Here is a 140276-nt window from a genome sequence, read left to right as displayed (position 1 = left end):
GGTGTGAGGTTAGAGTCAGGAGCTCAGACATTGATTTAAAAGTGTTCGGTTAGAGTCTGGAGCTCAGACACTGTATTAAAGGTGTGAGGTTAGAGCCTGGAGCTCAGACACTGTATTAAAGGTGTGAGGTTAGAGTCTGGGGCTCAGACACTGTATTAAAGGTGTGAGGTTGGAGACTGAGGCTCAGACACTGTATTAAAGGTCTGAGGTTAGATTCTGGAGCTCAGACACTGTATTAAAGGTGTGAGGTTAGAGTCTGGAGCTCAGGCACTGTATTAAAGGTGTGAGGTTAGAGTCTGGGACTCAGACACTGTATTAAAGGTTTGAGGTTAGAGTCTGGGGCTCAGACACTGTATTAGAGGTTTGAGGTTAGAGTCTGGGGCTCAGACACTGTATTAAAGGTGTGAGGTTAGAGTCTGGGGCTCAGACACTGTATTAAAGGTGTGAGGTTAGAGTCTGGGGCTCAGACACTGTATTAAAGGTGTGAGGTTAGAGTCTGGTGCTCAGACACTATATTAAAGGTGTGAGGTTAGATTCTGGGGCTCAGACACTGTATTAAAGGTGTGAGGTTAGAGTCTGGTGCTCAGACACGGTATTAAAGGTGTGAGGTTAGAGTCTGTGGTTCAGACACTGTATTGAAGGTGTGAGGTTAGAGTCTGTGGCTCAGACACTGTGTTAAAGGTGTGAGGTTAGAGTCTGGGGCTCAGACACTCTATTAAAGGTGTGAGGTTAGAGTCTGGGGCTCAGACACTGTATTGAAGGTGTGAGGTTGGAGTCTGGGGCTCAGACACTGTATTACAGGTTTGAGTTTAGAGTCTGGGGCTCAGACACTGTATTAAAGGTGTGAGGTTAGAGTCTGGGGCTCAGACACTGTATTAAAGGTGTGAGGTTAGAATCTGGGGCTCAGGCACTGTATTAAAGGTGTGAGGTTAGAGACTGGAGCTCAGACACTGTATTGAAGGTGTGAGGTTGGAGTCTGGGTCTCAGACACTGTATTAAAGGTGTGAGGTTAGAGTCTGGGACTCAGACACTGTATTAAAGGTGTGAGGTTAGAGTCTAGGGCTCAGACACTGTATTAAAGGTGTGAGGTTAGAGTCTGGGGCTCAGACATTGTATTAAAGGTGTGAGGTTAGAGTCTGGGGCTCAGACACTGTATTAAAGGTGTGAGGTTAGAGTCTGGGGCTCAGACACTGTATTAAAGGTGTGAAGTTAGAGTCTGGGGCTCAGAAACTGTATTAAAGCTGTGAGGTTGGAGTCTGGAGCTCAGACACTGTATTAAAGGTGTGTGGTTAGAGTCTGGGGCTCAGACACTGTATTAAAGGTGTGAGGTTAGAGTCTGGGACTCAGACACTGTATTAAAGGTGTCAGGTTGGAGTCTGGAACTCAGACACCGTATTAAAGTTGTGAGGTTAGAGTCTGGAGCTCAGACACTGTATTAAAGGTGTGAGGTTAGAGTCTGCGCCTCAGACACTGTATTAAAGGTGTGAGGTTAGAGTCTGGGGCTCAGACACTGTATTAAAGGTGTGAGGTTGGAGTCTGGGACTCAGACACTGTATTAAAGGTGTGAGGTTAGAGTCTAGGGCTCAGACACTGTATTAAAGGTGTGAGGTTAGAGTCTAGGGCTCAGACACTGTATTAAAGGTGTGAGGTTAGAGTCTGGGGCTCAGACATTGTATTAAAGGTGTGAGGTTAGAGTCTGGGGCTCAGACACTGTATTAAAGGTGTGAGGTTAGAGTCTGGGGCTCAGACACTGTATTAAAGGTGTGAAGTTAGAGTCTGGGGCTCAGAAACTGTATTAAAGGTGTGAGGTTAGTGTCTGCGGCTCAGACACTGTATTAAAGGTGTGAGGTTAGAGTCTGAGGCTCAGACACTGTATTAAAGGTGTGAGGTTAGAGTCTGGGGCTCAGACACTGTATTAAAGGTGTGAGGTTAGAGTCTGGGGCTCAGACACTGTATTAAAGGTGTGAGGTTAGAGTCTGGGGCTCAGACACTGTAATAAAGGTGTGAGGTTAGAGTCTGGGGCTCAGACACTGTATTAATGGTGTGAGTTTAGTGCCTGGGGCTCAGACACTGTATTAAAGGTGTGAGGTTAGAGTCTGGCGCTCAGACACTGTATTAAAGGTGTGAGGTTAGAGTCTGGGGCTCAGACACTGTATTAAAAGTGTGAGGTTAGAGTCTGGGGCTCAGACACTGTATTAAAGGTGTGAGGTTAGAGTCTGGGGCTCAGACACTGTATTAAAGGTGTGAGGTTAGAGTCTGGGGCTCAGACACTGTATTAAAGGTGTGAGGTTAGAGTCTGGGACTCAGACACTGTATTAAAGGTGTGAGGTAAGAGTCTGGAGCTCAGACACTGTATTAAAGGTGTGAGGTTAGAGTCTGGGGCTCAGACACTGTATTAAAGGTGTGCGGTTAGGGACTGGGGCTCAGACACTGTATTAAAGGTGTGAGGTTAGAGTCTGGGGCTCAGACACTGTATTAAAGGTGTGAGGTTAGAGTCTGGGGCTCAGACACTGTGTGAAAGGTGTGAGGTTAGAGTCTGGGGCACAGACACTGTATTAAAGGTGTGAGGTTAGCGACTGGGGCTCAGACACTGTATTAAAGGTGTGAGGTTAGAGTCTGGGGCTCAGACACTGTATTAAAGGTGTGAGGTTAGAGTCTGGGTCTCAGACACTGTATTAAAGGTGTGAGGTTAGAGTCTGGGGCTCAGACACTGTATTAAAGGTGTGAGGTTAGGGTCTGGGGCTCAGACACTGTATTAAAGGTGTGAGGTTAGAGTCTGGGGCTCAGACACTGTATTAAAGGTGTGAGGTTAGAGACTGGGGCTCAGACACTGTATTAAAGGTGTGAGGTTAGAGTCTGGGGCTCAGACACTGTATTAAAGTTGTGAGGTTAGAGAGTGGGGCTCAGACACTGTCTTAAAGGTGTGAGGTTCGAGTCTGGGGATCAGACACTGTATTAAAGGTGTGAGGTTAGAGTCTGGAGCTCAGACACTGTATTAAAGGTGTGAGGTTAGAGACTGGGGCTCAGACACTGTATTAAAGGTGTGAGGTTAGAGTCTGGGGCTCAGACACTGTATTAAAGGTGTGAGGTTAGAGTCTGGGGCTCAGACACTGTATTAAAGGTGTGAGGTTAGAGTCTGGGGCTCAGACACTGTATTAAAGGTGTGAGGTTAGAGTCTGGGGCTCAGACACTGTATTAAAGGTGTGAGGTTAGAGTCTGGGGCTCAGACACTGTATTAAAGGTGTGAGTTTGGAGTCTGGGGCTCTGACACTGTATTAAAGGTGTGAGGTTAGAGTCTGGGGCTCAGACACTGTATTAAAGGTGTGAGGTTAGAGTCTGGAGCTCAGACACTGTATTAAAGGTGTGAGGTTAGGGGCTGGGGCTCAGACACTGTATTAAAGGTGTGAGGATAGGGACTGGGGCTCAGACACTGTATTAAAGGTATGAGGTTAGGGACTCGGGCTCAGACACTGTATTAAAGATGTGAGGTTAGAGTCTGGGGCTCAGACACTGTATTAAAGGTGTGAGGTTAGGGACTGGGGCTCAGACACTGTATTAAAGGTGTGAGGTTAGAGTCTGGGGCTCAGACACTGTATTAAAGGTGTGAGGTTAGAACCTGGGTCTCAGACACTGTATTAAAGGTGTGAGGTTAGAGTCTGGGGCTCAGACATTGTATTAAAGGTGTGAGGTTAGAGTCTGGGGCTCAGACACTGTATTAATGGTGTGAGGTTAGAGTCTGGGGCTCAGACACTGTATTAAAGGTGTGAAGTTAGAGTCTGGGGCTCAGAAACTGTATTAAAGGTGTGAGGTTAGTGTCTGCGGCTCAGACACTGTATTAAAGGTGTGAGGTTAGAGTCTAGGGCTCAGACACTGTATTAAAGGTGTGAGGTTAGAGTCTGGGGCTCAGACACTGTATTAAAGGTGTGAGGTTAGAGTCTGGGGCTCAGACACTGTATTAAAGGTGTGAGGTTAGAGTCTGGGGTTCAGACACTGTATTAAAGGTGTGAGGTTGGAGTCTGGGGCTCAGACACTGTATTAAAGGTGTGAGGTTAGAGTCTGGGGCTCAGACACTGTATTAAAGGTGTGAGGTTAGAGTCTGGGGCTCAGAAACTGTATTAAAGGTGTGAGGTTAGTGTCTGGGGCTCAGACACTGTATTAAAGGTGTGAGGTTAGAGTCTGGGGCTCAGACACTGTATTAAAGGTGTGAGGTTAGAGTCTGGGGCTCAGACACTGTATTAAAGGTGTGAGGTTAGAGTCTGGGGCTCAGACCCTATATTAAAGGTGTGAGGTTAGAGTCTGGAGCTCAGACACTGTATTAAAGGTGTGAGGTTAGAGTCTGGGGCTCAGACACTGTATTAAACGTGTGAGCGTAGAGTCTGAATCTCAGACACTGTATTAAAGGTGTGAGGTTAGAGTCTGGGGCTCAGACACTGTATTAAAGGTGTGAGGTTAGAGTCTGGAGCTCAGACAGTGTATTAAAGGTGTGAGGTTAGAGTCTGCGGCTCAGACACTTTATTAAAGGTGTGAGGTTAGCGTCTGGGGCTCAGACACTGTATTAAAGGAGTGAGGTTGGAGTCTGGGGCTCAGACACTGTATTAAAGGTGTGTGGTTAGAGTCTGGGGCTCAGACACTGTATTAAAGGTTTGAGGTTAGAGTCTGGGGCTCAGACACTGTATTAAAGGTGTGAGTTTGGAGTCTGGGGCTCAGACACTGTATTAAAGGTGTGAGGTTAGAGTCTGGGGCTCAGACACTGTATTAAAGGTGTGAGGTTAGAGTCTGGAGCTCAGACACTGTATTAAAGGTGTGAGGTTAGGGGCTGGGGCTCAGACACTGTATTAAAGGTGTGAGGATAGGGACTGGGGCTCAGACACTGTATTAAAGGTGTGAGGTTAGGGACTGGGGCTCAGACACTGTATTAAAGATGTGAGGTTAGAGTCTGGGGCTCAGACACTGTATTAAATGTGTGAGGTTAGGGACTGGGGCTCAGACACTGTATTAAAGGTGTGAGGTTAGAGTCTGGGGCACAGACACTGTATTAAGGGTGTGAGGTTAGAGTCTGGGTCTCAGACACTGTATTAAAGGTGTGAGGTTAGAGTCTGGGGCTCAGACATTGTATTAAAGGTGTGAGGTTAGAGTCTGGGGCTCAGACACTGTATTAAAGGTGTGAGGTTAGAGTCTGGGGCTCAGACACTGTATTAAAGGTGTGAAGTTAGAGTCTGGGGCTCAGAAACTGTATTAAAGGTGTGAGGTTAGTGTCTGGGGCTCAGACACTGTATTAAAGGTGTGAGGTTAGAGTCTGGGGCTCAGACACTGTATTAAAGGTGTGAGGTTAGAGTCTGGGACTCAGACACTGTATTAAAGGTGTGAGGTTAGAGTCTGGGGCTCAGACCCTATATTAAAGGTGTGAGGTTAGAGTCTGGAGCTCAGACACTGTATTAAAGGTGTGAGGTTAGAGTCTGGGGCTCAGACACTGTATTAAAGGTGTGAGGTTGGAGTCTGAATCTCAGACACTGTATTAAAGGTGTGAGGTTAGAGTCTGGGGCTCAGACACTGTATTAAAGGTGTGAGGTTAGAGTCTGGAGCTCAGACAGTGTATTAAAGGTGTGAGGTTAGAGTCTGCAGCTCAGACACTTTATTAAAGGTGTGAGGTTAGAGTCTGGGGCTCAGACACTGTATTAAAGGTGTGAGGTTGGAGTCTGGGGCTCAGACACAGTATTAAAGGTGTGTGGTTAGAGTCTGGGGCTCCGACACTGTATTAAAGGTGTGAGGTTTGAGACTGGGGCTCAGACACTGTATTAAAGGTGTGAGTTTGGAGTCTGGGGCTCAGACACTGTATTAAAGGTATGAGGTTAGAGTCTGGGGCTCAGACACTGTATTAAAGGTGTGAGGTTAGAGTCTGGAGCTCAGACACTGTATTAAAGGTGTGAGGTTAGGAGCTGGGGCTCAGACACTGTATTAAAGGTGTGAGGATAGGGACTGGGGCTCAGACACTGTATTAAAGGTGTGAGGTTAGGGACTGGGGCTCAGACACTGTATTAAAGGTGTGAGGTTAGAGTCTGGGGCTCAGACACTGTATTAAAGGTGTGAGGTTAGGGACTGGGGCTCAGACACTGTATTAAAGGTGTGAGGTTAGAGTCTGGGGCTCAGACACTGTATTAAAGGTGTGAGGTTAGAGTCTGGGTCTCAGACACTGTAATAAAGGTGTGAGGTTAGAGTCTGGGGCTCAGACACTGTATTAATGGTGTGAGTTTAGTGCCTGGGGCTCAGACACTGTATTAAAGGTGTGAGGTTAGAGTCTGGGGCTCAGACACTGTATGAAAGGTGTGAGGTTAGAGACTGGGGCTCAGACACTGTATTAAAGGTGTGAGGTTAGAGTCTGGGGCTCAGACACTGTATTAAAGTTGTGAGGTTAGAGAGTGGGGCTCAGACACTGTCTTAAAGGTGTGAGGTTCGAGTCTGGGGATCAGACACTGTATTAAAGGTGTGAAGTTGGAGTCTGGAGCTCAGACACTGTATTAAAGGTGTGAGGTTAGAGACTGGGGCTCAGACACTGTATTAAAGGTGTGAGGTTAGAGTCTGGGGCTCAGACACTGTATTAAAGGTGTGAGGTTAGAGTCTGGGGCTCAGACACTGTATTAAAGGTGTGAGGTTAGAGTCTGGGGCTCAGACACTGTATTAAAGGTGTGAGGTTAGAGTCTGGGTCTCAGACACTGTAATAAAGGTGTGAGGTTAGAGTCTGGGGCTCAGACACTGTATTAATGGTGTGAGTTTAGTGCCTGGGGCTCAGACACTGTATTAAAGGTGTGAGGTTAGAGTCTGGGGCTCAGACACTGTATTAAAGGTGTGAGGTTAGAGACTGGGGCTCAGACACTGTATTAAAGGTGTGAGGTTAGAGTCTGGGGCTCAGACACTGTATTAAAGTTGTGAGGTTAGAGAGTGGGGCTCAGACACTGTCTTAAAGGTGTGAGGTTCGAGTCTGGGGATCAGACACTGTATTAAAGGTGTGAAGTTAGAGTCTGGAGCTCAGACACTGTATTAAAGGTGTGAGGTTCGAGACTGGGGCTCAGACACTGTATTAAAGGTGTGAGGTTAGAGTCTGGGGCTCAGACACTGTATTAAAGGTGTGAGGTTAGAGTCTGGGGCTCAGACACTGTATTAAAGGTGTGAGGTTAGAGTCTGGGGCTCAGACACTGTATTAAACGTGTGAGGTTAGGGACTGGGGCTCAGACAATGTATTAAAGGTGTGAGGTTAGAGTCTGGGGCTCACAAACACTGTATTAAAGGTGTGAGGTTTGGGACTGGGGCTCAGACACTGTATTAAAGGTGTGAGGTTAGAATCTGGGGCTCAGACACTGTATTAAAGGTGTGAGGCTAGAGTCTGGGGCTCAGACATTGTATTAAAGGTGTGAGGTTAGAGTCTGGGGCTCAGACACTGTATTAAAGGTGTGAGGTTAGGGTCTGGGGCTCAGACACTGTATTAAAGGTGTGAGGTTAGAGTCTGGAGCTCAGACACTGTATTAAAGGTGTGAGGTTAGAGTCTGGGGCTCAGACACTGTATTAAAGGTGTGAGGATAGAGTCTGGGAGTCAGACACTGTATTAAAGGTGTGAGGTTAGAGTCTGGGCTCAGACACTGCATTAAAGGTGTGAGGTTAGAGTCTAGGGCTCAGACACTGTATTAAAGGTGTGAGGTTAGAGTCTGGGGCTCAGACACTGTATTAAAGGTGTGAGGTTAGAGACTGGGGCTCAGACACTGTATTAAAGGTGTGAGGTTAGGGACTGGGGCTCAGACACTGTATTAAAGGTGTGAGGTTAGAGTCTGGGGCTCAGACACTCTATTAAAGGTGTGAGGTTAGAGTCTGGGACTCAGACACTGTAGTAAAGGTGTGAGGTAAGAGTCTGGGGCTCAGACACTGTATTAAAGGTGTGGGGTTAGAGTCTGGGGCTCAGACACTGTATTAAAGGTGTGAGGTTAGAGTCTGGGGCTCAGACCCTATATTAAAGGTGTGAGGTTAGAGTCTGGAGCTCAGACACTGTATTAAAGGTGTGAGGTTAGAGTCTGGGGCTCAGACACTGTATTAAACGTGTGAGCGTAGAGTCTGAATCTCAGACACTGTATTAAAGGTGTGAGGTTAGAGTCTGGGGCTCAGACACTGTATTAAAGGTGTGAGGTCAGAGTCTGGAGCTCAGACAGTGTATTAAAGGTGTGAGGTTAGAGTCTGCGGCTCAGACACTTTATTAAAGGTGTGAGGTTAGCGTCTGGGGCTCAGACACTGTATTAAAGGTGTGAGGTTGGAGTCTGCAGCTCAGACACTGTATTAAAGGTGTGAGGTTAGAGTCTGGGGCTCAGACACTGTATTAAACGTGTGAGGTTGGAGTCTGAATCTCAGACACTGTATTAAAGGTGTGAGGTTAGAGTCTGGGGCTCAGACACTGTATTAAAGGTGTGAGGTTAGAGTCTGGAGCTCAGACAGTGTATTAAAGGTGTGAGGTTAGAGTCTGCGGCTCAGACACTTTATTAAAGGTGTGAGGTTAGAGTCTGGGGCTCAGACACTGTATTAAAGGTGTGAGGTTGGAGTCTGGGGCTCAGACACAGTATTAAAGGTGTGTGGTTAGAGTCTGGGGCTCCGACACTGTATTAAAGGTGTGAGGTTTGAGTCTGGGGCTCAGACACTGTATTAAAGGTGTGAGTTTGGAGTCTGGGGCTCAGACACTGTATTAAAGGTATGAGGTTAGAGTCTGGGGCTCAGACACTGTATTAAAGGTGTGAGGTTAGAGTCTGGGGCTCACAAACACTGTACTAAAGGTGTGAGGTTAGAGTCTGTGGCTCCGACATTGTATTAAAGGTGTGAGGTTAGAGTCTGGGGCTCAGACACTGTATTAAAGGTGTGAGGTTAGTGTCTGGGGCTCAGACACTGTATTAAAGGTGTGAGGTTAGAGTCTGGGGCTCAGACACTGTATTAAAGGTGTGAGGTTAGGGACTGGGGCTCAGACACTGTATTAAAGCTGTGAGGTTAGAGTCTGGGGCTCAGACACTGTATTAAAGGTGTGAGGTTAGAGTCTGGGGCTCAGACACTGTATTAAAGGTGTGAGGTTAGGGACTGGGGCTCAGACACTGTATTAAAGGTGTGAGGTTAGAGTCTGGGGCTCAGACACTGTATTAAAGGTGTGAGGTTAGAGTCTGGGTCTCAGACACTGTATTAAAGGTGTGAGGTTAGAGTCTGGGGCTCAGACACTGTATTAAAGGTGTGAGGTTAGGGTCTGGGGCTCAGACACTGTATTAAAGGTGTGAGGTTAGAGTCTGGGGCTCAGACACTGTATTAAAGGTGTGAGGTTAGAGACTGGGTCTCAGACACTGTATTAAAGGTGTGAGGTTAGAGTCTGGGGCTCATACACTGTATTAAAGTTGTGAGGTTAGAGAGTGGGGCTCAGACACTGTCTTAAAGGTGTGAGGTTCGAGTCTGGGGATCAGACACTGTATTAAAGGTGTGAAGTTAGAGTCTGGAGCTCAGACACTGTATTAAAGGTGTGAGGTTAGAGACTGGGGCTCAGACACTGTATTAAAGGTGTGAGGTTAGAGTCTGGGGCTCAGACACTGTATTAAAGGTGTGAGGTTAGAGTCTGGGGCTCAGACACTGTATTAAAGGTGTGAGGTTAGAGTCTGGGGCTCAGACACTGTATTAAACGTGTGAGGTTAGGGACTGGGGCTCAGACAATGTATTAAAGGTGTGAGGTTAGAGTCTGGGGCTCACAAACACTGTATTAAAGGTGTGAGGTTTGGGACTGGGGCTCAGACACTGTATTAAAGGTGTGAGGTTAGAATCTGGGGCTCAGACACTGTATTAAAGGTGTGAGGTTAGAGTCTGGGGCTCAGACATTGTATTAAAGGTGTGAGGTTAGAGTCTGGGGCTCAGACACTGTATTAAAGGTGTGAGGTTAGGGTCTGGGGCTCAGACACTGTATTAAAGGTGTGAGGTTAGAGTCTGGAGCTCAGACACTGTATTAAAGGTGTGAGGTTAGAGTCTGGGGCTCAGACACTGTATTAAAGGTGTGAGGATAGAGTCTGGGAGTCAGACACTGTATTAAAGGTGTGAGGTTAGAGTCTGGGCTCAGACACTGCATTAAAGGTGTGAGGTTAGAGTCTAGGGCTCAGACACTGTATTAAAGGTGTGAGGTTAGAGTCTGGGGCTCAGACACTGTATTAAAGGTGTGAGGTTAGAGACTGGGGCTCAGACACTGTATTAAAGGTGTGAGGTTAGGGTCTGGGGCTCAGACACTGTATTAAAGGTGTGAGGTTAGAGTCTGGGGCTCAGACACTGTATTAAAGGTGTGAGGTTAGAGTCTGGGACTCAGACACTGTAGTAAAGGTGTGAGGTAAGAGTCTGGAGCTCAGACACTGTATTAAAGGTGTGAGGTTAGAGTCTGGGGCTCAGACACTGTATTAAAGGTGTGCGGTTGGGGACTGGGGCTCAGACACTGTATTAAAGGTGTGAGGTGAGAGTCTGGGGCTCAGACACTGTGTGAAAGGTGTGAGGTTAGAGTCTGGGGCACAGACACTGTATTAAAGGTGTGAGGTTAGGGACTGGGGCTCAGACACTGTATTAAAGGTGTGAGGTTAGAGTCTGGGGCTCAGACACTGTATTAAAGGTGTGAGGTTAGAGTCTGGGTCTCAGACACTGTATTAAAGGTGTGAGGTTAGGGTCTGGGGCTCAGACACTGTATTAAAGGTGTGAGGTTAGAGTCTGGGGCTCAGACACTGTATTAAAGGTGTGAGGTTAGAGTCTGGGGCTCAGACACTGTATTAAAGGTGTGAGGTTAGGGTCTGGGGCTCAGACACTGTATTAAAGGTGTGAGGTTAGAGTCTGGGGCTCAGACACTGTATTAAAGGTGTGAGGTTAGAGACTGGGGCTCAGACACTGTATTAAAGTTGTGAGGTTAGAGAGTGGGGCTCAGACACTGTCTTAAAGGTGTGAGGTTCGAGTCTGGGAATCAGACACTGTATTAAAGGTGTGAGGTTAGAGTCTGGAGCTCAGACACTGTATTAAAGGTGTGAGGTTAGAGACTGGGGCTCAGACACTGTATTAAAGGTGTGAGGTTAGAGTCTGGGGCTCAGACACTGTCTTAAAGGTGTGAGGTTAGAGTCTGGGGCTCAGACACTGTATTAAAGGTGTGAGGTTAGAGTCTGGGGCTCAGACACTGTATTAAACGTGTGAGGTTAGGGACTGGGGCTCAGACACTGCATTAAAGGTGTGAGGTTAGAGTCTGGGGCTCACAAACACTGTATTAAAGGTGTGAGGTTAGAGTCTGGGGCTCAGACATTGTATTAAAGGTGTGAGGTTAGAATCTGGGGCTCAGACACTGTATTAAAGGTGTGAGGTTAGAGTCTGGGGCTCAGACTCTGTATTAAAGGTGTGAGGTTAGAGTCTGGGGCTCCGACACTGTATTAAAGGTGTGAAGTTAGAGTCTGGGGCTCAGACACTGTATTAAAGGTGTGAAGTTAGAGTCTGGGGCTCAGACACTGTGTGAAAGGTGTGAGGTTAGAGTCTGGGGCTCAGACACTGTATTAAAGGTGTGAGGTTAGAGTCTGGGGCTCAGACACTGTATTAAAGGTGTGAGGTTAGAGACTGGGGCTCAGACACTGTATTAAAGGTGTGAGGTTAGAGTCTGGGGCTCAGACACTGTATTAAAGGTGTGAGGTTAGAGTCTGGGGCTCAGACACTGTATTAAAGGTGTGAGGTTAGAGTCTGGGGCTCAGACACTGTATTAAACGTGTGAGGTTAGGGACTGGGGCTCAGACACTGCATTAAAGGTGTGAGGTTAGAGTCTGGGGCTCACAAACACTGTATTAAAGGTGTGAGGTTAGAGTCTGGGGCTCAGACATTGTATTAAAGGTGTGAGGTTAGAATCTGGGGCTCAGACACTGTATTAAAGGTGTGAAGTTAGAGTCTGGGGCTCAGACTCTGTATTAAAGGTGTGAGGTTAGAGTCTGGGGCTCAGACACTGTATTAAAGGTGTGAAGTTAGAGTCTGGGGCTCAGACACTGTATTAAAGGTGTGAAGTTAGAGTCTGGGGCTCAGACATTGTATTAAAGGTGTGAGGTTAGTGTCTGGGGCTCAGACACTGTATTAAAGGTGTGAGGTTAGAGTCTGGGGCTCAGACACTGTATTAAAGGTGTGAGGTTAGCGTCTGGGGCTCAGACCCTATATTAAAGGTGTGAGGTTAGAGTCTGGAGCTCAGACACTGTATTTAAGGTGTGAGGTTAGAGTCTGGGGCTCAGACACTGTATTAAACGTGTGAGCGTAGAGTCTGAATCTCAGACACTGTATTAAAGGTGTGAGGTTAGAGTCTGGGGCTCAGACACTGTATTAAAGGTGTGAGGTTAGAGTCTGCAGCTCAGACAGTGTATTAAAGGTGTGAGGTTAGAGTCTGCAGCTCAGACACTTTATTAAAGGTGTGAGGTTAGAGTCTGGGGCTCAGACACTGTATTAAAGGTGTGAGGTTGGAGTCTGGGGCTCAGACACTGTATTAAAGGTGTGTGGTTAGAGTCTGGGGCTCAGACACTGTATTAAAGGTGTGAGGTTAGAGTCTGGGGCTCAGACACTGTATTAAAGGTGTGAGTTTGGAGTCTGGGGCTCAGACACTGTATTAAAGTTATGAGGTTAGAGTCTGGGGCTCAGACACTGTATTAAAGGTGTGAGGTTAGAGTCTGGAGCTCAGACACTGTATTAAAGGTGTGAGGTTATAGACTGGGGCTCAGACACTGTATTAAAGGTGTGAGGATAGGGACTGGGGCTCAGACACTAAAGGTGTGAGGTTAGTGTCCGGGGCTCAGACACTGTATTAAAGGTGTGAGGTTGGAGTCTGGAGCTCAGACACTGTATTAAAAGTGTGAGGTTGGAGTCTGGAGCTCAGACACTGTATTAAAGGTGTGTGGTTAAAGTATGGAGCTCAGACACTGTATTAAAGGTGTGTGGTTAAAGTCTGGGGCTCAGACACTGTATTAAAGGTGTGAGGTTAGAGTCTGGGACTCAGACACTGTATTAAAGGTGTGAGGTTGGAGTCTGGAGCTCAGACACCGTATTAAAGTTGTGAGGTTAGAGTCTGGAGCTCAGACACTGTATTAAAGGTGTGAGGTTAGAGTCTGGGCCTCAGACACTGTATTAAAGGTGTGAGGTTAGAGTCTGGGCCTCAGACACTGTATTAAAGGTGTGAGGTTAGAGTCTGGGGCTCAGACACTGTATTAAAGGTGTGAGGTTGGAGTCTGGAGCACAGACACTGTATTAAAGGTGTGTGGTTAGAGTCTGGGGCTCAGACACTGTATTAAAGGTGTGAGGTTGGAGTCTGGAGCACAGACACTGTATTAAAGGTGTGTGGTTAGAGTCTGGGGCTCAGACACTGTATTAAAGGTGTGAGGTTAGAGTCTGGGACTCAGACACTGTATTAAAGATGTGAGGTTAGAGTCTGGGGCTCAGACACTGTATTAAATGTGTGAGGTTAGGGACTGGGGCTCAGACACTGTATTAAAGGTGTGAGGTTAGAGTCTGGGGCACAGACACTGTATTAAGGGTGTGAGGTTAGAGTCTGGAGCTCAGACACTGTATTAAAGGTGTGAGGTTAGAGTCTGGGGCTCAGACATTGTATTAAAGGTGTGAGGTTAGAGTCTGGGGCTCAGACACTGTATTAAAGGTGTGAGGTTAGAGTCTGGGGCTCAGACACTGTATTAAAGGTGTGAAGTTAGAGTCTGGGGCTCAGAAACTGTATTAAAGGTGTGAGGTTAGTGTCTGGGGCTCAGACACTGTATTAAAGGTGTGAGGTTAGAGTCTGGGGCTCAGACACTGTATTAAAGGTGTGAGGTTAGAGTCTGGGACTCAGACACTGTATTAAAGGTGTGAGGTTAGAGTCTGGGGCTCAGACCCTATATTAAAGGTGTGAGGTTAGAGTCTGGAGCTCAGACACTGTATTAAAGGTGTGAGGTTAGAGTCTGGGGCTCAGACACTGTATTAAAGGTGTGAGGTTGGAGTCTGAATCTCAGACACTGTATTAAAGGTGTGAGGTTAGAGTCTGGGGCTCAGACACTGTATTAAAGGTGTGAGGTTAGAGTCTGGAGCTCAGACAGTGTATTAAAGGTGTGAGGTTAGAGTCTGCAGCTCAGACACTTTATTAAAGGTGTGAGGTTAGAGTCTGGGGCTCAGACACTGTATTAAAGGTGTGAGGTTGGAGTCTGGGGCTCAGACACAGTATTAAAGGTGTGTGGTTAGAGTCTGGGGCTCCGACACTGTATTAAAGGTGTGAGGTTTGAGACTGGGGCTCAGACACTGTATTAAAGGTGTGAGTTTGGAGTCTGGGGCTCAGACACTGTATTAAAGGTATGAGGTTAGAGTCTGGGGCTCAGACACTGTATTAAAGGTGTGAGGTTAGAGTCTGGAGCTCAGACACTGTATTAAAGGTGTGAGGTTAGGAGCTGGGGCTCAGACACTGTATTAAAGGTGTGAGGATAGGGACTGGGGCTCAGACACTGTATTAAAGGTGTGAGGTTAGGGACTGGGGCTCAGACACTGTATTAAAGGTGTGAGGTTAGAGTCTGGGGCTCAGACACTGTATTAAAGGTGTGAGGTTAGGGACTGGGGCTCAGACACTGTATTAAAGGTGTGAGGTTAGAGTCTGGGGCTCAGACACTGTATTAAAGGTGTGAGGTTAGAGTCTGGGTCTCAGACACTGTAATAAAGGTGTGAGGTTAGAGTCTGGGGCTCAGACACTGTATTAATGGTGTGAGTTTAGTGCCTGGGGCTCAGACACTGTATTAAAGGTGTGAGGTTAGAGTCTGGGGCTCAGACACTGTATGAAAGGTGTGAGGTTAGAGACTGGGGCTCAGACACTGTATTAAAGGTGTGAGGTTAGAGTCTGGGGCTCAGACACTGTATTAAAGTTGTGAGGTTAGAGAGTGGGGCTCAGACACTGTATTAAAGGTGTGAGGTTCGAGTCTGGGGATCAGACACTGTATTAAAGGTGTGAAGTTAGAGTCTGGAGCTCAGACACTGTATTAAAGGTGTGAGGTTAGAGACTGGGGCTCAGACACTGTATTAAAGGTGTGAGGTTAGAGTCTGGGGCTCAGACACTGTATTAAAGGTGTGAGGTTAGAGTCTGGGGCTCAGACACTGTATTAAAGGTGTGAGGTTAGAGTCTGGGGCTCAGACACTGTATTAAAGGTGTGAGGTTAGAGTCTGGGTCTCAGACACTGTAATAAAGGTGTGAGGTTAGAGTCTGGGGCTCAGACACTGTATTAATGGTGTGAGTTTAGTGCCTGGGGCTCAGACACTGTATTAAAGGTGTGAGGTTAGAGTCTGGGGCTCAGACACTGTATTAAAGGTGTGAGGTTAGAGACTGGGGCTCAGACACTGTATTAAAGGTGTGAGGTTAGAGTCTGGGGCTCAGACACTGTATTAAAGTTGTGAGGTTAGAGAGTGGGGCTCAGACACTGTCTTAAAGGTGTGAGGTTCGAGTCTGGGGATCAGACACTGTATTAAAGGTGTGAAGTTAGAGTCTGGAGCTCAGACACTGTATTAAAGGTGTGAGGTTCGAGACTGGGGCTCAGACACTGTATTAAAGGTGTGAGGTTAGAGTCTGGGGCTCAGACACTGTATTAAAGGTGTGAGGTTAGAGTCTGGGGCTCAGACACTGTATTAAAGGTGTGAGGTTAGAGTCTGGGGCTCAGACACTGTATTAAACGTGTGAGGTTAGGGACTGGGGCTCAGACAATGTATTAAAGGTGTGAGGTTAGAGTCTGGGGCTCACAAACACTGTATTAAAGGTGTGAGGTTTGGGACTGGGGCTCAGACACTGTATTAAAGGTGTGAGGTTAGAATCTGGGGCTCAGACACTGTATTAAAGGTGTGAGGCTAGAGTCTGGGGCTCAGACATTGTATTAAAGGTGTGAGGTTAGAGTCTGGGGCTCAGACACTGTATTAAAGGTGTGAGGTTAGGGTCTGGGGCTCAGACACTGTATTAAAGGTGTGAGGTTAGAGTCTGGAGCTCAGACACTGTATTAAAGGTGTGAGGTTAGAGTCTGGGGCTCAGACACTGTATTAAAGGTGTGAGGATAGAGTCTGGGAGTCAGACACTGTATTAAAGGTGTGAGGTTAGAGTCTGGGCTCAGACACTGCATTAAAGGTGTGAGGTTAGAGTCTAGGGCTCAGACACTGTATTAAAGGTGTGAGGTTAGAGTCTGGGGCTCAGACACTGTATTAAAGGTGTGAGGTTAGAGACTGGGGCTCAGACACTGTATTAAAGGTGTGAGGTTAGGGACTGGGGCTCAGACACTGTATTAAAGGTGTGAGGTTAGAGTCTGGGGCTCAGACACTCTATTAAAGGTGTGAGGTTAGAGTCTGGGACTCAGACACTGTAGTAAAGGTGTGAGGTAAGAGTCTGGGGCTCAGACACTGTATTAAAGGTGTGGGGTTAGAGTCTGGGGCTCAGACACTGTATTAAAGGTGTGAGGTTAGAGTCTGGGGCTCAGACCCTATATTAAAGGTGTGAGGTTAGAGTCTGGAGCTCAGACACTGTATTAAAGGTGTGAGGTTAGAGTCTGGGCCTCAGACACTGTATTAAACGTGTGAGCGTAGAGTCTGAATCTCAGACACTGTATTAAAGGTGTGAGGTTAGAGTCTGGGGCTCAGACACTGTATTAAAGGTGTGAGGTTAGAGTCTGGAGCTCAGACAGTGTATTAAAGGTGTGAGGTTAGAGTCTGCGGCTCAGACACTTTATTAAAGGTGTGAGGTTAGCGTCTGGGGCTCAGACACTGTATTAAAGGTGTGAGGTTGGAGTCTGCAGCTCAGACACTGTATTAAAGGTGTGAGGTTAGAGTCTGGGGCTCAGACACTGTATTAAACGTGTGAGGTTGGAGTCTGAATCTCAGACACTGTATTAAAGGTGTGAGGTTAGAGTCTGGGGCTCAGACACTGTATTAAAGGTGTGAGGTTAGAGTCTGGAGCTCAGACAGTGTATTAAAGGTGTGAGGTTAGAGTCTGCGGCTCAGACACTTTATTAAAGGTGTGAGGTTAGAGTCTGGGGCTCAGACACTGTATTAAAGGTGTGAGGTTGGAGTCTGGGGCTCAGACACAGTATTAAAGGTGTGTGGTTAGAGTCTGGGGCTCCGACACTGTATTAAAGGTGTGAGGTTTGAGTCTGGGGCTCAGACACTGTATTAAAGGTGTGAGTTTGGAGTCTGGGGCTCAGACACTGTATTAAAGGTATGAGGTTAGAGTCTGGGGCTCAGACACTGTATTAAAGGTGTGAGGTTAGAGTCTGGGGCTCACAAACACTGTACTAAAGGTGTGAGGTTAGAGTCTGTGGCTCCGACATTGTATTAAAGGTGTGAGGTTAGAGTCTGGGGCTCAGACACTGTATTAAAGGTGTGAGGTTAGTGTCTGGGGCTCAGACACTGTATTAAATGTGTGAGGTTAGAGTCTGGGGCTCAGACACTGTATTAAAGGTGTGAGGTTAGGGACTGGGGCTCAGACACTGTATTAAAGCTGTGAGGTTAGAGTCTGGGGCTCAGACACTGTATTAAAGGTGTGAGGTTAGAGTCTGGGGCTCAGACACTGTATTAAAGGTGTGAGGTTAGGGACTGGGGCTCAGACACTGTATTAAAGGTGTGAGGTTAGAGTCTGGGGCTCAGACACTGTATTAAAGGTGTGAGGTTAGAGTCTGGGTCTCAGACACTGTATTAAAGGTGTGAGGTTAGAGTCTGGGGCTCAGACACTGTATTAAAGGTGTGAGGTTAGGGTCTGGGGCTCAGACACTGTATTAAAGGTGTGAGGTTAGAGTCTGGGGCTCAGACACTGTATTAAAGGTGTGAGGTTAGAGACTGGGTCTCAGACACTGTATTAAAGGTGTGAGGTTAGAGTCTGGGGCTCATACACTGTATTAAAGTTGTGAGGTTAGAGAGTGGGGCTCAGACACTGTCTTAAAGGTGTGAGGTTCGAGTCTGGGGATCAGACACTGTATTAAAGGTGTGAAGTTAGAGTCTGGAGCTCAGACACTGTATTAAAGGTGTGAGGTTAGAGACTGGGGCTCAGACACTGTATTAAAGGTGTGAGGTTAGAGTCTGGGGCTCAGACACTGTATTAAAGGTGTGAGGTTAGAGTCTGGGGCTCAGACACTGTATTAAAGGTGTGAGGTTAGAGTCTGGGGCTCAGACACTGTATTAAACGTGTGAGGTTAGGGACTGGGGCTCAGACAATGTATTAAAGGTGTGAGGTTAGAGTCTGGGGCTCACAAACACTGTATTAAAGGTGTGAGGTTTGGGACTGGGGCTCAGACACTGTATTAAAGGTGTGAGGTTAGAATCTGGGGCTCAGACACTGTATTAAAGGTGTGAGGTTAGAGTCTGGGGCTCAGACATTGTATTAAAGGTGTGAGGTTAGAGTCTGGGGCTCAGACACTGTATTAAAGGTGTGAGGTTAGGGTCTGGGGCTCAGACACTGTATTAAAGGTGTGAGGTTAGAGTCTGGAGCTCAGACACTGTATTAAAGGTGTGAGGTTAGAGTCTGGGGCTCAGACACTGTATTAAAGGTGTGAGGATAGAGTCTGGGAGTCAGACACTGTATTAAAGGTGTGAGGTTAGAGTCTGGGCTCAGACACTGCATTAAAGGTGTGAGGTTAGAGTCTAGGGCTCAGACACTGTATTAAAGGTGTGAGGTTAGAGTCTGGGGCTCAGACACTGTATTAAAGGTGTGAGGTTAGAGACTGGGGCTCAGACACTGTATTAAAGGTGTGAGGTTAGGGTCTGGGGCTCAGACACTGTATTAAAGGTGTGAGGTTAGAGTCTGGGGCTCAGACACTGTATTAAAGGTGTGAGGTTAGAGTCTGGGACTCAGACACTGTAGTAAAGGTGTCAGGTAAGAGTCTGGAGCTCAGACACTGTATTAAAGGTGTGAGGTTAGAGTCTGGGGCTCAGACACTGTATTAAAGGTGTGCGGTTGGGGACTGGGGCTCAGACACTGTATTAAAGGTGTGAGGTGAGAGTCTGGGGCTCAGACACTGTGTGAAAGGTGTGAGGTTAGAGTCTGGGGCACAGACACTGTATTAAAGGTGTGAGGTTAGGGACTGGGGCTCAGACACTGTATTAAAGGTGTGAGGTTAGAGTCTGTGGCTCAGACACTGTATTAAAGGTGTGAGGTTAGAGTCTGGGTCTCAGACACTGTATTAAAGGTGTGAGGTTAGGGTCTGGGGCTCAGACACTGTATTAAAGGTGTGAGGTTAGAGTCTGGGGCTCAGACACTGTATTAAAGGTGTGAGGTTAGAGTCTGGGGCTCAGACACTGTATTAAAGGTGTGAGGTTAGGGTCTGGGGCTCAGACACTGTATTAAAGGTGTGAGGTTAGAGTCTGGGGCTCAGACACTGTATTAAAGGTGTGAGGTTAGAGACTGGGGCTCAGACACTGTATTAAAGTTGTGAGGTTAGAGAGTGGGGCTCAGACACTGTCTTAAAGGTGTGAGGTTCGAGTCTGGGAATCAGACACTGTATTAAAGGTGTGAGGTTAGAGTCTGGAGCTCAGACACTGTATTAAAGGTGTGAGGTTAGAGACTGGGGCTCAGACACTGTATTAAAGGTGTGAGGTTAGAGTCTGGGGCTCAGACACTGTATTAAAGGTGTGAGGTTAGAGTCTGGGGCTCAGACACTGTATTAAAGGTGTGAGGTTAGAGTCTGGGGCTCAGACACTGTATTAAACGTGTGAGGTTAGGGACTGGGGCTCAGACACTGCATTAAAGGTGTGAGGTTAGAGTCTGGGGCTCACAAACACTGTATTAAAGGTGTGAGGTTAGAGTCTGGGGCTCAGACATTGTATTAAAGGTGTGAGGTTAGAATCTGGGGCTCAGACACTGTATTAAAGGTGTGAGGTTAGAGTCTGGGGCTCAGACTCTGTATTAAAGGTGTGAAGTTAGAGTCTGGGGCTCAGACACTGTATTAAAGGTGTGAAGTTAGAGTCTGGGGCTCAGACACTGTGTGAAAGGTGTGAGGTTAGAGTCTGGGGCTCAGACACTGTATTAAAGGTGTGAAGTTAGAGTCTGGGGCTCAGACACTGTATTAAAGGTGTGAAGTTAGAGTCTGGGGCTCAGACACTGTGTGAAAGGTGTGAGGTTAGAGTCTGGGGCTCAGACACTGTATTAAAGGTGTGAGGTTAGAGTCTGGGGCTCAGACACTGTATTAAAGGTGTGAGGTTAGAGACTGGGGCTCAGACACTGTATTAAAGGTGTGAGGTTAGAGTCTGGGGCTCAGACACTGTATTAAAGGTGTGAGGTTAGAGTCTGGGGCTCAGACACTGTATTAAAGGTGTGAGGTTAGACTCTGGGGCTCAGACACTGTATTAAACGTGTGAGGTTAGGGACTGGGGCTCAGACACTGCATTAAAGGTGTGAGGTTAGAGTCTGGGGCTCACAAACACTGTATTAAAGGTGTGAGGTTAGAGTCTGGGGCTCAGACATTGTATTAAAGGTGTGAGGTTAGAATCTGGGGCTCAGACACTGTATTAAAGGTGTGAAGTTAGAGTCTGGGGCTCAGACTCTGTATTAAAGGTGTGAGGTTAGAGTCTGGGGCTCAGACACTGTATTAAAGGTGTGAAGTTAGAGTCTGGGGCTCAGACACTGTATTAAAGGTGTGAAGTTAGAGTCTGGGGCTCAGACATTGTATTAAAGGTGTGAGGTTAGTGTCTGGGGCTCAGACACTGTATTAAAGGTGTGAGGTTAGAGTCTGGGGCTCAGACACTGTATTAAAGGTGTGAGGTTAGCGTCTGGGGCTCAGACCCTATATTAAAGGTGTGAGGTTAGAGTCTGGAGCTCAGACACTGTATTTAAGGTGTGAGGTTAGAGTCTGGGGCTCAGACACTGTATTAAACGTGTGAGCGTAGAGTCTGAATCTCAGACACTGTATTAAAGGTGTGAGGTTAGAGTCTGGGGCTCAGACACTGTATTAAAGGTGTGAGGTTAGAGTCTGCAGCTCAGACAGTGTATTAAAGGTGTGAGGTTAGAGTCTGCGGCTCAGACACTTTATTAAAGGTGTGAGGTTAGAGTCTGGGGCTCAGACACTGTATTAAAGGTGTGAGGTTGGAGTCTGGGGCTCAGACACTGTATTAAAGGTGTGTGGTTAGAGTCTGGGGCTCAGACACTGTATTAAAGGTGTGAGGTTAGAGTCTGGGGCTCAGACACTGTATTAAAGGTGTGAGTTTGGAGTCTGGGGCTCAGACACTGTATTAAAGTTATGAGGTTAGAGTCTGGGGCTCAGACACTGTATTAAAGGTGTGAGGTTAGAGTCTGGAGCTCAGACACTGTATTAAAGGTGTGAGGTTATAGACTGGGGCTCAGACACTGTATTAAAGGTGTGAGGATAGGGACTGGGGCTCAGACACTGTATTAAAGGTGTGAGGTTAGAATCTGGGGCTCAGACACTGTATTAAAGGTGTGAGGTTAGAGTCTGGGGCTCAGACATTGTATTAAAGGTGTGAGGTTAGAGTCTGGGGCTCAGACACTGTATTAAAGGTGTGAGGTTAGGGTCTGGGGCTCAGACACTGTATTAAAGGTGTGAGGTTAGAGTCTGGAGCTCAGACACTGTATTAAAGGTGTGAGGTTAGAGTCTGGGGCTCAGACACTGTATTAAAGGTGTGAGGATAGAGTCTGGGAGTCAGACACTGTATTAAAGGTGTGAGGTTAGAGTCTGGGCTCAGACACTGCATTAAAGGTGTGAGGTTAGAGTCTAGGGCTCAGACACTGTATTAAAGGTGTGAGGTTAGAGTCTGGAGCTCAGACACTGTATTAAAGGTGTGAGGTCAGAGACTGGGGCTCAGACACTGTATTAAAGGTGTGAGGTTAGAGTCTGGGGCTCAGACACTGTATTAAAGGTGTGAGGTTAGAGTCTGGGGCTCAGACACTGTATTAAAGGTGTGAGGTTTGAGTCTGGGGCTCAGACACTGTATTAAACGTGTGAGGTTAGGGACTGGGGCTCAGACACTGCATTAAAGGTGTGAGGTTAGAGTCTGGGGCTCACAAACACTGTATTAAAGGTGTGAGGTTAGAGTCTGGGGCTCAGACATTGTATTAAAGGTGTGAGGTTAGAATCTGGGGCTCAGACATTGTATTAAAGGTGTGAGGTTAGAGTCTGGGGCTCAGACTCTGTATTAAAGGTGTGAGGTTAGAGTCTGGGGCTCAGACACTGTATTAAAGGTGTGAAGTTAGAGTCTGGGGCTCAGACACTGTATTAAAGGTGTGAAGTTAGAGTCTGGGGCTCAGACACTGTGTGAAAGGTGTGAGGTTAGAGTCTGGGGCTCAGACACTGTATTAAAGGTGTGAGGTTAGAGTCTGGGGCTCAGACACTGTATTAAAGGTGTGAGGTTAGAGACTGGGGCTCAGACACTGTATTAAAGGTGTGAGGTTAGAGTCTGGAGCTCAGACACCGTATTAAAGGTGTGAGGTTAGAGTCTGGAGCTCAGACACTGTATTAAAGGTGTGAGGTTAGAGTCTGGGCCTCAGACACTGTATTAAAGGTGTGAGGTTAGAGTCTGGGGCTCAGACACTGTATTAAAGGTGTGAGGTTGGAGTCTGGAGCACAGACACTGTATTAAAGGTGTGTGGTTAGAGTCTGGGGCTCAGACACTGTATTAAAGGTGTGAGGTTGGAGTCTGGAGCACAGACACTGTATTAAAGGTGTGTGGTTAGAGTCTGGGGCTCAGACACTGTATTAAAGGTGTGAGGTTAGAGTCTGGGGCTCAGACACTGTATTAAAGGTGTGAAGTTAGAGTCTGGGGCTCAGACACTGTATTAAAGGTGTGAGGTTAGAGTCTGGGGCTCAGACACTGTATTAAAGGTGTGAGGATAGAGTCTGGGAGTCAGACACTGTATTAAAGGTGTGAGGTTAGAGTCTGGGCTCAGACACTGCATTAAAGGTGTGAGGTTAGAGTCTAGGGCTCAGACACTGTATTAAAGGTGTGAGGTTAGAGTCTGGGGCTCAGACACTGTATTAAAGGTGTGAGGTTAGAGACTGGGGCTCAGACACTGTATTAAAGGTGTGAGGTTAGGGACTGGGGCTCAGACACTGTATTAAAGGTGTGAGGTTAGAGTCTGGGGCTCAGACACTCTATTAAAGGTGTGAGGTTAGAGTCTGGGACTCAGACACTGTAGTAAAGGTGTGAGGTAAGAGTCTGGGGCTCAGACACTGTATTAAAGGTGTGGGGTTAGAGTCTGGGGCTCAGACACTGTATTAAAGGTGTGAGGTTAGAGTCTGGGGCTCAGACCCTATATTAAAGGTGTGAGGTTAGAGTCTGGAGCTCAGACACTGTATTAAAGGTGTGAGGTTAGAGTCTGGGGCTCAGACACTGTATTAAACGTGTGAGCGTAGAGTCTGAATCTCAGACACTGTATTAAAGGTGTGAGGTTAGAGTCTGGGGCTCAGACACTGTATTAAAGGTGTGAGGTTAGAGTCTGGAGCTCAGACAGTGTATTAAAGGTGTGAGGTTAGAGTCTGCGGCTCAGACACTTTATTAAAGGTGTGAGGTTAGCGTCTGGGGCTCAGACACTGTATTAAAGGTGTGAGGTTGGAGTCTGCAGCTCAGACACTGTATTAAAGGTGTGAGGTTAGAGTCTGGGGCTCAGACACTGTATTAAACGTGTGAGGTTGGAGTCTGAATCTCAGACACTGTATTAAAGGTGTGAGGTTAGAGTCTGGGGCTCAGACACTGTATTAAAGGTGTGAGGTTAGAGTCTGGAGCTCAGACAGTGTATTAAAGGTGTGAGGTTAGAGTCTGCGGCTCAGACACTTTATTAAAGGTGTGAGGTTAGAGTCTGGGGCTCAGACACTGTATTAAAGGTGTGAGGTTGGAGTCTGGGGCTCAGACACAGTATTAAAGGTGTGTGGTTAGAGTCTGGGGCTCCGACACTGTATTAAAGGTGTGAGGTTTGAGTCTGGGGCTCAGACACTGTATTAAAGGTGTGAGTTTGGAGTCTGGGGCTCAGACACTGTATTAAAGGTATGAGGTTAGAGTCTGGGGCTCAGACACTGTATTAAAGGTGTGAGGTTAGAGTCTGGGGCTCACAAACACTGTACTAAAGGTGTGAGGTTAGAGTCTGTGGCTCCGACATTGTATTAAAGGTGTGAGGTTAGAGTCTGGGGCTCAGACACTGTATTAAAGGTGTGAGGTTAGTGTCTGGGGCTCAGACACTGTATTAAAGGTGTGAGGTTAGAGTCTGGGGCTCAGACACTGTATTAAAGGTGTGAGGTTAGGGACTGGGGCTCAGACACTGTATTAAAGCTGTGAGGTTAGAGTCTGGGGCTCAGACACTGTATTAAAGGTGTGAGGTTAGAGTCTGGGGCTCAGACACTGTATTAAAGGTGTGAGGTTAGAGTCTGGGGCTCAGACACTGTATTAAAGGTGTGAGGTTAGAGTCTGGGTCTCAGACACTGTATTAAAGGTGTGAGGTTAGAGTCTGGGGCTCAGACACTGTATTAAAGGTGTGAGGTTAGGGTCTGGGGCTCAGACACTGTATTAAAGGTGTGAGGTTAGAGTCTGGGGCTCAGACACTGTATTAAAGGTGTGAGGTTAGAGACTGGGTCTCAGACACTGTATTAAAGGTGTGAGGTTAGAGTCTGGGGCTCATACACTGTATTAAAGTTGTGAGGTTAGAGAGTGGGGCTCAGACACTGTCTTAAAGGTGTGAGGTTCGAGTCTGGGGATCAGACACTGTATTAAAGGTGTGAAGTTAGAGTCTGGAGCTCAGACACTGTATTAAAGGTGTGAGGTTAGAGACTGGGGCTCAGACACTGTATTAAAGGTGTGAGGTTAGAGTCTGGGGCTCAGACACTGTATTAAAGGTGTGAGGTTAGAGTCTGGGGCTCAGACACTGTATTAAAGGTGTGAGGTTAGAGTCTGGGGCTCAGACACTGTATTAAACGTGTGAGGTTAGGGACTGGGGCTCAGACAATGTATTAAAGGTGTGAGGTTAGAGTCTGGGGCTCACAAACACTGTATTAAAGGTGTGAGGTTTGGGACTGGGGCTCAGACACTGTATTAAAGGTGTGAGGTTAGAATCTGGGGCTCAGACACTGTATTAAAGGTGTGAGGTTAGAGTCTGGGGCTCAGACATTGTATTAAAGGTGTGAGGTTAGAGTCTGGGGCTCAGACACTGTATTAAAGGTGTGAGGTTAGGGTCTGGGGCTCAGACACTGTATTAAAGGTGTGAGGTTAGAGTCTGGAGCTCAGACACTGTATTAAAGGTGTGAGGTTAGAGTCTGGGGCTCAGACACTGTATTAAAGGTGTGAGGATAGAGTCTGGGAGTCAGACACTGTATTAAAGGTGTGAGGTTAGAGTCTGGGCTCAGACACTGCATTAAAGGTGTGAGGTTAGAGTCTAGGGCTCAGACACTGTATTAAAGGTGTGAGGTTAGAGTCTGGGGCTCAGACACTGTATTAAAGGTGTGAGGTTAGAGACTGGGGCTCAGACACTGTATTAAAGGTGTGAGGTTAGGGTCTGGGGCTCAGACACTGTATTAAAGGTGTGAGGTTAGAGTCTGGGACTCAGACACTGTAGTAAAGGTGTGAGGTAAGAGTCTGGAGCTCAGACACTGTATTAAAGGTGTGAGGTTAGAGTCTGGGGCTCAGACACTGTATTAAAGGTGTGCGGTTGGGGACTGGGGCTCAGACACTGTATTAAAGGTGTGAGGTGAGAGTCTGGGGCTCAGACACTGTGTGAAAGGTGTGAGGTTAGAGTCTGGGGCACAGACACTGTATTAAAGGTGTGAGGTTAGGGACTGGGGCTCAGACACTGTATTAAAGGTGTGAGGTTAGAGTCTGGGGCTCAGACACTGTATTAAAGGTGTGAGGTTAGAGTCTGGGTCTCAGACACTGTATTAAAGGTGTGAGGTTAGGGTCTGGGGCTCAGACACTGTATTAAAGGTGTGAGGTTAGAGTCTGGGGCTCAGACACTGTATTAAAGGTGTGAGGTTAGAGTCTGGGGCTCAGACACTGTATTAAAGGTGTGAGGTTAGGGTCTGGGGCTCAGACACTGTATTAAACGTGTGAGCGTAGAGTCTGAATCTCAGACACTGTATTAAAGGTGTGAGGTTAGAGTCTGGGGCTCAGACACTGTATTAAAGGTGTGAGGTTAGAGTCTGGAGCTCAGACAGTGTATTAAAGGTGTGAGGTTAGAGTCTGCGGCTCAGACACTTTATTAAAGGTGTGAGGTTAGCGTCTGGGGCTCAGACACTGTATTAAAGGTGTGAGGTTGGAGTCTGCAGCTCAGACACTGTATTAAAGGTGTGAGGTTAGAGTCTGGGGCTCAGACACTGTATTAAACGTGTGAGGTTGGAGTCTGAATCTCAGACACTGTATTAAAGGTGTGAGGTTAGAGTCTGGGGCTCAGACACTGTATTAAAGGTGTGAGGTTAGAGTCTGGAGCTCAGACAGTGTATTAAAGGTGTGAGGTTAGAGTCTGCGGCTCAGACACTTTATTAAAGGTGTGAGGTTAGAGTCTGGGGCTCAGACACTGTATTAAAGGTGTGAGGTTGGAGTCTGGGGCTCAGACACAGTATTAAAGGTGTGTGGTTAGAGTCTGGGGCTCCGACACTGTATTAAAGGTGTGAGGTTTGAGTCTGGGGCTCAGACACTGTATTAAAGGTGTGAGTTTGGAGTCTGGGGCTCAGACACTGTATTAAAGGTATGAGGTTAGAGTCTGGGGCTCAGACACTGTATTAAAGGTGTGAGGTTAGAGTCTGGGGCTCACAAACACTGTACTAAAGGTGTGAGGTTAGAGTCTGTGGCTCCGACATTGTATTAAAGGTGTGAGGTTAGAGTCTGGGGCTCAGACACTGTATTAAAGGTGTGAGGTTAGTGTCTGGGGCTCAGACACTGTATTAAAGGTGTGAGGTTAGAGTCTGGGGCTCAGACACTGTATTAAAGGTGTGAGGTTAGGGACTGGGGCTCAGACACTGTATTAAAGCTGTGAGGTTAGAGTCTGGGGCTCAGACACTGTATTAAAGGTGTGAGGTTAGAGTCTGGGGCTCAGACACTGTATTAAAGGTGTGAGGTTAGAGTCTGGGGCTCAGACACTGTATTAAAGGTGTGAGGTTAGAGTCTGGGTCTCAGACACTGTATTAAAGGTGTGAGGTTAGAGTCTGGGGCTCAGACACTGTATTAAAGGTGTGAGGTTAGGGTCTGGGGCTCAGACACTGTATTAAAGGTGTGAGGTTAGAGTCTGGGGCTCAGACACTGTATTAAAGGTGTGAGGTTAGAGACTGGGTCTCAGACACTGTATTAAAGGTGTGAGGTTAGAGTCTGGGGCTCATACACTGTATTAAAGTTGTGAGGTTAGAGAGTGGGGCTCAGACACTGTCTTAAAGGTGTGAGGTTCGAGTCTGGGGATCAGACACTGTATTAAAGGTGTGAAGTTAGAGTCTGGAGCTCAGACACTGTATTAAAGGTGTGAGGTTAGAGACTGGGGCTCAGACACTGTATTAAAGGTGTGAGGTTAGAGTCTGGGGCTCAGACACTGTATTAAAGGTGTGAGGTTAGAGTCTGGGGCTCAGACACTGTATTAAAGGTGTGAGGTTAGAGTCTGGGGCTCAGACACTGTATTAAACGTGTGAGGTTAGGGACTGGGGCTCAGACAATGTATTAAAGGTGTGAGGTTAGAGTCTGGGGCTCACAAACACTGTATTAAAGGTGTGAGGTTTGGGACTGGGGCTCAGACACTGTATTAAAGGTGTGAGGTTAGAATCTGGGGCTCAGACACTGTATTAAAGGTGTGAGGTTAGAGTCTGGGGCTCAGACATTGTATTAAAGGTGTGAGGTTAGAGTCTGGGGCTCAGACACTGTATTAAAGGTGTGAGGTTAGGGTCTGGGGCTCAGACACTGTATTAAAGGTGTGAGGTTAGAGTCTGGAGCTCAGACACTGTATTAAAGGTGTGAGGTTAGAGTCTGGGGCTCAGACACTGTATTAAAGGTGTGAGGATAGAGTCTGGGAGTCAGACACTGTATTAAAGGTGTGAGGTTAGAGTCTGGGCTCAGACACTGCATTAAAGGTGTGAGGTTAGAGTCTAGGGCTCAGACACTGTATTAAAGGTGTGAGGTTAGAGTCTGGGGCTCAGACACTGTATTAACGGTGTGAGGTTAGAGACTGGGGCTCAGACACTGTATTAAAGGTGTGAGGTTAGGGTCTGGGGCTCAGACACTGTATTAAAGGTGTGAGGTTAGAGTCTGGGACTCAGACACTGTAGTAAAGGTGTGAGGTAAGAGTCTGGAGCTCAGACACTGTATTAAAGGTGTGAGGTTAGAGTCTGGGGCTCAGACACTGTATTAAAGGTGTGCGGTTGGGGACTGGGGCTCAGACACTGTATTAAAGGTGTGAGGTGAGAGTCTGGGGCTCAGACACTGTGTGAAAGGTGTGAGGTTAGAGTCTGGGGCACAGACACTGTATTAAAGGTGTGAGGTTAGGGACTGGGGCTCAGACACTGTATTAAAGGTGTGAGGTTAGAGTCTGGGGCTCAGACACTGTATTAAAGGTGTGAGGTTAGAGTCTGGGTCTCAGACACTGTATTAAAGGTGTGAGGTTAGGGTCTGGGGCTCAGACACTGTATTAAAGGTGTGAGGTTAGAGTCTGGGGCTCAGACACTGTATTAAAGGTGTGAGGTTAGAGCCTGGGGCTCAGACACTGTATTAAAGGTGTGAGGTTAGGGTCTGGGGCTCAGACACTGTATTAAAGGTGTGAGGTTAGAGTCTGGGGCTCAGACACTGTATTAAAGGTGTGAGGTTAGAGACTGGGGCTCAGACACTGTATTAAAGTTGTGAGGTTAGAGAGTGGGGCTCAGACACTGTCTTAAAGGTGTGAGGTTCGAGTCTGGGAATCAGACACTGTATTAAAGGTGTGAGGTTAGAGTCTGGAGCTCAGACACTGTATTAAAGGTGTGAGGTTAGAGACTGGGGCTCAGACACTGTATTAAAGGTGTGAGGTTAGAGTCTGGGGCTCAGACACTGTATTAAAGGTGTGAGGTTAGAGTCTGGGGCTCAGACACTGTATTAAAGGTGTGAGGTTAGAGTCTGGGGCTCAGACACTGTATTAAACGTGTGAGGTTAGGGACTGGGGCTCAGACACTGCATTAAAGGTGTGAGGTTAGAGTCTGGGGCTCACAAACACTGTATTAAAGGTGTGAGGTTAGAGTCTGGGGCTCAGACATTGTATTAAAGGTGTGAGGTTAGAATCTGGGGCTCAGACACTGTATTAAAGGTGTGAGGTTAGAGTCTGGGGCTCAGACTCTGTATTAAAGGTGTGAGGTTAGAGTCTGGGGCTCAGACACTGTATTAAAGGTGTGAAGTTAGAGTCTGGGGCTCAGACACTGTATTAAAGGTGTGAAGTTAGAGTCTGGGGCTCAGACACTGTGTGAAAGGTGTGAGGTTAGAGTCTGGGGCTCAGACACTGTATTAAAGGTGTGAGGTTAGAGTCTGGGGCTCAGACACTGTATTAAAGGTGTGAGGTTAGAGACTGGGGCTCAGACACTGTATTAAAGGTGTGAGGTTAGAGTCTGGGGCTCAGACACTGTATTAAAGGTGTGAGGTTAGAGTCTGGGGCTCAGACACTGTATTAAAGGTGTGAGGTTAGAGTCTGGGGCTCAGACACTGTATTAAACGTGTGAGGTTAGGGACTGGGGCTCAGACACTGCATTAAAGGTGTGAGGTTAGAGTCTGGGGCTCACAAACACTGTATTAAAGGTGTGAGGTTAGAGTCTGGGGCTCAGACATTGTATTAAAGGTGTGAGGTTAGAATCTGGGGCTCAGACACTGTATTAAAGGTGTGAAGTTAGAGTCTGGGGCTCAGACTCTGTATTAAAGGTGTGAGGTTAGAGTCTGGGGCTCAGACACTGTATTAAAGGTGTGAAGTTAGAGTCTGGGGCTCAGACACTGTATTAAAGGTGTGAAGTTAGAGTCTGGGGCTCAGACATTGTATTAAAGGTGTGAGGTTAGTGTCTGGGGCTCAGACACTGTATTAAAGGTGTGAGGTTAGAGTCTGGGGCTCAGACACTGTATTAAAGGTGTGAGGTTAGCGTCTGGGGCTCAGACCCTATATTAAAGGTGTGAGGTTAGAGTCTGGAGCTCAGACACTGTATTTAAGGTGTGAGGTTAGAGTCTGGGGCTCAGACACTGTATTAAACGTGTGAGCGTAGAGTCTGAATCTCAGACACTGTATTAAAGGTGTGAGGTTAGAGTCTGGGGCTCAGACACTGTATTAAAGGTGTGAGGTTAGAGTCTGCAGCTCAGACAGTGTATTAAAGGTGTGAGGTTAGAGTCTGCGGCTCAGACACTTTATTAAAGGTGTGAGGTTAGAGTCTGGGGCTCAGACACTGTATTAAAGGTGTGAGGTTGGAGTCTGGGGCTCAGACACTGTATTAAAGGTGTGTGGTTAGAGTCTGGGGCTCAGACACTGTATTAAAGGTGTGAGGTTAGAGTCTGGGGCTCAGACACTGTATTAAAGGTGTGAGTTTGGAGTCTGGGGCTCAGACACTGTATTAAAGTTATGAGGTTAGAGTCTGGGGCTCAGACACTGTATTAAAGGTGTGAGGTTAGAGTCTGGAGCTCAGACACTGTATTAAAGGTGTGAGGTTATAGACTGGGGCTCAGACACTGTATTAAAGGTGTGAGGATAGGGACTGGGGCTCAGACACTAAAGGTGTGAGGTTAGTGTCCGGGGCTCAGACACTGTATTAAAGGTGTGAGGTTGGAGTCTGGAGCTCAGACACTGTATTAAAAGTGTGAGGTTGGAGTCTGGAGCTCAGACACTGTATTAAAGGTGTGTGGTTAAAGTATGGAGCTCAGACACTGTATTAAAGGTGTGTGGTTAAAGTCTGGGGCTCAGACACTGTATTAAAGGTGTGAGGTTAGAGTCTGGGACTCAGACACTGTATTAAAGGTGTGAGGTTGGAGTCTGGAGCTCAGACACCGTATTAAAGTTGTGAGGTTAGAGTCTGGAGCTCAGACACTGTATTAAAGGTGTGAGGTTAGAGTCTGGGCCTCAGACACTGTATTAAAGGTGTGAGGTTAGAGTCTGGGGCTCAGACACTGTATTAAAGGTGTGAGGTTGGAGTCTGGAGCACAGACACTGTATTAAAGGTGTGTGGTTAGAGTCTGGGGCTCAGACACTGTATTAAAGGTGTGAGGTTGGAGTCTGGAGCACAGACACTGTATTAAAGGTGTGTGGTTAGAGTCTGGGGCTCAGACACTGTATTAAAGGTGTGAGGTTAGAGTCTGGGACTCAGACACTGTATTAAAGGTGTGAGGTTAGAGTCTGGGGCTCAGACACTGTATTAAAGGTGTGAGGTTAGAGTCTGGGGCTCAGACACTGTATTAAAGGTGTGAGGTTAGAGTCTGGGACTCAGACACTGTAGTAAAGGTGTGAGGTTAGAGTCTGGAGCTCAGACACTGTATTAAAGGTGTGAGGTTAGAGTCCGGGGCTCAGACACTGTATTAAAGGTGTGAGGTTAGAGTCCGGGGCTCAGACACTGTATTAAAGGTGTGAGGTTGGAGTCTGGAGCTCAGACACTGTATTAAAGGTGTGAGGTTGGAGTCTGGAGCTCAGACACTGTATTAAAGTTGTGTGGTTAGAGTCTGGTGCTCAGACACTGTATTAAAGGTGTGAGGTTGGAGTCTGGAGCTCAGACACTGTATTAAAGGTGTGTGGTTAGAGTCTGGGGCTCAGACACTGTATTAAAGGTGTGAGGTTAGAGTCTGGGACTCAGACATTGTATTAAAGGTGTGAGGTTGGAGTCTGGAGCTAGACACCGTATTAAAGTTGTGAGGTTAGAGTCTGGAGCTCAGACACTGTATTAAAGGTGTGAGGATAGCGTCTGGAGCTCAGACACTGTATTTAAGGTGTGTGGTTAGAGTCTGGGACTCAGACACTGTATTAAAGGTGTGAGGTTGGAGTCTGGGGCTCCGACACTGTATTGAAGGTGTGAACTTAGAGTCTGTGGCTCAGACACTGTGTTAAAGGTGTGAGGTTAGAGTCTGGAGCTCAGACACTGTATTAAAGGTCTGAGGTTAGAGTCTGGAGCTCAGACACTGTATTTAAGGTGTGAGGTTAGAGTCTGGGACTCAGACACTGTATTAAAGGTGTGAGGTTGGAGTCTGGAGCTCAGACACTGTATTAAAGGTGTGTGGTTAGAGTCTGGGGCTCAGACACTGTATTAAAGGTGTGAGGTTAGAGTCTGGGACTCAGACACTGTATTAAAGCTGTGAGGTTGGAGTCTGGAGCTCAGACACTGTATTAAAGGTGTGTGGTTAGAGTCTGGGGCTCAGACACTGTATTAAAGGTGTGAGGTTAGAGTCTGGGACTCAGACACTGTATTAAAGGTGTCAGGTTGGAGTCTGGAACTCAGACACCGTATTAAAGTTGTGAGGTTAGAGTCTGGAGCTCAGACACTGTATTAAAGGTGTGAGGTTAGAGTCTGCGCCTCAGACACTGTATTAAAGGTGTGAGGTTAGAGTCTGGGGCTCAGACACTGTATTAAAGGTGTGAGGTTGGAGTCTGGAGCTCAGACACTGTATTAAAGGTGTGAGGTTAGAGTCAGGAGCTCAGACATTGATTTAAAAGTGTTCGGTGAGAGTCTGGAGCTCAGACACTGTATTAAAGGTGTGAGGTTAGAGTCTGGAGCTCAGACACTGTATTAAAGGTGTGAGGTTAGAGTCTGGGGCTCAGACACTGTATTAAAGGTGTGAGGTTGGAGACTGAGGCTCAGACACTGTATTAAAGGTCTGAGGTTAGATTCTGGAGCTCAGACACTGTATTAAAGGTGTGAGGTTAGAGTCTGGAGCTCAGGCACTGTATTAAAGGTGTGAGGTTAGAGTCTGGGACTCAGACACTGTATTAAAGGTTTGAGGTTAGAGTCTGGGGCTCATACACTGTATTAAAGGTTTGAGGTTAGAGTCTGGGGCTCAGACACTGTATTAAAGGTGTGAGGTTAGAGTCTGGGGCTCAGACACTGTATTAAAGGTGTGAGGTTAGAGTCTGGGGCTCAGACACTGTATTAAAGGTGTGAGGTTAGAGTCTGGTGCTCAGACACTGTATTAAAGGTGTGAGGTTAGATTCTGGGGCTCAGACACTGTATTAAAGGTGTGAGGTTAGAGTCTGGTGCTCAGACACTGTATTAAAGGTGTGAGGTTAGAGTCTGGGGTTCAGACGCTGTATTGAAGGTGTGAGGTTAGAGTCTGTGGCTCAGACACTGTGTTAAAGGTGTGAGGTTAGAGTCTGGGGCTCAGACACTCTATTAAAGGTGTGAGGTTAGAGTCTGGGGCTCAGACACTGTATTGAAGGTGTGAGGTTGGAGTCTGGGGATCAGACACTGTATTACAGGTTTGAGTTTAGAGTCTGGGGCTCAGACACTGTATTAAAGGTGTGAGGTTAGAGTCTGGGGCTCAGACACTGTATTAAAGGTGTGAGGTTAGAATCTGGGGCTCAGACACTGTATTAAAGGTGTGAGGTTAGAGACTGGAGCTCAGACACTGTATTAAAGGTGTGAGGTTGGAGTCTGGGTCTCAGACACTGTATTAAAGATGTGAGGTTAGAGTCTGGGACTCCGACACTGTATTAAAGGTGTGAGGTTGGAGTCTGGAGCTCAGACACTGTATTAAAGGTGTGTGGTTAGAGTCTGGGGCTCAGACACTGTATTAAATGTGTGAGGTTAGAGTCTGGGACTCAGACACTGTATTAAAGGTGTGAGGTTGGAGTCTGGAGCTCAGACACTGTATTAAAGGTGTGTGGTTAGAGTCTGGGGCTCAGACACTGTATTAAAGGTTTGAGGTTCGAGTCTGGGGCTCAGACACTGTATTAAAGGTTTGAGGTTAGACTCTGGGGCTCAGACTCTGTATTAAAGGTTTGAGGTTAGAGTCTGGGGCTCAGACACTGTATTTAAGGTGTGAGGTTAGAGTCTGGGGCTCAGACACTGTATTAAAGGTGTGAGGTTAGAGTCTGGTGCTCAGACACTGTATTAAAGGTGTGAGGTTAGAATCTGGGGCTCAGACACTGTATTAAAGGTGTGAGGTTAGAGTCTGGTGCTCAGACACTGTATTAAAGGTGTGAGGTTAGAGTCTGGGGTTCAGACACAGTATTGAAGGTGTGAGGTTAGAGTCTGTGGCTCAGACACTGTGTTAAAGGTGTGAGGTTAGAGTCTGGGGCTCAGACACTCTATTAAAGGTGTGAGGCGAGAGTCTTGGGCTCAGTCACTGTATTAAAGGTGTGAGGTTAGAGTCTGGGGCTCAGACACTGTATTAAAGGTGTGAGGTTAGAGACTGGGGCTCAGACGCTGTATTAAAGGTGTGAGGTTAGAGTCTGGGGCTCAGACATTGTATGAAAGGTGTGAGGTTAGAGTCTGGAGCTCAGACACTGTATTTAAGGTGTGAGGTTAGAGTCTTGGACTCAGACACTGTATTAAAGGTGTGAGGTTGGAGTCTCGAGCTCAGACACTGTATTAAAGGTGTGTGGTTAGAGTCTGGGGCTCAGACACTGTATTAAAGGTGTGAGGTTAGAGTCTGGGACTCAGACACTGTATTAAAGCTGTGAGGTTGGAGTCTGGACCTCAGACACTGTATTAAAGGTGTGTGGTTAGAGTCTGGGGCTCAGACACTGTATTAAAGGTGTGAGGTTAGAGTCTGGGACTCAGACACTGTATTAAAGGTGTCAGGTTGGAGTCTGGAGCTCAGACACCGTATTAAAGTTGTGAGGTTAGAGTCTGGAGCTCAGACACTGTATTAAAGGTGTGAGGTTAGAGTCTGCGCCTCAGACACTGTATTAAAGGTGTGAGGTTAGAGTCTGGGGCTCAGACACTGTATTAAAGGTGTGAGGTTGGAGTCTGGAGCTCAGACACTGTATTAAATGTGTGAGGTTAGAGTCAGGAGCTCAGAAATTGATTTAAAAGTGTTCGGTTAGAGTCTGGAGCTCAGACACTGTATTAAAGGTGTGAGGTTAGAGTCTGGAGCTCAGACACTGTATTAAAGGTGTGAGGTTAGAGTCTGGGGCTCAGACACTGTATTAAAGGTGTGAGGTTGGAGACTGAGGCTCAGACACTGTATTAAAGGTCTGAGGTTAGATTCTGGAGCTCAGATACTGTATCAAAGGTGTGAGGTTAGAGTCTGGAGCTCAGGCACTGTATTAAAGGTGTGAGGTTAGAGTCTGGGACTCAGACACTGTATTAAAGGTTTGAGGTTAGAGTCTGGGGCTCAGACACTGTATTAAAGGTTTGAGGTTAGAGTCTGGGGCTCAGACACTGTATTAAAGGTGTGAGGTTAGAGTCTGGGGCTCAGACACTGTATTAAAGGTGTGAGGTTAGAGTCTGGGGCTCAGACACTGTATTAAAGGTGTGAGGTTAGAGTCTGGTGCTCAGACACTGTATTAAAGGTGTGAGGTTAGATTCTGGGGCTCAGACACTGTATTAAAGGTGTGAGGTTAGAGTCTGGTGCTCAGACACTGTATTAAAGGTGTGAGGTTAGAGTCTGGGGTTCAGACACTGTATTGAAGGTGTGAGGTTAGAGTCTGTGGCTCAGACACTGTGTTAAAGGTGTGAGGTTAGAGTCTGGGGCTCAGACACTCTATTAAAGGTGTGAGGTTAGAGTCTGGGGCTCAGACTCTGTATTGAAGGTGTGAGGTTGGAGTCTGGGGCACCGACACTGTATTAAAGGTGTGAGGATAGAGTCTGGGGCTCAGACACTGTATTAAAGGTGTGAGGTTTGAGTCTGGGGCTCAGACACTGTATTAAAGGTGTGAGGTTAGAGTCTGGGGCTCAGACACAGTATTAAAGGTGTGAGGTTAGAGTCTGGGGCTCAGACACTGTATTACAGGTTTGAGTTTAGAGTCTGGGGCTCAGACACTGTATTAAAGGTGTGAGGTTAGTGTCTGGGGCTCAGACACTGTATTAAAGGTGTGAGGTTAGAATCTGGGCCTCAGACACTGTATTAAAGGTGTGAGGTTAGAGACTGGAGCTCAGACACGGTATTAAAGGTGTGAGGTTGGAGTCTGGGTCTCAGACACTGTATTAAAGGTGTGAGGTTAGAGTCTGGGACTCCGACACTGTATTAAAGGTGTGAGGTTGGAGTCTGGAGCTCAGACACTGTATTAAAGGTGTGTGGTTAGAGTCTGGGGCTCAGACACTGTATTAAAGGTGTGAGGTTAGAGTCTGGGACTCAGACACTGTATTAAAGGTGTGAGGTTGGAGTCTGGAGCTCAGACACTGTATTAAAGGTGTGTGGTTAGAGTCTGGGGCTCAGACACTGTATTAAAGGTTTGAGGTTAGAGTCTGGGGCTCAGACACTGTATTAAAGGTTTGAGGTTAGACTCTGGGGCTCAGACACTGTATTAAAGGTTTGAGGTTAGAGTCTGGGGCTCAGACACTGTATTTAAGGTGTGAGGTTAGAGTCTGGGGCTCAGACACTGTATTAAAGGTGTGAGGTTAGAGTCTGGTGCTCAGACACTGTATTAAAGGTATGAGGTTAGAATCTGGGGCTCAGACACTGTATTAAAGGTGTGAGGTTAGAGTCTGGTGCTCAGACACTGTATTAAAGGTGTGAGGTTAGAGTCTGGGGTTCAGACACTGTATTGAAGGTGTGAGGTTAGAGTCTGTTGCTCAGACACTGTGTTAAAGGTGTGAGGTTAGAGTCTGGGGCTCAGACACTCTATTAAAGGTGTGAGGCGAGAGTCTTGGGCTCAGTCACTGTATTAAAGGTGTGAGGTTAGAGTCTGGGGCTCAGACACTGTATTAAAGGTGTGAGGTTAGAGACTGGGGCTCAGACGCTGTATTAAAGGTGTGAGGTTAGAGTCTGGGGCTCAGACATTGTATGAAAGGTGTGAGGTTAGAGTCTGGGGCTCAGACACTGTATTAAGGAGTGAGGTTAGAGTCTTGGGCTCAGACACTGTAGTAAAGGTGTGAGGTTAGAGTCTTGGGCTCAGACACTGTAGTAAAGGTGTGAGGTTAGAGTCTTGGGCTCAGACACTGTAGTAAAGGTGTGAGGTTAGAGTCTGGGGCTCAGACACTGTATTAAAGGTGTGAGGTTAGAGTCTGGGTCTCAGACACTGTATTAAAGATGTGAGGTTAGAGTCTGGAGCTCAGACACTGTATTAAAGGTGTGAGGTTAGACTTTGGGGCTCAGACACTGGATTAAAGGTGTGAGGTTAGAGTCTGGAGCTCAGACACTGTATTAAAGGTGTGAGGTTAGAGACTGGAGCTCAGGCACTGTATTAAAGGTGTGAGGTTGGAGTCTGGGTCTCAGACACTGTATTAAAGGTGTGAGGTTAGAGTCTGGGACTCAGACACTGTATTAAAGGTGTGAGGTTAGAGTCTGGGACTCAGACACTGTATTAAAGGTGTGAGGTTGGAGTCTGGAGCTCAGACACTGTATTAAAGGTGTGTGGTTAGGGTCTGGGGCTCAGACACTGTATTAAAGGTGTGAGGTTAGAGTCTGGGACTCAGACACTGTATTAAAGGTGTGAGGTTGGAGTCTGGAGCTCAGACACTGTATTAAAGGTGTGTGGTTAGAGTCTGGGGCTCAGACACTGTATTAAAGGTTTGAGGTTAGAGTCTGGGGCTCAGACACTGTATTAAAGGTTTGAGGTTAGAGTCTGGGGCTCAGACACTGTATTAAAGGTTTGAGGTTAGAGTCTGGGGCTCAGACACTGTATTAAAGGTGTGAGGTTAGAATCTGGGGCTCAGACACTGTATAAAAGGTGTGAGGTTAGAGTCTGGTGCTCAGACACTGTATTAAAGGTGTGAGGTTAGAATCTGGGGCTCAGACACTGTATTAAAGGTGTGAGGTTAGAGTCTGGTGCTCAGACACTGTATTAAAGGTGTGAGGTTAGAGTCTGGGGTTCAGACACTGTATTGAAGGTGTGAGGTTAGAGTCTGTGGCTCAGACACTGTGTTAAAGGTGTGAGGTTAGAGTCCGGGGCTCAGACACTCTATTAAAGGTGTGAGGTTAGAGTCTCGGTCTCAGACACTGTATTAAAGGTGTGAGGTTGGTGTCTGGGGCACCGACACTGTATTAAAGGTGTGAGGTTAGAGTCTGGGGCTCAGACACTGTATTAAAGGTGTGAGGTTAGAGTCTGGGGCTCAGACACTGTATTAAAGGTGTGAGGTTGGAGTCTGTGGCTCAGACACTGTATTGAAGGTGCGAGGTTAGAGTCTGTGGCTCAGACACTGTGTTAAAGGTGTGAGGTTAGAGTCTGGAGCTCTGACACTGTATTTAAGGTGTGAGGTTAGAGTCTGGAGCTCAGACACTGTATTTAAGGTGTGAGGTTAGAGTCTGGGACTCAGACACTGTATTAAAGGTGTGAGGTTGGAGACTGGGGCTCAGACACTGTATTAAAGGTGTGAGGTTAGAGTCTGGGGCTCAGACACTGTATTAAAGGTGTGAGGTTGGAGTCTGGGGCTCAGACACTGTATTGAAGGTGTGAACTTAGAGTCTGTGGCTCAGACACTGTGTTAAAGGTGTGAGGTTAGAGTCTGGAGCTCAGACACTGTATTAAAGGTCTGAGGTTAGAGTCTGGAGCTCAGACACTGTATTTAAGGTGTGAGGTTAGAGTCTGGGACTCAGACACTGTATTAAAGGTGTGAGGTTGGAGTCTGGAGCTCAGACACTGTATTAAAGGTGTGTGGTTAGAGTCTGGGGCTCAGACACTGTATTAAAGGTGTGAGGTTAGAGTCTGGGACTCAGACACTGTATTAAAGCTGTGAGGTTGGAGTCTGGAGCTGAGACACTGTATTAAAGGTGTGTGGTTAGAGTCTGGGGCTCAGACACTGTATTAAAGGTGTGAGGTTAGAGTCTGGGACTCAGACACTGTATTAAAGGTGTCAGGTTGGAGTCTGGAACTCAGACACCGTATTAAAGTTGTGAGGTTAGAGTCTGGAGCTCAGACACTGTATTAAAGGTGTGAGGTTAGAGTCTGCGCCTCAGACACTGTATTAAAGGTGTGAGGTTAGAGTCTGGGGCTCAGACACTGTATTAAAGGTGTGAGGTTGGAGTCTGGAGCTCAGACACTGTATTAAAGGTGTGAGGTTAGAGTCAGGAGCTCAGACATTGATTTAAAAGTGTTCGGTTAGAGTCTGGAGCTCAGACACTGTATTAAAGGTGTGAGGTTAGAGTCTGGAGCTCAGACACTGTATTAAAGGTGTGAGGTTAGAGTCTGGGGCTCAGACACTGTATTAAAGGTGTGAGGTTGGAGACTGAGGCTCAGACACTGTATTAAAGGTCTGAGGTTAGATTCTGGAGCTCAGACACTGTATTAAAGGTGTGAGGTTAGAGTCTGGAGCTCAGGCACTGTATTAAAGGTGTGAGGTTAGAGTCTGGGACTCAGACACTGTATTAAAGGTTTGAGGTTAGAGTCTGGGGCTCAGACACTGTATTAAAGGTTTGAGGTTAGAGTCTGGGGCTCAGACACTGTATTAAAGGTGTGAGGTTAGAGTCTGGGGCTCAGACACTGTATTAAAGGTGTGAGGTTAGAGTCTGGGGCTCAGACACTGTATTAAAGGTGTGAGGTTAGTGTCTGGTGCTCAGACACTGTATTAAAGGTGTGAGGTTAGATTCTGGGGCTCAGACACTGTATTAAAGGTGTGAGGTTAGAGTCTGGTGCTCAGACACTGTATTAAAGGTGTGAGGTTAGAGTCTGGGGTTCAGACACTGTATTGAAGGTGTGAGGTTAGAGTCTGTGGCTCAGACACTGTGTTAAAGGTGTGAGGTTAGAGTCTGGGGCTCAGACACTCTATTAAAGGTGTGAGGTTAGAGTCTGGGGCTCAGACACTGTATTGAAGGTGTGAGGTTGGAGTCTGGGGCTCAGACACTGTATTACAGGTTTGAGTTTAGAGTCTGGGGCTCAGACACTGTATTAAAGGTGTGAGGTTAGAGTCTGGGGCTCAAACACTGTATTAAAGGTGTGAGGTTAGGAGCTGGGGCTCAGACACTGTATTAAAGGTGTGAGGATAGGGACTGGGGCTCAGACACTGTATTGAAGGTGTGAGGTTGGAGTCTGGGGCTCAGACACTGTATTACAGGTTTGAGTTTAGAGTCTGGGGCTCAGACACTGTATTAAAGGTGTGAGGTTAGAGTCTGGGGCTCAGACACTGTATTAAAGGTGTGAGGTTAGAATCTGGGGCTCAGACACTGTATTAAAGGTGTGAGGTTAGAGACTGGAGCTCAGACACTGTATTAAAGGTGTGAGGTTGGAGTCTGGGTCTCAGACACTGTATTAAAGGTGTGAGGTTAGAGTCTGGGACTCCGACACTGTATTAAAGGTGTGAGGTTGGAGTCTGGAGCTCAGACACTGTATTAAAGGTGTGTGGTTAGAGTCTGGGGCTCAGACACTGTATTAAAGGTGTGAGGTTAGAGTCTGGGACTCAGACACTGTATTAAAGGTGTGAGGTTGGAGTCTGGAGCTCAGACACTGTATTAAAGGTGTGTGGTTAGAGTCTGGGGCTCAGACACTGTATTAAAGGTTTGAGGTTCGAGTCTGGGGCTCAGACACTGTATTAAAGGTTTGAGGTTAGACTCTGGGGCTCAGACTCTGTATTAAAGGTTTGAGGTTAGAGTCTGGGGCTCAGACACTGTATTTAAGGTGTGAGGTTAGAGTCTGGGGCTCAGACACTGTATTAAAGGTGTGAGGTTAGAGTCTGGTGCTCAGACACTGTATTAAAGGTGTGAGGTTAGAATCTGGGGCTCAGACACTGTATTAAAGGTGTGAGGTTAGAGTCTGGTGCTCAGACACTGTATTAAAGGTGTGAGGTTAGAGTCTGGGGTTCAGACACAGTATTGAAGGTGTGAGGTTAGAGTCTGTGGCTCAGACACTGTGTTAAAGGTGTGAGGTTAGAGTCTGGGGCTCAGACACTCTATTAAAGGTGTGAGGCGAGAGTCTTGGGCTCAGTCACTGTATTAAAGGTGTGAGGTTAGAGTCTGGGGCTCAGACACTGTATTAAAGGTGTGAGGTTAGAGACTGGGGCTCAGACGCTGTATTAAAGGTGTGAGGTTAGAGTCTGGGGCTCAGACACTGTATGAAAGGTGTGAGGTTAGAGTCTGGAGCTCAGACACTGTATTTAAGGTGTGAGGTTAGAGTCTTGGACTCAGACACTGTATTAAAGGTGTGAGGTTGGAGTCTGGAGCTCAGACACTGTATTAAAGGTGTGTGGTTAGAGTCTGGGGCTCAGACACTGTATTAAAGGTGTGAGGTTAGAGTCTGGGACTCAGACACTGTATTAAAGCTGTGAGGTTGGAGTCTGGAGCTCAGACACTGTATTAAAGGTGTGTGGTTAGAGTCTGGGGCTCAGACACTGTATTAAAGGTGTGAGGTTAGAGTCTGGGACTCAGACACTGTATTAAAGGTGTCAGGTTGGAGTCTGGAGCTCAGACACCGTATTAAAGTTGTGAGGTTAGAGTCTGGAGCTCAGACACTGTATTAAAGGTGTGAGGTTAGAGTCTGCGCCTCAGACACTGTATTAAAGGTGTGAGGTTAGAGTCTGGGGCTCAGACACTGTATTAAAGGTGTGAGGTTGGAGTCTGGAGCTCAGACACTGTATTAAAGGTGTGAGGTTAGAGTCAGGAGCTCAGACATTGATTTAAAAGTGTTCGGTTAGAGTCTGGAGCTCAGACACTGTATTAAAGGTGTGAGGTTAGAGTCTGGAGCTCAGACACTGTATTAAAGGTGTGAGGTTAGAGTCTGGGGCTCAGACACTGTATTAAAGGTGTGAGGTTGGAGACTGAGGCTCAGACACTGTATTAAAGGTCTGAGGTTAGATTCTGGAGCTCAGATACTGTATTAAAGGTGTGAGGTTAGAGTCTGGAGCTCAGGCACTGTATTAAAGGTGTGAGGTTAGAGTCTGGGACTCAGACACTGTATTAAAGGTTTGAGGTTAGAGTCTGGGGCTCAGACACTGTATTAAAGGTTTGAGGTTAGAGTCTGGGGCTCAGACACTGTATTAAAGGTGTGAGGTTAGAGTCTGGGGCTCAGACACTGTATTAAAGGTGTGAGGTTAGAGTCTGGGTCTCAGACACTGTATTAAAGGTGTGAGGTTAGAGTCTGGTGCTCAGACACTGTATTAAAGGTGTGAGGTTAGATTCTGGGGCTCAGACACTGTATTAAAGGTGTGAGGTTAGAGTCTGGTGCTCAGACACTGTATTAAAGGTGTGAGGTTAGAGTCTGGGGTTCAGACACTGTATTGAAGGTGTGAGGTTAGAGTCTGTGGCTCAGACACTGTGTTAAAGGTGTGAGGTTAGAGTCTGGAGCTCAGACACTGTATTAAAGGTGTGAGGTTAGAGTCTGGGGCTCAGACACTGTATTGAAGGTGTAAGGTTGGAGTCTGGGGCACCGACACTGTATTAAAGGTGTGAGGATAGAGTCTGGGGCTCAGACACTGTATTAAAGGTGTGAGGTTTGAGTCTGGGGCTCAGACACTGTATTAAAGGTGTGAGGTTAGAGTCTGGGGCTCAGACACAGTATTAAAGGTGTGAGGTTAGAGTCTGGGGCTCAGACACTGTATTACAGGTTTGAGTTTAGAGTCTGGGGCTCAGACACTGTATTAAAGGTGTGAGGTTAGAGTCTGGGGCTCAGACACTGTATTAAAGGTGTGAGGTTAGAATCTGGGGCTCAGACACTGTATTAAAGGTGTGAGGTTAGAGACTGGAGCTCAGACACTGTATTAAAGGTGTGAGGTTAGAATCTGGGGCTCAGACACTGTATTAAAGGTGTGAGGTTAGAGTCTGGAGCTCAGACACTGTATTAAAGGTCTGAGGTTAGAGTCTGGAGCTCAGACACTGTATTTAAGGTGTGAGGTTAGAGTCTGGGACTCAGACACTGTATTAAAGGTGTGAGGTTGGAGTCTGGAGCTCAGACACTGTATTAAAGGTGTGTGGTTAGAGTCTGGGGCTCAGACACTGTATTAAAGGTGTGAGGTTAGAGTCTGGGACTCAGACACTGTATTAAAGCTGTGAGGTTGGAGTCTGGAGCTCAGACACTGTATTAAAGGTGTGTGGTTAGAGTCTGGGGCTCAGACACTGTATTAAAGGTGTGAGGTTAGAGTCTGGGACTCAGACACTGTATTAAAGGTGTCAGGTTGGAGTCTGGAACTCAGACACCGTATTAAAGTTGTGAGGTTAGAGTCTGGAGCTCAGACACTGTATTAAAGGTGTGAGGTTAGAGTCTGCGCCTCAGACACTGTATTAAAGGTGTGAGGTTAGAGTCTGGGGCTCAGACACTGTATTAAAGGTGTGAGGTTGGAGTCTGGAGCTCAGACACTGTATTAAAGGTGTGAGGTTAGAGTCAGGAGCTCAGACATTGATTTAAAAGTGTTCGGTTAGAGTCTGGAGCTCAGACACTGTATTAAAGGTGTGAGGTTAGAGTCTGGAGCTCAGACACTGTATTAAAGGTGTGAGGTTAGAGTCTGGGGCTCAGACACTGTATTAAAGGTGTGAGGTTGGAGACTGAGGCTCAGACACTGTATTAAAGGTCTGAGGTTAGATTCTGGAGCTCAGACACTGTATTAAAGGTGTGAGGTTAGAGTCTGGAGCTCAGGCACTGTATTAAAGGTGTGAGGTTAGAGTCTGGGACTCAGACACTGTATTAAAGGTTTGAGGTTAGAGTCTGGGGCTCAGACACTGTATTAAAGGTTTGAGGTTAGAGTCTGGGGCTCAGACACTGTATTAAAGGTGTGAGGTTAGAGTCTGGGGCTCAGACACTGTATTAAAGGTGTGAGGTTAGAGTCTGGGGCTCAGACACTGTATTAAAGGTGTGAGGTTAGTGTCTGGTGCTCAGACACTGTATTAAAGGTGTGAGGTTAGATTCTGGGGCTCAGACACTGTATTAAAGGTGTGAGGTTAGAGTCTGGTGCTCAGACACTGTATTAAAGGTGTGAGGTTAGAGTCTGGGGTTCAGACACTGTATTGAAGGTGTGAGGTTAGAGTCTGTGGCTCAGACACTGTGTTAAAGGTGTGAGGTTAGAGTCTGGGGCTCAGACACTCTATTAAAGGTGTGAGGTTAGAGTCTGGGGCTCAGACACTGTATTGAAGGTGTGAGGTTGGAGTCTGGGGCTCAGACACTGTATTACAGGTTTGAGTTTAGAGTCTGGGGCTCAGACACTGTATTAAAGGTGTGAGGTTAGAGTCTGGGGCTCAGACACTGTATTAAAGGTGTGAGGTTAGAATCTGGGGCTCAGACACTGTATTAAAGGTGTGAGGTTAGAGACTGGAGCTCAGACACTGTATTAAAGGTGTGAGGTTGGAGTCTGGGTCTCAGACACTGTATTAAAGGTGTGAGGTTAGAGTCTGGGACTCCGACACTGTATTAAAGGTGTGAGGTTGGAGTCTGGAGCTCAGACACTGTATTAAAGGTGTGTGGTTAGAGTCTGGGGCTCAGACACTGTATTAAAGGTGTGAGGTTAGAGTCTGGGACTCAGACACTGTATTAAAGGTGTGAGGTTGGAGTCTGGAGCTCAGACACTGTATTAAAGGTGTGTGGTTAGAGTCTGGGGCTCAGACACTGTATTAAAGGTTTGAGGTTCGAGTCTGGGGCTCAGACACTGTATTAAAGGTTTGAGGTTAGACTCTGGGGCTCAGACTCTGTATTAAAGGTTTGAGGTTAGAGTCTGGGGCTCAGACACTGTATTTAAGGTGTGAGGTTAGAGTCTGGGGCTCAGACACTGTATTAAAGGTGTGAGGTTAGAGTCTGGTGCTCAGACACTGTATTAAAGGTGTGAGGTTAGAATCTGGGGCTCAGACACTGTATTAAAGGTGTGAGGTTAGAGTCTGGTGCTCAGACACTGTATTAAAGGTGTGAGGTTAGAGTCTGGGGTTCAGACACAGTATTGAAGGTGTGAGGTTAGAGTCTGTGGCTCAGACACTGTGTTAAAGGTGTGAGGTTAGAGTCTGGGGCTCAGACACTCTATTAAAGGTGTGAGGCGAGAGTCTTGGGCTCAGTCACTGTATTAAAGGTGTGAGGTTAGAGTCTGGGGCTCAGACACTGTATTAAAGGTGTGAGGTTAGAGACTGGGGCTCAGACGCTATATTAAAGGTGTGAGGTTAGAGTCTGGGGCTCAGACATTGTATGAAAGGTGTGAGGTTAGAGTCTGGAGCTCAGACACTGTATTTAAGGTGTGAGGTTAGAGTCTTGGACTCAGACACTGTATTAAAGGTGTGAGGTTGGAGTCTGGAGCTCAGACACTGTATTAAAGGTGTGTGGTTAGAGTCTGGGGCTCAGACACTGTATTAAAGGTGTGAGGTTAGAGTCTGGGACTCAGACACTGTATTAAAGCTGTGAGGTTGGAGTCTGGAGCTCAGACACTGTATTAAAGGTGTGTGGTTAGAGTCTGGGGCTCAGACACTGTATTAAAGGTGTGAGGTTAGAGTCTGGGACTCAGACACTGTATTAAAGGTGTCAGGTTGGAGTCTGGAGCTCAGACACCGTATTAAAGTTGTGAGGTTAGAGTCTGGAGCTCAGACACTGTATTAAAGGTGTGAGGTTAGAGTCTGCGCCTCAGACACTGTATTAAAGGTGTGAGGTTAGAGTCTGGGGCTCAGACACTGTATTAAAGGTGTGAGGTTGGAGTCTGGAGCTCAGACACTGTATTAAAGGTGTGAGGTTAGAGTCAGGAGCTCAGACATTGATTTAAAAGTGTTCGGTTAGAGTCTGGAGCTCAGACACTGTATTAAAGGTGTGAGGTTAGAGTCTGGAGCTCAGACACTGTATTAAAGGTGTGAGGTTAGAGTCTGGGGCTCAGACACTGTATTAAAGGTGTGAGGTTGGAGACTGAGGCTCAGACACTGTATTAAAGGTCTGAGGTTAGATTCTGGAGCTCAGATACTGTATTAAAGGTGTGAGGTTAGAGTCTGGAGCTCAGGCACTGTATTAAAGGTGTGAGGTTAGAGTCTGGGACTCAGACACTGTATTAAAGGTTTGAGGTTAGAGTCTGGGGCTCAGACACTGTATTAAAGGTTTGAGGTTAGAGTCTGGGGCTCAGACACTGTATTAAAGGTGTGAGGTTAGAGTCTGGGGCTCAGACACTGTATTAAAGGTGTGAGGTTAGAGTCTGGGTCTCAGACACTGTATTAAAGGTGTGAGGTTAGAGTCTGGTGCTCAGACACTGTATTAAAGGTGTGAGGTTAGATTCTGGGGCTCAGACACTGTATTAAAGGTGTGAGGTTAGAGTCTGGTGCTCAGACACTGTATTAAAGGTGTGAGGTTAGAGTCTGGGGTTCAGACACTGTATTGAAGGTGTGAGGTTAGAGTCTGTGGCTCAGACACTGTGTTAAGGGTGTGAGGTTAGAGTCTGGGGCTCAGACACTGTATTAAAGGTGTGAGGTTAGAGTCTGGGGCTCAGACACTGTATTGAAGGTGTAAGGTTGGAGTCTGGGGCACCGACACTGTATTAAAGGTGTGAGGATAGAGTCTGGGGCTCAGACACTGTATTAAAGGTGTGAGGTTTGAGTCTGGGGCTCAGACACTGTATTAAAGGTGTGAGGTTAGAGTCTGGGGCTCAGACACAGTATTAAAGGTGTGAGGTTAGAGTCTGGGGCTCAGACACTGTATTACAGGTTTGAGTTTAGAGTCTGGGGCTCAGACACTGTATTAAAGGTGTGAGGTTAGAGTCTGGGGCTCAGACACTGTATTAAAGGTGTGAGGTTAGAATCTGGGGCTCAGACACTGTATTAAAGGTGTGAGGTTAGAGACTGGAGCTCAGACACTGTATTAAAGGTGTGAGGTTGGAGTCTGGGTCTCAGACACTGTATTAAAGGTGTGAGGTTAGAGTCTGGGACTCCGACACTGTATTAAAGGTGTGAGGTTGGAGTCTGGAGCTCAGACACTGTATTAAAGGTGTGTGGTTAGAGTCTGGGGCTCAGACACTGTATTAAAGGTGTGAGGTTAGAGTCTGGGACTCAGACACTGTATTAAAGGTGTGAGGTTGGAGTCTGGAGCTCAGACACTGTATTAAAGGTGTGTGGTTAGAGTCTGGGGCTCAGACACTGTATTAAAGGTTTGAGGTTAGAGTCTGGGGCTCAGACACTGTATTAAAGGTTTGAGGTTAGACTCTGGGGCTCAGACACTGTATTAAAGGTTTGAGGTTAGAGTCTGGGGCTCAGACACTGTATTTAAGGTGTGAGGTTAGAGTCTGGGGCTCAGACACTGTATTAAAGGTGTGAGGTTAGAGTCTGGTGCTCAGACACTGTATTAAAGGTATGAGGTTAGAATCTGGGGCTCAGACACTGTATTAAAGGTGTGAGGTTAGAGTCTGGTGCTCAGACACTGTATTAAAGGTGTGAGGTTAGAGTCTGGGGTTCAGACACTGTATTGAAGGTGTGAGGTTAGAGTCTGTGGCTCAGACACTGTGTTAAAGGTGTGAGGTTAGAGTCTGGGGCTCAGACACTCTATTAAAGGTGTGAGGCGAGAGTCTTGGGCTCAGTCACTGTATTAAAGGTGTGAGGTTAGAGTCTGGGGCTCAGACACTGTATTAAAGGTGTGAGGTTAGAGACTGGGGCTCAGACGCTGTATTAAAGGTGTGAGGTTAGAGTCTGGGGCTCAGACATTGTATGAAAGGTGTGAGGTTAGAGTCTGGGGCTCAGACACTGTATTAAGGAGTGAGGTTAGAGTCTTGGGCTCAGACACTGTAGTAAAGGTGTGAGGTTAGAGTCTTGGGCTCAGACACTGTAGTAAAGGTGTGAGGTTAGAGTCTGGGGCTCAGACACTGTATTAAAGGTGTGAGGTTAGAGTCTGGGTCTCAGACACTGTATTAAAGATGTGAGGTTAGAGTCTGGAGATCAGACACTGTATTAAAGGTGTGAGGTTAGACTTTGGGGCTCAGACACTGGATTAAAGGTGTGAGGTTAGAGTCTGGAGCTCAGACACTGTATTAAAGGTGTGAGGTTAGAGTCTGGGACTCCGACACTGTATTAAAGGTGTGAGGTTGGAGTCTGGAGCTCAGACACTGTATTAAAGGTGTGTGGTTAGAGTCTGGGGCTCAGACACTGTATTAAAGGTGTGAGGTTAGAGTCTGGGACTCAGACACTGTATTAAAGGTGTGAGGTTGGAGTCTGGAGCTCAGACACTGTATTAAAGGTGTGTGGTTAGAGTCTGGGGCTCAGACACTGTATTAAAGGTTTGAGGTTCGAGTCTGGGGCTCAGACACTGTATTAAAGGTTTGAGGTTAGACTCTGGGGCTCAGACTCTGTATTAAAGGTTTGAGGTTAGAGTCTGGGGCTCAGACACTGTATTTAAGGTGTGAGGTTAGAGTCTGGGGCTCAGACACTGTATTAAAGGTGTGAGGTTAGAGTCTGGTGCTCAGACACTGTATTAAAGGTGTGAGGTTAGAATCTGGGGCTCAGACACTGTATTAAAGGTGTGAGGTTAGAGTCTGGTGCTCAGACACTGTATTAAAGGTGTGAGGTTAGAGTCTGGGGTTCAGACACAGTATTGAAGGTGTGAGGTTAGAGTCTGTGGCTCAGACACTGTGTTAAAGGTGTGAGGTTAGAGTCTGGGGCTCAGACACTCTATTAAAGGTGTGAGGCGAGAGTCTTGGGCTCAGTCACTGTATTAAAGGTGTGAGGTTAGAGTCTGGGGCTCAGACACTGTATTAAAGGTGTGAGGTTAGAGACTGGGGCTCAGACGCTGTATTAAAGGTGTGAGGTTAGAGTCTGGGGCTCAGACATTGTATGAAAGGTGTGAGGTTAGAGTCTGGAGCTCAGACACTGTATTTAAGGTGTGAGGTTAGAGTCTTGGACTCAGACACTGTATTAAAGGTGTGAGGTTGGAGTCTGGAGCTCAGACACTGTATTAAAGGTGTGTGGTTAGAGTCTGGGGCTCAGACACTGTATTAAAGGTGTGAGGTTAGAGTCTGGGACTCAGACACTGTATTAAAGCTGTGAGGTTGGAGTCTGGAGCTCAGACACTGTATTAAAGGTGTGTGGTTAGAGTCTGGGGCTCAGACACTGTATTAAAGGTGTGAGGTTAGAGTCTGGGACTCAGACACTGTATTAAAGGTGTCAGGTTGGAGTCTGGAGCTCAGACACCGTATTAAAGTTGTGAGGTTAGAGTCTGGAGCTCAGACACTGTATTAAAGGTGTGAGGTTAGAGTCTGCGCCTCAGACACTGTATTAAAGGTGTGAGGTTAGAGTCTGGGGCTCAGACACTGTATTAAAGGTGTGAGGTTGGAGTCTGGAGCTCAGACACTGTATTAAAGGTGTGAGGTTAGAGTCAGGAGCTCAGACATTGATTTAAAAGTGTTCGGTTAGAGTCTGGAGCTCAGACACTGTATTAAAGGTGTGAGGTTAGAGTCTGGAGCTCAGACACTGTATTAAAGGTGTGAGGTTAGAGTCTGGGGCTCAGACACTGTATTAAAGGTGTGAGGTTGGAGACTGGGACTCAGACACTGTATTAAAGGTTTGAGGTTAGAGTCTGGGGCTCAGACACTGTATTAAAGGTTTGAGGTTAGAGTCTGGGGCTCAGACACTGTATTAAAGGTGTGAGGTTAGAGTCTGGGGCTCAGACACTGTATTAAAGGTGTGAGGTTAGAGTCTGGGTCTCAGACACTGTATTAAAGGTGTGAGGTTAGAGTCTGGTGCTCAGACACTGTATTAAAGGTGTGAGGTTAGATTCTGGGGCTCAGACACTGTATTAAAGGTGTGAGGTTAGAGTCTGGTGCTCAGACACTGTATTAAAGGTGTGAGGTTAGAGTCTGGGGTTCAGACACTGTATTGAAGGTGTGAGGTTAGAGTCTGTGGCTCAGACACTGTGTTAAAGGTGTGAGGTTAGAGTCTGGGGCTCAGACACTGTATTAAAGGTGTGAGGTTAGAGTCTGGGGCTCAGACACTGTATTGAAGGTGTAAGGTTGGAGTCTGGGGCACCGACACTGTATTAAAGGTGTGAGGATAGAGTCTGGGGCTCAGACACTGTATTAAAGGTGTGAGGTTTGAGTCTGGGGCTCAGACACTGTATTAAAGGTGTGAGGTTAGAGTCTGGGGCTCAGACACAGTATTAAAGGTGTGAGGTTAGAGTCTGGGGCTCAGACACTGTATTACAGGTTTGAGTTTAGAGTCTGGGGCTCAGACACTGTATTAAAGGTGTGAGGTTAGAGTCTGGGGCTCAGACACTGTATTAAAGGTGTGAGGTTAGAATCTGGGGCTCAGACACTGTATTAAAGGTGTGAGGTTAGAGACTGGAGCTCAGACACTGTATTAAAGGTGTGAGGTTGGAGTCTGGGTCTCAGACACTGTATTAAAGGTGTGAGGTTAGAGTCTGGGACTCCGACACTGTATTAAAGGTGTGAGGTTGGAGTCTGGAGCTCAGACACTGTATTAAAGGTGTGTGGTTAGAGTCTGGGGCTCAGACACTGTATTAAAGGTGTGAGGTTAGAGTCTGGGACTCAGACACTGTATTAAAGGTGTGAGGTTGGAGTCTGGAGCTCAGACACTGTATTAAAGGTGTGTGGTTAGAGTCTGGGGCTCAGACACTGTATTAAAGGTTTGAGGTTAGAGTCTGGGGCTCAGACACTGTATTAAAGGTTTGAGGTTAGACTCTGGGGCTCAGACACTGTATTAAAGGTTTGAGGTTAGAGTCTGGGGCTCAGACACTGTATTTAAGGTGTGAGGTTAGAGTCTGGGGCTCAGACACTGTATTAAACGTGTGAGGTTAGAGTCTGGTGCTCAGACACTGTATTAAAGGTATGAGGTTAGAATCTGGGGCTCAGACACTGTATTAAAGGTGTGAGGTTAGAGTCTGGTGCTCAGACACTGTATTAAAGGTGTGAGGTTAGAGTCTGGGGTTCAGACACTGTATTGAAGGTGTGAGGTTAGAGTCTGTGGCTCAGACACTGTGTTAAAGGTGTGAGGTTAGAGTCTGGGGCTCAGACACTCTATTAAAGGTGTGAGGCGAGAGTCTTGGGCTCAGTCACTGTATTAAAGGTGTGAGGTTAGAGTCTGGGGCTCAGACACTGTATTAAAGGTGTGAGGTTAGAGACTGGGGCTCAGACGCTGTATTAAAGGTGTGAGGTTAGAGTCTGGGGCTCAGACATTGTATGAAAGGTGTGAGGTTAGAGTCTGGGGCTCAGACACTGTATTAAGGAGTGAGGTTAGAGTCTTGGGCTCAGACACTGTAGTAAAGGTGTGAGGTTAGAGTCTTGGGCTCAGACACTGTAGTAAAGGTGTGAGGTTAGAGTCTGGGGCTCAGACACTGTATTAAAGGTGTGAGGTTAGAGTCTGGGTCTCAGACACTGTATTAAAGATGTGAGGTTAGAGTCTGGAGCTCAGACACTGTATTAAAGGTGTGAGGTTAGACTTTGGGGCTCAGACACTGGATTAAAGGTGTGAGGTTAGAGTCTGGAGCTCAGACACTGTATTAAAGGTGTGAGGTTAGAGACTGGAGCTCAGGCACTGTATTAAAGGTGTGAGGTTGGAGTCTGGGTCTCAGACACTGTATTAAAGGTGTGAGGTTAGAGTCTGGGACTCAGACACTGTATTAAAGGTGTGAGGTTAGAGTCTGGGACTCAGACACTGTATTAAAGGTGTGAGGTTGGAGTCTGGAGCTCAGACACTGTATTAAAGGTGTGTGGTTAGGGTCTGGGGCTCAGACACTGTATTAAAGGTGTGAGGTTAGAGTCTGGGACTCAGACACTGTATTAAAGGTGTGAGGTTGGAGTCTGGAGCTCAGACACTGTATTAAAGGTGTGAGGTTAGAGTCTGGGGTTCAGACACTGTATTGAAGGTGTGAGGTTAGAGTCTGTGGCTCAGACACTGTGTTAAAGGTGTGAGGTTAGAGTCTGGGGCTCAGACACTCTATTAAAGGTGTGAGGCGAGAGTCTTGGGCTCAGTCACTGTATTAAAGGTGTGAGGTTAGAGTCTGGGGCTCAGACACTGTATTAAAGGTGTGAGGTTAGAGACTGGGGCTCAGACGCTGTATTAAAGGTGTGAGGTTAGAGTCTGGGGCTCAGACATTGTATGAAAGGTGTGAGGTTAGAGTCTGGGGCTCAGACACTGTATTAAGGAGTGAGGTTAGAGTCTTGGGCTCAGACACTGTAGTAAAGGTGTGAGGTTAGAGTCTTGGGCTCAGACACTGTAGTAAAGGTGTGAGGTTAGAGTCTGGGGCTCAGACACTGTATTAAAGGTGTGAGGTTAGAGTCTGGGTCTCAGACACTGTATTAAAGATGTGAGGTTAGAGTCTGGAGATCAGACACTGTATTAAAGGTGTGAGGTTAGACTTTGGGGCTCAGACACTGGATTAAAGGTGTGAGGTTAGAGTCTGGAGCTCAGACACTGTATTAAAGGTGTGAGGTTAGAGTCTGGGACTCCGACACTGTATTAAAGGTGTGAGGTTGGAGTCTGGAGCTCAGACACTGTATTAAAGGTGTGTGGTTAGAGTCTGGGGCTCAGACACTGTATTAAAGGTGTGAGGTTAGAGTCTGGGACTCAGACACTGTATTAAAGGTGTGAGGTTGGAGTCTGGAGCTCAGACACTGTATTAAAGGTGTGTGGTTAGAGTCTGGGGCTCAGACACTGTATTAAAGGTTTGAGGTTCGAGTCTGGGGCTCAGACACTGTATTAAAGGTTTGAGGTTAGACTCTGGGGCTCAGACTCTGTATTAAAGGTTTGAGGTTAGAGTCTGGGGCTCAGACACTGTATTTAAGGTGTGAGGTTAGAGTCTGGGGCTCAGACACTGTATTAAAGGTGTGAGGTTAGAGTCTGGTGCTCAGACACTGTATTAAAGGTGTGAGGTTAGAATCTGGGGCTCAGACACTGTATTAAAGGTGTGAGGTTAGAGTCTGGTGCTCAGACACTGTATTAAAGGTGTGAGGTTAGAGTCTGGGGTTCAGACACAGTATTGAAGGTGTGAGGTTAGAGTCTGTGGCTCAGACACTGTGTTAAAGGTGTGAGGTTAGAGTCTGGGGCTCAGACACTCTATTAAAGGTGTGAGGCGAGAGTCTTGGGCTCAGTCACTGTATTAAAGGTGTGAGGTTAGAGTCTGGGGCTCAGACACTGTATTAAAGGTGTGAGGTTAGAGACTGGGGCTCAGACGCTGTATTAAAGGTGTGAGGTTAGAGTCTGGGGCTCAGACATTGTATGAAAGGTGTGAGGTTAGAGTCTGGAGCTCAGACACTGTATTTAAGGTGTGAGGTTAGAGTCTTGGACTCAGACACTGTATTAAAGGTGTGAGGTTGGAGTCTGGAGCTCAGACACTGTATTAAAGGTGTGTGGTTAGAGTCTGGGGCTCAGACACTGTATTAAAGGTGTGAGGTTAGAGTCTGGGACTCAGACACTGTATTAAAGCTGTGAGGTTGGAGTCTGGAGCTCAGACACTGTATTAAAGGTGTGTGGTTAGAGTCTGGGGCTCAGACACTGTATTAAAGGTGTGAGGTTAGAGTCTGGGACTCAGACACTGTATTAAAGGTGTCAGGTTGGAGTCTGGAGCTCAGACACCGTATTAAAGTTGTGAGGTTAGAGTCTGGAGCTCAGACACTGTATTAAAGGTGTGAGGTTAGAGTCTGCGCCTCAGACACTGTATTAAAGGTGTGAGGTTAGAGTCTGGGGCTCAGACACTGTATTAAAGGTGTGAGGTTGGAGTCTGGAGCTCAGACACTGTATTAAAGGTGTGAGGTTAGAGTCAGGAGCTCAGACATTGATTTAAAAGTGTTCGGTTAGAGTCTGGAGCTCAGACACTGTATTAAAGGTGTGAGGTTAGAGTCTGGAGCTCAGACACTGTATTAAAGGTGTGAGGTTAGAGTCTGGGGCTCAGACACTGTATTAAAGGTGTGAGGTTGGAGACTGAGGCTCAGACACTGTATTAAAGGTCTGAGGTTAGATTCTGGAGCTCAGATACTGTATTAAAGGTGTGAGGTTAGAGTCTGGAGCTCAGGCACTGTATTAAAGGTGTGAGGTTAGAGTCTGGGACTCAGACACTGTATTAAAGGTTTGAGGTTAGAGTCTGGGGCTCAGACACTGTATTAAAGGTTTGAGGTTAGAGTCTGGGGCTCAGACACTGTATTAAAGGTGTGAGGTTAGAGTCTGGGGCTCAGACACTGTATTAAAGGTGTGAGGTTAGAGTCTGGGTCTCAGACACTGTATTAAAGGTGTGAGGTTAGAGTCTGGTGCTCAGACACTGTATTAAAGGTGTGAGGTTAGATTCTGGGGCTCAGACACTGTATTAAAGGTGTGAGGTTAGAGTCTGGTGCTCAGACACTGTATTAAAGGTGTGAGGTTAGAGTCTGGGGTTCAGACACTGTATTGAAGGTGTGAGGTTAGAGTCTGTGGCTCAGACACTGTGTTAAAGGTGTGAGGTTAGAGTCTGGGGCTCAGACACTGTATTAAAGGTGTGAGGTTAGAGTCTGGGGCTCAGACACTGTATTGAAGGTGTAAGGTTGGAGTCTGGGGCACCGACACTGTATTAAAGGTGTGAGGATAGAGTCTGGGGCTCAGACACTGTATTAAAGGTGTGAGGTTTGAGTCTGGGGCTCAGACACTGTATTAAAGGTGTGAGGTTAGAGTCTGGGGCTCAGACACAGTATTAAAGGTGTGAGGTTAGAGTCTGGCGCTCAGACACTGTATTACAGGTTTGAGTTTAGAGTCTGGGGCTCAGACACTGTATTAAAGGTGTGAGGTTAGAGTCTGGGGCTCAGACACTGTATTAAAGGTGTGAGGTTAGAATCTGGGGCTCAGACACTGTATTAAAGGTGTGAGGTTAGAGACTGGAGCTCAGACACTGTATTAAAGGTGTGAGGTTGGAGTCTGGGTCTCAGACACTGTATTAAAGGTGTGAGGTTAGAGTCTGGGACTCCGACACTGTATTAAAGGTGTGAGGTTGGAGTCTGGAGCTCAGACACTGTATTAAAGGTGTGTGGTTAGAGTCTGGGGCTCAGACACTGTATTAAAGGTGTGAGGTTAGAGTCTGGGACTCAGACACTGTATTAAAGGTGTGAGGTTGGAGTCTGGAGCTCAGACACTGTATTAAAGGTGTGTGGTTAGAGTCTGGGGCTCAGACACTGTATTAAAGGTTTGAGGTTAGAGTCTGGGGCTCAGACACTGTATTAAAGGTTTGAGGTTAGACTCTGGGGCTCAGACACTGTATTAAAGGTTTGAGGTTAGAGTCTGGGGCTCAGACACTGTATTTAAGGTGTGAGGTTAGAGTCTGGGGCTCAGACACTGTATTAAAGGTGTGAGGTTAGAGTCTGGTGCTCAGACACTGTATTAAAGGTATGAGGTTAGAATCTGGGGCTCAGACACTGTATTAAAGGTGTGAGGTTAGAGTCTGGTGCTCAGACACTGTATTAAAGGTGTGAGGTTAGAGTCTGGGGTTCAGACACTGTATTGAAGGTGTGAGGTTAGAGTCTGTGGCTCAGACACTGTGTTAAAGGTGTGAGGTTAGAGTCTGGGGCTCAGACACTCTATTAAAGGTGTGAGGCGAGAGTCTTGGGCTCAGTCACTGTATTAAAGGTGTGAGGTTAGAGTCTGGGGCTCAGACACTGTATTAAAGGTGTGAGGTTAGAGACTGGGGCTCAGACGCTGTATTAAAGGTGTGAGGTTAGAGTCTGGGGCTCAGACATTGTATGAAAGGTGTGAGGTTAGAGTCTGGGGCTCAGACACTGTATTAAGGAGTGAGGTTAGAGTCTTGGGCTCAGACACTGTAGTAAAGGTGTGAGGTTAGAGTCTTGGGCTCAGACACTGTAGTAAAGGTGTGAGGTTAGAGTCTGGGGCTCAGACACTGTATTAAAGGTGTGAGGTTAGAGTCTGGGTCTCAGACACTGTATTAAAGATGTGAGGTTAGAGTCTGGAGCTCAGACACTGTATTAAAGGTGTGAGGTTAGACTTTGGGGCTCAGACACTGGATTAAAGGTGTGAGGTTAGAGTCTGGAGCTCAGACACTGTATTAAAGGTGTGAGGTTAGAGACTGGAGCTCAGGCACTGTATTAAAGGTGTGAGGTTGGAGTCTGGGTCTCAGACACTGTATTAAAGGTGTGAGGTTAGAGTCTGGGACTCAGACACTGTATTAAAGGTGTGAGGTTAGAGTCTGGGACTCAGACACTGTATTAAAGGTGTGAGGTTGGAGTCTGGAGCTCAGACACTGTATTAAAGGTGTGTGGTTAGGGTCTGGGGCTCAGACACTGTATTAAAGGTGTGAGGTTAGAGTCTGGGACTCAGACACTGTATTAAAGGTGTGAGGTTGGAGTCTGGAGCTCAGACACTGTATTAAAGGTGTGTGGTTAGAGTCTGGGGCTCAGACACTGTATTAAAGGTTTGAGGTTAGAGTCTGGGGCTCAGACACTGTATTAAAGGTTTGAGGTTAGAGTCTGGGGCTCAGACACTGTATTAAAGGTTTAAGGTTAGAGTCTGGGGCTCAGACACTGTATTAAAGGTGTGAGGTTAGAATCTGGGGCTCAGACACTGTATTAAAGGTGTGAGGTTAGAGTCTGGTGCTCAGACACTGTATTAAAGGTGTGAGGTTAGAATCTGGGGCTCAGACACTGTATTAAAGGTGTGAGGTTAGAGTCTGGTGCTCAGACACTGTATTAAAGGTGTGAGGTTAGAGTCTGGGGTTCAGACACTGTATTGAAGGTGTGAGGTTAGAGTCTGTGGCTCAGACACTGTGTTAAAGGTGTGAGGTTAGAGTCTGGGGCTCAGACACTCTATTAAAGGTGTGAGGTTAGAGTCTCGGTCTCAGACACTGTATTAAAGGTGTGAGGTTGGTGTCTGGGGCACCGACACTGTATTAAAGGTGTGAGGTTAGAGTCTGGGGCTCAGACACTGTATTAAAGGTGTGAGGTTAGAGTCTGGGGCTCAGACACTGTATTAAAGGTGTGAGGTTGGAGTCTGTGGCTCAGACACTGTATTGAAGGTGCGAGGTTAGAGTCTGTGGCTCAGACACTGTGTTAAAGGTGTGAGGTTAGAGTCTGGAGCTCAGACACTGTATTTAAGGTGTGAGGTTAGAGTCTGGAGCTCAGACACTGTATTTAAGGTGTGAGGTTAGAGTCTGGGACTCAGACACTGTATTAAAGGTGTGAGGTTGGAGACTGGGGCTCAGACACTGTATTAAAGGTGTGAGGTTAGAGTCTGGGGCTCAGACACTGTATTAAAGGTGTGAGGTTGGAGTCTGGGCCTCAGACACTGTATTAAAGGTGTGAGGTTAGATTCTGGGGCTCAGACACTGTATTAAAGGTGTGAGGTTGGAGTCTGGAGCTCCGTCACTGTATTAAAGGTGTGAGGTTGGAGTCTTGAGCTCAGACACTGTTTTAAAGGTGTTAGGTTAGAGCCTGGAGCTAAGACACTGTATTAAAGGTGTGAGGTTAGAGTCTGGAGCTCAGACACTGTATTTAAGGTGTGAGGTTAGAGTCTGGGACTCAGACACTGTATTAAAGGTGTGAGGTTGGAGACTGGGGCTCAGACAGTGTATTAAAGGTGTTAGGTTAGTGTCTGGGGCTCAGACACTGTATTAAAGGTGTGAGGTTAGAGTCTGGAGCTCAGACACTGTATTAATGGTGTGAGGTTAGAGTCTGGAGCTCAGACACTGTATTAAAGGTGTTAGGTTATAGTCTGGAGCTCAGACACTGTATTAAAGGTGTGAGGTTAGAGTCTGGAGCTCAGACACTGTATTAAAGGTGTGAGGTTGGAGACTGGGGCTCAGACACTGTATTAAAGGTGTGAGGTTAGAATCTGGGGCTCAGACACTGTATTAAAGGTGTGAGGTTAGAGTCTGGTGCTCAGACACTGTATTAAAGGTGTGAGGTTAGAGTCTGGGGTTCAGACACTGTATTGAAGGTGTGAGGTTAGAGTCTGTGGCTCAGACACTGTGTTAAAGGTGTGAGGTTAGAGTCTGGGGCTCAGACACTCTATTAAAGGTGTGAGGCGAGAGTCTTGGGCTCAGTCACTGTATTAAAGGTGTGAGGTTAGAGTCTGGGGCTCAGACACTGTATTAAAGGTGTGAGGTTAGAGACTGGGGCTCAGACGCTGTATTAAAGGTGTGAGGTTAGAGTCTGGGGCTCAGACATTGTATGAAAGGTGTGAGGTTAGAGTCTGGGGCTCAGACACTGTATTAAGGAGTGAGGTTAGAGTCTTGGGCTCAGACACTGTAGTAAAGGTGTGAGGTTAGAGTCTTGGGCTCAGACACTGTAGTAAAGGTGTGAGGTTAGAGTCTTGGGCTCAGACACTGTAGTAAAGGTGTGAGGTTAGAGTCTGGGGCTCAGACACTGTATTAAAGGTGTGAGGTTAGAGTCTGGGTCTCAGACACTGTATTAAAGATGTGAGGTTAGAGTCTGGAGCTCAGACACTGTATTAAAGGTGTGAGGTTAGACTTTGGGGCTCAGACACTGGATTAAAGGTGTGAGGTTAGAGTCTGGAGCTCAGACACTGTATTAAAGGTGTGAGGTTAGAGACTGGAGCTCAGGCACTGTATTAAAGGTGTGAGGTTGGAGTCTGGGTCTCAGACACTGTATTAAAGGTGTGAGGTTAGAGTCTGGGACTCAGACACTGTATTAAAGGTGTGAGGTTAGAGTCTGGGACTCAGACACTGTATTAAAGGTGTGAGGTTGGAGTCTGGAGCTCAGACACTGTATTAAAGGTGTGTGGTTAGGGTCTGGGGCTCAGACACTGTATTAAAGGTGTGAGGTTAGAGTCTGGGACTCAGACACTGTATTAAAGGTGTGAGGTTGGAGTCTGGAGCTCAGACACTGTATTAAAGGTGTGTGGTTAGAGTCTGGGGCTCAGACACTGTATTAAAGGTTTGAGGTTAGAGTCTGGGGCTCAGACACTGTATTAAAGGTTTGAGGTTAGAGTCTGGGGCTCAGACACTGTATTAAAGGTTTGAGGTTAGAGTCTGGGGCTCAGACACTGTATTAAAGGTGTGAGGTTAGAGTCTGGGACTCAGACACTGTATTAAAGGTGTGAGGTTAGAGTCTGGTGCTCAGACACTGTATTAAAGGTGTGAGGTTAGAATCTGGGGCTCAGACACTGTATTAAAGGTGTGAGGTTAGAGTCTGGTGCTCAGACACTGTATTAAAGGTGTGAGGTTAGAGTCTGGGGTTCAGACACTGTATTGAAGGTGTGAGGTTAGAGTCTGTGGCTCAGACACTGTGTTAAAGGTGTGAGGTTAGAGTCTGGGGCTCAGACACTCTATTAAAGGTGTGAGGTTAGAGTCTCGGTCTCAGACACTGTATTAAAGGTGTGAGGTTGGTGTCTGGGGCACCGACACTGTATTAAAGGTGTGAGGTTAGAGTCTGGGGCTCAGACACTGTATTAAAGGTGTGAGGTTAGAGTCTGTGGCTCAGACACTGTATTAAAGGTGTGAGGTTGGAGTCTGTGGCTCAGACACTGTATTGAAGGTGCGAGGTTAGAGTCTGTGGCTCAGACACTGTGTTAAAGGTGTGAGGTTAGAGTCTGGAGCTCAGACACTGTATTTAAGGTGTGAGGTTAGAGTCTGGAGCTCAGACACTGTATTTAAGGTGTGAGGTTAGAGTCTGGGACTCAGACACTGTATTAAAGGTGTGAGGTTGGAGACTGGGGCTCAGACACTGTATTAAAGGTGTGAGGTTAGAGTCTGGGGCTCAGACACTGTATTAAAGGTGTGAGGTTGGAGTCTGGGCCACAGACACTGTATTAAAGGTGTGAGGTTAGAGTCTGGGGCTCAGACACTGTATTAAAGGTGTGAGGTTGGAGTCTGGAGCTCCGTCACTGTATTAAAGGTGTAAGGTTGGAGTCTTGAGCTCAGACACTGTTTTAAAGGTGTTAGGTTAGAGCCTGGAGCTCAGACACTGTATTAAAGGTGTGAGGTTAGAGTCTGGAGCTCAGACACTGTATTTAAGGTGTGAGGTTAGAGTCTGGGGTTCAGACACTGTATTAAAGGTGTGAGGTTGGAGACTGGGGCTCAGACAGTGTATTAAAGGTGTTAGGTTATAGTCTGGAGCTCAGACACTGTATTAAAGGTGTTAGGTTATAGTCTGGAGCTCAGACACTGTATTAAAGGTGTGAGGTTAGAGTCTGGAGCTCAGACACTGTATTAAAGGTGTGAGGTTGGAGACTGGGGCTCAGACACTGTATTAAAGGTGTGAGGTTAGAGTCTGGAGCTCAGACACTGTATTAAAGGTGTGAGGTTAGAGACTGGAGCTCAGACACTGTATTAAAGGTGTGAGGTTAGAGTGTGGGGCTCAGACACTGTATTAAAGGTGTGAGGTTAGAGTCTGGGGCTCAGACACTGTATTAAAGGTGTGAGGTTGGAGTCTGGAGCTCAGACACTGTATTAAAGGTGTGAGGTTAGAGACTGGGGCTCAGACACTGTATTGAAGGTGTGAGGGTAGAGTGTGTGGCTCAGACACTGTGTTAAAGTTGTGAGGTTAGAGTCTGGGGCTCAGACACTGTATTAAAGGTGTGAGGTTAGAGTCTGGGTCTCAGACACTGTATTAAAGGTGTGAGGTTAGAGTCTGGGGCTCAGACACTGTAGTAAAGGTGTGAGGTTAGAGTCTGGCGCTCAGACACTGTATTAAAGGTGTGAGGTTAGAGTCTGGGGCTCAGACACTGTAGTAAAGGTGTGAGGTTAGAGTCTGGGGCTCAGACACTGTATTAAAGGTGTGAGGTTAGAGTGTGGGGCTCAGACACTGTATTAAAGGTGTGAGGTTAGAGTCTGGGGCTCAGACACTGTATTAAAGGTGTGAGGATAGAGTCTGGGGCTCAGACACTGTATTAAAGGTGTGAGGTTAGAGTCTGGAGCTCAGACAATGTATTAAAGGTGTGAGGTTAGAATCTGGGACTCAGACACAGTATTAAAGGTGTGATGTTAGAGTCTGGAGCTCAGACACTGTATTAAAGGTGTGAGGTTAGAATCTGGGGCTCAGACACTGTATTAAAGGTGTGAGGTTAGAGTCTGGGGTTCAGACACTGTATTGAAGGTGTGAGGTTAGAGTCTGGTGCTCAGACACTGTATTAAAGGTGTGAGGTTAGAGTCTGGGGTTCAGACACTGTATTGAAGGTGTGTGGTTAGAGTCTGTGGCTCAGACACTGTGTTAAAGGTGTGAGGTTAGAGTCTGGAGCTCAGACACTGTATTAAAGGTGTGAGGTTAGAGTCTGGTGCTCAGACACTGTATTAAAGGTGTGAGGTTAGAATCTGGGGCTCCGACACTGTATTAAAGGTGTGAGGTTAGAGTCTGGTGCTCAGACACTGTATTAAAGGTGTGAGGTTAGAGTCTGGGGTTCAGACACTGTATTGAAGGTGTGAGGTTAGAGTCTGGGGTTCAGACACTGTATTGAAGGTGTGTGGTTAGAGTCTGTGGCTCAGACACTGTGTTAAAGGTGTGAGGTTAGAGTCTGGAGCTCAGACACTGTATTAAAGGTGTTAGGTTAGAGTCTGGAGCTCAGACACTGTATTAAAGGTGTGAGGTTAGAGTCTGGAGCTCAGACACTGTATTAAAGGTGTGAGGTTAGAGTCTGGGGCTCAGACACTGTATTAAAGGTGTGAGGTTGCAGACTGGGGCTCAGACACTGTATTAAAGTTGTGAGGTTAGAGTCTGGGGCTCAGACACTGTATTAAAGGTGTGAGGTTAGAGACTGGGGCTCAGACACTGTATTAAAGGTGTGAGGTTAGAGTCTGGGGCTCAGACACTGTATTAAAGGTGTGAGGTTAGAGTCCGGGGCTCAGACACTGTATTAAAGGTGTGAGGTTGGAGTCTGGAGCTCAGACACTGTATTAAAGGTGTGTGGTTAGAGTCTGGGGCTCAGACACTGTATTAAAGGTGTGAGGTTAGAGTCTGGGACTCAGACACTGTATTAAAGGTGTGAGGTTGGAGTCTGGAGCTCAGACACTGTATTAAAGGTGTGTGGTTAGAGTCTGGGGCTCAGACACTGTATTAAAGGTGTGAGGTTAGAATCTGGGACTCAGACACTGTATTAAAGGTGTGAGGTTGGAGTCTGGAGCTCAGACACTGTATTAACGGTGTGTGGTTAGAGTCTGGGGCTCATACACTGTATTAAAGGTGTGAGGTTAGAGACTGGGGCTCAGACACTGTATTAAAGGTGTGAGGTTAGAGTCTGGGGCTCAGACACTGTATTAAAGGTGTGAGGTTATAGACTGGCGCTCAGACACTGTATTAAAGGTGTGAGGTTAGAGTCTCGGGCTCAGACACTAAAGGTGTGAGGTTAGAGTCCGGGGCTCAGACACTGTATTAAAGGTGTGAGGTTGGAGTCTCGAGCTCAGACACTGTATTAAAGGTGTGAGGTTGGAGTCTGGAGCTCAGACACTGTATTAAAGGTGTGAGGTTGGAGTCTGGAGCTCAGACACTGTATTAAAGGTGTGAGGTTGGAGTCTGGAGCTCAGACACTGTATTAAAGGTGTGTGGTTAAAGTCTGGAGCTCAGACACTGTATTAAATGTGTGAGGTTGGAGTCTGGAGCTCAGACACTGTATTAAAGGTGTGAGGTTAGAGTCTGGGGCTCAGACATTGTATTAAAGGTGTGAGGTTAGAGTCTGGAGCTCAGACACTGTATTAATGGTGTGAGGTTAGAGTCTGGAGCTCAGACACTGTATTAAAGGTGTGAGGTTAGAGTCTGGGGCTCAGACACTCTATTAAAGGTGTGAGGTTAGAGTCTCGGTCTCAGACACTGTATTAAAGGTGTGAGGTTGGTGTCTGGGGCACCGACACTGTATTAAAGGTGTGAGGTTAGAGTCTGGGGCTCAGACACTGTATTAAAGGTGTGAGGTTAGAGTCTGGGGCTCAGACACTGTATTAAAGGTGTGAGGTTGGAGTCTGTGGCTCAGACACTGTATTGAAGGTGCGAGGTTAGAGTCTGTGGCTCAGACACTGTGTTAAAGGTGTGAGGTTAGAGTCTGGAGCTCAGACACTGTATTTAAGGTGTGAGGTTAGAGTCTGGAGCTCAGACACTGTATTTAAGGTGTGAGGTTAGAGTCTGGGACTCAGACACTGTATTAAAGGTGTGAGGTTGGAGACTGGGGCTCAGACACTGTATTAAAGGTGTGAGGTTAGAGTCTGGGGCTCAGACACTGTATTAAAGGTGTGAGGTTGGAGTCTGGGCCTCAGACACTGTATTAAAGGTGTGAGGTTAGATTCTGGGGCTCAGACACTGTATTAAAGGTGTGAGGTTGGAGTCTGGAGCTCCGTCACTGTATTAAAGGTGTGAGGTTGGAGTCTTGAGCTCAGACACTGTTTTAAAGGTGTTAGGTTAGAGCCTGGAGCTAAGACACTGTATTAAAGGTGTGAGGTTAGAGTCTGGAGCTCAGACACTGTATTTAAGGTGTGAGGTTAGAGTCTGGGACTCAGACACTGTATTAAAGGTGTGAGGTTGGAGACTGGGGCTCAGACAGTGTATTAAAGGTGTTAGGTTAGTGTCTGGGGCTCAGACACTGTATTAAAGGTGTGAGGTTAGAGTCTGGAGCTCAGACACTGTATTAATGGTGTGAGGTTAGAGTCTGGAGCTCAGACACTGTATTAAAGGTGTTAGGTTATAGTCTGGAGCTCAGACACTGTATTAAAGGTGTGAGGTTAGAGTCTGGAGCTCAGACACTGTATTAAAGGTGTGAGGTTGGAGACTGGGGCTCAGACACTGTATTAAAGGTGTGAGGTTAGAATCTGGGGCTCAGACACTGTATTAAAGGTGTGAGGTTAGAGTCTGGTGCTCAGACACTGTATTAAAGGTGTGAGGTTAGAGTCTGGGGTTCAGACACTGTATTGAAGGTGTGAGGTTAGAGTCTGTGGCTCAGACACTGTGTTAAAGGTGTGAGGTTAGAGTCTGGGGCTCAGACACTCTATTAAAGGTGTGAGGCGAGAGTCTTGGGCTCAGTCACTGTATTAAAGGTGTGAGGTTAGAGTCTGGGGCTCAGACACTGTATTAAAGGTGTGAGGTTAGAGACTGGGGCTCAGACGCTGTATTAAAGGTGTGAGGTTAGAGTCTGGGGCTCAGACATTGTATGAAAGGTGTGAGGTTAGAGTCTGGGGCTCAGACACTGTATTAAGGAGTGAGGTTAGAGTCTTGGGCTCAGACACTGTAGTAAAGGTGTGAGGTTAGAGTCTTGGGCTCAGACACTGTAGTAAAGGTGTGAGGTTAGAGTCTTGGGCTCAGACACTGTAGTAAAGGTGTGAGGTTAGAGTCTGGGGCTCAGACACTGTATTAAAGGTGTGAGGTTAGAGTCTGGGTCTCAGACACTGTATTAAAGATGTGAGGTTAGAGTCTGGAGCTCAGACACTGTATTAAAGGTGTGAGGTTAGACTTTGGGGCTCAGACACTGGATTAAAGGTGTGAGGTTAGAGTCTGGAGCTCAGACACTGTATTAAAGGTGTGAGGTTAGAGACTGGAGCTCAGGCACTGTATTAAAGGTGTGAGGTTGGAGTCTGGGTCTCAGACACTGTATTAAAGGTGTGAGGTTAGAGTCTGGGACTCAGACACTGTATTAAAGGTGTGAGGTTAGAGTCTGGGACTCAGACACTGTATTAAAGGTGTGAGGTTGGAGTCTGGAGCTCAGACACTGTATTAAAGGTGTGTGGTTAGGGTCTGGGGCTCAGACACTGTATTAAAGGTGTGAGGTTAGAGTCTGGGACTCAGACACTGTATTAAAGGTGTGAGGTTGGAGTCTGGAGCTCAGACACTGTATTAAAGGTGTGTGGTTAGAGTCTGGGGCTCAGACACTGTATTAAAGGTTTGAGGTTAGAGTCTGGGGCTCAGACACTGTATTAAAGGTTTGAGGTTAGAGTCTGGGGCTCAGACACTGTATTAAAGGTTTGAGGTTAGAGTCTGGGGCTCAGACACTGTATTAAAGGTGTGAGGTTAGAGTCTGGGACTCAGACACTGTATTAAAGGTGTGAGGTTAGAGTCTGGTGCTCAGACACTGTATTAAAGGTGTGAGGTTAGAATCTGGGGCTCAGACACTGTATTAAAGGTGTGAGGTTAGAGTCTGGTGCTCAGACACTGTATTAAAGGTGTGAGGTTAGAGTCTGGGGTTCAGACACTGTATTGAAGGTGTGAGGTTAGAGTCTGTGGCTCAGACACTGTGTTAAAGGTGTGAGGTTAGAGTCTGGGGCTCAGACACTCTATTAAAGGTGTGAGGTTAGAGTCTCGGTCTCAGACACTGTATTAAAGGTGTGAGGTTGGTGTCTGGGGCACCGACACTGTATTAAAGGTGTGAGGTTAGAGTCTGGGTCTCAGACACTGTATTAAAGGTGTGAGGTTAGAGTCTGTGGCTCAGACACTGTATTAAAGGTGTGAGGTTGGAGTCTGTGGCTCAGACACTGTATTGAAGGTGCGAGGTTAGAGTCTGTGGCTCAGACACTGTGTTAAAGGTGTGAGGTTAGAGTCTGGAGCTCAGACACTGTATTTAAGGTGTGAGGTTAGAGTCTGGAGCTCAGACACTGTATTTAAGGTGTGAGGTTAGAGTCTGGGACTCAGACACTGTATTAAAGGTGTGAGGTTGGAGACTGGGGCTCAGACACTGTATTAAAGGTGTGAGGTTAGAGTCTGGGGCTCAGACACTGTATTAAAGGTGTGAGGTTGGAGTCTGGGCCACAGACACTGTATTAAAGGTGTGAGGTTAGAGTCTGGGGCTCAGACACTGTATTAAAGGTGTGAGGTTGGAGTCTGGAGCTCCGTCACTGTATTAAAGGTGTAAGGTTGGAGTCTTGAGCTCAGACACTGTTTTAAAGGTGTTAGGTTAGAGCCTGGAGCTCAGACACTGTATTAAAGGTGTGAGGTTAGAGTCTGGAGCTCAGACACTGTATTTAAGGTGTGAGGTTAGAGTCTGGGGTTCAGACACTGTATTAAAGGTGTGAGGTTGGAGACTGGGGCTCAGACAGTGTATTAAAGGTGTTAGGTTATAGTCTGGAGCTCAGACACTGTATTAAAGGTGTTAGGTTATAGTCTGGAGCTCAGACACTGTATTAAAGGTGTGAGGTTAGAGTCTGGAGCTCAGACACTGTATTAAAGGTGTGAGGTTGGAGACTGGGGCTCAGACACTGTATTAAAGGTGTGAGGTTAGAGTCTGGAGCTCAGACACTGTATTAAAGGTGTGAGGTTAGAGACTGGAGCTCAGACACTGTATTAAAGGTGTGAGGTTAGAGTGTGGGGCTCAGACACTGTATTAAAGGTGTGAGGTTAGAGTCTGGGGCTCAGACACTGTATTAAAGGTGTGAGGTTGGAGTCTGGAGCTCAGACACTGTATTAAAGGTGTGAGGTTAGAGACTGGGGCTCAGACACTGTATTGAAGGTGTGAGGGTAGAGTGTGTGGCTCAGACACTGTGTTAAAGTTGTGAGGTTAGAGTCTGGGGCTCAGACACTGTATTAAAGGTGTGAGGTTAGAGTCTGGGTCTCAGACACTGTATTAAAGGTGTGAGGTTAGAGTCTGGGGCTCAGACACTGTAGTAAAGGTGTGAGGTTAGAGTCTGGCGCTCAGACACTGTATTAAAGGTGTGAGGTTAGAGTCTGGGGCTCAGACACTGTAGTAAAGGTGTGAGGTTAGAGTCTGGGGCTCAGACACTGTATTAAAGGTGTGAGGTTAGAGTGTGGGGCTCAGACACTGTATTAAAGGTGTGAGGTTAGAGTCTGGGGCTCAGACACTGTATTAAAGGTGTGAGGATAGAGTCTGGGGCTCAGACACTGTATTAAAGGTGTGAGGTTAGAGTCTGGAGCTCAGACACTGTATTAAAGGTGTGAGGTTAGAATCTGGGACTCAGACACAGTATTAAAGGTGTGATGTTAGAGTCTGGAGCTCAGACACTGTATTAAAGGTGTGAGGTTAGAATCTGGGGCTCAGACACTGTATTAAAGGTGTGAGGTTAGAGTCTGGGGTTCAGACACTGTATTGAAGGTGTGAGGTTAGAGTCTGGTGCTCAGACACTGTATTAAAGGTGTGAGGTTAGAGTCTGGGGTTCAGACACTGTATTGAAGGTGTGTGGTTAGAGTCTGTGGCTCAGACACTGTGTTAAAGGTGTGAGGTTAGAGTCTGGAGCTCAGACACTGTATTAAAGGTGTGAGGTTAGAGTCTGGTGCTCAGACACTGTATTAAAGGTGTGAGGTTAGAATCTGGGGCTCCGACACTGTATTAAAGGTGTGAGGTTAGAGTCTGGTGCTCAGACACTGTATTAAAGGTGTGAGGTTAGAGTCTGGGGTTCAGACACTGTATTGAAGGTGTGAGGTTAGAGTCTGGGGTTCAGACACTGTATTGAAGGTGTGTGGTTAGAGTCTGTGGCTCAGACACTGTGTTAAAGGTGTGAGGTTAGAGTCTGGAGCTCAGACACTGTATTAAAGGTGTTAGGTTAGAGTCTGGAGCTCAGACACTGTATTAAAGGTGTGAGGTTAGAGTCTGGAGCTCAGACACTGTATTAAAGGTGTGAGGTTAGAGTCTGGGGCTCAGACACTGTATTAAAGGTGTGAGGTTGCAGACTGGGGCTCAGACACTGTATTAAAGTTGTGAGGTTAGAGTCTGGGGCTCAGACACTGTATTAAAGGTGTGAGGTTAGAGACTGGGGCTCAGACACTGTATTAAAGGTGTGAGGTTAGAGTCTGGGGCTCAGACACTGTATTAAAGGTGTGAGGTTAGAGTCCGGGGCTCAGACACTGTATTAAAGGTGTGAGGTTGGAGTCTGGAGCTCAGACACTGTATTAAAGGTGTGTGGTTAGAGTCTGGGGCTCAGACACTGTATTAAAGGTGTGAGGTTAGAGTCTGGGACTCAGACACTGTATTAAAGGTGTGAGGTTGGAGTCTGGAGCTCAGACACTGTATTAAAGGTGTGTGGTTAGAGTCTGGGGCTCAGACACTGTATTAAAGGTGTGAGGTTAGAATCTGGGACTCAGACACTGTATTAAAGGTGTGAGGTTGGAGTCTGGAGCTCAGACACTGTATTAACGGTGTGTGGTTAGAGTCTGGGGCTCATACACTGTATTAAAGGTGTGAGGTTAGAGACTGGGGCTCAGACACTGTATTAAAGGTGTGAGGTTAGAGTCTGGGGCTCAGACACTGTATTAAAGGTGTGAGGTTATAGACTGGCGCTCAGACACTGTATTAAAGGTGTGAGGTTAGAGTCTCGGGCTCAGACACTAAAGGTGTGAGGTTAGAGTCCGGGGCTCAGACACTGTATTAAAGGTGTGAGGTTGGAGTCTCGAGCTCAGACACTGTATTAAAGGTGTGAGGTTGGAGTCTGGAGCTCAGACACTGTATTAAAGGTGTGAGGTTGGAGTCTGGAGCTCAGACACTGTATTAAAGGTGTGAGGTTGGAGTCTGGAGCTCAGACACTGTATTAAAGGTGTGTGGTTAAAGTCTGGAGCTCAGACACTGTATTAAATGTGTGAGGTTGGAGTCTGGAGCTCAGACACTGTATTAAAGGTGTGAGGTTAGAGTCTGGGGCTCAGACATTGTATTAAAGGTGTGAGGTTAGAGTCTGGAGCTCAGACACTGTATTAATGGTGTGAGGTTAGAGTCTGGAGCTCAGACACTGTATTAAAGGTGTTAGGTTAGAGTCTGGAGCTCAGACACTGTATTAAAGGTGTGAGGTTAGAGTCTGGAGCTCAGACACTGTATTAAAGGTGTTAGGTTAGAGTCTGGAGCTCAGACACTGTATTAAAGGTGTGTGGTTAGAGTCTGGGGCTCAGACACTGTATTAAAGGTTTGAGGTTCGAGTCTGGGGCTCAGACACTGTATTAAAGGTTTGAGGTTAGACTCTGGGGCTCAGACTCTGTATTAAAGGTTTGAGGTTAGAGTCTGGGGCTCAGACACTGTATTTAAGGTGTGAGGTTAGAGTCTGGGGCTCAGACACTGTATTAAAGGTGTGAGGTTAGAGTCTGGTGCTCAGACACTGTATTAAAGGTGTGAGGTTAGAATCTGGGGCTCAGACACTGTATTAAAGGTGTGAGGTTAGAGTCTGGTGCTCAGACACTGTATTAAAGGTGTGAGGTTAGAGTCTGGGGTTCAGACACAGTATTGAAGGTGTGAGGTTAGAGTCTGTGGCTCAGACACTGTGTTAAAGGTGTGAGGTTAGAGTCTGGGGCTCAGACACTCTATTAAAGGTGTGAGGCGAGAGTCTTGGGCTCAGTCACTGTATTAAAGGTGTGAGGTTAGAGTCTGGGGCTCAGACACTGTATTAAAGGTGTGAGGTTAGAGACTGGGGCTCAGACGCTGTATTAAAGGTGTGAGGTTAGAGTCTGGGGCTCAGACATTGTATGAAAGGTGTGAGGTTAGAGTCTGGAGCTCAGACACTGTATTTAAGGTGTGAGGTTAGAGTCTTGGACTCAGACACTGTATTAAAGGTGTGAGGTTGGAGTCTGGAGCTCAGACACTGTATTAAAGGTGTGTGGTTAGAGTCTGGGGCTCAGACACTGTATTAAAGGTGTGAGGTTAGAGTCTGGGACTCAGACACTGTATTAAAGCTGTGAGGTTGGAGTCTGGAGCTCAGACACTGTATTAAAGGTGTGTGGTTAGAGTCTGGGGCTCAGACACTGTATTAAAGGTGTGAGGTTAGAGTCTGGGACTCAGACACTGTATTAAAGGTGTCAGGTTGGAGTCTGGAGCTCAGACACCGTATTAAAGTTGTGAGGTTAGAGTCTGGAGCTCAGACACTGTATTAAAGGTGTGAGGTTAGAGTCTGCGCCTCAGACACTGTATTAAAGGTGTGAGGTTAGAGTCTGGGGCTCAGACACTGTATTAAAGGTGTGAGGTTGGAGTCTGGAGCTCAGACACTGTATTAAAGGTGTGAGGTTAGAGTCAGGAGCTCAGACATTGATTTAAAAGTGTTCGGTTAGAGTCTGGAGCTCAGACACTGTATTAAAGGTGTGAGGTTAGAGTCTGGAGCTCAGACACTGTATTAAAGGTGTGAGGTTAGAGTCTGGGGCTCAGACACTGTATTAAAGGTGTGAGGTTGGAGACTGAGGCTCAGACACTGTATTAAAGGTCTGAGGTTAGATTCTGGAGCTCAGATACTGTATTAAAGGTGTGAGGTTAGAGTCTGGAGCTCAGGCACTGTATTAAAGGTGTGAGGTTAGAGTCTGGGACTCAGACACTGTATTAAAGGTTTGAGGTTAGAGTCTGGGGCTCAGACACTGTATTAAAGGTTTGAGGTTAGAGTCTGGGGCTCAGACACTGTATTAAAGGTGTGAGGTTAGAGTCTGGGGCTCAGACACTGTATTAAAGGTGTGAGGTTAGAGTCTGGGTCTCAGACACTGTATTAAAGGTGTGAGGTTAGAGTCTGGTGCTCAGACACTGTATTAAAGGTGTGAGGTTAGATTCTGGGGCTCAGACACTGTATTAAAGGTGTGAGGTTAGAGTCTGGTGCTCAGACACTGTATTAAAGGTGTGAGGTTAGAGTCTGGGGTTCAGACACTGTATTGAAGGTGTGAGGTTAGAGTCTGTGGCTCAGACACTGTGTTAAAGGTGTGAGGTTAGAGTCTGGGGCTCAGACACTGTATTAAAGGTGTGAGGTTAGAGTCTGGGGCTCAGACACTGTATTGAAGGTGTAAGGTTGGAGTCTGGGGCACCGACACTGTATTAAAGGTGTGAGGATAGAGTCTGGGGCTCAGACACTGTATTAAAGGTGTGAGGTTTGAGTCTGGGGCTCAGACACTGTATTAAAGGTGTGAGGTTAGAGTCTGGGGCTCAGACACAGTATTAAAGGTGTGAGGTTAGAGTCTGGGGCTCAGACACTGTATTACAGGTTTGAGTTTAGAGTCTGGGGCTCAGACACTGTATTAAAGGTGTGAGGTTAGAGTCTGGGGCTCAGACACTGTATTAAAGGTGTGAGGTTAGAATCTGGGGCTCAGACACTGTATTAAAGGTGTGAGGTTAGAGACTGGAGCTCAGACACTGTATTAAAGGTGTGAGGTTGGAGTCTGGGTCTCAGACACTGTATTAAAGGTGTGAGGTTAGAGTCTGGGACTCCGACACTGTATTAAAGGTGTGAGGTTGGAGTCTGGAGCTCAGACACTGTATTAAAGGTGTGTGGTTAGAGTCTGGGGCTCAGACACTGTATTAAAGGTGTGAGGTTAGAGTCTGGGACTCAGACACTGTATTAAAGGTGTGAGGTTGGAGTCTGGAGCTCAGACACTGTATTAAAGGTGTGTGGTTAGAGTCTGGGGCTCAGACACTGTATTAAAGGTTTGAGGTTAGAGTCTGGGGCTCAGACACTGTATTAAAGGTTTGAGGTTAGACTCTGGGGCTCAGACACTGTATTAAAGGTTTGAGGTTAGAGTCTGGGGCTCAGACACTGTATTTAAGGTGTGAGGTTAGAGTCTGGGGCTCAGACACTGTATTAAAGGTGTGAGGTTAGAGTCTGGTGCTCAGACACTGTATTAAAGGTATGAGGTTAGAATCTGGGGCTCAGACACTGTATTAAAGGTGTGAGGTTAGAGTCTGGTGCTCAGACACTGTATTAAAGGTGTGAGGTTAGAGTCTGGGGTTCAGACACTGTATTGAAGGTGTGAGGTTAGAGTCTGTGGCTCAGACACTGTGTTAAAGGTGTGAGGTTAGAGTCTGGGGCTCAGACACTCTATTAAAGGTGTGAGGCGAGAGTCTTGGGCTCAGTCACTGTATTAAAGGTGTGAGGTTAGAGTCTGGGGCTCAGACACTGTATTAAAGGTGTGAGGTTAGAGACTGGGGCTCAGACGCTGTATTAAAGGTGTGAGGTTAGAGTCTGGGGCTCAGACATTGTATGAAAGGTGTGAGGTTAGAGTCTGGGGCTCAGACACTGTATTAAGGAGTGAGGTTAGAGTCTTGGGCTCAGACACTGTAGTAAAGGTGTGAGGTTAGAGTCTTGGGCTCAGACACTGTAGTAAAGGTGTGAGGTTAGAGTCTGGGGCTCAGACACTGTATTAAAGGTGTGAGGTTAGAGTCTGGGTCTCAGACACTGTATTAAAGATGTGAGGTTAGAGTCTGGAGCTCAGACACTGTATTAAAGGTGTGAGGTTAGACTTTGGGGCTCAGACACTGGATTAAAGGTGTGAGGTTAGAGTCTGGAGCTCAGACACTGTATTAAAGGTGTGAGGTTAGAGACTGGAGCTCAGGCACTGTATTAAAGGTGTGAGGTTGGAGTCTGGGTCTCAGACACTGTATTAAAGGTGTGAGGTTAGAGTCTGGGACTCAGACACTGTATTAAAGGTGTGAGGTTAGAGTCTGGGACTCAGACACTGTATTAAAGGTGTGAGGTTGGAGTCTGGAGCTCAGACACTGTATTAAAGGTGTGTGGTTAGGGTCTGGGGCTCAGACACTGTATTAAAGGTGTGAGGTTAGAGTCTGGGACTCAGACACTGTATTAAAGGTGTGAGGTTGGAGTCTGGAGCTCAGACACTGTATTAAAGGTGTGAGGTTAGAGTCTGGGGTTCAGACACTGTATTGAAGGTGTGAGGTTAGAGTCTGTGGCTCAGACACTGTGTTAAAGGTGTGAGGTTAGAGTCTGGGGCTCAGACACTCTATTAAAGGTGTGAGGCGAGAGTCTTGGGCTCAGTCACTGTATTAAAGGTGTGAGGTTAGAGTCTGGGGCTCAGACACTGTATTAAAGGTGTGAGGTTAGAGACTGGGGCTCAGACGCTGTATTAAAGGTGTGAGGTTAGAGTCTGGGGCTCAGACATTGTATGAAAGGTGTGAGGTTAGAGTCTGGGGCTCAGACACTGTATTAAGGAGTGAGGTTAGAGTCTTGGGCTCAGACACTGTAGTAAAGGTGTGAGGTTAGAGTCTTGGGCTCAGACACTGTAGTAAAGGTGTGAGGTTAGAGTCTGGGGCTCAGACACTGTATTAAAGGTGTGAGGTTAGAGTCTGGGTCTCAGACACTGTATTAAAGATGTGAGGTTAGAGTCTGGAGATCAGACACTGTATTAAAGGTGTGAGGTTAGACTTTGGGGCTCAGACACTGGATTAAAGGTGTGAGGTTAGAGTCTGGAGCTCAGACACTGTATTAAAGGTGTGAGGTTAGAGTCTGGGACTCCGACACTGTATTAAAGGTGTGAGGTTGGAGTCTGGAGCTCAGACACTGTATTAAAGGTGTGTGGTTAGAGTCTGGGGCTCAGACACTGTATTAAAGGTGTGAGGTTAGAGTCTGGGACTCAGACACTGTATTAAAGGTGTGAGGTTGGAGTCTGGAGCTCAGACACTGTATTAAAGGTGTGTGGTTAGAGTCTGGGGCTCAGACACTGTATTAAAGGTTTGAGGTTCGAGTCTGGGGCTCAGACACTGTATTAAAGGTTTGAGGTTAGACTCTGGGGCTCAGACTCTGTATTAAAGGTTTGAGGTTAGAGTCTGGGGCTCAGACACTGTATTTAAGGTGTGAGGTTAGAGTCTGGGGCTCAGACACTGTATTAAAGGTGTGAGGTTAGAGTCTGGTGCTCAGACACTGTATTAAAGGTGTGAGGTTAGAATCTGGGGCTCAGACACTGTATTAAAGGTGTGAGGTTAGAGTCTGGTGCTCAGACACTGTATTAAAGGTGTGAGGTTAGAGTCTGGGGTTCAGACACAGTATTGAAGGTGTGAGGTTAGAGTCTGTGGCTCAGACACTGTGTTAAAGGTGTGAGGTTAGAGTCTGGGGCTCAGACACTCTATTAAAGGTGTGAGGCGAGAGTCTTGGGCTCAGTCACTGTATTAAAGGTGTGAGGTTAGAGTCTGGGGCTCAGACACTGTATTAAAGGTGTGAGGTTAGAGACTGGGGCTCAGACGCTGTATTAAAGGTGTGAGGTTAGAGTCTGGGGCTCAGACATTGTATGAAAGGTGTGAGGTTAGAGTCTGGAGCTCAGACACTGTATTTAAGGTGTGAGGTTAGAGTCTTGGACTCAGACACTGTATTAAAGGTGTGAGGTTGGAGTCTGGAGCTCAGACACTGTATTAAAGGTGTGTGGTTAGAGTCTGGGGCTCAGACACTGTATTAAAGGTGTGAGGTTAGAGTCTGGGACTCAGACACTGTATTAAAGCTGTGAGGTTGGAGTCTGGAGCTCAGACACTGTATTAAAGGTGTGTGGTTAGAGTCTGGGGCTCAGACACTGTATTAAAGGTGTGAGGTTAGAGTCTGGGACTCAGACACTGTATTAAAGGTGTCAGGTTGGAGTCTGGAGCTCAGACACCGTATTAAAGTTGTGAGGTTAGAGTCTGGAGCTCAGACACTGTATTAAAGGTGTGAGGTTAGAGTCTGCGCCTCAGACACTGTATTAAAGGTGTGAGGTTAGAGTCTGGGGCTCAGACACTGTATTAAAGGTGTGAGGTTGGAGTCTGGAGCTCAGACACTGTATTAAAGGTGTGAGGTTAGAGTCAGGAGCTCAGACATTGATTTAAAAGTGTTCGGTTAGAGTCTGGAGCTCAGACACTGTATTAAAGGTGTGAGGTTAGAGTCTGGAGCTCAGACACTGTATTAAAGGTGTGAGGTTAGAGTCTGGGGCTCAGACACTGTATTAAAGGTGTGAGGTTGGAGACTGAGGCTCAGACACTGTATTAAAGGTCTGAGGTTAGATTCTGGAGCTCAGATACTGTATTAAAGGTGTGAGGTTAGAGTCTGGAGCTCAGGCACTGTATTAAAGGTGTGAGGTTAGAGTCTGGGACTCAGACACTGTATTAAAGGTTTGAGGTTAGAGTCTGGGGCTCAGACACTGTATTAAAGGTTTGAGGTTAGAGTCTGGGGCTCAGACACTGTATTAAAGGTGTGAGGTTAGAGTCTGGGGCTCAGACACTGTATTAAAGGTGTGAGGTTAGAGTCTGGGTCTCAGACACTGTATTAAAGGTGTGAGGTTAGAGTCTGGTGCTCAGACACTGTATTAAAGGTGTGAGGTTAGATTCTGGGGCTCAGACACTGTATTAAAGGTGTGAGGTTAGAGTCTGGTGCTCAGACACTGTATTAAAGGTGTGAGGTTAGAGTCTGGGGTTCAGACACTGTATTGAAGGTGTGAGGTTAGAGTCTGTGGCTCAGACACTGTGTTAAAGGTGTGAGGTTAGAGTCTGGGGCTCAGACACTGTATTAAAGGTGTGAGGTTAGAGTCTGGGGCTCAGACACTGTATTGAAGGTGTAAGGTTGGAGTCTGGGGCACCGACACTGTATTAAAGGTGTGAGGATAGAGTCTGGGGCTCAGACACTGTATTAAAGGTGTGAGGTTTGAGTCTGGGGCTCAGACACTGTATTAAAGGTGTGAGGTTAGAGTCTGGGGCTCAGACACAGTATTAAAGGTGTGAGGTTAGAGTCTGGGGCTCAGACACTGTATTACAGGTTTGAGTTTAGAGTCTGGGGCTCAGACACTGTATTAAAGGTGTGAGGTTAGAGTCTGGGGCTCAGACACTGTATTAAAGGTGTGAGGTTAGAATCTGGGGCTCAGACACTGTATTAAAGGTGTGAGGTTAGAGACTGGAGCTCAGACACTGTATTAAAGGTGTGAGGTTGGAGTCTGGGTCTCAGACACTGTATTAAAGGTGTGAGGTTAGAGTCTGGGACTCCGACACTGTATTAAAGGTGTGAGGTTGGAGTCTGGAGCTCAGACACTGTATTAAAGGTGTGTGGTTAGAGTCTGGGGCTCAGACACTGTATTAAAGGTGTGAGGTTAGAGTCTGGGACTCAGACACTGTATTAAAGGTGTGAGGTTGGAGTCTGGAGCTCAGACACTGTATTAAAGGTGTGTGGTTAGAGTCTGGGGCTCAGACACTGTATTAAAGGTTTGAGGTTAGAGTCTGGGGCTCAGACACTGTATTAAAGGTTTGAGGTTAGACTCTGGGGCTCAGACACTGTATTAAAGGTTTGAGGTTAGAGTCTGGGGCTCAGACACTGTATTTAAGGTGTGAGGTTAGAGTCTGGGGCTCAGACACTGTATTAAAGGTGTGAGGTTAGAGTCTGGTGCTCAGACACTGTATTAAAGGTATGAGGTTAGAATCTGGGGCTCAGACACTGTATTAAAGGTGTGAGGTTAGAGTCTGGTGCTCAGACACTGTATTAAAGGTGTGAGGTTAGAGTCTGGGGTTCAGACACTGTATTGAAGGTGTGAGGTTAGAGTCTGTGGCTCAGACACTGTGTTAAAGGTGTGAGGTTAGAGTCTGGGGCTCAGACACTCTATTAAAGGTGTGAGGCGAGAGTCTTGGGCTCAGTCACTGTATTAAAGGTGTGAGGTTAGAGTCTGGGGCTCAGACACTGTATTAAAGGTGTGAGGTTAGAGACTGGGGCTCAGACGCTGTATTAAAGGTGTGAGGTTAGAGTCTGGGGCTCAGACATTGTATGAAAGGTGTGAGGTTAGAGTCTGGGGCTCAGACACTGTATTAAGGAGTGAGGTTAGAGTCTTGGGCTCAGACACTGTAGTAAAGGTGTGAGGTTAGAGTCTTGGGCTCAGACACTGTAGTAAAGGTGTGAGGTTAGAGTCTGGGGCTCAGACACTGTATTAAAGGTGTGAGGTTAGAGTCTGGGTCTCAGACACTGTATTAAAGATGTGAGGTTAGAGTCTGGAGCTCAGACACTGTATTAAAGGTGTGAGGTTAGACTTTGGGGCTCAGACACTGGATTAAAGGTGTGAGGTTAGAGTCTGGAGCTCAGACACTGTATTAAAGGTGTGAGGTTAGAGACTGGAGCTCAGGCACTGTATTAAAGGTGTGAGGTTGGAGTCTGGGTCTCAGACACTGTATTAAAGGTGTGAGGTTAGAGTCTGGGACTCAGACACTGTATTAAAGGTGTGAGGTTAGAGTCTGGGACTCAGACACTGTATTAAAGGTGTGAGGTTGGAGTCTGGAGCTCAGACACTGTATTAAAGGTGTGTGGTTAGGGTCTGGGGCTCAGACACTGTATTAAAGGTGTGAGGTTAGAGTCTGGGACTCAGACACTGTATTAAAGGTGTGAGGTTGGAGTCTGGAGCTCAGACACTGTATTAAAGGTGTGAGGTTAGAGTCTGGGGTTCAGACACTGTATTGAAGGTGTGAGGTTAGAGTCTGTGGCTCAGACACTGTGTTAAAGGTGTGAGGTTAGAGTCTGGGGCTCAGACACTCTATTAAAGGTGTGAGGCGAGAGTCTTGGGCTCAGTCACTGTATTAAAGGTGTGAGGTTAGAGTCTGGGGCTCAGACACTGTATTAAAGGTGTGAGGTTAGAGACTGGGGCTCAGACGCTGTATTAAAGGTGTGAGGTTAGAGTCTGGGGCTCAGACATTGTATGAAAGGTGTGAGGTTAGAGTCTGGGGCTCAGACACTGTATTAAGGAGTGAGGTTAGAGTCTTGGGCTCAGACACTGTAGTAAAGGTGTGAGGTTAGAGTCTTGGGCTCAGACACTGTAGTAAAGGTGTGAGGTTAGAGTCTGGGGCTCAGACACTGTATTAAAGGTGTGAGGTTAGAGTCTGGGTCTCAGACACTGTATTAAAGATGTGAGGTTAGAGTCTGGAGATCAGACACTGTATTAAAGGTGTGAGGTTAGACTTTGGGGCTCAGACACTGGATTAAAGGTGTGAGGTTAGAGTCTGGAGCTCAGACACTGTATTAAAGGTGTGAGGTTAGAGTCTGGGACTCCGACACTGTATTAAAGGTGTGAGGTTGGAGTCTGGAGCTCAGACACTGTATTAAAGGTGTGTGGTTAGAGTCTGGGGCTCAGACACTGTATTAAAGGTGTGAGGTTAGAGTCTGGGACTCAGACACTGTATTAAAGGTGTGAGGTTGGAGTCTGGAGCTCAGACACTGTATTAAAGGTGTGTGGTTAGAGTCTGGGGCTCAGACACTGTATTAAAGGTTTGAGGTTCGAGTCTGGGGCTCAGACACTGTATTAAAGGTTTGAGGTTAGACTCTGGGGCTCAGACTCTGTATTAAAGGTTTGAGGTTAGAGTCTGGGGCTCAGACACTGTATTTAAGGTGTGAGGTTAGAGTCTGGGGCTCAGACACTGTATTAAAGGTGTGAGGTTAGAGTCTGGTGCTCAGACACTGTATTAAAGGTGTGAGGTTAGAATCTGGGGCTCAGACACTGTATTAAAGGTGTGAGGTTAGAGTCTGGTGCTCAGACACTGTATTAAAGGTGTGAGGTTAGAGTCTGGGGTTCAGACACAGTATTGAAGGTGTGAGGTTAGAGTCTGTGGCTCAGACACTGTGTTAAAGGTGTGAGGTTAGAGTCTGGGGCTCAGACACTCTATTAAAGGTGTGAGGCGAGAGTCTTGGGCTCAGTCACTGTATTAAAGGTGTGAGGTTAGAGTCTGGGGCTCAGACACTGTATTAAAGGTGTGAGGTTAGAGACTGGGGCTCAGACGCTGTATTAAAGGTGTGAGGTTAGAGTCTGGGGCTCAGACATTGTATGAAAGGTGTGAGGTTAGAGTCTGGAGCTCAGACACTGTATTTAAGGTGTGAGGTTAGAGTCTTGGACTCAGACACTGTATTAAAGGTGTGAGGTTGGAGTCTGGAGCTCAGACACTGTATTAAAGGTGTGTGGTTAGAGTCTGGGGCTCAGACACTGTATTAAAGGTGTGAGGTTAGAGTCTGGGACTCAGACACTGTATTAAAGCTGTGAGGTTGGAGTCTGGAGCTCAGACACTGTATTAAAGGTGTGTGGTTAGAGTCTGGGGCTCAGACACTGTATTAAAGGTGTGAGGTTAGAGTCTGGGACTCAGACACTGTATTAAAGGTGTCAGGTTGGAGTCTGGAGCTCAGACACCGTATTAAAGTTGTGAGGTTAGAGTCTGGAGCTCAGACACTGTATTAAAGGTGTGAGGTTAGAGTCTGCGCCTCAGACACTGTATTAAAGGTGTGAGGTTAGAGTCTGGGGCTCAGACACTGTATTAAAGGTGTGAGGTTGGAGTCTGGAGCTCAGACACTGTATTAAAGGTGTGAGGTTAGAGTCAGGAGCTCAGACATTGATTTAAAAGTGTTCGGTTAGAGTCTGGAGCTCAGACACTGTATTAAAGGTGTGAGGTTAGAGTCTGGAGCTCAGACACTGTATTAAAGGTGTGAGGTTAGAGTCTGGGGCTCAGACACTGTATTAAAGGTGTGAGGTTGGAGACTGAGGCTCAGACACTGTATTAAAGGTCTGAGGTTAGATTCTGGAGCTCAGATACTGTATTAAAGGTGTGAGGTTAGAGTCTGGAGCTCAGGCACTGTATTAAAGGTGTGAGGTTAGAGTCTGGGACTCAGACACTGTATTAAAGGTTTGAGGTTAGAGTCTGGGGCTCAGACACTGTATTAAAGGTTTGAGGTTAGAGTCTGGGGCTCAGACACTGTATTAAAGGTGTGAGGTTAGAGTCTGGGGCTCAGACACTGTATTAAAGGTGTGAGGTTAGAGTCTGGGTCTCAGACACTGTATTAAAGGTGTGAGGTTAGAGTCTGGTGCTCAGACACTGTATTAAAGGTGTGAGGTTAGATTCTGGGGCTCAGACACTGTATTAAAGGTGTGAGGTTAGAGTCTGGTGCTCAGACACTGTATTAAAGGTGTGAGGTTAGAGTCTGGGGTTCAGACACTGTATTGAAGGTGTGAGGTTAGAGTCTGTGGCTCAGACACTGTGTTAAAGGTGTGAGGTTAGAGTCTGGGGCTCAGACACTGTATTAAAGGTGTGAGGTTAGAGTCTGGGGCTCAGACACTGTATTGAAGGTGTAAGGTTGGAGTCTGGGGCACCGACACTGTATTAAAGGTGTGAGGATAGAGTCTGGGGCTCAGACACTGTATTAAAGGTGTGAGGTTTGAGTCTGGGGCTCAGACACTGTATTAAAGGTGTGAGGTTAGAGTCTGGGGCTCAGACACAGTATTAAAGGTGTGAGGTTAGAGTCTGGGGCTCAGACACTGTATTACAGGTTTGAGTTTAGAGTCTGGGGCTCAGACACTGTATTAAAGGTGTGAGGTTAGAGTCTGGGGCTCAGACACTGTATTAAAGGTGTGAGGTTAGAATCTGGGGCTCAGACACTGTATTAAAGGTGTGAGGTTAGAGACTGGAGCTCAGACACTGTATTAAAGGTGTGAGGTTGGAGTCTGGGTCTCAGACACTGTATTAAAGGTGTGAGGTTAGAGTCTGGGACTCCGACACTGTATTAAAGGTGTGAGGTTGGAGTCTGGAGCTCAGACACTGTATTAAAGGTGTGTGGTTAGAGTCTGGGGCTCAGACACTGTATTAAAGGTGTGAGGTTAGAGTCTGGGACTCAGACACTGTATTAAAGGTGTGAGGTTGGAGTCTGGAGCTCAGACACTGTATTAAAGGTGTGTGGTTAGAGTCTGGGGCTCAGACACTGTATTAAAGGTTTGAGGTTAGAGTCTGGGGCTCAGACACTGTATTAAAGGTTTGAGGTTAGACTCTGGGGCTCAGACACTGTATTAAAGGTTTGAGGTTAGAGTCTGGGGCTCAGACACTGTATTTAAGGTGTGAGGTTAGAGTCTGGGGCTCAGACACTGTATTAAAGGTGTGAGGTTAGAGTCTGGTGCTCAGACACTGTATTAAAGGTATGAGGTTAGAATCTGGGGCTCAGACACTGTATTAAAGGTGTGAGGTTAGAGTCTGGTGCTCAGACACTGTATTAAAGGTGTGAGGTTAGAGTCTGGGGTTCAGACACTGTATTGAAGGTGTGAGGTTAGAGTCTGTGGCTCAGACACTGTGTTAAAGGTGTGAGGTTAGAGTCTGGGGCTCAGACACTCTATTAAAGGTGTGAGGCGAGAGTCTTGGGCTCAGTCACTGTATTAAAGGTGTGAGGTTAGAGTCTGGGGCTCAGACACTGTATTAAAGGTGTGAGGTTAGAGACTGGGGCTCAGACGCTGTATTAAAGGTGTGAGGTTAGAGTCTGGGGCTCAGACATTGTATGAAAGGTGTGAGGTTAGAGTCTGGGGCTCAGACACTGTATTAAGGAGTGAGGTTAGAGTCTTGGGCTCAGACACTGTAGTAAAGGTGTGAGGTTAGAGTCTTGGGCTCAGACACTGTAGTAAAGGTGTGAGGTTAGAGTCTGGGGCTCAGACACTGTATTAAAGGTGTGAGGTTAGAGTCTGGGTCTCAGACACTGTATTAAAGATGTGAGGTTAGAGTCTGGAGCTCAGACACTGTATTAAAGGTGTGAGGTTAGACTTTGGGGCTCAGACACTGGATTAAAGGTGTGAGGTTAGAGTCTGGAGCTCAGACACTGTATTAAAGGTGTGAGGTTAGAGACTGGAGCTCAGGCACTGTATTAAAGGTGTGAGGTTGGAGTCTGGGTCTCAGACACTGTATTAAAGGTGTGAGGTTAGAGTCTGGGACTCAGACACTGTATTAAAGGTGTGAGGTTAGAGTCTGGGACTCAGACACTGTATTAAAGGTGTGAGGTTGGAGTCTGGAGCTCAGACACTGTATTAAAGGTGTGTGGTTAGGGTCTGGGGCTCAGACACTGTATTAAAGGTGTGAGGTTAGAGTCTGGGACTCAGACACTGTATTAAAGGTGTGAGGTTGGAGTCTGGAGCTCAGACACTGTATTAAAGGTGTGTGGTTAGAGTCTGGGGCTCAGACACTGTATTAAAGGTTTGAGGTTAGAGTCTGGGGCTCAGACACTGTATTAAAGGTTTGAGGTTAGAGTCTGGGGCTCAGACACTGTATTAAAGGTTTAAGGTTAGAGTCTGGGGCTCAGACACTGTATTAAAGGTGTGAGGTTAGAATCTGGGGCTCAGACACTGTATTAAAGGTGTGAGGTTAGAGTCTGGTGCTCAGACACTGTATTAAAGGTGTGAGGTTAGAATCTGGGGCTCAGACACTGTATTAAAGGTGTGAGGTTAGAGTCTGGTGCTCAGACACTGTATTAAAGGTGTGAGGTTAGAGTCTGGGGTTCAGACACTGTATTGAAGGTGTGAGGTTAGAGTCTGTGGCTCAGACACTGTGTTAAAGGTGTGAGGTTAGAGTCTGGGGCTCAGACACTCTATTAAAGGTGTGAGGTTAGAGTCTCGGTCTCAGACACTGTATTAAAGGTGTGAGGTTGGTGTCTGGGGCACCGACACTGTATTAAAGGTGTGAGGTTAGAGTCTGGGGCTCAGACACTGTATTAAAGGTGTGAGGTTAGAGTCTGGGGCTCAGACACTGTATTAAAGGTGTGAGGTTGGAGTCTGTGGCTCAGACACTGTATTGAAGGTGCGAGGTTAGAGTCTGTGGCTCAGACACTGTGTTAAAGGTGTGAGGTTAGAGTCTGGAGCTCAGACACTGTATTTAAGGTGTGAGGTTAGAGTCTGGAGCTCAGACACTGTATTTAAGGTGTGAGGTTAGAGTCTGGGACTCAGACACTGTATTAAAGGTGTGAGGTTGGAGACTGGGGCTCAGACACTGTATTAAAGGTGTGAGGTTAGAGTCTGGGGCTCAGACACTGTATTAAAGGTGTGAGGTTGGAGTCTGGGCCTCAGACACTGTATTAAAGGTGTGAGGTTAGATTCTGGGGCTCAGACACTGTATTAAAGGTGTGAGGTTGGAGTCTGGAGCTCCGTCACTGTATTAAAGGTGTGAGGTTGGAGTCTTGAGCTCAGACACTGTTTTAAAGGTGTTAGGTTAGAGCCTGGAGCTAAGACACTGTATTAAAGGTGTGAGGTTAGAGTCTGGAGCTCAGACACTGTATTTAAGGTGTGAGGTTAGAGTCTGGGACTCAGACACTGTATTAAAGGTGTGAGGTTGGAGACTGGGGCTCAGACAGTGTATTAAAGGTGTTAGGTTAGTGTCTGGGGCTCAGACACTGTATTAAAGGTGTGAGGTTAGAGTCTGGAGCTCAGACACTGTATTAATGGTGTGAGGTTAGAGTCTGGAGCTCAGACACTGTATTAAAGGTGTTAGGTTATAGTCTGGAGCTCAGACACTGTATTAAAGGTGTGAGGTTAGAGTCTGGAGCTCAGACACTGTATTAAAGGTGTGAGGTTGGAGACTGGGGCTCAGACACTGTATTAAAGGTGTGAGGTTAGAATCTGGGGCTCAGACACTGTATTAAAGGTGTGAGGTTAGAGTCTGGTGCTCAGACACTGTATTAAAGGTGTGAGGTTAGAGTCTGGGGTTCAGACACTGTATTGAAGGTGTGAGGTTAGAGTCTGTGGCTCAGACACTGTGTTAAAGGTGTGAGGTTAGAGTCTGGGGCTCAGACACTCTATTAAAGGTGTGAGGCGAGAGTCTTGGGCTCAGTCACTGTATTAAAGGTGTGAGGTTAGAGTCTGGGGCTCAGACACTGTATTAAAGGTGTGAGGTTAGAGACTGGGGCTCAGACGCTGTATTAAAGGTGTGAGGTTAGAGTCTGGGGCTCAGACATTGTATGAAAGGTGTGAGGTTAGAGTCTGGGGCTCAGACACTGTATTAAGGAGTGAGGTTAGAGTCTTGGGCTCAGACACTGTAGTAAAGGTGTGAGGTTAGAGTCTTGGGCTCAGACACTGTAGTAAAGGTGTGAGGTTAGAGTCTTGGGCTCAGACACTGTAGTAAAGGTGTGAGGTTAGAGTCTGGGGCTCAGACACTGTATTAAAGGTGTGAGGTTAGAGTCTGGGTCTCAGACACTGTATTAAAGATGTGAGGTTAGAGTCTGGAGCTCAGACACTGTATTAAAGGTGTGAGGTTAGACTTTGGGGCTCAGACACTGGATTAAAGGTGTGAGGTTAGAGTCTGGAGCTCAGACACTGTATTAAAGGTGTGAGGTTAGAGACTGGAGCTCAGGCACTGTATTAAAGGTGTGAGGTTGGAGTCTGGGTCTCAGACACTGTATTAAAGGTGTGAGGTTAGAGTCTGGGACTCAGACACTGTATTAAAGGTGTGAGGTTAGAGTCTGGGACTCAGACACTGTATTAAAGGTGTGAGGTTGGAGTCTGGAGCTCAGACACTGTATTAAAGGTGTGTGGTTAGGGTCTGGGGCTCAGACACTGTATTAAAGGTGTGAGGTTAGAGTCTGGGACTCAGACACTGTATTAAAGGTGTGAGGTTGGAGTCTGGAGCTCAGACACTGTATTAAAGGTGTGTGGTTAGAGTCTGGGGCTCAGACACTGTATTAAAGGTTTGAGGTTAGAGTCTGGGGCTCAGACACTGTATTAAAGGTTTGAGGTTAGAGTCTGGGGCTCAGACACTGTATTAAAGGTTTGAGGTTAGAGTCTGGGGCTCAGACACTGTATTAAAGGTGTGAGGTTAGAGTCTGGGACTCAGACACTGTATTAAAGGTGTGAGGTTAGAGTCTGGTGCTCAGACACTGTATTAAAGGTGTGAGGTTAGAATCTGGGGCTCAGACACTGTATTAAAGGTGTGAGGTTAGAGTCTGGTGCTCAGACACTGTATTAAAGGTGTGAGGTTAGAGTCTGGGGTTCAGACACTGTATTGAAGGTGTGAGGTTAGAGTCTGTGGCTCAGACACTGTGTTAAAGGTGTGAGGTTAGAGTCTGGGGCTCAGACACTCTATTAAAGGTGTGAGGTTAGAGTCTCGGTCTCAGACACTGTATTAAAGGTGTGAGGTTGGTGTCTGGGGCACCGACACTGTATTAAAGGTGTGAGGTTAGAGTCTGGGGCTCAGACACTGTATTAAAGGTGTGAGGTTAGAGTCTGGGGCTCAGACACTGTATTAAAGGTGTGAGGTTGGAGTCTGTGGCTCAGACACTGTATTGAAGGTGCGAGGTTAGAGTCTGTGGCTCAGACACTGTGTTAAAGGTGTGAGGTTAGAGTCTGGAGCTCAGACACTGTATTTAAGGTGTGAGGTTAGAGTCTGGAGCTCAGACACTGTATTTAAGGTGTGAGGTTAGAGTCTGGGACTCAGACACTGTATTAAAGGTGTGAGGTTGGAGTTTGGGGCTCAGACACTGTATTAAAGGTGTGAGGTTAGAGTCTGGGGCTCAGACACTGTATTAAAGGTGTGAGGTTGGAGTCTGGGCCACAGACACTGTATTAAAGGTGTGAGGTTAGAGTCTGGGGCTCAGACACTGTATTAAAGGTGTGAGGTTGGAGTCTGGAGCTCCGTCACTGTATTAAAGGTGTAAGGTTGGAGTCTTGAGCTCAGACACTGTTTTAAAGGTGTTAGGTTAGAGCCTGGAGCTCAGACACTGTATTAAAGGTGTGAGGTTAGAGTCTGGAGCTCAGACACTGTATTTAAGGTGTGAGGTTAGAGTCTGGGGTTCAGACACTGTATTAAAGGTGTGAGGTTGGAGACTGGGGCTCAGACAGTGTATTAAAGGTGTTAGGTTATAGTCTGGAGCTCAGACACTGTATTAAAGGTGTTAGGTTATAGTCTGGAGCTCAGACACTGTATTAAAGGTGTGAGGTTAGAGTCTGGAGCTCAGACACTGTATTAAAGGTGTGAGGTTGGAGACTGGGGCTCAGACACTGTATTAAAGGTGTGAGGTTAGAGTCTGGAGCTCAGACACTGTATTAAAGGTGTGAGGTTAGAGACTGGAGCTCAGACACTGTATTAAAGGTGTGAGGTTAGAGTGTGGGGCTCAGACACTGTATTAAAGGTGTGAGGTTAGAGTCTGGGGCTCAGACACTGTATTAAAGGTGTGAGGTTGGAGTCTGGAGCTCAGACACTGTATTAAAGGTGTGAGGTTAGAGACTGGGGCTCAGACACTGTATTGAAGGTGTGAGGGTAGAGTGTGTGGCTCAGACACTGTGTTAAAGTTGTGAGGTTAGAGTCTGGGGCTCAGACACTGTATTAAAGGTGTGAGGTTAGAGTCTGGGTCTCAGACACTGTATTAAAGGTGTGAGGTTAGAGTCTGGGGCTCAGACACTGTAGTAAAGGTGTGAGGTTAGAGTCTGGCGCTCAGACACTGTATTAAAGGTGTGAGGTTAGAGTCTGGGGCTCAGACACTGTAGTAAAGGTGTGAGGTTAGAGTCTGGGGCTCAGACACTGTATTAAAGGTGTGAGGTTAGAGTGTGGGGCTCAGACACTGTATTAAAGGTGTGAGGTTAGAGTCTGGGGCTCAGACACTGTATTAAAGGTGTGAGGATAGAGTCTGGGGCTCAGACACTGTATTAAAGGTGTGAGGTTAGAGTCTGGAGCTCAGACACTGTATTAAAGGTGTGAGGTTAGAATCTGGGACTCAGACACAGTATTAAAGGTGTGATGTTAGAGTCTGGAGCTCAGACACTGTATTAAAGGTGTGAGGTTAGAATCTGGGGCTCAGACACTGTATTAAAGGTGTGAGGTTAGAGTCTGGGGTTCAGACACTGTATTGAAGGTGTGAGGTTAGAGTCTGGTGCTCAGACACTGTATTAAAGGTGTGAGGTTAGAGTCTGGGGTTCAGACACTGTATTGAAGGTGTGTGGTTAGAGTCTGTGGCTCAGACACTGTGTTAAAGGTGTGAGGTTAGAGTCTGGAGCTCAGACACTGTATTAAAGGTGTGAGGTTAGAGTCTGGTGCTCAGACACTGTATTAAAGGTGTGAGGTTAGAATCTGGGGCTCCGACACTGTATTAAAGGTGTGAGGTTAGAGTCTGGTGCTCAGACACTGTATTAAAGGTGTGAGGTTAGAGTCTGGGGTTCAGACACTGTATTGAAGGTGTGAGGTTAGAGTCTGGGGTTCAGACACTGTATTGAAGGTGTGTGGTTAGAGTCTTTGGCTCAGACACTGTGTTAAAGGTGTGAGGTTAGAGTCTGGAGCTCAGACACTGTATTAAAGGTGTTAGGTTAGAGTCTGGAGCTCAGACACTGTATTAAAGGTGTGAGGTTAGAGTCTGGAGCTCAGACACTGTATTAAAGGTGTGAGGTTAGAGTCTGGGGCTCAGACACTGTATTAAAGGTGTGAGGTTGCAGACTGGGGCTCAGACACTGTATTAAAGTTGTGAGGTTAGAGTCTGGGGCTCAGACACTGTATTAAAGGTGTGAGGTTAGAGACTGGGGCTCAGACACTGTATTAAAGGTGTGAGGTTAGAGTCTGGGGCTCAGACACTGTATTAAAGGTGTGAGGTTAGAGTCCGGGGCTCAGACACTGTATTAAAGGTGTGAGGTTGGAGTCTGGAGCTCAGACACTGTATTAAAGGTGTGTGGTTAGAGTCTGGGGCTCAGACACTGTATTAAAGGTGTGAGGTTAGAGTCTGGGACTCAGACACTGTATTAAAGGTGTGAGGTTGGAGTCTGGAGCTCAGACACTGTATTAAAGGTGTGTGGTTAGAGTCTGGGGCTCAGACACTGTATTAAAGGTGTGAGGTTAGAATCTGGGACTCAGACACTGTATTAAAGGTGTGAGGTTGGAGTCTGGAGCTCAGACACTGTATTAACGGTGTGTGGTTAGAGTCTGGGGCTCATACACTGTATTAAAGGTGTGAGGTTAGAGACTGGGGCTCAGACACTGTATTAAAGGTGTGAGGTTAGAGTCTGGGGCTCAGACACTGTATTAAAGGTGTGAGGTTATAGACTGGCGCTCAGACACTGTATTAAAGGTGTGAGGTTAGAGTCTCGGGCTCAGACACTAAAGGTGTGAGGTTAGAGTCCGGGGCTCAGACACTGTATTAAAGGTGTGAGGTTGGAGTCTCGAGCTCAGACACTGTATTAAAGGTGTGAGGTTGGAGTCTGGAGCTCAGACACTGTATTAAAGGTGTGAGGTTGGAGTCTGGAGCTCAGACACTGTATTAAAGGTGTGAGGTTGGAGTCTGGAGCTCAGACACTGTATTAAAGGTGTGTGGTTAAAGTCTGGAGCTCAGACACTGTATTAAATGTGTGAGGTTGGAGTCTGGAGCTCAGACACTGTATTAAAGGTGTGAGGTTAGAGTCTGGGGCTCAGACATTGTATTAAAGGTGTGAGGTTAGAGTCTGGAGCTCAGACACTGTATTAATGGTGTGAGGTTAGAGTCTGGAGCTCAGACACTGTATTAAAGGTGTTAGGTTAGAGTCTGGAGCTCAGACACTGTATTAAAGGTGTGAGGTTAGAGTCTGGAGCTCAGACACTGTATTAAAGGTGTGAGGTTGGAGACTGGGGCTCAGACACTGTATTAAAGGTGTGAGGTTAGAGTCTGGGGCTCAGACACTGTATTAAAGGTGTGAGGTTAGAGACTGGAGCTCAGACACTGTATTAAAGGTGTGAGGTTAGAGTGTGGGGCTGAGACACTGTATTAAAGGTGTGAGGTTAGAGTCTGGGGCTCAGACACTGTATTAAAGGTGTGAGGTTGGAGTCTGGAGCTCAGACACTGTATTAAAGGTGTGAGGTTAGAGACTGGGGCTCAGACACTGTATTGAAGGTGTGAGGTTAGAGTGTGTGGCTCAGACACTGTGTTAAAGTTGTGAGGTTAGAGTCTGGGGCTCAGACACTGTATTAAAGGTGTGAGGTTAGAGTCTGGGGCTCAGACACTGTATTAAAGGTGTGAGGTTAGAGTCTGGGGCTCAGACACTGTAGTAAAGGTGTGAGGTTAGACTCTGGGGCTCAGACACTGTATTAAAGGTGTGAGGTTAGAGTGTGGGGCTCAGACACTGTATTAAAGGTGTGAGGTTAGAGTCTGGGGCTCAGACACTGTATTAAAGGTGTGAGGTTAGGGAGTGGGGCTCAGACACTGTTTTAAAGGTGTGAGGTTAGAGTCTGGGGCTCAGACACTGTATTAAAGGTGTGAGGTTAGAGTGTGGGGCTCAGATACTGTATTAAAGGTGTGAGGTTAGAGTCTGGGGCTCAGACACTGTATTAAAGGTGTGAGGTTAGGGAGTGGGGCTCAGACACTGTATTAAAGGTGTGGGGTTAGAGTCTGGAGCTCAGACACTGTATTAAAGGTGTGAGGATAGAGTCTGGGGCTCAGACACTGTATTAAAGGTGTGAGGTTAGAGTCTGGAGCTCAGACACTGTATTAAAGGTGTGAGGTTAGAATCTGGGACTCAGAGACAGTATTAAAGGTGTGATGTTAGAGTCTGGAGCTCAGACACTGTATTAAAGGTGTGAGGTTAGAATCTGGGGCTCAGACACTGTATTAAAGGTGTGAGGTTAGAGTCTGGGGTTCAGACACTGTATTGAAGGTGTGTGGTTAGAGTCTGTGGCTCAGACACTGTGTTAAAGATGTGAGGTTAGAGTCTGGAGCTCAGACACTGTATTAAAGGTGTGAGGTTAGAGTCTGGTGCTCAGACACTGTATTAAAGGTGTGAGGTTAGAATCTGGGGCTCAGACACTGTATTAAAGGTGTGAGGTTAGAGTCTGGTGCTCAGACACTGTATTAAAGGTGTGAGGTTAGAGTCTGGGGTTCAGACACTGTATTGAAGGTGTGAGGTTAGAGTCTGTGGCTCAGACACTGTGTTAAAGGTGTGAGGTTAGAGTCTGGGGCTCAGACACTGTATTTAAGGTGTGAGGTTAGAGTCTGGGACTCAGACACTGTATTAAAGTCGTGAGGTTGGAGACTGGGGCTCAGACACTGTATTAAAGGTGTGAGGTTAGAGTCTGGAGCTCAGACACTGTATTAAAGGTGTTAGGTTAGAGTCTGGAGCTCAGACACTGTATTAAAGGTGTGAGGTTAGAGTCTGGAGCTCAGACACTGTATTAAAGGTGTGAGGTTAGAGTCTGGAGCTCAGACACTGTATTAAAGGTGTGAGGTTGCAGACTGGGGCTCAGACACTGTATTAAAGTTGTGAGGTTAGAGTCTGGGGCTCAGACACTGTATTAAAGGTGTGAGGTTAGAGACTGGGGCTCAGACACTGTATTAAAGGTGTGAGGTTAGGGTCTGGGGCTCAGACACTGTATTAAAGGTGTGAGGTTAGAGTCCGGGGCTCAGACACTGTATTAAAGGTGTGAGGTTGGAGTCTGGAGCTCAGACACTGTATTAAAGGTGTGTGGTTAGAGTCTGGGGCTCAGACACTGTATTAAAGGTGTGAGGTTAGAGTCTGGGACTCAGACACTGTATTCAAGGTGTGAGGTTGGAGTCTGGAGCTCAGACACTGTATTAAAGGTGTGAGGTTAGAGCCTGGAGCTAAGACACTGTATTAAAGGTGTGAGGTTAGAGTCTGGAGCTCAGACACTGTATTTAAGGTGTGAGGTTAGAGTCTGGGACTCAGACACTGTATTAAAGGTGTGAGGTTGGAGACTGGGGCTCAGACAGTGTATTAAAGGTGTTAGGTTAGTGTCTGGGGCTCAGACACTGTATTAAAGGTGTGAGGTTAGAGTCTGGAGCTCAGACACTGTATTAATGGTGTGAGGTTAGAGTCTGGAGCTCAGACACTGTATTAAAGGTGTTAGGTTATAGTCTGGAGCTCAGACACTGTATTAAAGGTGTGAGGTTAGAGTCTGGAGCTCAGACACTGTATTAAAGGTGTGAGGTTGGAGACTGGGGCTCAGACACTGTATTAAAGGTGTGAGGTTAGAATCTGGGGCTCAGACACTGTATTAAAGGTGTGAGGTTAGAGTCTGGTGCTCAGACACTGTATTAAAGGTGTGAGGTTAGAGTCTGGGGTTCAGACACTGTATTGAAGGTGTGAGGTTAGAGTCTGTGGCTCAGACACTGTGTTAAAGGTGTGAGGTTAGAGTCTGGGGCTCAGACACTCTATTAAAGGTGTGAGGCGAGAGTCTTGGGCTCAGTCACTGTATTAAAGGTGTGAGGTTAGAGTCTGGGGCTCAGACACTGTATTAAAGGTGTGAGGTTAGAGACTGGGGCTCAGACGCTGTATTAAAGGTGTGAGGTTAGAGTCTGGGGCTCAGACATTGTATGAAAGGTGTGAGGTTAGAGTCTGGGGCTCAGACACTGTATTAAGGAGTGAGGTTAGAGTCTTGGGCTCAGACACTGTAGTAAAGGTGTGAGGTTAGAGTCTTGGGCTCAGACACTGTAGTAAAGGTGTGAGGTTAGAGTCTTGGGCTCAGACACTGTAGTAAAGGTGTGAGGTTAGAGTCTGGGGCTCAGACACTGTATTAAAGGTGTGAGGTTAGAGTCTGGGTCTCAGACACTGTATTAAAGATGTGAGGTTAGAGTCTGGAGCTCAGACACTGTATTAAAGGTGTGAGGTTAGACTTTGGGGCTCAGACACTGGATTAAAGGTGTGAGGTTAGAGTCTGGAGCTCAGACACTGTATTAAAGGTGTGAGGTTAGAGACTGGAGCTCAGGCACTGTATTAAAGGTGTGAGGTTGGAGTCTGGGTCTCAGACACTGTATTAAAGGTGTGAGGTTAGAGTCTGGGACTCAGACACTGTATTAAAGGTGTGAGGTTAGAGTCTGGGACTCAGACACTGTATTAAAGGTGTGAGGTTGGAGTCTGGAGCTCAGACACTGTATTAAAGGTGTGTGGTTAGGGTCTGGGGCTCAGACACTGTATTAAAGGTGTGAGGTTAGAGTCTGGGACTCAGACACTGTATTAAAGGTGTGAGGTTGGAGTCTGGAGCTCAGACACTGTATTAAAGGTGTGTGGTTAGAGTCTGGGGCTCAGACACTGTATTAAAGGTTTGAGGTTAGAGTCTGGGGCTCAGACACTGTATTAAAGGTTTGAGGTTAGAGTCTGGGGCTCAGACACTGTATTAAAGGTTTGAGGTTAGAGTCTGGGGCTCAGACACTGTATTAAAGGTGTGAGGTTAGAGTCTGGGACTCAGACACTGTATTAAAGGTGTGAGGTTAGAGTCTGGTGCTCAGACACTGTATTAAAGGTGTGAGGTTAGAATCTGGGGCTCAGACACTGTATTAAAGGTGTGAGGTTAGAGTCTGGTGCTCAGACACTGTATTAAAGGTGTGAGGTTAGAGTCTGGGGTTCAGACACTGTATTGAAGGTGTGAGGTTAGAGTCTGTGGCTCAGACACTGTGTTAAAGGTGTGAGGTTAGAGTCTGGGGCTCAGACACTCTATTAAAGGTGTGAGGTTAGAGTCTCGGTCTCAGACACTGTATTAAAGGTGTGAGGTTGGTGTCTGGGGCACCGACACTGTATTAAAGGTGTGAGGTTAGAGTCTGGGGCTCAGACACTGTATTAAAGGTGTGAGGTTAGAGTCTGGGGCTCAGACACTGTATTAAAGGTGTGAGGTTGGAGTCTGTGGCTCAGACACTGTATTGAAGGTGCGAGGTTAGAGTCTGTGGCTCAGACACTGTGTTAAAGGTGTGAGGTTAGAGTCTGGAGCTCAGACACTGTATTTAAGGTGTGAGGTTAGAGTCTGGAGCTCAGACACTGTATTTAAGGTGTGAGGTTAGAGTCTGGGACTCAGACACTGTATTAAAGGTGTGAGGTTGGAGACTGGGGCTCAGACACTGTATTAAAGGTGTGAGGTTAGAGTCTGGGGCTCAGACACTGTATTAAAGGTGTGAGGTTGGAGTCTGGGCCACAGACACTGTATTAAAGGTGTGAGGTTAGAGTCTGGGGCTCAGACACTGTATTAAAGGTGTGAGGTTGGAGTCTGGAGCTCCGTCACTGTATTAAAGGTGTAAGGTTGGAGTCTTGAGCTCAGACACTGTTTTAAAGGTGTTAGGTTAGAGCCTGGAGCTCAGACACTGTATTAAAGGTGTGAGGTTAGAGTCTGGAGCTCAGACACTGTATTTAAGGTGTGAGGTTAGAGTCTGGGGTTCAGACACTGTTTTAAAGGTGTGAGGTTGGAGACTGGGGCTCAGACAGTGTATTAAAGGTGTTAGGTTATAGTCTGGAGCTCAGACACTGTATTAAAGGTGTTAGGTTATAGTCTGGAGCTCAGACACTGTATTAAAGGTGTGAGGTTAGAGTCTGGAGCTCAGACACTGTATTAAAGGTGTGAGGTTGGAGACTGGGGCTCAGACACTGTATTAAAGGTGTGAGGTTAGAGTCTGGAGCTCAGACACTGTATTAAAGGTGTGAGGTTAGAGACTGGAGCTCAGACACTGTATTAAAGGTGTGAGGTTAGAGTGTGGGGCTCAGACACTGTATTAAAGGTGTGAGGTTAGAGTCTGGGGCTCAGACACTGTATTAAAGGTGTGAGGTTGGAGTCTGGAGCTCAGACACTGTATTAAAGGTGTGAGGTTAGAGACTGGGGCTCAGACACTGTATTGAAGGTGTGAGGGTAGAGTGTGTGGCTCAGACACTGTGTTAAAGTTGTGAGGTTAGAGTCTGGGGCTCAGACACTGTATTAAAGGTGTGAGGTTAGAGTCTGGGTCTCAGACACTGTATTAAAGGTGTGAGGTTAGAGTCTGGGGCTCAGACACTGTAGTAAAGGTGTGAGGTTAGAGTCTGGCGCTCAGACACTGTATTAAAGGTGTGAGGTTAGAGTCTGGGGCTCAGACACTGTAGTAAAGGTGTGAGGTTAGAGTCTGGGGCTCAGACACTGTATTAAAGGTGTGAGGTTAGAGTGTGGGGCTCAGACACTGTATTAAAGGTGTGAGGTTAGAGTCTGGGGCTCAGACACTGTATTAAAGGTGTGAGGATAGAGTCTGGGGCTCAGACACTGTATTAAAGGTGTGAGGTTAGAGTCTGGAGCTCAGACACTGTATTAAAGGTGTGAGGTTAGAATCTGGGACTCAGACACAGTATTAAAGGTGTGATGTTAGAGTCTGGAGCTCAGACACTGTATTAAAGGTGTGAGGTTAGAATCTGGGGCTCAGACACTGTATTAAAGGTGTGAGGTTAGAGTCTGGGGTTCAGACACTGTATTGAAGGTGTGAGGTTAGAGTCTGGTGCTCAGACACTGTATTAAAGGTGTGAGGTTAGAGTCTGGGGTTCAGACACTGTATTGAAGGTGTGTGGTTAGAGTCTGTGGCTCAGACACTGTGTTAAAGGTGTGAGGTTAGAGTCTGGAGCTCAGACACTGTATTAAAGGTGTGAGGTTAGAGTCTGGTGCTCAGACACTGTATTAAAGGTGTGAGGTTAGAATCTGGGGCTCCGACACTGTATTAAAGGTGTGTGGTTAGAGTCTGGTGCTCAGACACTGTATTAAAGGTGTGAGGTTAGAGTCTGGGGTTCAGACACTGTATTGAAGGTGTGAGGTTAGAGTCTGGGGTTCAGACACTGTATTGAAGGTGTGTGGTTAGAGTCTGTGGCTCAGACACTGTGTTAAAGGTGTGAGGTTAGAGTCTGGAGCTCAGACACTGTATTAAAGGTGTTAGGTTAGAGTCTGGAGCTCAGACACTGTATTAAAGGTGTGAGGTTAGAGTCTGGAGCTCAGACACTGTATTAAAGGTGTGAGGTTAGAGTCTGGAGCTCAGACACTGTATTAAAGGTGTGAGGTTGCAGACTGGGGCTCAGACACTGTATTAAAGTTGTGAGGTTAGAGTCTGGGGCTCAGACACTGTATTAAAGGTGTGAGGTTAGAGACTGGGGCTCAGACACTGTATTAAAGGTGTGAGGTTAGAGTCTGGGGCTCAGACACTGTATTAAAGGTGTGAGGTTAGAGTCCGGGGCTCAGACACTGTATTAAAGGTGTGAGGTTGGAGTCTGGAGCTCAGACACTGTATTAAAGGTGTGTGGTTAGAGTCTGGGGCTCAGACACTGTATTAAAGGTGTGAGGTTAGAGTCTGGGACTCAGACACTGTATTAAAGGTGTGAGGTTGGAGTCTGGAGCTCAGACACTGTATTAAAGGTGTGTGGTTAGAGTCTGGGGCTCAGACACTGTATTAAAGGTGTGAGGTTAGAATCTGGGACTCAGACACTGTATTAAAGGTGTGAGGTTGGAGTCTGGAGCTCAGACACTGTATTAACGGTGTGTGGTTAGAGTCTGGGGCTCATACACTGTATTAAAGGTGTGAGGTTAGAGACTGGGGCTCAGACACTGTATTAAAGGTGTGAGGTTAGAGTCTGGGGCTCAGACACTGTATTAAAGGTGTGAGGTTATAGACTGGCGCTCAGACACTGTATTAAAGGTGTGAGGTTAGAGTCTCGGGCTCAGACACTAAAGGTGTGAGGTTAGAGTCCGGGGCTCAGACACTGTATTAAAGGTGTGAGGTTGGAGTCTCGAGCTCAGACACTGTATTAAAGGTGTGAGGTTGGAGTCTGGAGCTCAGACACTGTATTAAAGGTGTGAGGTTGGAGTCTGGAGCTCAGACACTGTATTAAAGGTGTGAGGTTGGAGTCTGGAGCTCAGACACTGTATTAAAGGTGTGTGGTTAAAGTCTGGAGCTCAGACACTGTATTAAAGGTGTGAGGTTGGAGTCTGGAGCTCAGACACTGTATTAAAGGTGTGAGGTTAGAGTCTGGGGCTCAGACATTGTATTAAAGGTGTGAGGTTAGAGTCTGGAGCTCAGACACTGTATTAATGGTGTGAGGTTAGAGTCTGGAGCTCAGACACTGTATTAAAGGTGTTAGGTTAGAGTCTGGAGCTCAGACACTGTATTAAAGGTGTGAGGTTAGAGTCTGGAGCTCAGACACTGTATTAAAGGTGTGAGGTTGGAGACTGGGGCTCAGACACTGTATTAAAGGTGTGAGGTTAGAGTCTGGGGCTCAGACACTGTATTAAAGGTGTGAGGTTAGAGACTGGAGCTCAGACACTGTATTAAAGGTGTGAGGTTAGAGTGTGGGGCTGAGACACTGTATTAAAGGTGTGAGGTTAGAGTCTGGGGCTCAGACACTGTATTAAAGGTGTGAGGTTGGAGTCTGGAGCTCAGACACTGTATTAAAGGTGTGAGGTTAGAGACTGGGGCTCAGACACTGTATTGAAGGTGTGAGGTTAGAGTGTGTGGCTCAGACACTGTGTTAAAGTTGTGAGGTTAGAGTCTGGGGCTCAGACACTGTATTAAAGGTGTGAGGTTAGAGTCTGGGGCTCAGACACTGTATTAAAGGTGTGAGGTTAGAGTCTGGGGCTCAGACACTGTAGTAAAGGTGTGAGGTTAGACTCTGGGGCTCAGACACTGTATTAAAGGTGTGAGGTTAGAGTGTGGGGCTCAGACACTGTATTAAAGGTGTGAGGTTAGAGTCTGGGGCTCAGACACTGTATTAAAGGTGTGAGGTTAGGGAGTGGGGCTCAGACACTGTTTTAAAGGTGTGAGGTTAGAGTCTGGGGCTCAGACACTGTATTAAAGGTGTGAGGTTAGAGTGTGGGGCTCAGATACTGTATTAAAGGTGTGAGGTTAGAGTCTGGGGCTCAGACACTGTATTAAAGGTGTGAGGTTAGGGAGTGGGGCTCAGACACTGTATTAAAGGTGTGGGGTTAGAGTCTGGAGCTCAGACACTGTATTAAAGGTGTGAGGATAGAGTCTGGGGCTCAGACACTGTATTAAAGGTGTGAGGTTAGAGTCTGGAGCTCAGACACTGTATTAAAGGTGTGAGGTTAGAATCTGGGACTCAGACACAGTATTAAAGGTGTGATGTTAGAGTCTGGAGCTCAGACACTGTATTAAAGGTGTGAGGTTAGAATCTGGGGCTCAGACACTGTATTAAAGGTGTGAGGTTAGAGTCTGGGGTTCAGACACTGTATTGAAGGTGTGAGGTTAGAGTCTGGTGCTCAGACACTGTATTAAAGGTGTGAGGTTAGAGTCTGGGGTTCAGACACTGTATTGAAGGTGTGTGGTTAGAGTCTGTGGCTCAGACACTGTGTTAAAGATGTGAGGTTAGAGTCTGGAGCTCAGACACTGTATTAAAGGTGTGAGGTTAGAGTCTGGTGCTCAGACACTGTATTAAAGGTGTGAGGTTAGAATCTGGGGCTCAGACACTGTATTAAAGGTGTGAGGTTAGAGTCTGGTGCTCAGACACTGTATTAAAGGTGTGAGGTTAGAGTCTGGGGTTCAGACACTGTATTGAAGGTGTGAGGTTAGAGTCTGTGGCTCAGACACTGTGTTAAAGGTGTGAGGTTAGAGTCTGGGGCTCAGACACTGTATTTAAGGTGTGAGGTTAGAGTCTGGGACTCAGACACTGTATTAAAGTCGTGAGGTTGGAGACTGGGGCTCAGACACTGTATTAAAGGTGTGAGGTTAGAGTCTGGAGCTCAGACACTGTATTAAAGGTGTTAGGTTAGAGTCTGGAGCTCAGACACTGTATTAAAGGTGTGAGGTTAGAGTCTGGAGCTCAGACACTGTATTTAAGGTGTGAGGTTAGAGTCTGGAGCTCAGACACTGTATTAAAGGTGTGAGGTTGCAGACTGGGGCTCAGACACTGTATTAAAGTTGTGAGGTTAGAGTCTGGGGCTCAGACACTGTATTAAAGGTGTGAGGTTAGAGACTGGGGCTCAGACACTGTATTAAAGGTGTGAGGTTAGGGTCTGGGGCTCAGACACTGTATTAAAGGTGTGAGGTTAGAGTCCGGGGCTCAGACACTGTATTAAAGGTGTGAGGTTGGAGTCTGGAGCTCAGACACTGTATTAAAGGTGTGTGGTTAGAGTCTGGGGCTCAGACACTGTATTAAAGGTGTGAGGTTAGAGTCTGGGACTCAGACACTGTATTCAAGGTGTGAGGTTGGAGTCTGGAGCTCAGACACTGTATTAAAGGTGTGTGGTTAGAGTCTGGGGCTCAGACACTGTATTAAAGGTGTGAGGTTAGAGTCTGGGACTCAGACACTGTATTAAAGGTGTGAGGTTGGAGTCTGGAGCTCAGACACTGTATTAAAGGTGTGTGGTTAGAGTCTGGGGCTCAGACACTGTATTAAAGGTTTGAGGTTAGAGTCTGGGGCTCAGACACTGTATTAAAGGTTTGAGGTTAGACTCTGGGGCTCAGACACCGTATTAAAGGTTTGAGGTTAGAGTCTGGGGCTCAGACACTGTATTTAAGGTGTGAGGTTAGAGTCTGGGGCTCAGACACTGTATTAAAGGTGTGAGGTTAGAGTCTGGTGCTCAGACACTGTATTAAAGATGTGAGGTTAGAATCTGGGGCTCAGACACTGTATTAAAGGTGTGAGGTTAGAGTCTGGTGCTCAGACACTGTATTAAAGGTGTGAGGTTAGAGTCTGGGGTTCAGACACTGTATTGAAGGTGTGAGGTTAGAGTCTGTGGCTCAGACACTGTGTTAAAGGTGTGAGGTTAGAGTCTGGGGCTCAGACACTCTATTAAAGGTGTGAGGCGAGAGTCTTGGGCTCAGTCACTGTATTAAAGGTGTGAGGTTAGAGTCTGGGGCTCAGACACTGTATTAAAGGTGTGAGGTTAGAGACTGGGGCTCAGACACTGTATTAAAGGTGTGAGGTTAGAGTCTGGGGCTCAGACATTGTATAAAAGGTGTGAGGTTAGAGTCTGGGGTTCAGACACTGTATTAAGGAGTGAGGTTAGAGTCTTGGGCTCAGACACTGTAGTAAAGGTGTGAAGTTGGAGTCTTGGGCTCAGACACTGTAGTAAAGGTGTGAGGTTAGAGTCTTGGGCTCAGACACTGTATTAAAGGTGTGAGGTTAGAGTCTGGGTCTCAGACACTGTATTAAAGATGTGAGGTTAGAGTCTGGAGCTCAGACACTGTATTAAAGGTGTGAGGTTAGACTTTGGGGCTCAGACACTGGATTAAAGGTGAGAGGTTAGAGTCTGGGGTTCAGACACTGTATTGAAGGTGTGAGGTTAGAGTCTGTGGCTCAGACACTGTGTTAAAGGTGTGAGGTTAGAGTCTGGGGCTCAGACACTCTATTAAAGGTGTGAGGTTAGAGTCTCGGTCTCAGACACTGTATTAAAGGTGTGAGGTTGGTGTCTGGGGCACCGACACTGTATTAAAGGTGTGAGGTTAGAGTCTGGGGCTCAGACACTGTATTAAAGGTGTGAGGTTAGAGTCTGGGGCTCAGACACTGTATTAAAGGTGTGAGGTTGGAGTCTGTGGCTCAGACACTGTATTGAAGGTGCGAGGTTAGAGTCTGTGGCTCAGACACTGTGTTAAAGGTGTGAGGTTAGAGTCTGGAGCTCAGACACTGTATTTAAGGTGTGAGGTTAGAGTCTGGAGCTCAGACACTGTATTTAAGGTGTGAGGTTAGAGTCTGGGACTCAGACACTGTATTAAAGGTGTGAGGTTGGAGACTGGGGCTCAGACACTGTATTAAAGGTGTTAGGTTAGAGTCTGGGGCTCAGACACTGTATTAAAGGTGTGAGGTTGGAGTCTGGGCCACAGACACTGTATTAAAGGTGTGAGGTTAGAGTCTGGGGCTCAGACACTGTATTAAAGGTGTGAGGTTGGAGTCTGGAGCTCCGTCACTGTATTAAAGGTGTAAGGTTGGAGTCTTGAGCTCAGACACTGTTTTAAAGGTGTTAGGTTAGAGCCTGGAGCTCAGACACTGTATTAAAGGTGTGAGGTTAGAGTCTGGAGCTCAGACACTGTATTTAAGGTGTGAGGTTAGAGTCTGGGACTCAGACACTGTATTAAAGGTGTGAGGTTGGAGACTGGGGCTCAGACAGTGTATTAAAGGTGTTAGGTTAGTGTCTGGGGCTCAGACACTGTATTAAAGGTGTGAGGTTAGAGTCTGGAGCTCAGACACTGTATTAATGGTGTGAGGTTAGAGTCTGGAGCTCAGACACTGTATTAAAGGTGTTAGGTTATAGTCTGGAGCTCAGACACTGTATTAAAGGTGTGAGGTTAGAGTCTGGAGCTCAGACACTGTATTAAAGGTGTGAGGTTGGAGACTGGGGCTCAGACACTGTATTAAAGGTGTGAGGTTAGAGTCTGGAGCTCAGACACTGTATTAAAGGTGTGAGGTTAGAGACTGGAGCTCAGACACTGTATTAAAGGTGTGAGGTTAGAGTGTGGGGCTCAGACACTGTATTAAAGGTGTGAGGTTAGAGTCTGGGGCTCAGACACTGTATTAAAGGTGTGAGGTTGGAGTCTGGAGCTCAGACACTGTATTAAAGGTGTGAGGTTAGAGACTGGGGCTCAGACACTGTATTGAAGGTGTGAGGGTAGAGTGTGTGGCTCAGACACTGTGTTAAAGTTGTGAGGTTAGAGTCTGGGGCTCAGACACTGTATTAAAGGTGTGAGGTTAGAGTCTGGGTCTCAGACACTGTATTAAAGGTGTGAGGTTAGAGTCTGGGGCTCAGACACTGTAGTAAAGGTGTGAGGTTAGAGTCTGGCGCTCAGACACTGTATTAAAGGTGTGAGGTTAGAGTCTGGGGCTCAGACACTGTAGTAAAGGTGTGAGGTTAGAGTCTGGGGCTCAGACACTGTAGTAAAGGTGTGAGGTTAGAGTCTGGGGCTCAGACACTGTATTAAAGGTGTGAGGTTAGAGTGTGGGGCTCAGACACTGTATTAAAGGTGTGAGGTTAGAGTCTGGGGCTCAGACACTGTATTAAAGGTGTGAGGATAGAGTCTGGGGCTCAGACACTGTATTAAAGGTGTGAGGTTAGAGTCTGGAGCTCAGACACTGTATTAAAGGTGTGAGGTTAGAATCTGGGACTCAGACACAGTATTAAAGGTGTGATGTTAGAGTCTGGAGCTCAGACACTGTATTAAAGGTGTGAGGTTAGAATCTGGGGCTCAGACACTGTATTAAAGGTGTGAGGTTAGAGTCTGGGGTTCAGACACTGTATTGAAGGTGTGAGGTTAGAGTCTGGTGCTCAGACACTGTATTAAAGGTGTGAGGTTAGAGTCTGGGGTTCAGACACTGTATTGAAGGTGTGTGGTTAGAGTCTGTGGCTCAGACACTGTGTTAAAGGTGTGAGGTTAGAGTCTGGAGCTCAGACACTGTATTAAAGGTGTGAGGTTAGAGTCTGGTGCTCAGACACTGTATTAAAGGTGTGAGGTTAGAATCTGGGGCTCCGACACTGTATTGAAGGTGTGAGGTTAGAGTCTGGTGCTCAGACACTGTATTAAAGGTGTGAGGTTAGAGTCTGGGGTTCAGACACTGTATTGAAGGTGTGAGGTTAGAGTCTGGGGTTCAGACACTGTATTGAAGGTGTGTGGTTAGAGTCTGTGGCTCAGACACTGTGTTAAAGGTGTGAGGTTAGAGTCTGGAGCTCAGACACTGTATTAAAGGTGTTAGGTTAGAGTCTGGAGCTCAGACACTGTATTAAAGGTGTGAGGTTAGAGTCTGGAGCTCAGACACTGTATTAAAGGTGTGAGGTTAGAGTCTGGAGCTCAGACACTGTATTAAAGGTGTGAGGTTGCAGACTGGGGCTCAGACACTGTATTAAAGTTGTGAGGTTAGAGTCTGGGGCTCAGACACTGTATTAAAGGTGTGAGGTTAGAGACTGGGGCTCAGACACTGTATTAAAGGTGTGAGGTTAGAGTCTGGGGCTCAGACACTGTATTAAAGGTGTGAGGTTAGAGTCCGGGGCTCAGACACTGTATTAAAGGTGTGAGGTTGGAGACTGGGGCTCAGACACTGTATTAAAGGTGTGAGGTTAGAGTCTGGAGCTCAGACACTGTATTAAAGGTGTGAGGTTAGAGACTGGAGCTCAGACACTGTATTAAAGGTGTGAGGTTAGAGTGTGGGGCTCAGACACTGTATTAAAGGTGTGAGGTTAGAGTCTGGGGCTCAGACACTGTATTAAAGGTGTGAGGTTGGAGTCTGGAGCTCAGACACTGTATTAAAGGTGTGAGGTTAGAGACTGGGGCTCAGACACTGTATTGAAGGTGTGAGGGTAGAGTGTGTGGCTCAGACACTGTGTTAAAGTTGTGAGGTTAGAGTCTGGGGCTCAGACACTGTATTAAAGGTGTGAGGTTAGAGTCTGGGTCTCAGACACTGTATTAAAGGTGTGAGGTTAGAGTCTGGGGCTCAGACACTGTAGTAAAGGTGTGAGGTTAGAGTCTGGCGCTCAGACACTGTATTAAAGGTGTGAGGTTAGAGTCTGGGGCTCAGACACTGTAGTAAAGGTGTGAGGTTAGAGTCTGGGGCTCAGACACTGTATTAAAGGTGTGAGGTTAGAGTGTGGGGCTCAGACACTGTATTAAAGGTGTGAGGTTAGAGTCTGGGGCTCAGACACTGTATTAAAGGTGTGAGGATAGAGTCTGGGGCTCAGACACTGTATTAAAGGTGTGAGGTTAGAGTCTGGAGCTCAGACACTGTATTAAAGGTGTGAGGTTAGAATCTGGGACTCAGACACAGTATTAAAGGTGTGATGTTAGAGTCTGGAGCTCAGACACTGTATTAAAGGTGTGAGGTTAGAATCTGGGGCTCAGACACTGTATTAAAGGTGTGAGGTTAGAGTCTGGGGTTCAGACACTGTATTGAAGGTGTGAGGTTAGAGTCTGGTGCTCAGACACTGTATTAAAGGTGTGAGGTTAGAGTCTGGGGTTCAGACACTGTATTGAAGGTGTGTGGTTAGAGTCTGTGGCTCAGACACTGTGTTAAAGGTGTGAGGTTAGAGTCTGGAGCTCAGACACTGTATTAAAGGTGTGAGGTTAGAGTCTGGTGCTCAGACACTGTATTAAAGGTGTGAGGTTAGAATCTGGGGCTCCGACACTGTATTAAAGGTGTGTGGTTAGAGTCTGGTGCTCAGACACTGTATTAAAGGTGTGAGGTTAGAGTCTGGGGTTCAGACACTGTATTGAAGGTGTGAGGTTAGAGTCTGGGGTTCAGACACTGTATTGAAGGTGTGTGGTTAGAGTCTGTGGCTCAGACACTGTGTTAAAGGTGTGAGGTTAGAGTCTGGAGCTCAGACACTGTATTAAAGGTGTTAGGTTAGAGTCTGGAGCTCAGACACTGTATTAAAGGTGTGAGGTTAGAGTCTGGAGCTCAGACACTGTATTAAAGGTGTGAGGTTAGAGTCTGGAGCTCAGACACTGTATTAAAGGTGTGAGGTTGCAGACTGGGGCTCAGACACTGTATTAAAGTTGTGAGGTTAGAGTCTGGGGCTCAGACACTGTATTAAAGGTGTGAGGTTAGAGACTGGGGCTCAGACACTGTATTAAAGGTGTGAGGTTAGAGTCTGGGGCTCAGACACTGTATTAAAGGTGTGAGGTTAGAGTCCGGGGCTCAGACACTGTATTAAAGGTGTGAGGTTGGAGTCTGGAGCTCAGACACTGTATTAAAGGTGTGTGGTTAGAGTCTGGGGCTCAGACACTGTATTAAAGGTGTGAGGTTAGAGTCTGGGACTCAGACACTGTATTAAAGGTGTGAGGTTGGAGTCTGGAGCTCAGACACTGTATTAAAGGTGTGTGGTTAGAGTCTGGGGCTCAGACACTGTATTAAAGGTGTGAGGTTAGAATCTGGGACTCAGACACTGTATTAAAGGTGTGAGGTTGGAGTCTGGAGCTCAGACACTGTATTAACGGTGTGTGGTTAGAGTCTGGGGCTCATACACTGTATTAAAGGTGTGAGGTTAGAGACTGGGGCTCAGACACTGTATTAAAGGTGTGAGGTTAGAGTCTGGGGCTCAGACACTGTATTAAAGGTGTGAGGTTATAGACTGGCGCTCAGACACTGTATTAAAGGTGTGAGGTTAGAGTCTCGGGCTCAGACACTAAAGGTGTGAGGTTAGAGTCCGGGGCTCAGACACTGTATTAAAGGTGTGAGGTTGGAGTCTCGAGCTCAGACACTGTATTAAAGGTGTGAGGTTGGAGTCTGGAGCTCAGACACTGTATTAAAGGTGTGAGGTTGGAGTCTGGAGCTCAGACACTGTATTAAAGGTGTGAGGTTGGAGTCTGGAGCTCAGACACTGTATTAAAGGTGTGTGGTTAAAGTCTGGAGCTCAGACACTGTATTAAAGGTGTGAGGTTGGAGTCTGGAGCTCAGACACTGTATTAAAGGTGTGAGGTTAGAGTCTGGGGCTCAGACATTGTATTAAAGGTGTGAGGTTAGAGTCTGGAGCTCAGACACTGTATTAATGGTGTGAGGTTAGAGTCTGGAGCTCAGACACTGTATTAAAGGTGTTAGGTTAGAGTCTGGAGCTCAGACACTGTATTAAAGGTGTGAGGTTAGAGTCTGGAGCTCAGACACTGTATTAAAGGTGTGAGGTTGGAGACTGGGGCTCAGACACTGTATTAAAGGTGTGAGGTTAGAGTCTGGGGCTCAGACACTGTATTAAAGGTGTGAGGTTAGAGACTGGAGCTCAGACACTGTATTAAAGGTGTGAGGTTAGAGTGTGGGGCTGAGACACTGTATTAAAGGTGTGAGGTTAGAGTCTGGGGCTCAGACACTGTATTAAAGGTGTGAGGTTGGAGTCTGGAGCTCAGACACTGTATTAAAGGTGTGAGGTTAGAGACTGGGGCTCAGACACTGTATTGAAGGTGTGAGGTTAGAGTGTGTGGCTCAGACACTGTGTTAAAGTTGTGAGGTTAGAGTCTGGGGCTCAGACACTGTATTAAAGGTGTGAGGTTAGAGTCTGGGGCTCAGACACTGTATTAAAGGTGTGAGGTTAGAGTCTGGGGCTCAGACACTGTAGTAAAGGTGTGAGGTTAGACTCTGGGGCTCAGACACTGTATTAAAGGTGTGAGGTTAGAGTGTGGGGCTCAGACACTGTATTAAAGGTGTGAGGTTAGAGTCTGGGGCTCAGACACTGTATTAAAGGTGTGAGGTTAGGGAGTGGGGCTCAGACACTGTTTTAAAGGTGTGAGGTTAGAGTCTGGGGCTCAGACACTGTATTAAAGGTGTGAGGTTAGAGTGTGGGGCTCAGATACTGTATTAAAGGTGTGAGGTTAGAGTCTGGGGCTCAGACACTGTATTAAAGGTGTGAGGTTAGGGAGTGGGGCTCAGACACTGTATTAAAGGTGTGGGGTTAGAGTCTGGAGCTCAGACACTGTATTAAAGGTGTGAGGATAGAGTCTGGGGCTCAGACACTGTATTAAAGGTGTGAGGTTAGAGTCTGGAGCTCAGACACTGTATTAAAGGTGTGAGGTTAGAATCTGGGACTCAGACACAGTATTAAAGGTGTGATGTTAGAGTCTGGAGCTCAGACACTGTATTAAAGGTGTGAGGTTAGAATCTGGGGCTCAGACACTGTATTAAAGGTGTGAGGTTAGAGTCTGGGGTTCAGACACTGTATTGAAGGTGTGAGGTTAGAGTCTGGTGCTCAGACACTGTATTAAAGGTGTGAGGTTAGAGTCTGGGGTTCAGACACTGTATTGAAGGTGTGTGGTTAGAGTCTGTGGCTCAGACACTGTGTTAAAGATGTGAGGTTAGAGTCTGGAGCTCAGACACTGTATTAAAGGTGTGAGGTTAGAGTCTGGTGCTCAGACACTGTATTAAAGGTGTGAGGTTAGAATCTGGGGCTCAGACACTGTATTAAAGGTGTGAGGTTAGAGTCTGGTGCTCAGACACTGTATTAAAGGTGTGAGGTTAGAGTCTGGGGTTCAGACACTGTATTGAAGGTGTGAGGTTAGAGTCTGTGGCTCAGACACTGTGTTAAAGGTGTGAGGTTAGAGTCTGGGGCTCAGACACTGTATTTAAGGTGTGAGGTTAGAGTCTGGGACTCAGACACTGTATTAAAGTCGTGAGGTTGGAGACTGGGGCTCAGACACTGTATTAAAGGTGTGAGGTTAGAGTCTGGAGCTCAGACACTGTATTAAAGGTGTTAGGTTAGAGTCTGGAGCTCAGACACTGTATTAAAGGTGTGAGGTTAGAGTCTGGAGCTCAGACACTGTATTTAAGGTGTGAGGTTAGAGTCTGGAGCTCAGACACTGTATTAAAGGTGTGAGGTTGCAGACTGGGGCTCAGACACTGTATTAAAGTTGTGAGGTTAGAGTCTGGGGCTCAGACACTGTATTAAAGGTGTGAGGTTAGAGACTGGGGCTCAGACACTGTATTAAAGGTGTGAGGTTAGGGTCTGGGGCTCAGACACTGTATTAAAGGTGTGAGGTTAGAGTCCGGGGCTCAGACACTGTATTAAAGGTGTGAGGTTGGAGTCTGGAGCTCAGACACTGTATTAAAGGTGTGTGGTTAGAGTCTGGGGCTCAGACACTGTATTAAAGGTGTGAGGTTAGAGTCTGGGACTCAGACACTGTATTCAAGGTGTGAGGTTGGAGTCTGGAGCTCAGACACTGTATTAAAGGTGTGTGGTTAGAGTCTGGGGCTCAGACACTGTATTAAAGGTGTGAGGTTAGAGTCTGGGACTCAGACACTGTATTAAAGGTGTGAGGTTGGAGTCTGGAGCTCAGACACTGTATTAAAGGTGTGTGGTTAGAGTCTGGGGCTCAGACACTGTATTAAAGGTTTGAGGTTAGAGTCTGGGGCTCAGACACTGTATTAAAGGTTTGAGGTTAGACTCTGGGGCTCAGACACCGTATTAAAGGTTTGAGGTTAGAGTCTGGGGCTCAGACACTGTATTTAAGGTGTGAGGTTAGAGTCTGGGGCTCAGACACTGTATTAAAGGTGTGAGGTTAGAGTCTGGTGCTCAGACACTGTATTAAAGATGTGAGGTTAGAATCTGGGGCTCAGACACTGTATTAAAGGTGTGAGGTTAGAGTCTGGTGCTCAGACACTGTATTAAAGGTGTGAGGTTAGAGTCTGGGGTTCAGACACTGTATTGAAGGTGTGAGGTTAGAGTCTGTGGCTCAGACACTGTGTTAAAGGTGTGAGGTTAGAGTCTGGGGCTCAGACACTCTATTAAAGGTGTGAGGCGAGAGTCTTGGGCTCAGTCACTGTATTAAAGGTGTGAGGTTAGAGTCTGGGGCTCAGACACTGTATTAAAGGTGTGAGGTTAGAGACTGGGGCTCAGACACTGTATTAAAGGTGTGAGGTTAGAGTCTGGGGCTCAGACATTGTATAAAAGGTGTGAGGTTAGAGTCTGGGGTTCAGACACTGTATTAAGGAGTGAGGTTAGAGTCTTGGGCTCAGACACTGTAGTAAAGGTGTGAAGTTGGAGTCTTGGGCTCAGACACTGTAGTAAAGGTGTGAGGTTAGAGTCTTGGGCTCAGACACTGTATTAAAGGTGTGAGGTTAGAGTCTGGGTCTCAGACACTGTATTAAAGATGTGAGGTTAGAGTCTGGAGCTCAGACACTGTATTAAAGGTGTGAGGTTAGACTTTGGGGCTCAGACACTGGATTAAAGGTGAGAGGTTAGAGTCTGGGGTTCAGACACTGTATTGAAGGTGTGAGGTTAGAGTCTGTGGCTCAGACACTGTGTTAAAGGTGTGAGGTTAGAGTCTGGGGCTCAGACACTCTATTAAAGGTGTGAGGTTAGAGTCTCGGTCTCAGACACTGTATTAAAGGTGTGAGGTTGGTGTCTGGGGCACCGACACTGTATTAAAGGTGTGAGGTTAGAGTCTGGGGCTCAGACACTGTATTAAAGGTGTGAGGTTAGAGTCTGGGGCTCAGACACTGTATTAAAGGTGTGAGGTTGGAGTCTGTGGCTCAGACACTGTATTGAAGGTGCGAGGTTAGAGTCTGTGGCTCAGACACTGTGTTAAAGGTGTGAGGTTAGAGTCTGGAGCTCAGACACTGTATTTAAGGTGTGAGGTTAGAGTCTGGAGCTCAGACACTGTATTTAAGGTGTGAGGTTAGAGTCTGGGACTCAGACACTGTATTAAAGGTGTGAGGTTGGAGACTGGGGCTCAGACACTGTATTAAAGGTGTTAGGTTAGAGTCTGGGGCTCAGACACTGTATTAAAGGTGTGAGGTTGGAGTCTGGGCCACAGACACTGTATTAAAGGTGTGAGGTTAGAGTCTGGGGCTCAGACACTGTATTAAAGGTGTGAGGTTGGAGTCTGGAGCTCCGTCACTGTATTAAAGGTGTAAGGTTGGAGTCTTGAGCTCAGACACTGTTTTAAAGGTGTTAGGTTAGAGCCTGGAGCTCAGACACTGTATTAAAGGTGTGAGGTTAGAGTCTGGAGCTCAGACACTGTATTTAAGGTGTGAGGTTAGAGTCTGGGACTCAGACACTGTATTAAAGGTGTGAGGTTGGAGACTGGGGCTCAGACAGTGTATTAAAGGTGTTAGGTTAGTGTCTGGGGCTCAGACACTGTATTAAAGGTGTGAGGTTAGAGTCTGGAGCTCAGACACTGTATTAATGGTGTGAGGTTAGAGTCTGGAGCTCAGACACTGTATTAAAGGTGTTAGGTTATAGTCTGGAGCTCAGACACTGTATTAAAGGTGTGAGGTTAGAGTCTGGAGCTCAGACACTGTATTAAAGGTGTGAGGTTGGAGACTGGGGCTCAGACACTGTATTAAAGGTGTGAGGTTAGAGTCTGGAGCTCAGACACTGTATTAAAGGTGTGAGGTTAGAGACTGGAGCTCAGACACTGTATTAAAGGTGTGAGGTTAGAGTGTGGGGCTCAGACACTGTATTAAAGGTGTGAGGTTAGAGTCTGGGGCTCAGACACTGTATTAAAGGTGTGAGGTTGGAGTCTGGAGCTCAGACACTGTATTAAAGGTGTGAGGTTAGAGACTGGGGCTCAGACACTGTATTGAAGGTGTGAGGGTAGAGTGTGTGGCTCAGACACTGTGTTAAAGTTGTGAGGTTAGAGTCTGGGGCTCAGACACTGTATTAAAGGTGTGAGGTTAGAGTCTGGGTCTCAGACACTGTATTAAAGGTGTGAGGTTAGAGTCTGGGGCTCAGACACTGTAGTAAAGGTGTGAGGTTAGAGTCTGGCGCTCAGACACTGTATTAAAGGTGTGAGGTTAGAGTCTGGGGCTCAGACACTGTAGTAAAGGTGTGAGGTTAGAGTCTGGGGCTCAGACACTGTAGTAAAGGTGTGAGGTTAGAGTCTGGGGCTCAGACACTGTATTAAAGGTGTGAGGTTAGAGTGTGGGGCTCAGACACTGTATTAAAGGTGTGAGGTTAGAGTCTGGGGCTCAGACACTGTATTAAAGGTGTGAGGATAGAGTCTGGGGCTCAGACACTGTATTAAAGGTGTGAGGTTAGAGTCTGGAGCTCAGACACTGTATTAAAGGTGTGAGGTTAGAATCTGGGACTCAGACACAGTATTAAAGGTGTGATGTTAGAGTCTGGAGCTCAGACACTGTATTAAAGGTGTGAGGTTAGAATCTGGGGCTCAGACACTGTATTAAAGGTGTGAGGTTAGAGTCTGGGGTTCAGACACTGTATTGAAGGTGTGAGGTTAGAGTCTGGTGCTCAGACACTGTATTAAAGGTGTGAGGTTAGAGTCTGGGGTTCAGACACTGTATTGAAGGTGTGTGGTTAGAGTCTGTGGCTCAGACACTGTGTTAAAGGTGTGAGGTTAGAGTCTGGAGCTCAGACACTGTATTAAAGGTGTGAGGTTAGAGTCTGGTGCTCAGACACTGTATTAAAGGTGTGAGGTTAGAATCTGGGGCTCCGACACTGTATTGAAGGTGTGAGGTTAGAGTCTGGTGCTCAGACACTGTATTAAAGGTGTGAGGTTAGAGTCTGGGGTTCAGACACTGTATTGAAGGTGTGAGGTTAGAGTCTGGGGTTCAGACACTGTATTGAAGGTGTGTGGTTAGAGTCTGTGGCTCAGACACTGTGTTAAAGGTGTGAGGTTAGAGTCTGGAGCTCAGACACTGTATTAAAGGTGTTAGGTTAGAGTCTGGAGCTCAGACACTGTATTAAAGGTGTGAGGTTAGAGTCTGGAGCTCAGACACTGTATTAAAGGTGTGAGGTTAGAGTCTGGAGCTCAGACACTGTATTAAAGGTGTGAGGTTGCAGACTGGGGCTCAGACACTGTATTAAAGTTGTGAGGTTAGAGTCTGGGGCTCAGACACTGTATTAAAGGTGTGAGGTTAGAGACTGGGGCTCAGACACTGTATTAAAGGTGTGAGGTTAGAGTCTGGGGCTCAGACACTGTATTAAAGGTGTGAGGTTAGAGTCCGGGGCTCAGACACTGTATTAAAGGTGTGAGGTTGGAGTCTGGAGCTCAGACACTGTATTAAAGGTGTGTGGTTAGAGTCTGGGGCTCAGACACTGTATTAAAGGTGTGAGGTTAGAGTCTGGGACTCAGACACTGTATTAAAGGTGTGAGGTTGGAGTCTGGAGCTCAGACACTGTATTAAAGGTGTGTGGTTAGAGTCTGGGGCTCAGACACTGTATTAAAGGTGTGAGGTTAGAATCTGGGACTCAGACACTGTATTAAAGGTGTGAGGTTGGAGTCTGGAGCTCAGACACTGTATTAACGGTGTGTGGTTAGAGTCTGGGGCTCATACACTGTATTAAAGGTGTGAGGTTAGAGACTGGGGCTCAGACACTGTATTAAAGGTGTGAGGTTAGAGTCTGGGGCTCAGACACTGTATTAAAGGTGTGAGGTTATAGACTGGCGCTCAGACACTGTATTAAAGGTGTGAGGTTAGAGTCTCGGGCTCAGACACTAAAGGTGTGAGGTTAGAGTCCGGGGCTCAGACACTGTATTAAAGGTGTGAGGTTGGAGTCTGGAGCTCAGACACTGTATTAAAGGTGTGTGGTTAGAGTCTGGGGCTCAGACACTGTATTAAAGGTGTGAGGTTAGAGTCTGGGACTCAGACACTGTATTAAAGGTGTGAGGTTGGAGTCTGGAGCTCAGACACTGTATTAAAGCTGTGTGGTTAGAGTCTGGGGCTCAGACACTGTATTAAAGGTTTGAGGTTAGAGTCTGGGGCTCAGACACTGTATTAAAGGTTTGAGGTTGGAGTCTGGGGCTCAGACACTGTATTAAAGGTTTGAGGTTAGAGTCTGGGGCTCAGACACTGTATTAAAGGTGTGAGGTTGGAGTCTGGAGCTCAGACACTGTATTAAAGGTGTGAGGTTGGAGTCTGGAGCTCAGACACTGTATTAAAGGTGTGAGGTTGGAGTCTGGAGCTCAGACACTGTATTAAAGGTGTGTGGTTAAAGTCTGGAGCTCAGACACTGTATTAAAGGTGTGAGGTTGGAGTCTGGAGCTCAGACACTGTATTAAAGGTGTGAGGTTAGAGTCTGGGGCTCAGACATTGTATTAAAGGTGTGAGGTTAGAGTCTGGAGCTCAGACACAGTATTAATGGTGTGAGGTTAGAGTCTGGAGCTCAGACACTGTATTAAAGGTGTTAGGTTAGAGTCTGGAGCTCAGACACTGTATTAAAGGTGTGAGGTTAGAGTCTGGAGCTCAGACACTGTATTAAAGGTGTGAGGTTGGAGACTGGGGCTCAGACACTGTATTAAAGGTGTGAGGTTAGAGTCTGGGGCTCAGACACTGTATTAAAGGTGTGAGGTTAGAGACTGGAGCTCAGACACTGTATTAAAGGTGTGAGGTTAGAGTGTGGGGCTGAGACACTGTATTAAAGGTGTGAGGTTAGAGTCTGGGGCTCAGACACTGTATTAAAGGTGTGAGGTTGGAGTCTGGAGCTCAGACACTGTATTAAAGGTGTGAGGTTAGAGACTGGGGCTCAGTCACTGTATTGAAGGTGTGAGGTTAGAGTGTGTGGCTCAGACACTGTGTTAAAGTTGTGAGGTTAGAGTCTGGGGCTCAGACACTGTATTAAAGGTGTGAGGTTAGAGTCTGGGGCTCAGACACTGTATTAAAGGTGTGAGGTTAGATTCTGGGGCTCAGACACTGTAGTAAAGGTGTGAGGTTAGACTCTGGGGCTCAGACACTGTATTAAAGGTGTGAGGTTAGAGTGTGGGGCTCAGACACTGTATTAAAGGTGTGAGGTTAGAGTCTGGGGCTCAGACACTGTATTAAAGGTGTGAGGTTAGGGAGTGGGGCTCAGACACTGTTTTAAAGGTGTGAGGTTAGAGTCTGGGGCTCAGACACTGTATTAAAGGTGTGAGGTTAGAGTGTGGGGCTCAGATACTGTATTAAAGGTGTGAGGTTAGAGTCTGGGGCTCAGACACTGTATTAAAGGTGTGAGGTTAGGGAGTGGGGCTCAGACACTGTATTAAAGGTGTGGGGTTAGAGTCTGGAGCTCAGACACTGTATTAAAGGTGTGAGGATAGAGTCTGGGGCTCAGACACTGTATTAAAGGTGTGAGGTTAGAGTCTGGAGCTCAGACACTGTATTAAAGGTGTGAGGTTAGAATCTGGGACTCAGACACAGTATTAAAGGTGTGATGTTAGAGTCTGGAGCTCAGACACTGTATTAAAGGTGTGAGGTTAGAATCTGGGGCTCAGACACTGTATTAAAGGTGTGAGGTTAGAGTCTGGGGTTCAGACACTGTATTGAAGGTGTGAGGTTAGAGTCTGGTGCTCAGACACTGTATTAAAGGTGTGAGGTTAGAGTCTGGGGTTCAGACACTGTATTGAAGGTGTGTGGTTAGAGTCTGTGGCTCAGACACTGTGTTAAAGATGTGAGGTTAGAGTCTGGAGCTCAGACACTGTATTAAAGGTGTGAGGTTAGAGTCTGGTGCTCAGACACTGTATTAAAGGTGTGAGGTTAGAATCTGGGGCTCAGACACTGTATTAAAGGTGTGAGGTTAGAGTCTGGTGCTCAGACACTGTATTAAAGGTGTGAGGTTAGAGTCTGGGGTTCAGACACTGTATTGAAGGTGTGAGGTTAGAGTCTGTGGCTCAGACACTGTGTTAAAGGTGTGAGGTTAGAGTCTGGGGCTCAGACACTGTATTTAAGGTGTGAGGTTAGAGTCTGGGACTCAGACACTGTATTAAAGTCGTGAGGTTGGAGACTGGGGCTCAGACACTGTATTAAAGGTGTGAGGTTAGAGTCTGGAGCTCAGACACTGTATTAAAGGTGTTAGGTTAGAGTCTGGAGCTCAGACACTGTATTAAAGGTGTGAGGTTAGAGTCTGGAGCTCAGACACTGTATTAAAGGTGTGAGGTTAGAGTCTGGAGCTCAGACACTGTATTAAAGGTGTGAGGTTGCAGACTGGGGCTCAGACACTGTATTAAAGTTGTGAGGTTAGAGTCTGGGGCTCAGACACTGTATTAAAGGTGTGAGGTTAGAGACTGGGGCTCAGACACTGTATTAAAGGTGTGAGGTTAGGGTCTGGGGCTCAGACACTGTATTAAAGGTGTGAGGTTAGAGTCCGGGGCTCAGACACTGTATTAAAGGTGTGAGGTTGGAGTCTGGAGCTCAGACACTGTATTAAAGGTGTGTGGTTAGAGTCTGGGGCTCAGACACTGTATTAAAGGTGTGAGGTTAGAGTCTGGGACTCAGACACTGTATTCAAGGTGTGAGGTTGGAGTCTGGAGCTCAGACACTGTATTAAAGGTGTGTGGTTAGAGTCTGGGGCTCAGACACTGTATTAAAGGTGTGAGGTTAGAGTCTGGGACTCAGACACTGTATTAAAGGTGTGAGGTTGGAGTCTGGAGCTCAGACACTGTATTAAAGGTGTGTGGTTAGAGTCTGGGGCTCAGACACTGTATTAAAGGTTTGAGGTTAGAGTCTGGGGCTCAGACACTGTATTAAAGGTTTGAGGTTAGACTCTGGGGCTCAGACACTGTATTAAAGGTTTGAGGTTAGAGTCTGGGGCTCAGACACTGTATTTAAGGTGTGAGGTTAGAGTCTGGGGCTCAGACACTGTATTAAAGGTGTGAGGTTAGAGTCTGGTGCTCAGACACTGTATTAAAGATGTGAGGTTAGAATCTGGGGCTCAGACACTGTATTAAAGGTGTGAGGTTAGAGTCTGGTGCTCAGACACTGTATTAAAGGTGTGAGGTTAGAGTCTGGGGTTCAGACACTGTATTGAAGGTGTGAGGTTAGAGTCTGTGGCTCAGACACTGTGTTAAAGGTGTGAGGTTAGAGTCTGGGGCTCAGACACTCTATTAAAGGTGTGAGGCGAGAGTCTTGGGCTCAGTCACTGTATTAAAGGTGTGAGGTTAGAGTCTGGGGCTCAGACACTGTATTAAAGGTGTGAGGTTAGAGACTGGGGCTCAGACACTGTATTAAAGGTGTGAGGTTAGAGTCTGGGGCTCAGACATTGTATAAAAGGTGTGAGGTTAGAGTCTGGGGTTCAGACACTGTATTAAGGAGTGAGGTTAGAGTCTTGGGCTCAGACACTGTAGTAAAGGTGTGAAGTTGGAGTCTTGGGCTCAGACACTGTAGTAAAGGTGTGAGGTTAGAGTCTTGGGCTCAGACACTGTATTAAAGGTGTGAGGTTAGAGTCTGGGTCTCAGACACTGTATTAAAGATGTGAGGTTAGAGTCTGGAGCTCAGACACTGTATTAAAGGTGTGAGGTTAGACTTTGGGGCTCAGACACTGGATTAAAGGTGAGAGGTTAGAGTCTGGAGCTCAGACACTGTATTAAAGGTGTGAGGTTGGAGACTGGAGCTCAGACACTGTATTAAAGGTGTGAGGTTGGAGTCTGGGTCTCAGACACTGTATTAAAGGTGTGAGGTTAGAGTCTGGGACTCAGACACTGTATTAAAGGTGTGAGGTTAGAGTCTGGGACTCAGACACTGTATTAAAGGTGTGAGGTTGGAGTCTGGAGCTCAGACACTGTATTAAAGGTGTGTGGTTAGAGTCTGGGGCTCAGACACTGTATTAAAGGTGTGAGGTTAGAGTCTGGGACTCAGACACTGTATTAAAGGTGTGAGGTTGGAGTCTGGAGCTCAGACACTGTATTAAAGCTGTGTGGTTAGAGTCTGGGGCTCAGACACTGTATTAAAGGTTTGAGGTTAGAGTCTGGGGCTCAGACACTGTATTAAAGGTTTGAGGTTGGAGTCTGGGGCTCAGACACTGTATTAAAGGTTTGAGGTTAGAGTCTGGGGCTCAGACACTGTATTAAAGGTGTGAGGTTAGAGTCTGGGGCTCAGACACTGTATTAAAGGTGTGAGGTTAGAGTCTGGTGCTCAGACACTGTATTAAAGGTGTGAGGTCAGAATCTGGGGCTCAGACACTGTATTAAAGGTGTGAGGTTAGAGTCTGGTGCTCAGACACTGTATTAAAGGTGTGAGGTTAGAGTCTGGGGTTCAGACACTGTATTGAAGGTGTGAGGTTAGAGTCTGTGGCTCAGACACTGTGTTAAAGGTGTGAGGTTAGAGTCTGGGGCTCAGACACTCTATTAAAGGTGTGAGGTTAGAGTCTCGGTCTCAGACACTGTATTAAAGGTGTGACTTTGGTGTCTGGCGCACCGACACTGTATTAAAGGTGTGAGGTTAGAGTCTGGGGCTCAGACACTGTATTAAAGGTGTGAGGTTAGAGTCTGGGGCTCAGACACTGTATTAAAGGTGTGAGGTTAGAGTCTGGGGCTCAGACACTGTATTAAAGGTGTGAGGTTAGAGTCTGGGACTCAGACACTGTACTAAAGGTGTGAGGTTGGAGACTGGGGCTCAGACAGTGTATTAAAGGTGTTAGGTTAGAGTCTGGGGCTCAGACACTGTATTAAAGGTGTGAGGTTAGAGTCTGGAGCTCAGACACTATTAAAGGTGTGAGGTTAGAGTCTGGAGCTCAGACACTGTATTAAAGGTGTGAGGTTGGAGACTGGGGTTCAGACACTGTATTAAAGGTGTGAGGTTAGAGTCTGGAGCTCAGACACTGTATTAAAGGTGTGAGGTTGGAGTCTGGAGCTCAGACACTGTATTAAAGGTGTGAGGTTAGAGTGTGGGGCTCAGACACTGTATTAAAGGTGTGAGGTTAGAGTCTGGGGCTCAGACACTGTATTAAAGGTGTGAGGTTGGAGTCTGGAGCTCAGACACTGTATTAAAGGTGTGAGGTTAGAGACTGGGGCTCAGACACTGTATTGAAGGTGTGAGGTTAGAGTGTGTGGCTCAGACACTGTGTTAAAGTTGTGAGGTTAGAGTCTGGGGCTCAGACACTGTATTAAAGGTGTGAGGTTAGAGTCTGGGTCTCAGACACTGTATTAAAGGTGTGAGGTTAGAGTCTGGGGCTCAGACACTGTAGTAAAGGTGTGAGGTTAGAGTCTGGGGCTCAGACACTGTATTAAAGGTGTGAGGTTAGAGTGTGGGGCTCAGACACTGTATTAAAGGTGTGAGGTTAGAGTCTGGGGCTCAGACACTGTATTAAGGGTGTGAGGTTAGGGAGTGGGGCTCAGACACTGTATTAAAGGTGTGAGGTTAGAGTCTGGGGCTCAGACACTGTATTAAAGGTGTGAGGTTAGAGTGTATGGCTCAGATACTGTATTAAAGGTGTGAGGTTAGAGTCTGGGGCTCAGACACTGTATTAAAGGTTTGAGGTTAGAGTCTGGGGCTCAGACACTGTATTAAAGGTGTGAGGTTGGAGTCTGGAGCTCCGTCACTGTAACAAAGGTGTGAGGTTGGAGTCTTGGGCTCAGACACTGTATTAAAGGTGTTAGGTTAGAGTCTGGGGCTCAGACACTGTATTAAAGGTGTGAGGTTGGAGTCTGGAGCTCCGTCACTGTATTAAAGGTGTGAGGTTGGAGTCTTGGGCTCAGACACTGTATTAAAGGTGTTAGGTTAGAGCCTGGAGCTCAGATACTGTATTAAAGGTGTGAGGTTAGAGTCTGGAGCTCAGACACTGTATTTAAGGTATGAGGTTAGAGTCTGGGACTCAGACACTGTATTAAAGGTGTGAGGTTGGAGACTGGGGCTCAGACACTGTATTAAAGGTGTGAGGTTAGAGTCTGGAGCTCAGACACTGATTTAAAGGTGTTCGGTTAGAGTCTAGAGCTCAGACACTGTATTAAAGGTGTGGGGTTAGAGTCTGGAGCTCAGACACTGTATTAAAGGTGTGAGGTTGGAGACTGAGGCTCAGACACTGTATTAAAGGTCTGAGGTTACAGTCTGGGGCTCAGACACTGTATTAAAGGTGTGAGGATAGAGTCTGGAAGTCAGACACTGTATTAAAGGTGTGAGGTTAGAGACTGGAGCTCAGACACTGTATTCAAGGTGTGAGGTTAGAGTGTGGGGCTCAGACACTGTATTAAAGGTGTGAGGTTAGAGTCTGGGGCTCAGACACTGTATTAAAGGTGTGAGGTTGGAGTCTGGAGCTCAGACACTGTATTAAAGGTGTGAGGTTAGAGACTGGGGCTCAGACACTGTATTGAAGGTGTGAGGTTAGAGTGTGTGGCTCAGACACTGTGTTAAAGTTGTGAGGTTAGAGTCTCGGGCTCAGACACTGTATTAAAGGTGTGAGGTTAGAGTCTGGGTCTCAGACACTGTATTAAAGGTGTGAGGTTAGAGTCTGGGGCTCAGACACTGTAGTAAAGGTGTGAGGTTAGAGTCTGGGGCTCAGACACTGTATTAAAGGTGTGAGGTTAGAGTGTGGGGCTCAGACACTGTATTAAAGGTGTGAGGTTGGAGTCTGGAGCTCAGACACTGTATTAAAGGTGTGAGGTTGGAGTCTGGATCTCAGAGACTGTATTAAAGGTGTGAGGTTAGAGTCTGGGGCTCAGACACTGTATTAAAGGTGTGAGGTTAGAGTCTGGGGCTCAGACACTGTATTAAAGGTTTGAGGAAAGAGTCTGGGGCTCAGACACTGTATTAAAGGTGTGAGGTTAGAGTCTGGGGCTCAGACACTGTATTGAAGGTGTGAGGTTAGAATCTGGGGCTCAGACACTGTATTAAAGGTGTGAGGTTAGAGTCTGGTGCTCAGACACTGTATTAAAGGTGTGAGGTTAGAGTCTGGGGTTCAGACACTGTATTGAAGGTGTGAGGTTAGAATCTGGTGCTCAGACACTGTATTAAAGGTGTGAGGTTAGAGTCTGGGGTTCAGACACTGTATTGAAGGTGTGAGGTTAGAGTCTGTGGCTCAGACACTGTGTTAAAGGTGTGAGGTTAGAGTCTGGAGCTCAGACACTGTATTAAAGATGTGAGGTTAGAGTCTGGTGCTCAGACACTGTATTAAAGGTGTGAGGTTAGAATCTGGGGCTCAGACACTGTATTAAAGGTGTGAGGTTAGAGTCTGGAGCTCAGACACTGTATTAAAGGTGTGTGGTTAGAGTCTGGGGCTCAGACACTGTATTAAAGGTGTGAGGTTAGAGTCTGGGACTCAGACACTGTATTAAAGGTGTGAGGTTGGAGTCTGGAGCTCAGACACTGTATTAAAGGTGTGTGGTTAGAGTCTGGGGCTCAGACACTGTATTAAAGGTTTGAGGTTAGCGTCTGGGGCTCAGACACTGTATTAAAGGTTTGAGGTTAGACTCTGGGGCTCAGACACTGTATTAAAGGTTTGAGGTTAGAGTCTGGGGCTCAGACACTGTATTTAAGGTCTGAGGTTAGAGTCTGGGGCTCAGACACTGTATTAAAGGTGTGAGGTTAGAGTCTGGTGCTCAGACACTGTATTAAAGGTGTGAGGTTAGAATCTGGGGCTCAGACACTGTATTAAAGGCGTGAGGTTAGAGTCTGGTGCTCAGACACTGTATTAAAGGTGTGAGGTTAGAGTCTGGGGTTCAGACACTGTATTAAAGGTGTGAGGTTAGAGTCTGGGGTTCAGATACTGTATTGAAGGTGTGATGTTAGAGTCTGTGGCTCAGACACTGTGTTAAAGGTGTGAGGTTAGAGTCTGGGGCTCAGACACTCGATTAAAGGTGTGAGGCGAGAGTCTTGGGCTCAGTCACTGTATTAAAGGTGTGAGGTTAGAGTCTGGGGCTCAGACACTGTATTAAAGGTGTGAGGTTAGAGACTGGGGCTCAGACACTGTATTAAAGGTGTGAGGTTAGAGTCTGGGGCTCAGACATTGTATGAAAGGTGTGAGGTTAGAGTCTGTGGCTCAGACACTGTATTAAAGGTGTGAGGTGAGAGTCTTGGGCTCAGACACTGTAGTAAAGGTGTGAGGTTAGAGTCTGGGGTTCAGACACTGTATTAAAGGTGTGAGGTTAGAGTCTGGGGCACAGACACTGTATTAAAGGTGTGAGGTTAGAGTCTGGAGCTCAGACACTGTATTAAAGGTGTTAGGTTAGAGTCTGGGGCTCAGACACTGTATTAAAGGTGTGAGGTTAGAGTCTGGGGCACAGACACTGTATTAAAGGTGTGTGGTTAGAGTCTTGGGCTCAGACACTGTATTAAAGGTGTTAGGTTAGAGTCTGGGGCTCAGACACTGTAGTAAAGGTGTGAGGTTAGAGTCTGGAGCTCAGACACTGTATTAAAGGTGTGAGGTTAGAGTCTTGGGCTCAGACACTGTAGTAAAGGTGTGAGGTTAGAGTCTGGAGCTCAGACACTGTATTAAAGGTGTGAGGTTAGAGTCTGGGGCTCAGACACTGTATTAAAGGTGTGAGGTTAGAGTCCGGGGCTCAAACACTGTATTAATGGTGTGAGGTTAGAGTCTGGGGCTCAGACACTGTATTAAAGGTGTGAGGTTAGACTTTGGGGCTCAGACACTGTATTAAAGGTGTGAGGTTCGAGTCTGGAGCTCAGACACTGTATTAAAGGTGTGAGGTTAGAGACTGGAGCTCAGACACTGTATTAAAGGTGTGAGGTTGGAGTCTGGGTCTCAGACACTGTATTAAAGGTGTGAGGTTAGAGTCTGGGACTCAGACACTGTATTAAAGGTGTGAGGTTAGAGTCTGGGACTCAGACACTGTATTAAAGGTGTGAGGTTGGAGTCTGGAGCTCAGACACTGTATTAAAGGTGTGTGGTTAGAGTCTGGGGCTCAGACACTGTATTAAAGGTGTGAGGTTAGAGTCTGGGACTCAGACACTGTATTAAAGGTGTGAGGTTGGAGTCTGGAGCTCAGACACTGTATTAAAGGTGTGTGGTTAGAGTCTGGGGATCAGACACTGTATTAAAGGTTTGAGGTTAGAGTCTGGGGCTCAGACACTGTATTAAAGGTGTGAGGTTAGAGTCTGGGGTTCAGACACTGTATTAAAGGTGTGAGGTTAGAGTCTGGGGCTCAGACACTCTATTAAAGGTGTGAGGTTAGAGTCTCGGTCTCAGACACTGTATTAAAGGTGTGAGGTTGGAGTCTGGGGCACCGACACTGTATTAAAGGTGTGAGGTTAGAGTCTGGGGCTCAGACACTGTATTAAAGGTGTGAGGTTAGAGTCTGGGGCTCAGACACTGTATTAAAGGTGTGAGGTTGGAGTCTGGGGCTCAGACACTGTATTGAAGGTGTGAGGTTAGAGTCTGTGGCTCAGACACTGTGTTAAAGGTGTGAGGTTAGAGTCTGGAGCTCAGACACTGTATTAAAGGTGTGAGGTTAGAGTCTGGAGCTCAGACACTGTATTTAAGGTGTGAGGTTAGAGTCTGGGACTCAGACACTGTATTAAAGGTGTGAGGTTGGAGACTGGGGCTCAGACACTGTATTAAAGGTGTGAGGTTAGAGTCTGGAGCTCAGACACTGATCTTAGGTGTTCGGTTAGAGTCTGGAGCTCAGACACTGTATTAAAGGTGTGAGGTTAGAGTCTGGAGCTCAGACACTGTATTAAAGGTGTGAGGTTGGAGACTGAGGCTCAGACACTGTATTAAAGGTCTGAGGTTACAGTCTGGGGCTCAGACACTGTATTAAAGGTGTGAGGATAGAGTCTGGAAGTCAGACACTGTATTAAAGGTGTGAGGTTAGAGACTGGAGCTCAGACACTGTATTCAAGGTGTGAGGTTAGAGTGTGGGGCTCAGACACTGTATTAAAGGTGTGAGGTTAGAGTCTGGGGCTCAGACACTGTATTAAAGGTGTGAGGTTGGAGTCTGGGGCTCAGACACTGTATTAAAGGTGTGAGGTTAGAGTCTGAGTTTCAGACACTGTATTAAAGGTGTGAGGTTAGAGTCTGGGGCTCAGACACTGTAGTAAAGGTGTGAGGTTAGAGTCTGGGGCTCAGACACTGTATTAAAGGTGTGAGGTTAGAGTGTGGGGCTCAGACACTGTATTAAAGGTGTGAGGTTAGAGTCTGGAGCTCAGACACTGTATTAAAGGTGTGAGGTTGGAGTCTGGAGCTCAGAGACTGTATTAAAGGTGTGAGGTTAGAGTCTGGGGCTCAGACACTGTATTAAAGGTGTGAGGTTAGAGTCTGGGGCTCAGACACTGTATTAAAGGTTTGAGGTTAGAGTCTGGGGCTCAGACACTGTATTAAAGGTGTGAGGTTAGAGTCTTGGGCTCAGACACTGTATTGAAGGTGTGAGGTTAGAATCTGGGGCTCAGACACTGTATTAAAGGTGTGAGGTTAGAGTCTGGTGCTCAGACACTGTATTAAAGATGTGAGGTTAGAGTCTGGGGCTCAGACACTGTATTAAAGGTGTGAGGTTAGAGTCTGGTGCTCAGACACTGTATTAAAGGTGTGAAGTTAGAGTCTGGGGTTCAGACACTGTATTGAAGGTGTGAGGTTAGAGTCTGTGGCTCAGACACTGTGTTAAAGGTGTGAGGTTAGAGTCTGGAGCTCAGACACTGTATTAATGGTGTGAGGTTAGAGTCTGGAGCTCAGACACTGTATTTAAGGTGTGAGGTTAGAGTCTGGGACTCAGACACTGTATTAAAGGTGTGAGGTGAGAGTCTTGGGCTCAGACACTGTATTAAAGGTGTGAGGTTAGAGTCTGGGGCTCAGACACTGTATTAAAGGTGTGAGGTTAGAGTCTGGGGCTCAGACACTGTATTAAAGGTGTGAGGTTAGAGTGTGGGGCTCAGACACTGTATTAAAGGTGTGAGGTTAGAGTCTGGAGCTCAGACACTGTATTAAAGGTGTGAGGTTGGAGTCTGGAGCTCAGAGACTGTATTAAAGGTGTGAGGTTAGAGTCTGGGGCTCAGACACTGTATTAAAGGTGTGAGGTTAGAGTCTGGGGCGCAGACACTGTATTAAAGGTTTGAGGTTAGAGTCTGGGGCTCAGACACTGTATTAAAGGTGTGAGGTTAGAGTCTGGGGCTCAGACACTGTATTGAAGGTGTGAGGTTAGAATCTGGGGCTCAGACACTGTATAAAAGGTGTGAGGTTAGAGTCTGGTGCTCAGACACTGTATTAAAGGTGTGAGGTTAGAGTCTGGGGTTCAGACACTGTATTGAAGGTGTGAGGTTAGAGTCTGGTGCTCAGACACTGTATTAAAGGTGTGAGGTTAGAGTCTGGGGTTCAGACACTGTATTGAAGGTGTGAGGTTAGAGTCTGTGGCTCAGACACTGTGTTAAAGGTGTGAGGTTAGAGTCTGGAGCTCAGACACTGTATTAAAGGTGTGAGGTTAGAGTCTGGTGCTCAGACACTGTATTAAAGGTGTGAGGTTAGAATCTGGGGTTCAGACACTGTATTAAAGGTGTGAGGTTAGAGTCTGGGGCTCAGACACTGTATTTAAGGTGTGAGGTTAGAGTCTGGGACTCAGACACTGTATTAAAGATGTGAGGTTAGAGTCTGGGGCTCAGACACTGTATTAAAGGTGTGAGGTTAGAGTCTGGTGCTCAGACACTGTATTAAAGGTGTGAGGTTAGAGTCTGGGGTTCAGACACTGTATTGAAGGTGTGAGGTTAGAGTCCGTGGCTCAGACACTGTGTTAAAGGTGTGAGGTTAGAGTCTGGAGCTCAGACACTGTATTAAAGGTGTGAGGTTAGAGTCTGGAGCTCAGACACTGTATTTAAGGTGTGAGGTTAGAGTCTGGGACTCAGACACTGTATTAAAGGTGTGAGGTGAGAGTCTTGGGCTCAGACACTGTATTAAAGGTGTGAGGTTAGAGTCTGGGGCTCAGACACTGTATTAAAGGTGTGAGGTTAGAGTCTGGGGCTCAGACACTGTATTAAAGGTGTGAGGTTGGAGTCTGGAGCTCCGTCACTGTAACAAAGGTGTGAGGTTGGAGTCTTGGGCTCAGACACTGTATTAAAGGTGTTAGGTTTGAGCCTGGAGCTCAGACACTGTATTAAAGGTGTGAGGTTAGAGTCTGGAGCTCAGACACTGTATTTAAGGTGTGAGGTTAGAGTCTGGGACTCAGACACTGTATTAAAGGTGTGAGGTTGGAGACTGGGGCTCAGACACTGTAGTAAAGGTGTGAGGTTAGAATCTGGAGGTCAGACACTGTATTAAAGGTGTTAGGTTAGAGTCTGGAGCTCAGACACTGTATTAAAGGTGTGAGGTTAGAGTCTGAAGCTCAGACACTGTATTAAAGGTGTGAGGTTAGAGACTGGAGCTCAGACACTGTATTAAAGGTGTGAGGTTAGAGTGTGGGGCTCAGACACTGTATTAGAGGTGTGAGGTTAGAGTCTGGGGCTCAGACACTGTATTAAAGGTGTGAGGTTAGAGTCTGGAGCTCAGACAGTGTATTAAAGGTGTGAGGTTAGAGTCTGGTGCTCAGACACTGTATTAAAGGTGTGAGGTTAGAGTCTGGGGCTCAGACACTGTATTAAAGGTTTGAGGTTAGAGTCTGTGGCTCAGACACTGTATTAAAGGTGTGAGGTTAGAGTCTGGTGCTCAGAGACTGTATTAAAGGTGTGAGGTTGGAGTCTGGAGCTCAGAGACTGTATTAAAGGTGTGAGGTTGGAGTCTGGAGCTCAGACACTGTATTAAAGGTTTGAGGTTAGAGTCTGGGGCTCAGACACTGTATTAAAGGTGTGAGGTTAGAGTCTGGTGCTCAGAGACTGTATTAAAGGTGTGAGGTTGGAGTCTGGGGCTCAGACATTGTATGAAAGGTGTGAGGTTAGAGTCTGGGGCTCAGACATTGTATGAAAGGTGTGAGGTTAGAGTCTGGGGCTCAGACACTCGATTAAAGTTGTGAGGCGAGAGTCTTGGGCTCAGTCACTGTATTAAAGGTGTGAGGTTAGAGTCTGGGGCTCAGACACTGTATTAAAGGTGTGAGGTTAGAGACTGGGGCTCAGACACTGTATTAAAGGTGTGAGGTTAGAGTCTGGGGCTCAGACATTGTATGAAAGGTGTGAGGTTAGAGTTTGGGGCTCAGACACTGTATTAAAGGTGTGAGGTGAGAGTCTTGGGCTCAGACACTGTAGTAAAGGTGTGAGGTTAGAGTCTGGGGTTCAGACACTGTATTAAAGGTGTGAGATTAGAGTCTGGAGCTCAGACACTGTATTAAAGGTTTGAGGTTAGAGTCTGTGGCTCAGACACTGTATTAAAGGTGTGAGGTTAGAGTCTGGTGCTCAGAGACTGTATTAAAGGTGTGAGGTTGGAGTCTGGAGCTCAGAGACTGTATTAAAGGTGTGAGGTTGGAGTCTGGAGCTCAGACACTGTATTAAAGGTTTGAGGTTAGAGTCTGGGGCTCAGACACTGTATTAAAGGTGTGAGGTTAGAGTCTGGTGCTCTGAGACTGTATTAAAGGTGTGAGGTTGGAGTCTGGGGCTCAGACATTGTATGAAAGGTGTGAGGTTAGAGTCTGGGGCTCAGACATTGTATGAAAGGTGTGAGGTTAGAGTCTGGGGCTCAGACACTCGATTAAAGTTGTGAGGCGAGAGTCTTGGGCTCAGTCACTGTATTAAAGGTGTGAGGTTAGAGTCTGGGGCTCAGACACTGTATTAAAGGTGTGAGGTTAGAGACTGGGGCTCAGACACTGTATTAAAGGTGTGAGGTAAGAGTCTGGGGCTCAGACATTGTATGAAAGGTGTGAGGTTAGAGTTTGGGGCTCAGACACTGTATTAAAGGTGTGAGGTGAGAGTCTTGGGCTCAGACACTGTAGTAAAGGTGTGAGGTTAGAGTCTGGGTCTCAGACACTGTATTAAAGGTGTGAGGTTAGAGTCTGGGGCTCAGACACTGTAGTAAAGGTGTGAGGTTAGAGTCTGGGGCTCAGACACTGTATTAAAGGTGTGAGGTTAGAGTGTGGGGCTCAGACACTGTATTAAAGGTGTGAGGTTAGAGTCTGGAGCTCAGACACTGTATTAAAGGTGTGAGGTTGGAGTCTGGAGCTCAGAGACTGTATTAAAGGTGTGAGGTTAGAGTCTGGGGCTCAGACACTGTATTAAAGGTGTGAGGTTAGAGTCTGGGGCTCAGACACTGTATTAAAGGTTTGAGGTTAGAGTCTGGGGCTCAGACACTGTATTAAAGGTGTGAGGTTAGAGTCTGGGGCTCAGACACTGTATTGAAGGTGTGAGGTTAGAATCTGGGGCTCAGACACTGTATTAAAGGTGTGAGGTTAGAGTCTGGTGCTCAGACACTGTATTAAAGATGTGAGGTTAGAGTCTGGGGCTCAGACACTGTATTAAAGGTGTGAGGTTAGAGTCTGGTGCTCAGACACTGTATTAAAGGTGTGAAGTTAGAGTCTGGGGTTCAGACACTGTATTGAAGGTGTGAGGTTAGAGTCTGGGGCTCAGACACTGTATTAAAGGTGTGAGGTTAGAGTCTGGGGCTCAGACACTGTATTAAAGGTGTGAGGTTAGAGTGTGGGGCTCAGACACTGTATTAAAGGTGTGAGGTTAGAGTCTGGAGCTCAGACACTGTATTAAAGGTGTGAGGTTGGAGTCTGGAGCTCAGAGACTGTATTAAAGGTGTGAGGTTAGAGTCTGGGGCTCAGACACTGTATTAAAGGTGTGAGGTTAGAGTCTGGGGCGCAGACACTGTATTAAAGGTTTGAGGTTAGAGTCTGGGGCTCAGACACTGTATTAAAGGTGTGAGGTTAGAGTCTGGGGCTCAGACACTGTATTGAAGGTGTGAGGTTAGAATCTGGGGCTCAGACACTGTATAAAAGGTGTGAGGTTAGAGTCTGGTGCTCAGACACTGTATTAAAGGTGTGAGGTTAGAGTCTGGGGTTCAGACACTGTATTGAAGGTGTGAGGTTAGAGTCTGGTGCTCAGACACTGTATTAAAGGTGTGAGGTTAGAGTCTGGGGTTCAGACACTGTATTGAAGGTGTGAGGTTAGAGTCTGTGGCTCAGACACTGTGTTAAAGGTGTGAGGTTAGAGTCTGGAGCTCAGACACTGTATTAAAGGTGTGAGGTTAGAGTCTGGTGCTCAGACACTGTATTAAAGGTGTGAGGTTAGAATCTGGGGTTCAGACACTGTATTAAAGGTGTGAGGTTAGAGTCTGGGGCTCAGACACTGTATTTAAGGTGTGAGGTTAGAGTCTGGGACTCAGACACTGTATTAAAGATGTGAGGTTAGAGTCTGGGGCTCAGACACTGTATTAAAGGTGTGAGGTTAGAGTCTGGTGCTCAGACACTGTATTAAAGGTGTGAGGTTAGAGTCTGGGGTTCAGACACTGTATTGAAGGTGTGAGGTTAGAGTCCGTGGCTCAGACACTGTGTTAAAGGTGTGAGGTTAGAGTCTGGAGCTCAGACACTGTATTAAAGGTGTGAGGTTAGAGTCTGGAGCTCAGACACTGTATTTAAGGTGTGAGGTTAGAGTCTGGGACTCAGACACTGTATTAAAGGTGTGAGGTGAGAGTCTTGGGCTCAGACACTGTATTAAAGGTGTGAGGTTAGAGTCTGGGGCTCAGACACTGTATTAAAGGTGTGAGGTTAGAGTCTGGGGCTCAGACACTGTATTAAAGGTGTGAGGTTGGAGTCTGGAGCTCCGTCACTGTAACAAAGGTGTGAGGTTGGAGTCTTGGGCTCAGACACTGTATTAAAGGTGTTAGGTTTGAGCCTGGAGCTCAGACACTGTATTAAAGGTGTGAGGTTAGAGTCTGGAGCTCAGACACTGTATTTAAGGTGTGAGGTTAGAGTCTGGGACTCAGACACTGTATTAAAGGTGTGAGGTTGGAGACTGGGGCTCAGACACTGTAGTAAAGGTGTGAGGTTAGAATCTGGAGGTCAGACACTGTATTAAAGGTGTTAGGTTAGAGTCTGGAGCTCAGACACTGTATTAAAGGTGTGAGGTTAGAGTCTGAAGCTCAGACACTGTATTAAAGGTGTGAGGTTAGAGACTGGAGCTCAGACACTGTATTAAAGGTGTGAGGTTAGAGTGTGGGGCTCAGACACTGTATTAGAGGTGTGAGGTTAGAGTCTGGGGCTCAGACACTGTATTAAAGGTGTGAGGTTAGAGTCTGGAGCTCAGACAGTGTATTAAAGGTGTGAGGTTAGAGTCTGGTGCTCAGACACTGTATTAAAGGTGTGAGGTTAGAGTCTGGGGCTCAGACACTGTATTAAAGGTTTGAGGTTAGAGTCTGTGGCTCAGACACTGTATTAAAGGTGTGAGGTTAGAGTCTGGTGCTCAGAGACTGTATTAAAGGTGTGAGGTTGGAGTCTGGAGCTCAGAGACTGTATTAAAGGTGTGAGGTTGGAGTCTGGAGCTCAGACACTGTATTAAAGGTTTGAGGTTAGAGTCTGGGGCTCAGACACTGTATTAAAGGTGTGAGGTTAGAGTCTGGTGCTCAGAGACTGTATTAAAGGTGTGAGGTTGGAGTCTGGGGCTCAGACATTGTATGAAAGGTGTGAGGTTAGAGTCTGGGGCTCAGACATTGTATGAAAGGTGTGAGGTTAGAGTCTGGGGCTCAGACACTCGATTAAAGTTGTGAGGCGAGAGTCTTGGGCTCAGTCACTGTATTAAAGGTGTGAGGTTAGAGTCTGGGGCTCAGACACTGTATTAAAGGTGTGAGGTTAGAGACTGGGGCTCAGACACTGTATTAAAGGTGTGAGGTTAGAGTCTGGGGCTCAGACATTGTATGAAAGGTGTGAGGTTAGAGTTTGGGGCTCAGACACTGTATTAAAGGTGTGAGGTGAGAGTCTTGGGCTCAGACACTGTAGTAAAGGTGTGAGGTTAGAGTCTGGGGTTCAGACACTGTATTAAAGGTGTGAGATTAGAGTCTGGAGCTCAGACACTGTATTAAAGGTTTGAGGTTAGAGTCTGTGGCTCAGACACTGTATTAAAGGTGTGAGGTTAGAGTCTGGTGCTCAGAGACTGTATTAAAGGTGTGAGGTTGGAGTCTGGAGCTCAGAGACTGTATTAAAGGTGTGAGGTTGGAGTCTGGAGCTCAGACACTGTATTAAAGGTTTGAGGTTAGAGTCTGGGGCTCAGACACTGTATTAAAGGTGTGAGGTTAGAGTCTGGTGCTCTGAGACTGTATTAAAGGTGTGAGGTTGGAGTCTGGGGCTCAGACATTGTATGAAAGGTGTGAGGTTAGAGTCTGGGGCTCAGACATTGTATGAAAGGTGTGAGGTTAGAGTCTGGGGCTCAGACACTCGATTAAAGTTGTGAGGCGAGAGTCTTGGGCTCAGTCACTGTATTAAAGGTGTGAGGTTAGAGTCTGGGGCTCAGACACTGTATTAAAGGTGTGAGGTTAGAGACTGGGGCTCAGACACTGTATTAAAGGTGTGAGGTAAGAGTCTGGGGCTCAGACATTGTATGAAAGGTGTGAGGTTAGAGTTTGGGGCTCAGACACTGTATTAAAGGTGTGAGGTGAGAGTCTTGGGCTCAGACACTGTAGTAAAGGTGTGAGGTTAGAGTCTGGGTCTCAGACACTGTATTAAAGGTGTGAGGTTAGAGTCTGGGGCTCAGACACTGTAGTAAAGGTGTGAGGTTAGAGTCTGGGGCTCAGACACTGTATTAAAGGTGTGAGGTTAGAGTGTGGGGCTCAGACACTGTATTAAAGGTGTGAGGTTAGAGTCTGGAGCTCAGACACTGTATTAAAGGTGTGAGGTTGGAGTATGGAGCTCAGAGACTGTATTAAAGGTGTGAGGTTAGAGTCTGGGGCTCAGACACTGTATTAAAGGTGTGAGGTTAGAGTCTGGGGCTCAGACACTGTATTAAAGGTTTGAGGTTAGAGTCTGGGGCTCAGACACTGTATTAAAGGTGTGAGGTTAGAGTCTGGGGCTCAGACACTGTATTGAAGGTGTGAGGTTAGAATCTGGGGCTCAGACACTGTATTAAAGGTGTGAGGTTAGAGTCTGGTGCTCAGACACTGTATTAAAGATGTGAGGTTAGAGTCTGGGGCTCAGACACTGTATTAAAGGTGTGAGGTTAGAGTCTGGTGCTCAGACACTGTATTAAAGGTGTGAAGTTAGAGTCTGGGGTTCAGACACTGTATTGAAGGTGTGAGGTTAGAGTCTGTGGCTCAGACACTGTGTTAAAGGTGTGAGGTTAGAGTCTGGAGCTCAGACACTGTATTAAAGGTGTGAGGTTAGAGTCTGGAGCTCAGACACTGTATTTAAGGTGTGAGGTTAGAGTCTGGGACTCAGACACTGTATTAAAGGTGTGAGGTGAGAGTCTTGGGCTCAGACACTGTATTAAAGGTGTGAGGTTAGAGTCTGGTGCTCAGACACTGTATTAAAGGTGTGAGGTTAGAGTCTGGGGCTCAGACACTGTATTAAAGGTTTGAGGTTAGAGTCTGTGGCTCAGACACTGTATTAAAGGTGTGAGGTTAGAGTCTGGTGCTCAGAGACTGTATTAAAGGTGTGAGGTTGGAGTCTGGAGCTCAGAGACTGTATTAAAGGTGTGAGGTTGGAGTCTGGAGCTCAGACACTGTATTAAAGGTTTGAGGTTAGAGTCTGGGGCTCAGACACTGTATTAAAGGTGTGAGGTTAGAGTCTGGTGCTCAGAGACTGTATTAAAGGTGTGAGGTTGGAGTCTGGGGCTCAGACATTGTATGAAAGGTGTGAGGTTAGAGTCTGGGGCTCAGACATTGTATGAAAGGTGTGAGGTTAGAGTCTGGGGCTCAGACACTCGATTAAAGTTGTGAGGCGAGAGTCTTGGGCTCAGTCACTGTATTAAAGGTGTGAGGTTAGAGTCTGGGGCTCAGACACTGTATTAAAGGTGTGAGGTTAGAGACTGGGGCTCAGACACTGTATTAAAGGTGTGAGGTTAGAGTCTGGGGCTCAGACATTGTATGAAAGGTGTGAGGTTAGAGTTTGGGGCTCAGACACTGTATTAAAGGTGTGAGGTGAGAGTCTTGGGCTCAGACACTGTAGTAAAGGTGTGAGGTTAGAGTCTGGGGTTCAGACACTGTATTAAAGGTGTGAGATTAGAGTCTGGAGCTCAGACACTGTATTAAAGGTTTGAGGTTAGAGTCTGTGGCTCAGACACTGTATTAAAGGTGTGAGGTTAGAGTCTGGTGCTCAGAGACTGTATTAAAGGTGTGAGGTTGGAGTCTGGAGCTCAGAGACTGTATTAAAGGTGTGAGGTTGGAGTCTGGAGCTCAGACACTGTATTAAAGGTTTGAGGTTAGAGTCTGGGGCTCAGACACTGTATTAAAGGTGTGAGGTTAGAGTCTGGTGCTCTGAGACTGTATTAAAGGTGTGAGGTTGGAGTCTGGGGCTCAGACATTGTATGAAAGGTGTGAGGTTAGAGTCTGGGGCTCAGACATTGTATGAAAGGTGTGAGGTTCGAGTCTGGGGCTCAGACACTCGATTAAAGTTGTGAGGCGAGAGTCTTGGGCTCAGTCACTGTATTAAAGGTGTGAGGTTAGAGTCTGGGGCTCAGACACTGTATTAAAGGTGTGAGGTTAGAGACTGGGGCTCAGACACTGTATTAAAGGTGTGAGGTAAGAGTCTGGGGCTCAGACATTGTATGAAAGGTGTGAGGTTAGAGTTTGGGGCTCAGACACTGTATTAAAGGTGTGAGGTGAGAGTCTTGGGCTCAGACACTGTAGTAAAGGTGTGAGGTTAGAGTCTGGGTCTCAGACACTGTATTAAAGGTGTGAGGTTAGAGTCTGGGGCTCAGACACTGTAGTAAAGGTGTGAGGTTAGAGTCTGGGGCTCAGACACTGTATTAAAGGTGTGAGGTTAGAGTGTGGGGCTCAGACACTGTATTAAAGGTGTGAGGTTAGAGTCTGGAGCTCAGACACTGTATTAAAGGTGTAAGGTTGGAGTCTGGAGCTCAGAGACTGTATTAAAGGTGTGAGGTTAGAGTCTGGGGCTCAGACACTGTATTAAAGGTGTGAGGTTAGAGTCTGGGGCTCAGACACTGTATTAAAGGTTTGAGGTTAGAGTCTGGTGCTCAGAAACTGTATTAAAGGTGTGAGGTTAGAGTCTGGGGCTCAGACACTGTATTGAAGGTGTGAGGTTAGAATCTGGGGCTCAGACACTGTATTAAAGGTGTGAGGTTAGAGTCTGGTGCTCAGACACTGTATTAAAGATGTGAGGTTAGAGTCTGGGGCTCAGACACTGTATTAAAGGTGTGAGGTTAGAGTCTGGTGCTCAGACACTGTATTAAAGGTGTGAAGTTAGAGTCTGGGGTTCAGACACTGTATTGAAGGTGTGAGGTTAGAGTCTGTGGCTCAGACACTGTGTTAAAGGTGTGAGGTTAGAGTCTGGAGCTCAGACACTGTATTAAAGGTGTGAGGTTAGAGTCTGGATCTCAGACACTGTATTTAAGGTGTGAGGTTAGAGTCTGGGACTCAGACACTGTATTAAAGGTGTGAGGTGAGAGTCTTGGGCTCAGACACTGTATTAAAGGTGTGAGGTTAGAGTCTGGGGCTCAGACACTGTATTAAAGGTGTGAGGTTAGAGTCTGGGGCTCAGACACTGTATTAAAGGTGTGAGGTTAGAGTGTGGGGCTCAGACACTGTATTAAAGGTGTGAGGTTAGAGTCTGGAGCTCAGACACTGTATTAAAGGTGTGAGGTTGGAGTCTGGAGCTCAGAGACTGTATTAAAGGTGTGAGGTTAGAGTCTGGGGCTCAGACACTGTATTAAAGGTGTGAGGTTAGAGTCTGGGGCGCAGACACTGTATTAAAGGTTTGAGGTTAGAGTCTGGGGCTCAGACACTGTATTAAAGGTGTGAGGTTAGAGTCTGGGGCTCAGACACTGTATTGAAGGTGTGAGGTTAGAATCTGGGGCTCAGACACTGTATAAAAGGTGTGAGGTTAGAGTCTGGTGCTCAGACACTGTATTAAAGGTGTGAGGTTAGAGTCTGGGGTTCAGACACTGTATTGAAGGTGTGAGGTTAGAGTCTGGTGCTCAGACACTGTATTAAAGGTGTGAGGTTAGAGTCTGGGGTTCAGACACTGTATTGAAGGTGTGAGGTTAGAGTCTGTGGCTCAGACACTGTGTAAAAGGTGTGAGGTTAGAGTCTGGAGCTCAGACACTGTATTAAAGGTGTGAGGTTAGAGTCTGGTGCTCAGACACTGTATTAAAGGTGTGAGGTTAGAATCTGGGGCTCAGACACTGTATTAAAGGTGTGAGGTTAGAGTCTGTGGCTCAGACACTGTATTTAAGGTGTGAGGTTAGAGTCTGGGACTCAGACACTGTATTAAAGATGTGAGGTTAGAGTCTGGGGCTCAGACACTGTATTAAAGGTGTGAGGTTAGAGTCTGGTGCTCAGACACTGTATTAAAGGTGTGAGGTTAGAGTCTGGGGTTCAGACACTGTATTGAAGGTGTGAGGTCAGAGTCTGTGGCTCAGACACTGTGTTAAAGGTGTGAGGTTAGAGTCTGGAGCTCAGACACTGTATTAAAAGTGTGAGGTTAGAGTCTGGAGCTCAGACACTGTATTTAAGGTGTGAGGTTAGAGTCTGGGACTCAGACACTGTATTAAAGGTGTGAGGTGAGAGTCTTGGGCTCAGACACTGTATTAAAGGTGTGAGGTTAGAGTCTGGGGCTCAGACACTGTATTAAAGGTGTGAGGTTAGAGTCTGGGGCTCAGACACTGTATTAAAGGTGTGAGGTTGGAGTCTGGAGCTCCGTCACTGTAACAAAGGTGTGAGGTTGGAGTCTTGGGCTCAGACACTGTATTAAAGGTGTTAGGTTTGAGCCTGGAGCTCAGACACTGTATTAAAGGTGTGAGGTTAGAGTCTGGAGCTCAGACACTGTATTTAAGGTGTGAGGTTAGAGTCTGGGACTCAGACACTGTATTAAAGGTGTGAGGTTGGAGACTGGGGCTCAGACACTGTAGTAAAGGTGTGAGGTTAGAGTCTGGAGGTCAGACACTGTATTAAAGGTGTTAGGTTAGAGTCTGGAGCTCAGACACTGTATTAAAGGTGTGAGGTTAGAGTCTGAAGCTCAGACACTGTATTAAAGGTGTGAGGTTAGAGACTGGAGCTCAGACACTGTATTAAAGGTGTGAGGTTAGAGTGTGGGGCTCAGACACTGTATTAGAGGTGTGAGGTTAGAGTCTGGGGCTCAGACACTGTATTAAAGGTGTGAGGTTAGAGTCTGGAGCTCAGACACTGTATTAAAGGTGTGAGGTTAGAGTCTGGTGCTCAGACACTGTATTAAAGGTGTGAGGTTAGAGTCTGGGGCTCAGACACTGTATTAAAGGTTTGAGGTTAGAGTCTGTGGCTCAGACACTGTATTAAAGGTGTGAGGTTAGAGTCTGGTGCTCAGAGACTGTATTAAAGGTGTGAGGTTGGAGTCTGGAGCTCAGAGACTGTATTAAAGGTGTGAGGTTGGAGTCTGGAGCTCAGACACTGTATTAAAGGTTTGAGGTTAGAGTCTGGGGCTCAGACACTGTATTAAAGGTGTGAGGTTAGAGTATGGTGCTCAGAGACTGTATTAAAGGTGTGAGGTTGGAGTCTGGGGCTCAGACATTGTATGAAAGGTGTGAGGTTAGAGTCTGGGGCTCAGACATTGTATGAAAGGTGTGAGGTTAGAGTCTGGGGCTCAGACACTCGATTAAAGTTGTGAGGCGAGAGTCTTGGGCTCAGTCACTGTATTAAAGGTGTGAGGTTAGAGTCTGGGGCTCAGACACTGTATTAAAGGTGTGAGGTTAGAGACTGGGGCTCAGACACTGTATTAAAGTTGTGAGGTTAGAGTCTGGGGCTCAGACATTGTATGAAAGGTGTGAGGTTAGAGTTTGGGGCTCAGACACTGTATTAAAGGTGTGAGGTGAGAGTCTTGGGCTCAGACACTGTAGTAAAGGTGTGAGGTTAGAGTCTGGGGTTCAGACACTGTATGAAAGGTGTGAGATTAGAGTCTGGAGCTCAGACACTGTATTAAAGGTTTGAGGTTAGAGTCTGTGGCTCAGACACTGTATTAAAGGTGTGAGGTTAGAGTCTGGTGCTCAGAGACTGTATTAAAGGTGTGAGGTTGGAGTCTGGAGCTCAGAGACTGTATTAAAGGTGTGAGGTTGGAGTCTGGAGCTCAGACACTGTATTAAAGGTTTGAGGTTAGAGTCTGGGGCTCAGACACTGTATTAAAGGTGTGAGGTTAGAGTCTGGTGCTCAGAGACTGTATTAAAGGTGTGAGGTTGGAGTCTGGGGCTCAGACATTGTATGAAAGGTGTGAGGTTAGAGTCTGGGGCTCAGACATTGTATGAAAGGTGTGAGGTTAGAGTCTGGGGCTCAGACACTCGATTAAAGTTGTGAGGCAAGAGTCTTGGGCTCAGTCACTGTATTAAAGGTGTGAGGTTAGAGTCTGGGGCTCAGACACTGTATTAAAGGTGTGAGGTTAGAGACTGGGGCTCAGACACTGTATTAAAGGTGTGAGGTTAGAGTCTGGGGCTCAGACATTGTATGAAAGGTGTGAGGTTAGAGTTTGGGGCTCAGACACTGTATTAAAGGTGTGAGGTGAGAGTCTTGGGCTCAGACACTGTAGTAAAGGTGTGAGGTTAGAGTCTGGGGCACAGACACTGTATTAAAGGTGTGAGGTTAGAGTCTTGGGCTCAGACACTGTATTAAAGGTGTTAGGTTAGAGTCTGGGGCTCAGACACTGTAGTAAAGGTGTGAGGTTAGAGTCTGGAGCTCAGACACTGTATTAAAGGTGTGAGGTTAGAGTCTTCGGCTCAGACACTGTAGTAAAGGTGTGAGGTTAGAGTCTGGAGCTCAGACACTGTATTAAAGGTGTGAGGTTAGAGTCTGGGGCTCAGGCACTGTATTAAAGATGTGAGGTTAGAGTCCGGGGCTCAAACACTGTATTAATGGTGTGAGGTTAGAGTCTGGGGCTCAGACACTGTATTAAAGATGTGAGGTTAGAGTCTGGAGCTCAGACACTGTATTAAAGGTGTGAGGTTAGACTTTGGGGCTCAGACACTGGATTAAAGGTGTGAGGTTGGAGTCTGGAGCTCAGACACTGTATTAAAGGTGTGAGGTTAGAGACTGGAGCTCAGACACTGTCTTAAAGGTGTGAGGTTGGAGTCTGGGTCTCAGACACTGTATTAAAGGTGTGAGGTTAGAGTCTGGGACTCAGACACTGTATTAAAGGTGTGAGGTTAGAGTCTGGGACTCAGACACTGTATTAAAGGTGTGAGGTTGGAGTCTGGAGCTCAGACACTGTATTAAAGGTGTGTGGTTAGAGTCTGGGGCTCAGACACTGTATTAAAGGTGTGATGTTAGAGTCTGGGACTCAGACACTGTATTAAAGGTGTGAGGTTAGAATCTGGGGCTCAGACACTGTATTAAAGGTGTGAGGTTAGAGTCTGTGGCTCAGACACTGTATTTAAGGTGTGAGGTTAGAGTCTGGGACTCAGACACTGTATTAAAGATGTGAGGTTAGAGTCTGGGGCTCAGACACTGTATTAAAGGTGTGAGGTTAGAGTCTGGTGCTCAGACACTGTATTAAAGGTGTGAGGTTAGAGTCTGGGGTTCAGACACTGTATTGAAGGTGTGAGGTTAGAGTCTGTGGCTCAGACACTGTGTTAAAGGTGTGAGGTTAGAGTCTGGAGCTCAGACACTGTATTAAAGGTGTGAGGTTAGAGTCTGGAGCTCAGACACTGTATTTAAGGTGTGAGGTTAGAGTCTGGGACTCAGACACTGTATTAAAGGTGTGAGGTGAGAGTCTTGGGCTCAGACACTGTATTAAAGGTGTGAGGTTAGAGTCTGGGGCTCAGACACTGTATTAAAGGTGTGAGGTTAGAGTCTGGGGCTCAGACACTGTATTAAAGGTGTGAGGTTGGAGTCTGGAGCTCCGTCACTGTAACAAAGGTGTGAGGTTGGAGTCTTGGGCTCAGACACTGTATTAAAGGTGTTAGGTTTGAGCCTGGAGCTCAGACACTGTATTAAAGGTGTGAGGTTAGAGTCTGGAGCTCAGACACTGTATTTAAGGTGTGAGGTTAGAGTCTGGGACTCAGACACTGTATTAAAGGTGTGAGGTTGGAGACTGGGGCTCAGACACTGTAGTAAAGGTGTGAGGTTAGAGTCTGGAGGTCAGACACTGTATTAAAGGTGTTAGGTTAGAGTCTGGAGCTCAGACACTGTATTAAAGGTGTGAGGTTAGAGTCTGAAGCTCAGACACTGTATTAAAGGTGTGAGGTTAGAGACTGGAGCTCAGACACTGTATTAAAGGTGTGAGGTTAGAGTGTGGGGCTCAGACACTGTATTAGAGGTGTGAGGTTAGAGTCTGGGGCTCAGACACTGTATTAAAGGTGTGAGGTTAGAGTCTGGAGCTCAGACACTGTATTAAAGGTGTGAGGTTAGAGTCTGGTGCTCAGACACTGTATTAAAGGTGTGAGGTTAGAGACTGGGGCTCAGACACTGTATTAAAGGTTTGAGGTTAGAGTCTGTGGCTCAGACACTGTATTAAAGGTGTGAGGTTAGAGTCTGGTGCTCAGAGACTGTATTAAAGGTGTGAGGTTGGAGTCTGGAGCTCAGAGACTGTATTAAAGGTGTGAGGTTGGAGTCTGGAGCTCAGACACTGTATTAAAGGTTTGAGGTTAGAGTCTGGGGCTCAGATACTGTATTAAAGGTGTGAGGTTAGAGTCTGGTGCTCAGAGACTGTGTTAAAGGTGTGAGGTTGGAGTCTGGGGCTCAGACATTGTATGAAAGGTGTGAGGTTAGAGTCTGGGGCTCAGACATTGTATGAAAGGTGTGAGGTTAGAGTCTGGGGCTCAGACACTCGATTAAAGTTGTGAGGCGAGAGTCTTGGGCTCAGTCACTGTATTAAAGGTGTGAGGTTAGAGTCTGGGGCTCAGACACTGTATTAAAGGTGTGAGGTTAGAGACTGGGGCTCAGACACTGTATTAAAGGTGTGAGGTTAGAGTCTGGGGCTCAGACATTGTATGAAAGGTGTGAGGTTAGAGTTTGGGGCTCAGACACTGTATTAAAGGTGTGAGGTGAGAGTCTTGGGCTCAGACACTGTAGTAAAGGTGTGAGGTTAGAGTCTGGGGTTCAGACACTGTATTAAAGGTGTGAGATTAGAGTCTGGAGCTCAGACACTGTATTAAAGGTTTGAGGTTAGAGTCTGTGGCTCAGACACTGTATTAAAGGTGTGAGGTTAGAGTCTGGTGCTCAGAGACTGTATTAAAGGTGTGAGGTTGGAGTCTGGAGCTCAGAGACTGTATTAAAGGTGTGAGGTTGGAGTCTGGAGCTCAGACACTGTATTAAAGGTTTGAGGTTAGAGTCTGGGGCTCAGACACTGTATTAAAGGTGTGAGGTTAGAGTCTGGTGCTCAGAGACTGTATTAAAGGTGTGAGGTTGGAGTCTGGGGCTCAGACATTGTATGAAAGGTGTGAGGTTAGAGTCTGGGGCTCAGACATTGTATGAAAGGTGTGAGGTTAGAGTCTGGGGCTCAGACACTCGATTAAAGTTGTGAGGCGAGAGTCTTGGGCTCAGTCACTGTATTAAAGGTGTGAGGTTAGAGTCTGGGGCTCAGACACTGTATTAAAGGTGTGAGGTTAGAGACTGGGGCTCAGACACTGTATTAAAGGTGTGAGGTTAGAGTCTGGGGCTCAGACATTGTATGAAAGGTGTGAGGTTAGAGTTTGGGGCTCAGACACTGTATTAAAGGTGTGAGGTGAGAGTCTTGGGCTCAGACACTGTAGTAAAGGTGTGAGGTTAGAGTCTGGGGCACAGACACTGTATTAAAGGTGTGAGGTTAGAGTCTTGGGCTCAGACACTGTATTAAAGGTGTTAGGTTAGAGTCTGGGGCTCAGACACTGTAGTAAAGGTGTGAGGTTAGAGTCTGGAGCTCAGACACTGTATTAAAGGTGTGAGGTTAGAGTCTTGGGCTCAGACACTGTAGTAAAGGTGTGAGGTTAGAGTCTGGAGCTCAGACACTGTATTAAAGGTGTGAGGTTAGAGTCTGGGGCTCAGACACTGTATTAAAGGTGTGAGGTTAGAGTCCGGGGCTCAAACACTGTATTAATGGTGTGAGGTTAGAGTCTGGGGCTCAGACACTGTATTAAAGATGTGAGGTTAGAGTCTGGAGCTCAGACACTGTATTAAAGGTGTGAGGTTAGAGTCTGGAGCTCAGACACTGTATTTAAGGTGTGAGGTTAGAGTCTGGGACTCAGACACTGTATTAAAGGTGTGAGGTTAGAGTCTGGAGCTCAGACACTGTATTAAAGGTGTGAGGTTAGAGTCTGTGGCTCAGACACTGTGTTAAAGGTGTGAGGTTAGAGTCTGGAGCTCAGACACTGTATTAAAGGTGTGAGGTTAGAGTCTGGAGCTCAGACACTGTATTTAAGGTGTGAGGTTAGAGTCTGGGACTCAGACACTGTATTAAAGGTGTGAGGCTGGAGACTGGGGCTCAGACACTGTATTAAATGTGTGAGGTGAGAGTCTTGGGCTCAGACACTGTATTAAAGGTGTGAGGTTAGAGTCTGGGCCTCAGACACTGTATTAAAGGTGTGAGGTTAGAGTCTGGGGCTCAGACACTGTATTAAAGGTGTGAGGTTGGAGTCTGGAGCTCCGTCACTGTATTAAAGGTGTGAGGTTGGAGTCTGGGGCTCAGACACTGTATTAAAGGTGTTAGGTTAGAGCCTGGAGCTCAGACACTGTATTAAAGGTGTGAGGTTAGAGTCTGGAGCTCAGACACTGTATTTAAGGTGTGAGGTTAGAGTCTGGGACTGAGACACTGTATTAAAGGTGTGAGGTTGGAGACTGGGGCTCAGACACTGTATTAAAGGTGTGAGGTTAGAGTCTGGAGCTCAGACACTGATTTAAAGGTGTTCGGTTAGAGTCTGGAGCTCAGACACTGTATTGAAGGTGTGAGGTTCGAGTCTGTGGCTCAGACACTGTGTTCAAGGTGTGAGGTTAGAGTCTGGAGCTCAGACACTGTATTAAAGGTGTGAGGTTAGAGTCTGGAGCTCAGACACTGTATTTAAGGTGTGAGGTTAGAGTCTGGGACTCAGACACTGTATTAAAGGTGTGAGGTGAGAGTCTTGGGCTCAGACACTGTATTAAAGGTGTGAGGTTAGAGTCTGGTGCTCAGACACTGTATTAAAGGTGTGAGGTTAGAGTCTGGGGCTCAGACACTGTATTAAAGGTTTGAGGTTAGAGTCTGTGGCTCAGACACTGTATTAAAGGTGTGAGGTTAGAGTCTGGTGCTCAGAGACTGTATTAAAGGTGTGAGGTTGGAGTCTGGAGCTCAGAGACTGTATTAAAGGTGTGAGGTTGGAGTCTGGAGCTCAGACACTGTATTAAAGGTTTGAGGTTAGAGTCTGGGGCTCAGACACTGTATTAAAGGTGTGAGGTTAGAGTCTGGTGCTCAGAGACTGTATTAAAGGTGTGAGGTTGGAGTCTGGGGCTCAGACATTGTATGAAAGGTGTGAGGTTAGAGTCTGGGGCTCAGACATTGTATGAAAGGTGTGAGGTTAGAGTCTGGGGCTCAGACACTCGATTAAAGTTGTGAGGCGAGAGTCTTGGGCTCAGTCACTGTATTAAAGGTGTGAGGTTAGAGTCTGGGGCTCAGACACTGTATTAAAGGTGTGAGGTTAGAGACTGGGGCTCAGACACTGTATTAAAGGTGTGAGGTTAGAGTCTGGGGCTCAGACATTGTATGAAAGGTGTGAGGTTAGAGTTTGGGGCTCAGACACTGTATTAAAGGTGTGAGGTGAGAGTCTTGGGCTCAGACACTGTAGTAAAGGTGTGAGGTTAGAGTCTGGGGTTCAGACACTGTATTAAAGGTGTGAGATTAGAGTCTGGAGCTCAGACACTGTATTAAAGGTTTGAGGTTAGAGTCTGTGGCTCAGACACTGTATTAAAGGTGTGAGGTTAGAGTCTGGTGCTCAGAGACTGTATTAAAGGTGTGAGGTTGGAGTCTGGAGCTCAGAGACTGTATTAAAGGTGTGAGGTTGGAGTCTGGAGCTCAGACACTGTATTAAAGGTTTGAGGTTAGAGTCTGGGGCTCAGACACTGTATTAAAGGTGTGAGGTTAGAGTCTGGTGCTCTGAGACTGTATTAAAGGTGTGAGGTTGGAGTCTGGGGCTCAGACATTGTATGAAAGGTGTGAGGTTAGAGTCTGGGGCTCAGACATTGTATGAAAGGTGTGAGGTTAGAGTCTGGGGCTCAGACACTCGATTAAAGTTGTGAGGCGAGAGTCTTGGGCTCAGTCACTGTATTAAAGGTGTGAGGTTAGAGTCTGGGGCTCAGACACTGTATTAAAGGTGTGAGGTTAGAGACTGGGGCTCAGACACTGTATTAAAGGTGTGAGGTAAGAGTCTGGGGCTCAGACATTGTATGAAAGGTGTGAGGTTAGAGTTTGGGGCTCAGACACTGTATTAAAGGTGTGAGGTGAGAGTCTTGGGCTCAGACACTGTAGTAAAGGTGTGAGGTTAGAGTCTGGGTCTCAGACACTGTATTAAAGGTGTGAGGTTAGAGTCTGGGGCTCAGACACTGTAGTAAAGGTGTGAGGTTAGAGTCTGGGGCTCAGACACTGTATTAAAGGTGTGAGGTTAGAGTGTGGGGCTCAGACACTGTATTAAAGGTGTGAGGTTAGAGTCTGGAGCTCAGACACTGTATTAAAGGTGTAAGGTTGGAGTCTGGAGCTCAGAGACTGTATTAAAGGTGTGAGGTTAGAGTCTGGGGCTCAGACACTGTATTAAAGGTGTGAGGTTAGAGTCTGGGGCTCAGACACTGTATTAAAGGTTTGAGGTTAGAGTCTGGTGCTCAGACACTGTATTAAAGGTGTGAGGTTAGAGTCTGGGGCTCAGACACTGTATTGAAGGTGTGAGGTTAGAATCTGGGGCTCAGACACTGTATTAAAGGTGTGAGGTTAGAGTCTGGTGCTCAGACACTGTATTAAAGATGTGAGGTTAGAGTCTGGGGCTCAGACACTGTATTAAAGGTGTGAGGTTAGAGTCTGGTGCTCAGACACTGTATTAAAGGTGTGAAGTTAGAGTCTGGGGTTCAGACACTGTATTGAAGGTGTGAGGTTAGAGTCTGTGTCTCAGACACTGTGTTAAAGGTGTGAGGTTAGAGTCTGGAGCTCAGACACTGTATTAAAGGTGTGAGGTTAGAGTCTGGAGCTCAGACACTGTATTTAAGGTGTGAGGTTAGAGTCTGGGACTCAGACACTGTATTAAAGGTGTGAGGTGAGAGTCTTGGGCTCAGACACTGTATTAAAGGTGTGAGGTTAGAGTCTGGGGCTCAGACACTGTATTAAAGGTGTGAGGTTAGAGTCTGGGGCTCAGACACTGTATTAAAGGTGTGAGGTTAGAGTGTGGGGCTCAGACACTGTATTAAAGGTGTGAGGTTAGCGTCTGGAGCTCAGACAC

This window comes from Chiloscyllium punctatum, chromosome 2 (assembly GCF_047496795.1).
Source record: "Chiloscyllium punctatum isolate Juve2018m chromosome 2, sChiPun1.3, whole genome shotgun sequence".
NCBI classification, from domain to species: domain Eukaryota; kingdom Metazoa; phylum Chordata; class Chondrichthyes; order Orectolobiformes; family Hemiscylliidae; genus Chiloscyllium; species Chiloscyllium punctatum.
The sequence above is the reverse complement of the archived record's forward strand: the minus strand, read 5'-3'. Positions refer to the sequence as shown.